This window comes from Nicotiana sylvestris, chromosome 2, assembly GCF_000393655.2.
Source record: "Nicotiana sylvestris chromosome 2, ASM39365v2, whole genome shotgun sequence".
NCBI classification, from domain to species: domain Eukaryota; kingdom Viridiplantae; phylum Streptophyta; class Magnoliopsida; order Solanales; family Solanaceae; genus Nicotiana; species Nicotiana sylvestris.
This window is the reverse complement of record NC_091058.1, coordinates 197,346,342-197,490,520: the sequence shown is the minus strand read 5'-3', so window position 1 is coordinate 197,490,520 and position 144,179 is coordinate 197,346,342. Positions and strand designations below refer to the sequence as shown.

The following is a 144,179-nucleotide window of genomic DNA, read 5'->3' as shown; positions in this document are numbered from 1 at the left end:
CTGAACCCTCGAGGCTCCAAACAAATTATGCACAAAAATCTAAAAACATCATATGGACTTGCTCGTGCGAACAAATCATCAAAATAATGTCAACAACTACGGATTCAACCTCAAATTCATAGAATTACTCAAGAACATTGAAAATTTCCTTTTTCTCAACTATAGGTATGATTTATACTAAATTAATTCTGATCTTTACCAAAATTTACAGATTCAACTTAATTATTTTAAAATTGTACCGGGCTCCGGAACCAAGATACGGGCCCGATATCATCAAGAAATTACATAAATCCTCTTCTAAAAGTCTTTATATTTTCCAGCAAATAATTTTCTTTGAAAATTCTTTCTCGGGCTTGGGACCTCGAAATTCGATTCCAGGCATTCACCCAAGTTCCAAATTTTACTACGGACCCTACAAGACCGTCGGATCAAGAGTCCGGGTCCGTTTACCAAGAATGTTGACCAAAGTCAATTTTAATCAATTTTAAAGCCAAATTTCATAAATGTTCTTATATTTCACAAAAAAAAATTCCAGAAACACGCCCGGACTGCGCACACAATACGAGGTGAGACAAAAAGAGGTTTTCAAGGCCTCAAAATATAGAATTTACTTTTAAAATAAGTGATGACCCACAATTGTGCATATCCAAGTGTGGGAACCATTTATCAGTAGTTGATTTGCCTGTTGCACTGATCATCGAGAGGCGAGGTAGAGTTGCATCCTTTGCCGTAGTTTGACTTGTCTTTTATGTACTATTGCGTCAGTTCAAACACTATCGTTATTTAGTTTTTCAGACTTGTATTCCATTTGATAGCTTATGACTTTGTATTTACCAGTTTCTGGGGGATTCACTTTGTATTGGCAGTACTTTATTATATTGAGGTTTCAGACTTATGCTAATTCTATAATTTATGATGTACTAGTTCTTTATTGTTATGTTTCGGCTTGCCTAGCTGATGTGTTAGGCGCCATCAGAATTGCTTGTGATTTTGGGTCATGAAAATTCCACTCATTTTAGAGCTTAAAATTAGAGAATAAACCCCTGTAAACGTTTCGCAAAAAACCTAAGTGATTTTAAGAGATTCAAGTGATTCTATTGTCAAAGAAACCCAAAGTGCTTGCTAATTTCCTATTCTCTTTCTTATGGCTGTATTGGAGGTTAATTCAAGGCAGGTTGAGCCTAAGTTTCGACTAATTCTAAGTGGTATGAGGTAATTTTATGCTTCTCTTTCCTTTGTCTAAGTTTCTATGAGTTGTATCTTTGTTGTAAAGACTAGAACTAGTAAGGTTTGAAAGAGTTAACATGTTGTTATTGTTGCGCCATTGATGCGCTGTTGTAAGCCTTTTTTTAAAGTGAATTCATGTTTGTTTACATGATAATAAGCTTAGTTATGTTTTGTTTGTTGTGTTACTCGATTTGAAATAAAAGAGAAGTTAAAACATGTTTCTAGTCAATCTGAAAATCATAATTATGTTGTTGTCAATTCTTAGACTATTTGGGAGGTATTCTTGCAGCATTTATGGTTGGAAAATTGATGAAATATCTTTATTTTATTGTGTTGTTATTATCAACATTTTCCTCGAAAAAAAATAAGGGGGAAAGAATTTGACAATATAGTTTAATTAGACATGAACTGAGTTTGATGCTCAACGTACTATTGTGCTTGTTGTATTCCGTATAGCTATTGGTTGTTGTTTGAGTTGTTTTTCAATATGTGCTGCCTGTTTTAATATAAAATAAGCTTGTCATTCATTTTACGATAGTTGTGTCCTTCATAGCTTAACGATAGCATTATTACAGTTGTTGTAGATTAAGGCGCGACAAGACGAGTTCGATGTGGTTATTGGACAGATTGTGATTAGGCAATGGATATCCCTTTTCTTTCATTGGCATGAATCTATAGTAAGTATGAGTTAGATGAATTTTATACAAGAAATGCATATTGTAGAGCTTGTATCTCAATAAGTGTTACATCTTTTTGTATACTTCCATCATATCTTATAGAGTGAGGTACCTATCAACTTTATGTTATTCCGTGAAGTTGGATAGAAATAAAGAAGCTACATACACACCTTCATACATTCTACTATATACATGATATACAACATAATAGACATATATTTTATGTGGCATGGCCACTTGGTATGTGAGAGTTTATATTTGCCTGGCCATTTGGTCAATGAGAGATACTATTGCCTGGCCACTTGGTCTGTGAGAGATACTATTACATGGCCACTTGGTCTGTGAGAGATACTATTCCCTAGCCTTATGGTCAGTGAAAGTTTATATTTACCCGGCCTTACGGTAAGTGAGATATATTGTTGCTTGGCCACTTGGTCGGTGCGAGATACACCGAGCCCTATATGTGGCCGGCTAGCTACGATATCACTATATTACATTGTGTTGAACATGTGAGTAAGTCTTAGAGCATTCTTTGGCTTCTAGATTACTATGTACTTCAGTTCATTTTTAGCATTCTGTTATTTTATTGCCTTAAATACTCAGTACATTATTTCATACTGACTTCCCTTTTACCAGGGGTGTCAGGTTTGTATAGACAGTTGAATAGACCTTTCCAGTAGACGGAGCCAGACACCAGCTTGATTGGTAAGCTCCACTCCCCTGGAGTTACCAGGTCTAGACTTTGGGGTCCATTTTGTATAGACTTGATGGGTAGGTCGGCGCACTGTCCCGACCATGATATACTGTTGTTATCTCTAGAGGCTTATAGATGAGTCATGTATGTTTTGTATGTCAATATTGTTGCCCAGCCAGCCCTATATGTTCATTTTGGTATTTCGGGTTGTAGACATTCAAGGCGAACTCATCGGCCTGCATAGTTATGTATATATGTTTGGGTGTGTTTACTCTTCACGTGAGTTAGATATTATCTTCAGATAATTTTAGTGTATGGCTTTGCTAGGCATTTTTGGTATTGTCTGATTGCAGGTAGGCCTCGCCAACCTAAGGTGAGGGTTATCCCTCGAGGGTTCATAATTACAGAGTAGTATGCTTGGGCCAAGTATGGAACTAGGTGCCGACCACGCCTCCCCATGTTTGACAAACTTGGTATAAGAGCAGGTTTGTCCTAGGGAGTCTATAAGGCACTGCGCCTCATAATTGCAAACCATAGGTCACAAACACGAATCTGACACCCATGGCACCTTGTGCCCACATTATCAATTACCTTCGCACGGCAAAGTCCGCATACGAACATGTACATTGTATCTATGTCAATTGAAAAATAAAATACTCGAGAGATTTATTTAAATAAAATAAAGCATAATAATAACTTTGAATAATGTAAAGTGTCAAATAAGATAATGAGTTTATTTTAAAAATCAAATAAAGTATAATTTATAAAAGTAGAGTATCAAATGGGGAAAATGAATTTAGTTTAGAAATCAAATAAGCTAAAGTAAAATAACAATTTTAAATAAATTAAAACATCAGATAAGTTAATGAATTAAATATAAAATCGTTTAACGTAAAGTGTGATAACAATTTAAATATAGTAAAGCACCGAGTGAGATGATGAATTTATTTTAAGGGTCACATATAGTAAAGCATGTTAACAATTTCTTTATTTAAAATTGTTATGCTACTAATAACTCAACAGAATATTAGGTCATGACTCTGCACAAGTAAATTTATCTTGACAATCAATTTAGCAAGTAGCAACGGAGGGTGCAGATTGGCACATTAAAGCAATATAATAAATCACGTAGAATGCATGACCCACATAAGAAATCTCAATCGTTCCAACATAAAAGTACAACAAATAATCAAATACAATCAAAATACAAGTGAAATGATTTAAGAAAAAATAATAACTATTCAAATCAACAAGCCGCTCCAACATAGAATGTACAATAAGAATCACACTGATGTACCATAACTCATATTCACATTTCACAAGTAATAATCACAATCTTCCTTATATCGCTGCATGCTTGCATTTATTTTAATATTAGCTTTTTTGAAATAGCTTCACGCGCTTTAGCGCCCTTATCTCACCGCGTGGCTTCAAATAATTCTCTTACAAGCAACACGGGTATAAATCTCACCTTATCTCGCCGCATGCGCAACAATACCACCCTTATACCGCCGCATGTGCATCAATATCACAACACAATAATCAACTTGCACCAAACGCTCCATATGCCACAACATTGTCAATATCAATAATACCAATATCACCAAAACACATAGCCCACGGCTCAACCACAATGTTTACAAGAATCTCAATAACAAAAAAAATGAACATGAAATAACTCAAAGAGTAAAGGTATTCCAATAACCAACAATTTCAACCATAAATATTTTATTAGCTCTCAACAACTACAACCTCAATAACTCAACAATGAAGGTATTTCCATAGAATGGCAACTTCAAACTCTAGTGCATAACATAAGTTTAACAATGAAAGAGATAGTATGAAATAGCAAGTAGGAGTAAATGGATGAGAATAACTCAACAATGGAAAGAATAGCATGTAACAACAACTACTAATAAATGCATACAAGAGTAACCTTGGCAATGGAAACTAGAATATGTAATAACAACTTTGATTAAATCATGTAAGAATAAACTGCACAACAAAAGATAGAACAAATAATGACAATTTTAATTAAAGGCTTATAAGTAACCTAAGAGTCTAAACAGGTTAATTTTTACATATAAGCCCTTATATGCACTTGTCACCTCATGTACACGTCTTCCACATATTCAAATTGTACAATCAACCCAATCCTACGGGTTAGTTCTCACACACAAAGTTAGACAAGATACATACCTCAACTAGGCCAAATAAATAATCAAAATAACCTTTCCTTTAAAATCCACCTCCGCTCGGCTCAAATCAAGCTAAAACTGTCCTAATAATATCAAACAATACAAGAGGAATCAATTTCAATTAATAAAGCTAATATTTTTACACATTTCCCCAAAAGTCAACCCCGAACTCGCCCGGTTAAAACTCGATCCAAGGATAGATCTAGAATACCCATAACCGCACAAGCCCATATATGTGGTTGTTTTATCAAATATGAGTCCAATACGACTCTCAAATCTCAAATTTGTGTTTTTCGAAACATATTCAAAATTTTCCAAAAATCTCGTCAAATTCCATGGATTAGAGGTTAAATCTCATAAATAATCATGTAATATAATCAAGAATGGATTAAAAAGAATTACCCAATTGTTTGGTATGATAATCTCTCTATAAAATTTCCTTCTACCGAGTTTTGGGCTCGAAGAGTGATGAAAATGAAGCTAAGTCTCGTAATACCCAGCTATAAACTGTCACACCCCGAACATATGTCTGGACGTAACATGGCACTCGATGTCTGACTACATGTGATCGAGTGAACCAACTGGCTGGCTGAATTAACATATGATATCATAAACATACTGAATACGGAAGATAAACTAACACATGCTGATATACTGAAAGTTTGAGTGATATAAATCAAGTGCGGAAACACCAATATAAGTCTAAAACATATCTGTAGCCAAAATTGCTTAACATGAAAAGTCTGCGACTCTTTATAATTGTTAATCAAGTATATGAAGCATCTAATAAAGTACTAAAAACACTGATTATATTGATAGATTAAGCCTAGTCTAGGGTTTCTTTTCCCAACAATGATGTCTTGATCGATTATCTGATGATTTAAAGGATTTACCCATGTTAATAAGGTGTTAGAGAATTGAAATTAACTAAGAATCATCATTAGAACTTACCTTAGATGATGAAGGGACCTTGGGGAGTTAGGTTCTTGAGAGCTTCCTTTCTAGAGTATGTTTTGTGAATTGGAGTGTGGGGGACGAGATAGGGCTTTTAAATAAGTCCACGAGTCCCAAAACTTGAGGAAGAAATAAAAGTAGCTCGGATAAACATTGTTGGAGTGAGGCATCATCAGGGGCGCCAAAATAACTGTGCAAGGCGCCATTAGAGGCGCCAAAACTACATGGCATTGCACTGTCTAAGGCTTTAAGACAAACCTTCCATAACCTTAGTCGATTCTATCGAATTTTAAGCACCTCACTTTTTGTCTTGATTCCAAAATAACTATTTCCACCCATACTCATCCCGATAGGACTTCACATGCCTAAAATTTCACGTTAATACTCATTTAACGCACCCACAACTAAATCGAATTTACGGAGTGTTATACGATCTCCCCTTGGGATCATTTGTCCTCTAATGATTGTCCTGATTTTTTACTATGACTAACTCCAAACCTTAAATGGGACTGATGGAAACATGTGAAAGCTGAACCATCATGAATATGCATACTAAACTGAATGAATACATGATTACTCAACTACTGAGATATTGAACTGAATAGGTACGGAACTGAATGGCTATTGCACTAACTGAATACTGAGCTAACTAAATACTGAAAGACATGGAGATTATAATATAAGGTCCGAATAAGAAGGTTAGTTACGTTCAACATTTCTCCAAAACACATGCCATCTAACAGAGCATAGCACAAGCCTCACAAGGCATCGTAATACGCATAACGTGAAACATATATGTGAATAATGGTCTTTCATGGATACATGAATTCTAAACTAACATGGATATATGAATACCAAATTGTCACAATGTTTGAGTATTAACCTGACTTGAATGTTTGAGCACTAAATTGGCATCAATATCTAAGCATTAAGCCGGCATAAATATTTGAGTACTAGACTGAAATGAGTATCTAAGTACTGAATTGACATGGAGGTTATAACATGAGATCTAAATACTGGAAACATAAATATCATGACATGAGACCTAAATACTGGAACTTGAATATTATAACATGACACATGAAATACTAGGTGTACATCCGCCAATTCTAGTGGCAACTTTACCTTATAAATGCTTGCCCGATCCTTTGTAGGATCCTTGACGGCCAGTTGTATATGGGATTGATTTTTCCTTTATTCCCAAATCCTATAACACCTTTCATAGGCAAAACGTTCAAAAATACCCAATCATCAACTTGAAACTCTAGGTCTCCATGCTGCATATCTGGATAGGACTTTTGGCGACTCTGAGCTGTCTTCAAATGCTCTTGAATCAACTTAACTTTCTCCATAGCCTGATAAACCAAATCTAGTCCCAACAACTCTGCCTCGCCAACTTCGAACCAACCAATTGGCGATCTACACATTCACCCATACAGAGCTTCGTACGGTGCCATTTTGATACTATAATGTTAGTTGTTATTATAAGCAAACTCAATGACAGGTATATGATCATCCCAAATACTTTAAAATCAAAGACATATCCTCAAGTGTCTGAATAGTACACTCTGCTTGGCCATCTGTCCGAGGATGAAAACTTGTGTTTAGCTTTACCCTTGTGCCTAACCTTTTCTGAAAGGGCTTCTAAAATTTCATTGTAAACTTAGACCACGATCTAAAATTGATGGAAAATGGAGTCTCGTGCAATCAGATGATCTCCTGAAAGTACAACTTGGCATAATCTCTTGCTGAATCTATGGTCTTTATTAGCAAGAAGTGCACTGACTTGGTAAGTCGATCCACAATCACCCAATCAAATCATGCTTTCAAAATGAGCGATATAATCATGTTATAATGTCCATATTTACAATCTTCACTAAACAATATGTGTATTCTATGGTAAAGCACTAGGCTTTATGCTGCTCGACTTTCACTTCCTGAAAATTCGGACACTTGGCCACCACATCTGCGACGTTATTTTTCATGTCGTTCTACCAATAAATCTCTTTGAGCATGATATATCTTTGGGTAACCTGGGTGGATAGAATACCTGGAATTACGGGCTTCTATCATGATCCACCATCTCTAATTACAACTATGTCTGGAGCACACAATCTGTCTTGGTACCTCAAAGTACCATCATGTTCCCCTTTTTCAAAAGACATCATCTTATCCTTGTGAATCCCCTCTTTCAGCTACAACAAGTAGGGATCATCAAACTATTTCTCCTTCACTTGGCTACTAAGGAGGAACAAGTCATGTTCTGTACAACAACTCCACCATCTTCGGAGTCAAAAACTCAAACTTCTAGCTTGACTAGCAGTGAACTTCTTTCACCATAGTTCTCTTGTTTGCCTCAATCATGAGCTATACTTCCCAAACATGATTATCTGTGATGACCCGACAAGTCATCTCATGAGTTACCGCTCTGTTTCCACCATTTCTGCTTCTTATTGCTTCGTTTATCGGTTCTATATGTGATCAGGTTGGTTGGCTCGGGTTCGGAAAGGATTTGGTAAGGTTTGATACACTTAGTCTCCTTTGAGGAAGCTTAAGTTGGAAAGGTTAACTGGATGTTGACTTATATGTTAGAGGGCTTGGATGTGAATTCCGATGGTTCGGATAGCTTCGTTAGGTGATTTGGGACTTAGGAGCGTGATTGGAATGTGTTTTGGAGGTCCGGAGTAGATTTAGGCTTGAATTGGAGAAATTGGACTTTTGGCGTTTTCCGATTAATCGATAAGATTTTGATATAGTGGTCAGAATGGAATTTTGAGAGTTGCAGTAGTTCCGTTAGGTCATTTGGGATGTGTGTGTAAAATTTCAGGTCATTCAGACGTGGTTTGGTATACTTTTTGATCAAAAACATAATTCGGAAGATTTTTGGAATCTTAGGCTTGAATCCGATGTGTTTTGGTTGATTCGGTGTTGTTTGAAGTATTTTGAAGATTGGTATAAGTTTGAATAAGGTTATGGGATATGTTTGTGTTTTTGGTTGAGCTCACGGGGGCCTCAGGGTGATTTTGGAGGGTTGACGGAAAGTTTGGGAGTTTGGTGGAGCGATAGATTTTGCGGTTTCTGTTGTTTTCGCACCTACGGATTGGGGACTGTAGGTGCGACACCACAAATGCGAAAGATTGGTCACAGAAGTGGAAAGGGGCTCGGAGAGCTGGAACCGCAGAAGCATCAAGGAGCCGCACCTGCGATGGTGCAAGTGCGGATTATGCATCGCAGATGCGGAGTTGGGCGAATTAAGTGAGGACCGCAGATGCGGTTCATGGACCGCAAAAGCGGTACCGCAGAAGCGGGATTTTGTCCATAGATGCGAAATCCCTGGGCCAGAAGGTATAAATTATTTCCTTCACGATTTTTGAGCTATTCCACCATTTCTAAGTCGGTTCTTGAAGCTTTTTGGGTGATTTGAAGAAGGATTTCAAGGGGACTTCATTGAGGTAAGGATATTGGACCTAAAACTCATTCCTATGGCATTATTTCATAGATTAGAGCTGTAATTAATGGAGTTTAAGGGTTAAAATTGGGGAAACTAGGGCTTGGTATTGGAGACCTAGACTGGAGGATTTGAGGGACCATTTGTTGTCGGATCTTGGTACTTTTGATATGTATGAACGCATGGGGAGATAAGGAATCTATTGATGTAAATTTTATCGAATTCCGAGATGTGGGCCCAGGGGTCGGGTTTTGGTAATTTCGGGATTTATGTTGCAAATTGATTATTTTTGCTTGGGCTTCGTTCCTTTAGCATATTTTGACGTCATGATTCTGATTTTGGATAGATTCGACGCGAGTGGAGGCCGATTGAGGGGCAAAGGCGTCGCAAGCTAGAGTTTGGACCGGATTGAGGTGAGTAATGATTGTAAATGTTGTCCTGAGGGTATGACACCACAGATTTGCACATCGTAAGTGCTATATTGAGGTGACGCACACGCTAGGTGATGAGCGTGGGGTAGTGCACTGTTGGGAATTTGTGACTTAGTCCATCTTGAATGATTGTTTTACCGCATATTCGACTAAAAACTGTTTGCTTTCATCATATTTTGGGCTGAATGCCATATTTGTTCCTCGTGCCAACTATTTGAACCCTTAGGGGATTTTTACTGATATTTCCTCACTGTTTTGACTTTATACTTGAACTCAGTCATGCTATATTCTACTGTTTTCATAACTCAGCAATGTTTACTCAACTTTAACACTTAAATGATATTTTGGGATAAGCATCATATTTTACTGTTGCCCGAGTGGCTTGTGAGATTCTGACTGAGTAAGGTCGAGGGCCTATGTTGTGAGGAAACACTGATTGTGACTATAAGTCCGAGGGCCTGAGATTTGTATGCCACAAGGTGGCTTGTTGATATGTGGCTGAGAGCCTAGTGATTATGCCACGAGATGTCTTGATATTACGCTTAGGCCGTAAGGGGCTCCTCCAGAAGTCTGCATACCCCCAGTGAGCGCGGATACCCATTGTGATGCGAGACATAGCCCGAGGGGCTGGTGTTGTTCTGTGATATTGCCCGAGGGGAGGATTTTGTTGACATTGTACCCGAGGGGCGATTCTTTATGTGTTTATCTTTCCTACTTGCCTGTCATTTACTTGTTTAATTGTTAAAAAGGCATTTCAAAGGAGTTTAAACTGAACTAGAATGACTTTGCATATTTTCACTGTTTCATTGCTTTTACTGGCTTTTACTGCTTTTTTATAGCTTGTTGAAGTGCCTTTACGTTTTTTCTTATTACTCAGTCTGCATTAATTATTATTACTCACTGAGTTAGAATACTCACTTTACTCCTTGCACCCCGTGTGCATATTCAGGCGTTTCAGGTCCCGCTAGCGAGTGTTGATCCTTCCAGCTCAGGTGGATTCGAAGATTCTCTAGGTAGCTGCAGGCGTCCGCAGCCTAGAGCTTCTTCCCTTATCTATTTTCCCAGTTTCAGATCTGTATTAGACTATGTAGACTTTTCTTATCTTTATTCGGATTGTAGATGCACATGACTGGTGACACCCCGATGTCGAGCTATGTCTTTTCCGCAACTATAGTATTCACCTTATTTTGGGATTTTATTATGTTTAAGAGTTAATATTTATTATCTTAATTGCTTAAAAATGAATTGGAAGTGTGTCGGTTGGCCTTGTCTTCACGAGAGGTGCCATCACAACCGGGTCCGAGTTCAGGATTGTGATAAGTTGGTATTAGAGCATAGGTCTCACGAGTCATGAGCAGGTTTAATAGAGTCTTGCAGATCGGTACGGAGACGTTTGTATTTATCCTCGAGAGGTTGTAGAACCTTTAGGAAAAACCTCATATTCTTAAAATTCTTCTCATGCGAATTTGTTGATCCAAGTGCTAAACTTCTATTATTCTATTCTCTCACAGATGGTGAGGACACGTGCTACCGGCCAGGATGGACGACCACCAGTACCACCAGCTGTGGCCACTAGAGGCCGAGGATGCAATCGTGGTCGTGGTAGGGGCAGGGGCGTGGCCCGCATAGCATCTAGGGTAGCACCTGCAGATCCACCAGTCGCCCCAATTCAGGATCAGGTCCCTGCTATGGACGCTCCAGCAACACTAGCTCAGGCACCAGTTATGCCTATTGTGATTCTGAGTCTTCAGGAGGCCTTAGCTCAGATTCTATCAGTATGTGCTGGCCTAGCTCAGTCGGTCTCAGTTACTACAGTCGCAGCTACTTCTTAGGCTGGGGGAGGCATCCAGACTCCTACTGCTCGCAAACCTGATCAGGTTGTGCAGGGACTTTAGACACCGAGGGCACATCCAGCCCAGCCGGTTACAGCTACTCAGGACTATGTAGTTCCTTCCATGCTAGAGGACGAGCAGCGTAGGTTGGAGAGGTTTGGTATACCTTTGCCTCCGACCTTTAGTGGTGCAGAGGGTGAGGATGCCCAGGGTTTCTTGGATAAGTATTAGAGGATGCTTCATACAACAGGTGTTCTGGAGACCAGCGGGGTCGCTTTCACCACTTATCAGTTCTCTAGAGTTGCCTTCACTTGGTGGGAGGCTTTTGAGAGGCGTAGGCCTGTTGGTGTAGCACATGTTACCTGGCAGTAGTTCTCCGTTCTCAGAAGTATGTGTTCCATTCTCGTAGAGAGGAATTGCGCATGTAGTTTGAGTGGTTGCGTCAGGGAGATATGACTATGATGCAATATGAGATGAGGTTCTTCGAGTTAGCCCGTCATGTTATTTGGTTGGTTCTGATAGATAGGGAGAGGATTAGAAGGTTTGTTGATGGCCTCACTTATCAGCTTCGTATTCTTATGACTAGGGAGAGGGTGACAGGTGCTACCTTTGAGGAGGTTGTAGACATCGCTCGTGAGATTGAGTTAGTTTGTCTACAGGAGCGAGAGGAGAGGGAGGCCAAGAGTCCTAGAGGATCTGGTAGTTATAGTGGTGCTCCGTCAAGAGGTCAGTTTCAGAACGGTAGAGGTCATCCATTCAGGCATGCTCAGCCAGCTCGCCTAGGTTATCGTTGGGCTTCATCGGGTCATGATTCTCATAGTTCTCATCAGGGCCAGTCATCACTTAGTGTCCTTCCATCTTAGAGTTCGTCCCGTACTCCATCAGTTCAGGGATCTTCTATGCCAGGTGTATCAGCTAGTCATTCTGGTGCTAGGGGTTCCCTTCAGTCCCCATCTCCAGCACACGAGAGTTGCTATAAGTGTGGAGAGATGGGTCATATGTGGAGGCAGTGTCCTCGTCGTCTTGTGGGTTCATCTCAGTAGAGGAATTAGCCATTGCCTTCAGCGCCAGTTACTTTATCACCACCCACCCAGAGCTAGGGGTGGTGGTCAATCAGCTAGAGGTCGTCCTAGAGATGGAGGTCGATCAAGTGGTGGTCAGGCCTGTTTCTATGCATTTCCAGCTAGACCTAATGTTATTGATTTCGATGTTGTTATTACAGGTATTGTTTCAGTCTGCCACAGACATGCCTCTGTATTATTTGATCCCGGTTCCACCTTTTCTTATGTGTCATCATACTTTGCTCGTTATTTAGATACGCCCTATGAGTCTCTTATTTCACCTGTTCATGTATCAACTCTGGTAGGCAATACTTTTGTTGTAGACCATGCGTACCGATCATGTGTGGTAACTATTGGGGGTCAGGAGACCTGAGTGGACCTTTTGTTATTGAGTATGGTGGATTTTGATGTCATTTTGGGCATGGATTGGCTATCTCTGTATCATGCTATTCTGGACTGTCATGCTAAGACACTTACATTGGTTATGCCGGGTGTGCCACGGATTGAGTGGCGAGGTTTGACTGATTATGTTCCCAGTAGGGTAATTTCATTCTTGAAGGCCCGGCATATGGTTGGGAAGGGTTGTCTTTCGTATCTAGCTTTTGTGAGGGATGTCGGTGCAGAGACTCCCAGTATTGAGTCTGTTCTAGTTGTGAGGGATTTTCTAGATATGTTTCCCGCAGACCTACCGGGCATGCCACCGGACAGAGATATTAATTTTGGTATTGAGTTGGTGTCGGGCACTCAACCCATTTTTTTTCTGCCATATCGTATGCCACCAGCAGAGTTGAAAGAGTTAAAGGACCAGTTTCAGGAGCTCCTTGATAAGGGGTTCATTCGTCCTAGTGTGTCACCTTGGGATGCGTCGGTTCTATTTGTGAAGAAGAAGGATAGCACTATGAGGATGTGTGTTGATTACAGGCAATTGAACAATGTAACAATTAAGAACAAGTATCATTTGCCTCGCATTGATGATTTATTCGACCAGCTTTAGGGAGCGAGAGTGTTCTCCAAGATTGATCTCCGTTCAGGTTATCACCAGTTGAAGATCAGGGACTCGTATATTCTTAAGATAGCTTTCAGGACCCGATATGGTCATTATGAGTTCTTGGTAATGTCTTTTGGGCTAACCAATGCCCCAGTAGCATTTATGCATTTGATGAACAACGTGTTCTGGCCTTATCACGACTCGTTTGTCATAGTCTTCATTGATGATATTCTGGTGTATTCGCATAGTCAAGAGGAGCACGCGGAGCATTTAAGAGTTGTGTTGCAGAGATTGAGGGAGGAGAATCTTTATGCAAAGTTCTCCAAGTGTGAGTTTTGACTCAGTTCAGTGGTTTTCTTGGGGCACGTGGTGTCCAGCGAGGGTAATTAGGTTGATCCGAAGAAGATAGAGGCGGCTCAAAGTTGGCCTAGACCATCCTCAGCAACAGAAATTCGCAGCTTTCTTGGTTTGGCAGGCTATTATCGCCGGTTTGTTCAGGGATTCTCATCTATCGCATCGCCCTTGACCAAGTTGACTCAGAAGGGTGTTTCATTTGTATGGTTAGACGAGTGTAAGGAGAGCTTTCAAAAGCTCAAAACAGCCTTGACCACAGCACCAATGTTAGTTTTGCCATCAGTTTCAGGTTCATATACCGTGTATTGCGATGCTTCGAGAGTTGCTATTGGTTGTGTATTGATGCAGGAGGGTAGGGTTATTGCTTATGCTTCTCGTTTGTTGAAGCCCCATGAGAAGAACTACCCCGTTCATGATTTGGAGTTGGCTGCCATTGTTCACGCATTGAAGATTTGGAGGGATTATCTCTATGATGTGTCTTGCGAGGTGTTTACTGATCATCGTAGCCTCCAGCACTTGTTCAAGTAGAAGGATCTCAATTTGAGGTAGCGGAGATGGTGAGAGTTGCTAAAGGATTAAGATATCATTATATTGTACCATCTGGGGAAGGCCAATGTGGTGGCCGATGCTTTGATCCGAAAGGCGGTGAGTATGGGGAGTTTGGCATATATTCCAGTTGGGGAGAGACCTCTTGCAGTTGATGTTCAGGCCTTGTCCAATCGGTTTATGAGTTAGACATTTCGGAGCCTAGTCTGGTATTGACTTATGTGATTTCTCGGTCTTCGTTATATGATTGCATCATAGAGCGCCAGTATGATGATCTGCATTTTCTTGTCCTTAAGGACAGGGTTCAGCACGATGATGCCAGAGATCTGACTATTGGTGATGATGGGGTGTTAAGGATGCAGGGCCGGATTTGTGTGCCCAATGTGGATGGGCTTCGGGAGTTGATTCTGTAGGAGGACCATAGCTCGTGGAATTCCATTCATCCGGGTGCCGCGAAGATGTATCAGGATCTGAGACAGCATTATTGGTGAAGGAGAATGAAGAAAGACATTGTGGGATTTGTAGCTCGGCGTCTCAATTATCAATAGGTGAAATATGAGCATCAGAGACTGGGTGGCTTGCTTCAGCGGATGGATATTCCAGAGTAAAAGTGAGAGCGGATCAGCATGGACTTTGTAGTTAGGCTCCCACGGACTTTGAAGAAGTTCGATGCTATTTGGGTGATTGTGGATCGGCTGACCATGTCCGCGCACTTCATTCCTATGTGTACTGCCTATTCTTCAGAGCGGTTGGCAGAGATCTATATCCGGGAGATTGTTTGTTTGCATGGTGTCCCAGTTTCCATCATTTCAGATAGGGGCACTCAGTTTACTTCATAGTTTTAGAAGTCTGTCCAGTGAGAGTTGGGTACTCAGGTTGAGTTGAGCATAGTTTTCACCCTCAGATGGACAGGCAGTCTGAGTGTACTATTCAGATATTGGAGGACATGTTGCGTGCTTGTGTCATTGATTTCGGGGGGTCATGGTATCAGATTCTACCGCTTGTAGAGTTTGCTTATAACAACAGCTACCAGTCGAATATTCAGATGGCTCCATATGAGGCTTTGTATGGGAGGCAATGTAGATATCTAGTTGCTTGGTTTGAGTCGGGTGAGGCTAGGCTATTGGGGATAGACTTGGTGCAGGATGCTTTAGAAAAGGTGAAGGTGATTCAGGAGAAGCTTCGTACAGTGCAGTCGAGACAAAAGAGTTATGCTGACAGGAAGGTTCGGGATGTGTCCTACATGGTTGGTGAGAAGGTTTTGTTGAAGGTTTCACTCATGAAGGGTGTTATAAGGTTTGGGAAGAAGGGTAAATTGAGCCATCGGTTTATTGGGCCTTTTGAGGTGCTTCGGAGGATTGGGGAGGCGATTTATGAGCTTGCTTTGACACCCAGATTGTCGAGTGTGCATCCGGTATTTCATGTTTATATGCTCTGGAAGTATATTGGGGATTAGTCTCATGTTGTGGATTTCAACACGGTTCAGTTGGATGGTGATTAGACTTATGATGTGGAGCCAGCATCTATTTTGGAGCGTCAAGTTCGAAAGTTGAGATCAAAGGATATAGATTCAGTGAAAGTGCAGTGGAGAGGTCGGGCCGTGGAGGAGGCGACCTAGGAGACCGAGCGGGAGATGCAGAGCAGATATCCTCACTTGTTTGAGGCTTCAGGTATGTTTCTTGTCTCGTTCGAGGACGAACGTTTGTTTAAGAGGGGGAGGATGTGACGACCCAGCAAGTCGTCTCATGAGTTACCGCTCTGTTTCCACCATTTCTGCTTCTTATTGCTTTGTTTATCGGTTCTATATGTGATCGGGTTGGTTGGCTCGGGTTCGGAAAGGATTTGATAAGGTTTGATACACTTAGTCTCCTTTGAGGAAGCTTAAGTTGGAAAAGTCAACCGGATGTTGACTTATGTTTTAAAGGGCTTGGATGTGAATTCCAATGGTTCGGATAGCTTCGGGAGGTGATTTGGGACTTAGGAGCGTGATCAAAATGTGTTTTGGAGGTCTGGAGTAGATTTAGGCTTGAATTGGCGAAATTGGATTTTTGGCATTTTCCGGTTGATAGGTGAGATTTTGATATAGGGGTTGGAATGGAATTCTCAGAATTGCAGTAGTTCCGGTGGGTCATTTAGGATGTGTGTGCGAAATTTCAGGTCATTCAGACGTGATTTGGTATAGTTTTTGATCAAAAGCATAATTCGGAAGATATTTGGAATCTTACGCTTGAATCCGATTTGTTTTGGTTGATTCGATGTTGTTTGAAGTGTTTTGAAGAATGTTATAAGTTTGAATAAGGTTATGGGATATTTTTGTGTTTTTGGTTAAGGTCCAGGTGGCCTCGGGATGATTTTGGAGGGTTGACGGAGAGTTTGGGAGTTTGGTGGAGTGGAAGATTTTGTTGTTTTTGTTGTTACCGCACCTGCGGATAGGGGACCGCAGGTGCGACGCCACAAATGCGGAAGATTGGTTGTAGAAGCGGAAAGGGTCTAGGAGAGCTAGAACCGTAGAAGTGGTCAAGGAGCCGCACCTGCAATGGCGCAGGTGCAGATTATGCATCGCAGATGCGGAGTTGGGCGACTTAAGTGAGGACCGCAAATGTGGTTCATGGACCGCAAAAGCGGGATTTTGGCTGTAGATGTGAAATCCCTGGTCCAGAAGGTATAAATTATTTCCTTCGCGATTTTTGAGCTATTCCACCATTTCTAAGTCAGATCATGAAGCTTTTTGGGTGATTTGAAGAAGGATTTCAAGGGGACTTCATTGAGGTAAGGATTTTGGACCTAAAACTCGTTTTTATGGCATTATTTCGTGGATTAGAGCTGTAATTAATGGAATTTAAGGGCTAAAATTGGGGAAACTAGGGCTTGGTATTGGAGACCTAGACTTGAGGATTTGAGGACCATTTATGGTCGGATCTTAGTACTTTTGATATATATGAACTCGTGGGGAGATAAGGAATCTATTGATGTAAATTTTATCGAATTTTGAGACGTGGGCCCGGGGGTCGGGTTTTGGTAATTTCGGGATTTATGTTGTAAATTGATTATTTTCGCTTGGGCTTTGTTCCCTTAGCATATTTTGACATTGTGATTCTGATTTTGGATAGATTCGACGCGAGTGGAGGCCGATTTGAGAGGCAAAGGCATCGCAGGCTAGAGTTTTGACCAGGTTGAGGTGATTAATGATTGTAAATGTTGTCTTGAGGGTATAAAAACCCCGGATTTGCACATCATTATACTATATTGAGGTGACGCACATGCTAGGTGACGAGCGTAGGGTCGTGCATTGTTGGGGATTTGTGACGTAGTCCATCGCGAATGGTTGTTTTACCATGTATTCGACTGAAAACTGTTTGCTTTCATCATGTTTTGGGCTAAATGCCATATTTGGGCCTCGTGCCAACTATTTGAACCCTTAGGGGATTTTTACTAATATTTTCTCATTGTTTTGACTTTATACTTGAACTCACTCATGCTATATTCTACTGTTTTCATAACTCAGCCATGTTTACTCTGCTTTAACACTTAAATGATATTTTAAATAATATTTTGGGCTGAGCATCATGTTTTACTGTTGCCCGAGTGACTTGTGAGATTCTGACTGAGTAAGGTCGAGGGCCCATGTTGTGAGGAAACACTGATTGTAATTATGAGGCTGAGGGACTGAGATTTGTACGCTACGAGGTGGCTTGTTGATATGAGGCCGACAGCCTAGTGATTATGCCACGAGATAGCTTGATATTGTTCTTAGGACGTAAGGGGCCCCTCCAGGAGTCTGCATATCCCCAGTGAGCGCGGGTACCCATTGTGATGTGAGACATAGCCCGAGGGGCTCGTGTTGTTCTGTGATATTGCCCGAGGGGCGGATTTTATTGACATTGTGCATGAGGGGCGATTCTTTATGTGTTTATCTTTCCTAGTTGCCTGTCATTTACTTGCTTAATTGTTAAAAAGGCATTTCAAAGGAGTTTAAACTGAACTAGAATGACTTTGCATATTTTCATTGTTTCATTGCTTTTACTGGCTTTACTGCTTCTTTACAGCCTATTGAAGTGCCTTTACGTGGTTTCTTATTACTCAGTCTGCATTTATCATTATTACTCACTTAGTTAGAGTACTCACTTTACTCCCTGCACCCCGTGTGCAGATTCAGGCGCTTCAGGTGCCGCTAGCGAGTGTTGATCCTTCCAGCTCAGGCGGATTCGGAAATTCTCTAGGTAGTTGCCGGTGTTTGTAGCCCAGAGCTTCTTCCGTTATCGTAGTTTCCCTTTTTTAGCTCTGTATTAGACTATGTAGACTTTCATTGTCTTTATTCGGATTGTAGATGCTCATGACTGGTGACACCCCGATGTCGGGCTATGTCTTTTCCGCAATTGTAGTATTGACCTTATTTTGGGATTTTATTATGCTTAAGACTTAATGTTTATTATCTTAATTGCTTAAAATTGAATTGGAAGTGTGTCGGCTGGCCTTATCTTCACGAGAAGCACCATCACGACCAGGTCCGGGTTCAGGGTCGTGACATTATCTATTTAAGGTACTTCTTAAAAAAAACTGATAGTATTGTAGCGATCTAAGTCTTTGACCAATACTCTGAAGATTAGAGTCTTGTGCAATGACGCTACCCTCATGACACATAAATGGGAATGATTATATAATTTTTATGTGATCTCTTAATCAACAATAAATAAGCTCGACGGTCATTCTACTCATTTCGTGTTTACACATGCTAGAACACACTCCTCGTGGTAATTATATCATTTTTCCATCATTACTAACTGAGTTTTTTTCTGTATCCCATGCTAGCTATTCAGGTTTCAAATCCCCAACTGGACTTACTGACGGTTTTTACATCTCCCCCTTAGACCAAAGGTTAAGGTCTTGTACTTGAGGATCCTTCTCTTTTATTGGGATCCGGATAACTTTCCTTATTTTCTGCAATTCTTTGCACTTTACATCACTGACGAGTCATCTTCTGACTTATTCTGCGCAATCTTTCTTACTAGGAAAAACTAAAAAACTTACATAAACAAAAAGTTAATGTATACACAACTATCATACACAATCTTAATGATTCAATAATGCTCACACTGTCAATCTTGTAGAAACTCCCTTTTTGATAATTCTTAAAGGCTATTCTTCTGTAGCTTGCTCTTTTACTGCCTAAATGATTTTTCCATTGTCACTATACTTCGCGTTTAACTTTAACTCTTTGGGTTCTAACATGTGTTTGGTATTTCAAACCGTTACCCACTAACTAGCATTAACCTAGCTAAGTAAATCAAATCGTACCTATACTAGCTCTGTTGAATTGCTAATTCACTGTATCTACTTAAAACTCACTTATTATTCTTTTACTAGCCACATGTTAGCATCATGTTTTCTTGTTCTACTTTGAATAACTAAAGTGAATCATAATGTTATTCCTAATTTCCCTCTCCATCCGACCCTATTCTATGGTCATATACTATATGATAACAACACGATAGGAGTCCAAGAACTACTAAAGAAAATCAAGAAACGTGCGAAAGCTAAAAGAAAATAAAGGAACGAAAAAAGGCGGAAATTAAAGATAGATTGAATTCAAGAAAGAGTTTCTTGAATTCAAAAAGTCTATTCTTGAAGTTGAATCCTAACAACAATAATTAGCTAACAAAGAATTAATCGTCTTTGATAGAGAATTAAAAACAAGAGATCGATTGTGAAACCCGGCCCTTTAGAATAATAAGAACAACAATAAGTCTAAACTTATCACCATTCTTGAATACCAAGAAGTGATCTAAAATTTCGAAAGAGTTAAATCTTACCACCTTAAGTTGAGTCTTGAAGGTTGAAGAATAAAGCCAAGAGTAGCCATACACAAGAGTGCAAGAAATATCTTACAATTTTTATTGATAATAGGTTGAATAATCTAAGTCTAAAAACAAAGAATGCACCCCTTTATATAGGGAGGGTTCATGAAATTCTACCTAAAAACAAGTAAATAAAGTTCTAAACTACTTTGGACAACAAGTCCAACTACCTTAGGAAAAAGAAAATACTAGGAAGCAAAAACCAAGTCATTCTTTGAAAGTAATTCCAAATATCTTAGTAGAAGGAAAACATAACCTTAATATCTAGGAAAGTAATAAATATAGTCCCATAATATATGGAAATAAGTCCCAAACCAATCTTGGATAGAATCTTGAAAATCTTGGAGGAAATTTGCAAGCAACTTGGCACCAACTTGCACTCAGCATCTAGCACGACTATTTAACCATTCTTGGACATCAAGTAAGTCCTTTGTATTCTATAGAAACGTGTATTTATATAGAAATTCATGGGCTGCAAGTTTGGACACATTTTAGGTGCTAAATTGGTCCAACAGAGGCCTGATTTTGACCTTCTTCAGAGGATGTTTCTTAGGATCTAAGCCATCTCTTATTGGACATGAATTTGGGCCATAAAATAATTATAACACCTAGATAACTCATATCCTTTATCCTTAAGCTCTTCCTCCCAACTAACAACTTCTTTGATCGTTCCTGAAGTCCAATGACCTTGTTTTGCAACTTTTTAGTTTGAGATCTTGTTAAAGGCCCTCTTTGAGATTCCAAAGCTTCATCCTTGTCCTTGATTATATTTGAGGTTTGTAGGATGCTATCATTTCCCTCTTCTTGAAGAAAATTCGTCCTCGAATTTCGACCTTGCAAGAAAACGAAGACAGGCACTAGAAGATGGCATCAACTAATCTGAAAAACTGGTAAGACTAAAACAAGATAGTGACCATGTATCCACTTAACTCAATTAAGTCTAATAGGTATAAATACTCCTTTATAAAGCATATGGACATCATCATCCTAATAAAATTTATCCCTACTTAGATTTGTCCCATAAAAACATCTCTTAAGGTAGTCAAAAGATGTGCATGAAAATAAAATTATAAAAGATTGATCACACATCCATTTAAAACAAGTATCTCTACCACATTTATCAAATAAGACACTTTTATGATATAGACAAGTATCAATTACAAATCTCATGGATTCTTCTACATGTAAGCTATTCAAAGAAGCACATAAATTTACAAGAAGGTTAGAAAAACCCATAATTCCCAAAATAAAAGTTTCAATACATTCAAGCTCATGATTATAACCTTCCCAAATAATATTCTTAACATCAAAGGATTCTAAACAATTGCTCAAAGTGTCACAGAAAGACTCATAGATAAGCTCATGAAAGAGTATTTGATCACTAACGTCACAATAATCATGCATAGCCTCTTTACTAGTACCAAATACTTTTACATGCTCACAATCAACATGACTAGAAGAATGACTTCCTATCACACAACAAAACTCACATTCTAGCAATTTATCACATGAAAACGCATTTCCAAGTCTCTTCTCATAAATTTCATGTCTTTTTCCACCAAGTTCGAACATATAATCATCTATGTCATACTTAATTTCAAAAGGAAGCAAATTACTCTTGTACTTGAACTTAGATATTACAGTTAGTGACTTGATATGCATCAAAATATCATCATCCACAAATATTATAAAGTCACCAACATAACAAATAAGAGTATTGTTCATTACCTCCATAAATTCCTTAGGTGTTCTAGAAAGGCCAAAAATGTGAATAAACCAATTATACATACCATACTTGGATTTAGTTACTAATGGAACAACATCACCTTTTAGTCTTTGATGCAATGGCTCTAACTTAGCAATGTCTTTAGGGAACTCCATGTTATAAACATGTAAATAAGGATCAAAAGAGTCAAAGGATTCAACAACAAAGAAATTAACCAAGCTTTTATCTTTCACCATCCAACAAGAATAGATATCGCCAAATTCATTTTGGAATCCAATTGGATCTTTTGTCAAAATCTCTTGCACTTTATCTCCCCTTTCAAAAGGTCTGTCAACACTTGGCTGCACAAAATCACAAGAACTAAAACAAGAAAGAGTTAATGGGTTAGGAAGTTGTGAGCACGTGATTTTTTCCATATATGAATTACTCTCATAGTTTCAAAACAAAATAATTTCTTTTCATTATTTGCAACTTTATGAATTTTCGGGGCATTTTCTGTTAATTGTTTGCATTTGTCTGTGCATTTTTATTTTTGTTTAATTAATGAAAAATACAAACAACAAGGTGTTGAATGTGCATTTAGGAGTTAATTTTGCATTTTCATAATTGTTTAGTAATTAAGTTGTTTTAAATAAAAAAATCACCAAAAAATAGGTTAATTTGCATTTTTCATTCTAAATTTCAATTTGGAGTAATTTTCCTTTTAATTGTTTGGTTAATTAATTTTGATAATTATCATTTAGGCTTAATTAGTGTATTTAGGTCAATTAGGTTCTAGGAATTAATTTAGATTTTTATTATTATTTTGAAAAAAAAAACAAAAAGAATTAATTTTGGAAAAAGGAAAAGATTTTGAAAAGAAAAGAGAGATCAGATTTTATATTTGGGCCGAAGTTAATTAAAATTGTCAAGCCCATATCAAACTCAGCCAAACCCACCCAAAACCCGTCCAATAAATCCCCACAACCCGGCCCAGACTACCCCTGAACCGGTCGAGATCCCTCCCATCCAAAATTACCCCGTTTAATTGAGAAATGATCCAAACCGTCGAGGTTCTCTCATCCAACGGCTGGGAAGCTGGGGGTCAATAATATAAATATGTCCAAACGCCCCTACCCACCTTAGCCTCGTCTCTCACCTCCAAACCCTAGAGACCCAAAACCCTAGCTGTCTATTTTTCCCCACCGTCTCTGCCGTCCGCCGCCCGCCGAAAATCGCCCCACGGCGGTGGCAAGTCTCTGATGGCCTTCAAATTTACACCACAGTAAGAGGAGGGTAATTTCAGGGAACTTGGGGGGTAATTTAGGAAGTTTAGGATAGGGGAATCTTGGGTAACTGATTTAGAAGCCTCTAGTAGGGGTCTTCTAGGGAATTTTAGACTTTAACTTGGTTAGCAAGTCAAAAATCAGGGGCTAAATAGCAAAAACGAAAGTTAGGAGAGGTCTAAAATGCAAAACCTAGCATATATTGGCTGCCCTCGTAACTTGCCTATAAAGGCATAGTTACTTGAGGCTGAAGAAAAAAAAAGAAAATCCAAGAGCTAAGAGACCTAAGGGAGAAACATACAGAAAAAGAAAAGCTGCTACCGTTCCATTGAGACTTGGCTCTACACTTCGAAATTTTCACTCTCTGAATCATTTTTTTCCTTTGCCTGGACTTTGAAATGGTTTGAGGTTTAGTCAGTGAGGTCAGATCTTGGTGTTTATCGAGTTGTATATGTGTTTGAAGCTGGTGTTAGCTTGTTGAATTGCATTTTACTGGGTTTTGAACTGTGAAGTTACCGTTCCATTGGTTTTGGAACTAATTCTGTGGTTTCATCACTGAATCTGGGCAGTTTTGTTACTGCTGTCAATCTCTGCTGAAATACAAACTGCTGATCCTTCTTTAGTTACTTGTTCCTTCAATTTCAGGTACTCATCTCACCTTCCAATGTATGAAAATAGATGAATATGAAGATTGGTTCACTTGAATAGAGATTTATACTAATATAGTTGTTATTCAATGTTTTTGCACCTTCGAAATTGTTTAGCTTAGCTTACTTTTCTTATACTCCTTTCTGTTTGTTCTGAATATGGACTGCTGTAGTAATATTAGCTTGGTAGTTCACTGTGGGGGTATCAAATGTGCATGAAAGGTCTTGTTATGTAGGCCAGCTTTTGTATTCGTGTTGTTGAAAGGAGTATGTTTAAAGTCAAGCTGTCAATGTGACTATGTAGTTAAGTGTTTCAGTGGTTTATTTTATAGTTTTAATATGTGAGTAAGCTTCATGAGAATGTGTTAGATTAGGATTAGGATAAAGTTGAACTGTTTGTTTTGGAAATGAAGGTTCAGAAGACGAGTGTGTTTCATTTAGTCTCCATGACATCTCATTAATTAGTTTATCAGTGTGTGTTTAGCATAAATATGAATATGAGTCTGGATCGCTTATTTGGGCCTGAGTATTCAGCAAAGTTGTTAATTTTAATTAGAATTTGGTTTTGTATATTGAATGCTCGAGGTAACTTATGGACAAAATGTCTGAATTTCGGGTCGATCACTTCAGTAACATGCTACCTGGGCATTGCCTAATTTCCACATGAGTTCTTGAATGCTGTGAAGACTGTGAATCAAAATTGTTTTTTTAATCAAAAATAGAAAGTTCAGTGGTCTGTTTGTGTGTGAATGGGGATTCGAACTCGAACTGGTTCAGCCTTTAGTCCTTAACGTTTTTGGACCATCCTATAAGCTCTGGACCACGAGTCTATATGAACGGAAAGCTTTTCTGCCTTACTAGCCATGACGGGCTGTTGGGCTTCATGCCTAGCCCATTTTCTTTTTTTTTTACCTTCAACTTTTGGCCTTTTCTTAAAATTAACCGTCTCTTTATTTGCACATATGATCAATTTCCCTTCAATAATTTGAGGTGAGCCATAATTAGATAACTCATAGTTTATGGCCCTCCAAGCTTTAGTTTGAATATCCTTTTAAAATGGAATTAAGGTGCGTTGCGCCGAATAAAATCTCAATTGCATGGCCCTCATTTTAATTAGCTTTAACTCAACCTTAGAATTCGAGGCATGCCATTTAGCAAATTCCATGGCCCTCACAAAGTGCAAACGTGTAGTTGCTTTAGGCGCGTATTTTAAAAATCTACTTTCCTAAACTCGGGTGCACATTTATGTGACCCAAATCCAAATCTCAACGATGTTAAAATATGTCAAAAACCACGGGTGCATTTATGTGACGTGGTTTGATACGTATTTTAATAACGTTGCAATTTTCTTTAAAAAATGAATAAAAGCGGTTAAAACTAAAATTTGTACATAGGTTCATAATTGTTTAAAATCAGATAATTAAGCCGAATATAATAGTTGAGCGACCGTGCTAGAACCACGGAACTCGGGAATGCCTAACACCTTCTCCCGGGTTAATAAATTCCTTACTCGGATTTCTGGTTCGTGGTCTGTTAAACAGAGTCAAGCTTTTCCTCGATTCGGGATTCAACTGGTGACTTGGGACACCATAAATCTCCCATGTGGCGACTCTGAATCTTTTAATAATAAATCCCGTTTCGATTGTCCTTTAATTAGAAAAACTCCTTTAAACCCTCCCGGGGTGTAGGAAAAAGAAGGTGTGACAGCTCTGGCGACTCTACTGGGGATCGAACCCAGAATATCTGGTTCAGGGTTCAGAATTTGAGCTTTGATGAATTATTATATTTGGTTTTATCTATTATCTGATTTTGTCACATGTTTGAGCCTAATGTGCTAAGTGATGCTTTTACCGCTTTGATATTATCTGAATTGTATATAAACTGCTGTGAAACCCTTCTCTTCTCATCTTCGGGGATGTGCTCGCTGGTCGAGACTCTCTATTCTGTTAATGTCACACCTTGAAATAAGAAATAGGCTCGGACAAGTTACTAAGCTGGATGGCCTTTTGGTTCCCAGTACGTAGCCCCATCCTCAGCTCGAGTTGTCTGCTCGGGTACACAGTCTAGCACAAATTCCCAGGTTTTGAACCTAGAATAACTCAGCCTCATACCGGATCCCTAGTAGGAACATTTGTTTGTATCATGTGCATTTGACTTTGGAGACTCAACACAGGGGTTGGGTCTGTCTAGGACAGGTGTACCCGAAATATAAAGACCATTATGATGCATCTTACTTGCTACTTGTGCATTCATTTGCTTTGAATTTGCATGTTGACCGGCTTATAAGGAAAATTTAGAAAAGTTAATGAGGAGGCTGAGAGGGATAAGTGCCTGTTTGGAAAAACCAATATCCCAAAACATACCGAAACTCTGCCGAAATTTTGAAAAAAAAGGGAATTTTGCGGTTTTCAAAGAAAAGAAAAAAAAAAGAAAATCTTTGTGTTTTAGAAAAGAAAAATAGTTGGTTTTATTTTGTCAAAATTGCCCGAACTACGCCAGTTTGATTCTCACAGGGTGTGGGATACGTAGGCAACCCCCATCGGGTCCAACTTTCCTTTTGCAAAAATAGCCGAAAAGAACAAAAAATTTATTTTTATTATAAATAGGTAAGGTGATGCCATTTTTTTCAAAAATAGCCGAATGACCCCAAAAGGACGTCGGAAGGCTATTTTTGCAAGAACAGCCACCTTGGGTCTTTTTTCCAATTTTTGGCCAGCTAGCGGGCACAGACTTAAAATCTTCCTCCGGAAGTGTTGAAAGGCCATATTTGCAAAAGCTGGGTTTTTTTGTTTTAGAAGTAAGAATCTGGAAAAAAAAAGTGTCTGCTTTGATTTTGAGTCAAAATAAAGTAAACCATGATTTTTGCTTAACCACCTTAATAAATGTGCAGAATGAGCACAAGTCAGAATTTGCCAATAACAATCGTGAATAAGATCCCTTTGGAGTTGCATATATGGTGGGACGATTTGGGTGAGTCAGGGTGAGACACGGTCAATCTATATTTGGGGGGACTCACTGGATTGTTGAAGATTAATCCTAGGGGAGACATTATAAAGGCATTGGTTACATTCTGGGACCCGGCCCACAACGTATTTCATTTCTTAAATTTTGAACTTACCGCAACATTGGAAGAAATAGCCGGATATTGGGGGTCCCAAAGTTCCTCTGAGACACCAGTACCTGATTGCTTCGAGGGCCGTAGCCGTACACAGGTTCCTAGATTCCTTGAAAATAAGCGGGGGGGTCCACAACCCAGACTTGGCAGCTGTTTTTTGTACTCTACAATTTATATACAACAGATACGGTCATATAGGGGGGTTCAACAAGCCAGAGAACAAAATCTGTAGCAAAGAAAACCGCCTTAAGTGGGAAGAACACAGATGTTTTGCATTTATGGTAGTCTTTTCGGGACTTTTGGTGTTTCCTAGAAAAGATGGGAATATTGACATACGAGTAGCTGGTGTTGTCAGCACTTTGCTCACTCAGGCCAACAGCACCCTCGCGCCCATGATAGTAGCTGAAATCTTCCGCGCTCTCACAGCTTGCAAAGCCGGAGGAGACTTTTTTGAGGGGTGCAACGTGTTGCTGCAGATGTGGTGATCGAAAACCTATGTCATCATCCTCAATTTATGAGTTATGGGTCGACAGAGAAAACATACATAGAGGAATTTTCTACGAGGATTGATGGAATCAGCTTGCCAGAAAGGGTCACAGAGTGGATAGCGCGCCTCTGTTCCATCACTGTAAACCAAATAGAGTGGATATTTGGATGGTTGCCTATGGATGAGATCATATACATGCCAGCCATCGGGCCTCATTTCCTCTTGATGGGAATCAGGAGTATCCAGCCTTATGCCCCATATCGGGTTTCGAGGCAGCTGGAGAGATGCCAAATAGTTCTGAGAGATGAAGATCTTAGTGCCCAAGTAGTCGAGATCGGACCTAACGGCCAGTTTCATGAAGCAGCAGTCCACCAAATATGGAGCGAGTGTCAATACTTAATAGCAAATACTTGTGTACGTGATCGGTCCAAAGGTGAGGTTTCACCGGGGTACCTTTCTTGGTATAGAAGAGAAATTGAGTTTGGGAGGCCGGCCAAAAGACCCCACCTTCAGGAATTTGTCGAGGCGTCGCAAGAATAGTGGGCTTGGTTGGCCAAGGAGAATGAGTACAGGGCCACAATAGGAAAGCTAGAAAAACAAGTCAAAGACCTTCAATTTGAGAATAGCTTGCAAACTACGGCAGATGAAGGCGAAAAGAAAAAGCTAGCCAAAGAGAATGAGGCCCTTCGAGCCCAGATTCAGAAAATGAAAATAGCGGCAGAAAACCCCGCCAGAAGTGCCAAAGATGAAAAACTTATAGGTAACTTGAGGCAGAAAGTGGGCGAATATAGTTTTGATCTGAACAAAGCAGAAAGTGAAATAGCTGGGGCTCGAAAGCAATTGGATAAAAACGCGGAGGAACGAGCACGCCTGGTTAAGCAGTTGAAAGAAGAGTACGACAATGAGGTCGCGGGATTAAAGAAAAGGGTCATCACCGCAGAAAACAAAATGATCAAGCAGGTGAAAGAATTCAAGGCTGAAAGAGAACATTGTTATATAGTATTGGCACAATTAGAAATAGACTTGCAACAACTTCAGGAGCAGAATAAAGTAGCCGAGCAGACTTTGGAGGCCAGGGCCCAACAGATTGGGCGTTTGTTGCAAGAAAAAGGCGTCATTAGAGAGAGAGTTAGAATTATCGCCGACTACATTGTTGTGAAGTACAAAGCCTGTGAGGATATGACCTGCACCACCTTTTTTGCGGCAATGATGACATTTGTTAGACAGATAATGAGTGACTTGGACAGGCTTCAAAGGGATCTTGCATATAGGCCCGCGGCAAGACCGAATGATGTCCCGCGGGCACCAGGAGCATTAATGTATTCATGGTTTTCATTTGAGTCTGTATTTCCTTTTCCGCTAGAGTCTGTCCGTTGTTTTGAGTCTGTATTTTCTTTTGTTGAAGTATGATAGTTTATTTTGGAGTCTGTATTTCGTCTTTTCATCAGAGTCTATTAGTTTTTAGTCTGTCGGTTTTGAGTCTTGTAATCAAAGTATTTGCTTTTTATGAAAATTGAAAATCCCAAAATATTTTGTTATCTATTTTACATTTATTTTCCTAGAACTACGCTCGGTCTAATTCATGCGGGGTCATGATACATAGGCAATCTCCATAGGATTTGACCATAATCAAAAATATATATATAAAAAAGAGAGAGGAAAAATAAGAGAAAAACAAGAAAAGAAAAGAGAGAAAAACAAGAAACCATGCGGTGGAAACCATGAGAGATCATGCAAGGAAAGGTAAGAATGAAAACAAAGGAAAGAAAAGAGAAGTTGCAAACGAAAATAAGGAAAAGGCGGGATGACGCAAGCAGCCGATCAAATGCATAATAGAAACGGTTAACTGCTTAGGTGCATTCATTCCCCAAAATGTGCGGTTACTAATCTGTTAAAGCCCTAATCGCTAACAAGGTTGTTGTTGATGTATTGAGTTCAGGCAGGTGGTTAGTTGATTGGCATTCTGGCAACTCACTCCTACAACACCCGATCAAAAGACAAGCTGAACATGGCCAACCAAGAACCGGAGGCAAGTATCGTCGATCCATCAAAAGAGGTGGAAGAATTGGATGTTAATTCCAATGAAGGAAGAGATGTATAAGTTAAAGCAGCAAATGGCTGAAATGTACCAGGCCTGGGCAAAGGGGCATCCACCACCAGTTTATCCCGCCAACCCTGCTTATATCCTACCATTGGCTCAACCTCAAGAACCTCCCACTGTGAATTCGTCTCCGGCCTTTCCCCTCTACCAACAATGCTATTGCACCACTTCCCATACATCACAAGCTCCACCACCCAAACAAGTCTCGCACCCTCCTCCACCAGTCACTCCTGTTTTTGTGGCACCTCCACCTGCTGCATTACACCGGTCTTCCAGTAAGCCTCTGTTCCAGACTCACAACAACAAGTATTATCCCCTTGAGCCCACCTTCAAAGTTCTGGAACTATATTCTTACACCCCTCATCTTGATCTCCCGGTAGAGACCAAGAAGCCACCCAAAAATCCCGAACATGAGGAGATGATCAGAAAGGTCAAAAGCTTAGAATAATCGTTCAGAGATATGAGGGGGTTAGGAGGTCAAGTAAGTGTGGACTATAAGGATTTATGTCTATTCCCGGATGTTCAATTACCAACAGGATTCAAGATGCCCAAGTTTGATCTGTACGACGGGCATGGTGACCCAGTAGCACAATTAAGAGGATTTCGTAGCAAGATGAGAGGAGCAGGTGGAAGAGATGAATTACTGATGGCCTATTTCAGCCAAAGTCTGAGTGGATCATCATTGGAATGGTATACCAGACAAGATCACAACAGGTGGTACACATGGGAAGATTTGGCCCAAGCCTTCGCCTGGCATTTTCAATACAATCTTGAAATTATCCCAGATCGCCTGTCATTGACAAAGATTGAGAAAAATCCTGGTGAGAGTTTCAGGGAATATGAATTCCGTTGGAGGGAGAAAGCAGCGAGGGTTGACCCTCCGATGAAAGAAAGTGAGATGGTTGATTATTTCTTGCAGGCCTTGGAGCCCACTTATTTTGGTCATTTGGTGTCAGCAGTGGGCAAGTCCTTTAATGAGGTTGTAAAAATGGGAGGCATGGTAGAAGAGGGACTCAAGTCTAATCAAATCATAAGCTACTCAGCAATTAAAGCGACCACCCAGGCCATTCAAAATGGTACTGGGGGTGTACTCGGGAAGAAGAAGAAAGAGGATATTGCAACAATTGAGTCGGGAGCTTGGGTCGAATCCAGGGGCCCTTCACATTACTACAACCAGCCTTGACCCTATCACCAAACTTACCAACACACTCCATATAGTCTACCACAACACTACCACCCACTGCTAGGTCCCCATTTTTCTGTCCATCATGCACAAACATACACTCAACCTCCCGCTCACGCGTAATGGCGTGTGCCAGCTCCACAAAGTATCTACCCAGCTCAACAAAATGCCTATCCACCCCCAAGAGCCTACCGAAATCCCCCTAGAACAGGTTTCCGGCCCAATCAGGCCACCAAGAATGAGAGGTTGCAGAAGAAGAAGACTTTCACTCCATTGGGAGAATTCTATACCAGTTTGTTTCGCAGGTTGAGACAATTGGGTATGTTGAGTCCGATTGAACCAAAATTGCCAAATCCTCCCCCGAGGAATCTTGATCACTCCGTGAGTTGCGAATATTGTTCTGGTGCCCTGGGGCACGACACAGAGAAGTGCTGGCAATTGAAAACAGTTATTCAAGAGCTCATTGATACTAATCGGATTGAGGTCCAAGCTCCGGAGACACCTAATATCAACCAGAACCCATTGCCAGCTCATCAAGAGACGAATATGATTGATATAGTGCATAAGGAAGGGGAGCCTAAGAAGCCTTTGCAAACTTTCATGATGATTTGGTCTAGTGATGTCAGGCCGTTCGAAAAGTCAACAAGTGAGAAGTCTGCGATCAAGTTGAATAGGGCAAATAGTGAACCATCTGTGGTGGTCAAGAAGGGGTCCTCAAGTGACGTTGCAGGGAAACATGAAAGAGTGAAAGTGGTTGTGCCAGGAGTGGCGAACAAGCTTGTTGTAATTGTGGAAGATTCCCGTATAGACCCTGTCATCATCAAGCCGGTAACTCAATTACCAATAGTTAATAGCACGGCGGTCCCATGGAATTATGAAAGAGTGACAGTGACTTACAAGGGAAAGAAGTTAAAGAAGAAGTATGTGAGACCCATGGTTTGACTCGATCGGGGAGATGCTTTGCCCCCGAAGAGTTGAGAAAAGCTAAAATCTCCAAAGACAACCCAGTATTGGCAAAGAAAGCTGTGACTGAGGAAGAAGTAGAGGAGTTCTTGAGAAAGATGAAAGTGCAGGATTATTCCATTGTGGAGCAGTTGAGGAAGACACCGGCTCAGATTTCATTATTGTCATTATTGATCCATTCAGACAAGCACCGTCAGGCTTTGATGAAGATCCTGAATGAGGTCTACGTTCCTGACAAAATCTCAGTAAACCACTTGGAAAAGATAGCTAACAAGATATTTGAGGTGAACAGAGTCACTTTTTCTGATGATGAGTTGCCCATGGAGGGTACCGAGCACAATAGAGCCCTCTATCTGACAGTGAAATGTGAAGATTCCGTGGTTACTCGGGTGCTGGTTGACAATGGTTCTAGCTTGAACATTTGCCCTCTCTCCACTCTGAACAAGTTGAAGGTGGATGATGAAAGAATTCACAAGAACAGTATCTGCGTTCGGGGATTTGATGGTGGAGGGAAAGATTCAGTAGGAGACATAGTGCTTGAGCTTACAATAGGGCCAGTTGAATTTACCATGGAGTTCCAGGTGCTCGATGTAGCTGTTTCTTACAATATGTTGCTAGGTCGACCCTGGATTCATGCTGAAAGCGGTCCCGTCTACTCTGCATCAAATGGTCAAGTTTGAATGGGATAGACAGGAAATCGTTGTGCACAGCGAAGATAATTGGTGTTTTCCCAGGGATGCCATTATTCCGTTCATAGAGTTCGAGGACGACAAGGGGCCATGGGTTTATCAGGTTTTTGACACGGTATCGGTAGAGAAAATTCCAAACGGGAAGTGCATTCCAACCCCGAGGGTAGTTGCCGCATCAGTCATGGTAGCTACCGAAATGTTGAAAAATGGTTTTGTACCGGGCAAGGGTCTGGGTGCATCTCTGCAAGGTATCGTACAGCCGGTGTCTCTCCCCAAAAACTTAAATACGTTTGGTTTGGGGTTCAAGCCCACAAATGCGGACGTGAAAAGAGCTAGAAAGTTGAAGCAGAGGGACTGGGTCCTCCCAAAGCTCATCCCATGGCTCTTTAGATCATTTGTTAGGCCTGTCACCAAGAAACGCCCAATGGCAACAATTCCCAGTTCAGTGGTTGATGTAGATAGATATTTTATTGTAAAGTTCGAGAGGTTATTCATCGATGTGAACATGTTGGAAGCTGGAGAGGGTTCGAGTAAAGTGGATGTGCAGTTTGTTGGGCCCAGTGCAAAGATTAACAATTGGGAAGCTACTCCTCTCCCCACTAGGAAGGAGTTTTGGTAGTTTGCTTTGATTTTCTTTTAGTTTATCTGGATTATTCCAGGATTGTAATTCAGATTCTAGGTTCCGTCCGTTTGGAGATATAAACCTTGTTATCTTTAATTTCAATGAAATGCAATTTCCCTTTTTCTTTCTTCCTGATAGTTTTATTTTTGTTTTTTTTCTTCCTTGTACAGTTTTTTTTATACTGGCTTCAATGATATGACATGCATGAGGAATCTCCAGCCCAGTCTTAAAAGCCAATCTAATTCTGAAATAGTAATTCAAGAAATAGAGTGTGATGGTGAATCGAAATATGACGAGGATGAAGCCTTTGAAGAGATTAATAAAGAATTAAGCCATTTTGAAGAAAAAACTAAGCCTAACCTGAGTGATACAGAAGCAATCAATTTAGGGGACCAAGATAATGTCCGGGAAACTAAAATAAGTGTCCATCTTGAACCACAACTCAGAGAGAAGATAATTAAAGCATTGTTCGAGTATAAAGATGTTTTTGCATGGTCCTATGACGACATGTCGGGTCTAAGCACTGACTTGGTGGTTCACAAATTGCCCACTGACCCAGTATTTCCCCCTGTCAAGCAGAAGCTGAGGAAATTTAAAACTAATATGAGTGTAAAGATTAAGTAAGAGGTCAACAAATAGTTCGAGGACAAAGTCATTCGGGTCACCCGGTATCCCACCTGGTTAGCCAATGTTGTGCATGTGCCGAAGAAAGATGGCAAGACCAGGGTATGTGTTGATTATCAAGATCTTAACAAGGCAAGTCCCAAGGATAACTTCCCATTGTCGAACATCCATATATTGATCGATAATTGTGCCAAACATGAGTTTGGTTCTTTTGTGGATTGTTATGCGGGCTACCACCAGATCTTAATGGATGAGGAGGACGCAGAAAAGACGGCATTCATCACACCATGGGGAACATACTGCTATTGGGTCATGCCATTTGGTTTGAAAAATGATGGGGCAACTTACATGAGGGCGATGATGACCATATTCCACAACATGATACATAGGGAGATCGAGGTTTATGTGGATGATGTGATTGTAAAGACTAGAAAGCAGTCTGACCATGTAAGAGATCTAAGAAAGTTCTTCCAAAGGCTTTGCAGGCACAATCTCAAGCTCAATCCTGCAAAATGCGCGTTCGGTGTTCCGTTTGGAAAGTTGTTGGGATTCATAGTCAGTCGCTGAGGTATTGAATTAGACCCATCAAAGATCAAAGTTATCCAGTAATTGCTACCCCCAAAGAACAAGACTGAGGTGATGTATCTATTGGGGAGATTGAATTACATCAGCAGGTTTATTGCTCAGCTCACGACGACTTGTGAGCCTATCTTCAAACTGTTAAAGAAAAATGATACGGTCAAGTGAACAGATGAATGTTAGGAAGCATTTGATAAGATAAAGGGGTACTTGTCAAACCCACCTGTATTGGTCCCGCCAGAACCAGGGAGACCTTTGATTCTGTATTTGACGGTCTTGGACAATTCAGTTGGATGTGTGTTGGGACAGCATGACGTCATCGGCAGGAAGGAGCAGGCCATCTATTATCTTAGCAAGAAGTTCACATCTTACAAGGTTAAGTACACTCACCTTGAGAGGACATGTTGCGCCCTGACTTGGGTAGCATAGAAGTTAAGCACTATTTGTCATCTTACACTACTTATCTCATCTCTCATTTGGATCCGTTAAAGTATATCTTTCAGAAACCTATGCCTACAGGGAGTCTTGCAAAGTGTCAAATCTTGCTCACAGAATTTGACATCGTCTATGTGACTAGGACTGCAGTGAAATCCCAGGAATTGGCCGATCATTTGGCTGAGAACCTAGTGGATGAAGAATATGAACCTCTGAAGACTTTCTTCCCTGACGAAGAAGTCATTCATATTGATGAATTGGAACAAATTGAAAAGCCAGGATGGAAACTTTTCTTTGATGGAGCTGCTAACACGAAAGGCATTGGGATAGGAGCAGTACTTGTTTCTGGAACATGGCATCACTACCCTGTTATGGCTCAGCTTCGGTTCTACTGTACTAACAACATGGCTGAGTACGAGGCATGCATTTTGGGTTTGAGGATGGTTGTGGATATGGGTGTCCAGGAAGTCTTGGTCTTAGGTAACTGGACCTCCTGGTGCACCAGATTCAGGGAGAATGGGAAACACGAGATTTAAGACTCATATCGTACCGACAGTGCTTGCAGGATCTTTGTCAATGGTTCCAATCAATTGAGTTCAGGAATATCCCAAGGATTCACGATGAGGTCGTCGATGCTTTGGCTACTCTGGCGTCAATATTGCAACATCCCGATAAGGCTTATATGGATCCTTTGTAGATTCAAATCCATGATCAGCATGCTTACTGTAATGTGGTGGAAGAAGAGCTAGATGGGGAGCCTTGGTTTCACGATATCAAGGAATACATCAGGATGGGGGGTATCCAGTACAAGCCACAGGTGATCAAAAGAGAACAATTAGGTAGTTGGCAAGCGGTTTTTTCTTCAGCGTAGGGGTTTTGTACAAAAGGACCCCAGATCTTGGGCTGCTGAGATGCATATATGCTAGGTAGGCTACAACTATTATGACCGAAGTACATTCTGGATTCTGTGGACCGCATATGAGTGGGTATGTTTTGGCAAAGAAGATTCTTCGAGAAGGTTATTATTGGCTCACCATAGAGCAAGATTGCATCAGTTTTGTGCGCAAATGTCATCAATGCCAAGTACATGGAGATTTGATTCATTTGCCGCCATCTGAATTGCATACAATGTCCGCACCATGGCCCTTTGTCGCTTGGGGCATGGATGTCATTGGGCCAATTGAGTTATCAACATCAAACGGGCACAGGTTCATTCTGGTGGCCATAGACTATTTCACTAAGTGGGTAGAGGCTAAAACATTCAAGTCTGTAACCAAGAAGGCGGTGGTTGATTTTGTGCACTCAAATATCATTTGTCGGTTTGGGATACCAAAGGCGATCATTACAGACAATAGGGCTAATCTCAATAGTCATCTGATGAAAGAGGTGTGTCAACAGTTTAAGATTACATATCGTAATTCCATCCCATATCACCCCAAGGCGAATGGATCAGTCGAGGCAGCCAACAAGAACATAAAGAAGATACTTCGGAAAATGGTAGAAGGGTCCAGACAATGGCATGAGAAGATGCCTTTTGCATTGTTGGGTTATCGCACTACTGTTCGTACTTCAGTAGGGGCAACTCCTTACTTGTTGGAATATGGCACGGAAGCAGTGATACTTGCGGAAATTGAAATTCCATCCCTTCGGATTGTTGCAAAAGCCAAAATTGACGATGATGAGTGGGTTAAAACCCGCCTGGAATAATTGAGTTTGATTGATGAGAAAAGATTAGCAGTAGTGTGTCATGGCCAGTTGTATCAACAGAGAATGGCAAGAGCATACAATAAGAAGGTGCATCTACGAAAGTTTGAAGTGAGTCAGTTAGTATTGAAATGCATTCTTCCTCATCGGGCTGAAGCCAAAGGCAAGTTCGCCCCAAACTGGCAGGGGTCGTTCATCGTAACGAGAGTGTTATCCAATGGTGCTTTGCATTTAACAGATATAGAAGGAAAATGTATAGAAATGGCCATCAATGCCGATGCGGTCAAAAGATATTATGTACGATTTCTTCGTTTAAATTGTATTTGTTCGTACTCTGCATGTTTTGAAGATTGGAATGACGAAGGCATTTTGTTCTGCTATCTAAACACTTTATCCTTTGTTGCCCCCATGATCCTTATTTATTTCCTTCATACCCCCCTTTTGGATTCAGTAGCAAAGTTCAGAAACGCAAGCGCAAAAGATAAGTAAAGGAAGAAGAAAAAAAGAGAAAGAAAAGAGAAAAAGAGAAAAAAAGGAATGAAAAGAGAAATAAAATAATGAAAAGAGGAAAAAAAGAGAGAAAAAGAAAAAAAAAAGAGAAAAGAGAAAATCACAACAACAAAGTAATTTCCATGACATGAACTACGTTCGACCTGATTCCTTTTAAGGATACGTAGGCAGCCTCACGGTTCGGTCTCATCGAAATAAAAATCCAAAGTCCCCAAGCAAGAAACTGGGGCAGAAGTTGTGGTTGTTGTAAGAAATCTGATTCTGAAAGTTGTAATTTTAACCCATTTGAATTGTTTTGAGTCTTTTATACCCTTTCTTTCTAACCCTGTCCAAAAACCCATGTTACGGTCAAAAGAAAGACCTTCTGATCACTCTTCGAGAAATGTCGAGTCAAGCAGGTAGAGGGGAATCATATCAAGGGCAACACTCTGGTCCAAGCAGGAAAAATTAAAAATGAGAGAGTCTTATTGGTGAAAACTCTCACGTAAGGCGACGGGAGCTGAGGTAAATAAAAAATAAAAGAGTCTTATTGGTGAAAACCTTCACGGGCACCTTGAGGCGAAAGTAAGCTGATAGATGAAAAAATGAGAAAGGTCTGTTGGTGGAAAACTTTTCAAGGCACCGCAGGATGAACAAGGTCAATGCTTGGGTGAAGAAATCAGGTCATGGAAATTTTGGGGCAACAAAGTATGGCAACTGAAAGTTGATTGGTTGGATAGATTGGGCCAATTAGTCCGAAATGCATGTCATGATCAATGGTGTCAGTTGTTCCACTCAGATAAGTCTCTTTTTCTTTTCCTTTTTTAGCAAGTCGTCCGGTTTTGGATTTTCTCTATCCTTAACTCTCAAGGTCATTGCATTTCATTTCTTTCGGGGTTTTGTGTCTCTAAAATGTTTCAATGTCAGTTTGTTTTAAGAAAATAAGAAGGGATTTCAAAGCTCACTACCAGCTTCAAAAATTGCAAATCACAGTGTGGCCAGAACATACCAAAGATAGCATGATGTAAAGTGGGATAAAGTGCTGGCAAAAGTTCCATCGGTGGAATGATTTAGTCATTTCATGGAAGATGCAGAGGTTAAGTTAAAGGGGTCAGAAGTGTGAAACAGCGGTTCGGGTATAGAACAGGTGGGTCATCCAAAGTAATGGGGGTTTGAAAGTCAGCCGGAAGTCAGGCGGTTATTAGCTAGTTCAGAGGAAACCAATTAAAACAAAGCACGGCAGTGGAGAAACCTTCAGCAAAGAATGCCATCAACTAACCACCACATTTTAAACTAATAAGATTTTTCTTTGATTGAAATAGGGGCAAAAAGTTCCGTTTGTTTCAGGGAAACCCTCCGTAAAGAAAAGCGAGCACCAAACAGGTTTGACGGTAAACTCTCAGGTCCCTCCTGGATAATGGGATTTAATTTGAAGTTCTCAGGACCCTCCTAAAAAATGGGACCTAGTTTAAAATTCAAAACAATCATGAGTAGTAAAATCTAGCATAAATGTACCCCAAGGAATGTAAGATGGTTTCAAAGTTTACATGTTTGAGATAGGATTCAAGTAGGAGTTTTCAGGGCCCTCCTGAATAATGGAACCTAGCTTTAAGATTTCCATTAGATAACAAGATGTACCATAAGTTCTGTTGTAGGGCAGCATAATTCGGCAGAAAAGATTTGTCACTCTTAAGATAACATTTGACGTTTGATTTTCAGGTCCCTCCTGGATAATGGGATTTAGTTTTAAGTGTTCAGGACCCTCCTAGATAATGGGATTTAGTTTTAAGTGTTCAGGACCCTCCTGGATAATGGGATTTAGTTTTAAGTGTTCAGGACCCGCCTGGATAATGGGATTTAGTTTTAAGTGTTCAGGACCCGCCTGGATAATGAGATTTAGTTTTAAGTTTTCAGGACCCTCCTGGATAATGGGATTTAATTTTTGGTTGTCAGGACCCTCCTGGATAATGGGATTTAATTTTTTGTTGTCAGGACCCTCCTGGATAATGGAATTTAATTTTTCGTTGTCAGGACTCTCCTGGATAATGGGATTTAGTTTTAAGTGTTCAGGACCCTCCTGGATAATGGGATTTAGCTTTCAAATTCATAGAGATATTTGGTAACATGATTCATTGCGCCCAGCATCAAATCGGGGCAGACGTTTTCTTTATTTGTTTATTTTGTGGAAATCAGGCGCCCACCTAGAGAACAAGGGAATACATTTTTCAATGTTTGGCAATCAGGCGCCCACCTGAAGAACAAGGGAATACATTTCTCAAGTTTGGCAATCAGGCGCCCACCTGGAGAACAAGGGAATACATTTTTCAAAGTTTGGCAATCAGGCGCCCACCTGAAGAACAAGGGAATACATTTCAAAGTTTGGTAATCAGGTGCCCACCTAAAGAACAAGGGAATACATTTTCAAGTTCAGTAATCAGGCGCCCACTTGGAGAACAAGGGAATACATTTTTCAAAGTTTGGCAATCAGGCGCCCACCTGGAGAACAAGGGAATACATTTCTCAAGTTTGGAAATCAGGCGCCCACCTGGAGAACAAGGGAATACATTTTTCAAAGTTTGGCAATCAAGTGCCCACCTGAAGAACAAGGGAATACATTTTCGAGTTCAGTAATCAAGCGCCCACCTGGAGAACAAAAGAATACATTTTTCAAAGTTTGGCAATCAGGCGCCCACCTGAAGAACAAGGGAATACATTTTTCAAAGTTTGGCAATTAGGCGCCCAGCTGAAGAACAAGGGAATACATTTTTCAAGGTTTGGCAATCAGGCGCCCACCTGAAGAATATGGGAATACATTTGCCAAAGTTTGGCAATCAAGCGCTCACCTGAAGAACAAGGGAATACATTTTCAAGTTCAGTAATCAGGCGCCAACCTAGAGAACAAGGGAATACATTTAGGGGCAGCAATCAGGCGTCCACTTGGAGAAAGGGAAAACACCTCAGACTACAAATTCAAGGCGGCAACAAGGGGATCCCACCGGGAGAATACAAGTCAACAAGGCAACAGGAACCACAAAAGCAAGTTTGAAGATATAGATAGGATTTTGTAATGCATAGATCATAGTCTAGTCTAGCTTCTTTTTATTTTATGATGGTGTAATAAGGGGATTCAGTAAGCAGTAGTAGCAGCAGCAGCAACAGTGAAATCACAGCTTCATGGTAGTCTCAGCTACCAAAAGTTTCTGAACTACACTGACCTGATTCCTTTTTAGCCAAGGATATGTAGGCAACCTCGGAAGCAGGGTGCGGTTAAATCTTTCAAAAATGTTTCCCACGGAGTATTCAAACGGGCAAAAATCACTCGTATCCGCTCACTTTATCTTTGCCCGAAAACTCTGCGTGTTTCCGAGCAAAGAGGGGCAGCTGTGAGCACATGATTTTTGCCCTATATGAATTACTCCCATAGTTTCAAAACAAAATATTTTTTTTTCATTATTTGCAACTTTATGGATTTTCGGGGCATTTTCTGTTAATTGTTTGCATTTGTCTATGCATTTTTATTTTTGTTTAATTAATGAAAAATACAAAAAAAGGGTGTTGCATGTGCATTTAGGAGTTAATTTTGCATTTTCATAATTGTTTAGTAATTAAGTTGTTTTAAATAAAATAAAATTACCAAAAAATAGGTTAGTTTGCATTTTTCATTCTAAATTTCAATTTGGAGCAATTTTCATTTTAATTTTTTGGTTAATTAATTTTGATCACTATCATTTAGGCTTAATTAGTGTATTTAGGTCAATTAGGTTATATGAATTAATTTAGATTTTTATTACTATTTTGAAAAGAAAAAAAAACAACAAAAAGAATTAATTTTGGAAAAAGGAAAAGATTTTGAAAAGAAAAGAGAGATCAAATTTTATATTTGGGCCGAAGTTAATTAAAATTGTCAAGCCCAAATCAAACTCAGCAAAACCCACCCAAAACTCGTCGAATAAATCCCCACAACCGGCCCAGACTACCCCTGAACCGGTCCAGATCCCTCCCATCCAAAACAACCCCGTTTAATTGAGAAATGATCCCATCCGTCAAGGTTCTCTCATCCAACGGCTGGGAAGATGGAGTTCAATAATATAAATATGTCCAAACGCCCCCCTACCCCCCTTAGCCTCGTCTCTCACCTCCAAACCCTAGAGACCCAAAACCCTAGCCGCCCAATTTTTCACCACCGTCTCCGCCGCCCGCCGAAAATCGCCCCACAGCGGCGGAAAGTCTACGATGGCCTTTAAATTTACACCACATCTTTGTCTCCTCTCCCTCTCCCCTAATACACAAATGGTTCTCTCAGAATCCTCCCCGAACGCCTCAAATCTTGAATCGAATATGAACCCTAATTCCTCTAAAACTCAAATCGTGCGAGTTATTGAAGATTGAGGCCGAAATTGATCTTATTCATGTGTTTTGACTTGAAAACACATGATTAAGACCCATTTCGTTCAAAATCTAAGTCTCAAGGAATAACTTCAAGGTTTGCCTGTCCGATTTTAGGTATTTCCAGTTTCTTTTCCTTTTCCTGCATTTCCTCTTCTTTTTAGTTCAAATTCACTTTCATCTCTTCTCCGTCCCCTCTCTTTGTTACTTTGTTATGTGTTAATTTCCATTGTTTATTCTGTTTTTTGGCATGATTAGCTTAACCACGAATTTATCCTAATTAGTTTTGATAATCGGTTCATTTTTCTTTCTGTTGTGGAATTTGACTCAGTAGAGTTAGTCTTTTGTTTTTCTTTGGTTTGATCTGTTTGTTAATTTTCAGGGTTAGATTAATTTAATCGGGTTCTTGATTTCTATTTTTTTTTTACTTAGTGGTGGTTTTATTTAATTTGTGTAATCAGGCTCACTACTTTAGGATTCAACTGGTTAAACTTTTGTGTGTTTTTCTTATTAACGTGTGATTTGAGTTTGTTTCACTATAGTGGGTTAAGACTTCTTTCTTGGGGTTTGGGGTAAGGCAGACCTGGGCATTAGAGGCCCATCCATTCAGGCCCAGGTTTGGAATCCAGCTAGGCCATTGAGCCAGCCTGACCCAAGTAAGAGGAGGGTAATTTCAGGGAACTTGGGGGGTAATTTAGGAAGTTTAGGATAGGGGAATCTTGGGTAACTGATTTAGAAGCCTCTAGTAGGGGTCTTCTAGGGAATTTTAGACTTTAACTTGGTTAGCAAGTCAAAAATAGGGGCTAAATAGCAAAAAGGAAAGTTAGGAGAGGTCTAAAATGCAAAACCTAGCATATATTGGCTGCCCTAGTAACTTGCCTATAAAGGCATAGTTACTTGAGGCTGAAGAAAAAAAAAGAAAATCCAAGAGCTAAGAGACCTAAGGGAGAAAAATACAGAAAAAGAAAAGTTGCTACCGTTCCATTGAGACTTGGCTCTACACTTCGAAATTTTCACTCTCTGAATCATTTTATTCCTTTGTCTGGACTTTGAAATGGTTTGAGGTTTAGTCAGTGAGTGCAGATCTTGGTGTTTATCGAGTTGGCTATGTGTTTAAAGGTGGTGTTAGCTTGTTGAATTGCATTTTACTGGTTTTGAACTGTGAAGTTACCGTTCCATTGGTTTTGGAACTAATTCTGTGGTTTCATCACTGAATCTGGGTTGTTTTGTTGTTGTTGTCAATCTCTGCTGAAATACAAACTGTTGATCCTTCTTTAATTACTTGTTCCTTCAATTTTAGGTACTCATCTCACCTTCCAATGTATGAAAATGGATGAATATGATGATTGGTTCACTTGGATAGAGATTTATACTAATATAGTTGTTATTCAATGTTTTTGCACCTTCGAAATTGTTTAGCTTAGCTTACTTTTCTTATACTCCTTTCTGTTTGTTCTGAATATGGACTGCTGTAGTAATATTAGCTTGGTAGTTCACTGTGGGGGTATCAAATGTGCATGAAAGGTCTTGTTATGTAGGCCAGCTTTTGTATTCGTGTTGTTGAAAGGAGTATGTTTAAAGTTAAGTTAATGTGACTATGTAGTTAAGTGTTTCAGTGGTTTATTTTATAGTTTTAATATGTGAGTAAGCTTCATGAGAATGTGTTAGATTAGGATTAGGATAAAGTTGAACTGTTTGTTTTGGAAATGAAGGTTCAGAAGACGAGTGTGTTTCATTTAGTCTCCACAACATCTCATTAATTAGTTTATCAGTGTGTGTTTAGCATAAATATGAATGCGAGTCTGGATAACTTATTTGGGCCTGAGTATTCAGCAAAGTGGTTAAGTTTAATTAGAATTTGGTTTTGTATATTGCATGCTCGAGGTAACTTATGGACAAAATGTCTGAATTTCGAGTCGATCACTTCAGTAACATGCTACCTGGGCATTGCCTAATTTCCACATGAGTTCTTGAATGCTGGGAAGACTGTGAATCAAAATTGTTTTTTTATCAAAAATGGAAAGTTCACTGGTCTATTTGTGTGTGAATGGGGATTTGAACTCGAACTGGATCAGCCTTTAGTCCTTAACGTTTTTGGACCATCCTATGGGCTCTGGACCACGAGTCCGTGTGAACGGAAAACTGATCAACCTTACTAGCCATGACAGGCTATTGGGCTTCATGCCTAGCCCATTTTCTTTTTTTTTTACCTTCAACTTTTGGCCTTTTCTTAAAATTAACTGTCTATTTATTTGCTCATATGATCAATTTCCCTTCAATAATTTGAGGTGAGCCATAATTAGATAACTCATAGTTTATGGCCCTCCAAGCTTTAGTTTGAATATCCTTTTAAAATGGAATTGAGGTGCACCGCGCCGAATAAAATCTCAATTGTGTAGCCCTCGTTTTAATTAGCTTTAACTCAACCTTAGAATTCGAGGCGTGCCATTTAGCAAATTCCATGGCCCTCACAAAGTGCAAGCGCGTAGTTGCTTTAGGCGCGTATTTTAATAATCTACTTTCCTAAACTCGGGTGCACATTTATGTGACCTAAATCCAAATCTCAACGCTGTTAAAATATGTCAAAAACCATGGGTGCATTTATGTGACGTGGTTCGAGACGTGTTTTAATAACGTTGCAATTTTCTTTAAAAAATGAATAAAAGCGGTTAAAGCTAAAATTTGCACATAGGTTCATAATTGATTAAAATCAGATAATTAAGCCGAATATAACAGTTGAGCGACCGTGCTAGAACCACGGAACTCGGGAATGCCTAACACCTTCTCCCGGGTTAACAGAATTCCTTACTCGGATTTCTGGTTCGCGGACTGTTAAACAGAGTCAAGCTTTTCCTCGATTCGGGATTCAACCGGTGACTTGGGACACCATAAATCTCCCAAGTGGCTACTCTGGATCTTTTAACAATAAATCTCATTTCAATTGTCCTTTAATTGGAAAAACTCCTTTATACCCTCCCGGGGTGTAGGAAAAAGGATGTGTGACAGAAGTAAAGAACATATTTTCTTACTTACACTCTCTTTCGCTTTTATCTCAAGACTAACTTTTTCCTCACCTTTAGCCTCTTTTCTCTCACTAAAGTTTTCTTCTTTTTCTTTACTCAAACCCTCCTATTTTTCTCTCTCTACCTCACATACTTTTGTTATCTCATTGCCTTTTCTCTTTTCTTTTCCCTCAAGCTCACTCTTTTTCTCACTTGACATCCCATTCTCTTCACTCAGCACAGCCTCTCCTTTTTCCTCTCTTGGTATGTTGACATGCACTCCCTTACTCCTCTCATTCTTTTCTCTCTTATATTTTTCCATATTCTCTTTAATGGTCTTTTCATCTTCACAAATTTGTGAGGGAGTCAAAGGCCCAAGAATGAGTTTCTTCCCGTTAACCTCAAAAGAGTATCTATTTTTTTCCATGTTATATGAAGCTCTTCTGTAAACATACCATGGCTTTCCCAACAAGATATGGTAATTATTCATGGAAATCACATCACACCAGATTGCATCCTCATACCTTCCAATATAGAATAGTAATAACACTCTTTTATCTACCTTTACTCCTCTCAACATATAGGGTTCAATATGCTCAACACAATGCAAGTTATAGCCATATAAGGGTTCAATTTATCAACCATATAAGTTATAGTTGAGTTATAGCTAAACTCTCTATCAATTCTAAGGGCACAAATTGCAGACATCACTTTAGCTCTTGTTTGAAAAATAACTTTACCATTGTCTTCTTTCCATTCGGTATACTGTAAGTTCGACTTTTCAAGTTGTTGAGTCATAGCTCGCCTCCTTTCACAATAACAACCTGTTTGAAACATCTTGAACAAAGATTAGAAGAATTATGTCTCTCTCAAATTTGGCTTTTTTCTTCTAACATTCTCACTTCTCTTGCCTTTTTCCACTCAATGCAACTCTTGGTCGTTAATCCTTTATCACGACCCGGATTTTTCACCCTCGGGAGTCGTGATGGTACCTACTCATGAAAGTTAGGCAAGCCGAGAGTTACAATTTTATTACCCTTTTTACGTAGCCTTTTAACAGTTCAATATAACAGGCGATCAATAGCGGAATAACCATAATAATAAAATAAATGCGAAAGACGAAATTTGATAATATCGCTAAATACTAATACGGAAATCCAAAATACAATTCTACCCAGAATTTGGTGAATGTCACGGACTATCTACGAATACTACAAACAGCGGTCTGAATGAAAGATACAAATCTGTCTCGGAACTACATAAAACAGAATGAAAAGATAGAAGGGGACGCCAAGGTTTGCGGATGTCTGCAGGACTACCTCGAGTCTCTGCCGCTGGACTGAAGGCAGCAACCTCATTGTGGTCCAAAAGCTCCGGCATTGGGATCTGCATATAGTGCAGAGTGTAGTATCAGCACAACCGAACCCATGTGTTGGTAAGTGTCGAGCCTAACCTCGGCGAAGTAGTAATGAGGCTAGGACAAGATTACCAAATAAACATGTGCAGTTATATCATATACAGCAAGTAATAATGACAGAATCTAGTAGTTAAAGATGGGGAGGGGAAACATGCTCGGGGGAACATCATGTACAAACATAAATTCAGTAAAAAAGCATACGGAACACCAAAATTCAACTATAAGCAAGAATAAGGAAATCAATGATAAGTGCACAGCATCACCCTTCGTTCTTTTACCTCACATAATCATGGCACGGCATTATCCTTCGCGTATTATCACTCATATCATGGGACAGCATCACCCTTCGTGCTATTACATTTACAATATCGGCATGGCATCACCCTTCGTGCATTAACACTCACTCACAAATATCACGCACGGCATCACCCTTCGTACTTTTACACTCATCCTTACCCAAGCAACAATTACAAAGCAATTCGGGCAAGGGAATCAATAAAATTACAATAGAATCACGGCAAGGGAACAATAGTATTACAATAAAATCCCAGCAAGGGAAGCAATATCATAAGCAATAACATCCCGGCAAGGGAAACAATATCATAAAAAATAATATCCCAGCAAGGGAAACAATATCATAAACCTCTCAACTACTGCTTTACCCCTCGATTCTACCACCAATTCGCTGAAACACCTCAAATTACCCTTTGGACCTCCAAATCTAAATCCGGACGCGCGCCTATGTCCAAAATCAACATACAAAGCTGTTGTGATCCCCCACGGCCCATTCCAGGGCCGTTTACTCAAAAGTCCAATTTCGGTCAAATTCCCATCGTTTAAACTTCCAAAACTAGCTTCCTTCTTCCAATTTGACTCTGAATCATCCGTTAACTGAATTCAACCATGCATGCAAGTCAAAAAACATATTATGAAGCTGCTCGAGACCTCAAACTGCCGAATCGGGTGCAATTGCTCAAAACGACCAATCGGGTCGTTACATCCTCCTCCACTTAAACATATGTTCGTCCTCGAACGTGCCCGGAGTCGTTCCAAAGCCATTGAACCACTGCATAAGCTCACCATACATACACCCGGGGGTGATACCCTATCACCCAACCTAAGCAGAACTGACAATGCAACCTAACTGAAGATCTCATCTCCTCCTTAGCCCATAACCTTAGAACAGAACCCAAACCTCAACATCTGAAATTCCTCATCGGATCTGAATCCCACGTCATCACATTGCATGAACCTGAACAAGATGAACCGAGCCAAAATTCCAATCCAGAAAATATTCACATGTTGCTCTACACGACTCAAATGCCCGAAGCAATAACCTATGACCATCATAGCTGCTCAAATAACATCCTGGATGTCAGAAACATACCTCACATTGAATATAACCTCATTCTGGATCCCCACATCACTGTTCATGATAAAGAAACATGTGGGACCTCATAGCCGCCCATGAAGACAACAAGTCAAGAAGCTCCCTCACCCGTCAAGGGCCATCACCCAAATCTTAGCAGAAACACCCTCATACTTCCAAACACTCCTCACCCCCAATACCATAGTACTAATCTCAGGTCTAAGAACCTCATCTCAGCCAATACAAGTAACCCAACTAACATCTCATCACGGAACCACACGGATTTTCACATTACACAATTCGGACACCAAACCAACAATAACTCAATTATGCAGCACAAGTAAAGAAGAGCATAGTATAAGAATTATCTAACGAGTACAACACGTGTAACAACAAAAAGAATGTAGTTCTTCATCAAATCACCCCACATAGGGAAAACACAACACTTATAAACACAAAGAAAGGGTATCCCATATAACATCCGCTGCAGCGTGTAGCCCGCTCCCAAATACTCATCAAGTCAAAATTCTCGGGCTCACTGAACATATGAATACTAATACCAAGTACAATAGAGTGCACAAATAAAATTGTGGGAAAATGAATGAAAATGCTAAAGCATGAAAGAAGCAAGCACAACTAAGGTGCAATGAGCAAATCCACATCACGAGGGCTATCTCGCCTGCATCGCCATAAGGCCTGAACAGAATTACAACATGCGTAGGGAATAATCATAAAGCCTCACCGCCTAACATAGTATAAAAGAGTAGCACATATCATAGGCTAGGGGCACAAATAATATCCATTCTGCCTGATAATATAATCATAATGACAATCTCAAAGGAACACACAAACTAGACCTGATACAAGATACATATTCACATTGAGCTTTCAAATAGCCTCCAATCTAAATCCTGATTATTTCCAAATAGATAATTATCCTTCCCAAAAATCCACAGCAACCTATCAATCATGCATGCTATTAATTACCTCATCCTCAATGTTCCTTTACAATCCGCAAGCAGGAAATGATCCACATACGAGGGCATCTAGCCCCAAAACCTCAGGAATACCAAAATTTCCAAACTCATACTCAACTACGCAGATCAAATAGCTGACATATCACTCACATCCCATCATCATATCTAAGCACCCATATAAAATTCTCGGTCGCATATCAAAATTCAAACCTCGAAAACCTCAAAACCTGGTAATCTCCATGCCACTAGCCATGCACCCGCAAACTACAACTCAAGGTCCTTTCAAAAAAATGCACAATCTTCACCTATGATAGCCAACAATGCTAACACCCCATTAATTTCTGACACTTATGTAGGAGAAAAGCACAATGCACAACATATTTCCTTATGCCTATAATAGACAGTCAACTCAAGCCATTGCCAAACTATCGAGAATCCTCCAGATTCGCCCATACACAACTAAGCCATAAGGACCGCATCTCCCCAATTCAACTGAATCACACCACCCATCCATTCTAAGAGTGTTGTCATAAATACCAGTAGAGAATTCCTATTCAAAGGACCAACTACTTTCATTGCCATGCTGACCCAACACCATGGAGCTAACCCATTTCTTTGGATAACTGATATGCAATAATCCCAATCAAAGTTCCAAATACAGATGATCCTAACACGAACCACGTAGCCAGAAGCTCATATACCACTGCATTTCCTCTAAAGCACCCTGTTATGCCGCAACCCCGATACCCACGCTGGATAGACCTCATGTGAATCTGAAGTTGTTCCTCCGACTCCCCTTGATGCTGAAATGTAGATCCATTATTGACGTAGAAATACTGTAAGCCCCAACATCATCTCGTGCAAGATCTCATACCTTGGTCATACCCTAAATTCGGGAACCTACCAATACCGCATATACACAAACATTAGGCTAAATGGATATAAATCTGACTCTGCAATCTGAATGCCACTATTGGACTCCTCCACTTGGCGCAAAGCCATAGAAAACAACATCTGATGATCCGCAAAACTAACCTCCACAACTCGTACAAAACAAATCACAAGGCACTCCAATAGCACCAGCTACCCTCAATCAACATCTACCTCGCGACCCTGCCATGATCTCGATGACTAGCCAATCAATCAAACCTTCCCAAGCTCGCACTCATCAACCAGATGCCGGAAACCTCTACGCCTTCATATGAACCATTGAATAGCCTCTCATCTGTATCTTCAGTATGGACAGCACGTTGAGATAATGCCTGAGCATCCCTGACTCCCTCGTAGCCTGTCTGTAGCATCACGAACCACTGGCACATATTGGACACCGTGAGCGTAATATTACACACGAGTGGATGTAAAGGACCATAAGTTATATACTTCGAGCTGAATCAATATCGCACGATAAAGAATAAAAGAAGTGGAATTTCCTAACAGTTCTATAGCCTCTCGAAGATAAGTACAGATGCCTCTGTATCGATCCACAAGACTCTACTAAACCTGCTTATAACTCGTAGCACCTATGAACCTAGAGCTCTGATATCAGCATGTCACGACCCAAAATCCCTCCGAAGGAGTCGTGATGGCACATAGTCTCTAAACTAGGTAAGCCTAACATTAACTGAATTAATATTGACACTTACTAACTACAAATTAAATAACTCTGAATAAATCACAATTCCCAAAACCGGTGGTATAAGTCATAAGCCTTCTAAGAGTAGTTATACAAAATAAATACAACACTATTCTAGAACGAGAAGGAATCAATGGAATGTAAATAAAATGAAGGTGACTCCGAGGCCTGCGAACGCAGCAACAGGTTACCGTGAGTCTCCACCGCGATAACCCTCATAGCTACTATCGATCAATACCTAGATCTGTACACAAAAAAAATGTACAGAAGTGTAGTATGAGCACACCACGGCGGTGCCCAGTAAGCATCAAGACTAACCTCGGTGGGGTAGTGACGAGGAACAGTCAAGACACCTACTAGTAAAATGAAATGAACAGGATATGATAATAAAATATTGAGATAAAGATAACGAGGTAATATCAACAGCGGAGAGAAATCAAATACAAACATTAGGAACAATAAAGGGAGAATACGGGTAGTAATGAACAATAACCAAGTAGATCAGATAACCAAGTAAACCAGATAACCAAGTAAATCAACACTAACATAACAAGAATAGAGACAAGTAAGAATATGTTCAAAAGAATAAGGCAATGCCAAATCAATAAATCATATCATGTCTAATACACAATCCCGATCATCTCAATCCTCGGTTTCTCATATCATAATCTCAACTTCCGAACCTTCAGCACACATGGCACCTTGTGCCCCCATATTTTCCATCTTACTTTTAACAATAAAATCCACATGCTATACAATACATAATGTCCGTACAAATGCACTCAAGATGTTCAAGAAATCTCATTTACATAATATAAGCAAATTACCATTTCTAAACTAATTAGGAAAAATCAGGAGAAAAGGATGAAATTATTTTTAGAAATCATTTGAATAAAGAAGGTACCATTTTCAATTTAAATACAACATAGAATGAATTATTACCTTTAACATGGGAGTTAATAACTTAAAACTTAGTAGAAATTCCTTTTTAAGTAAAATACAACCTCAGACGGTTTGAGGGAATATAATTGAGAAACTAATTGAATTAAAGATGTAACAATTATTGAAGTTTGAAGTGTTGAAATGTATATATATAAATACGACGAGGTATTGAAAACACTGTAGGTTCCAACACAAAGGATCACAGCAGTAAAGAAATTTAAAAAGTTAAAACACTTGGATAGATAACAACAAATAAACACAGCAAACAGAAAGTGCACGGCATCACCCTTTGTGCTTTAACTCTCAATCCTCACCATGCAATCAATAATAGAAATGTGCACGGCATCACCCTTCGTGCTTTATCACTCTTCCTCACCGTATGAATCATATAAATGTGCACAGCATTACCTTCGTGCGTTATCTCTCTCTTCCTCACCATATGCATCAATATAAATGTAAATGTGCATGGCATCACCCTTCGTGCTTTATCACTCCTTCTCACCATATGAATAATATAAATGTAAATGTGTACGGCATCACCCTTCGTGCTTTATCACTCTTCCTCACCATATGAGCAATATAAATGGCAATGTGCACGACATCACCCTTCGTGCTTTATCACTCTTCCTCGCCATATGAGTAATATAAATGTAAATGTGCACGGCATCACCTTTCGTGCTTTATCACTCTTTCCTCACCCAAACAGTAGAAACAACAACATCCCGACAAGGGAATCAATAATAGAAATAATAACATCCCAGCAAGGGAATCAACAATATAAACAATAACATCCCGGCAAGGGAATCAACAATAGAAAAAATAATATCCTAGCAAGGAAATCAAAAATAGAAACAATAACATCCCGGTAAGGGAACCAACATTAGAAACAATAATATCCCGACAAGGGAATCAACAGGTACATAATAAGTGTCACGGAAAAACCAAGAAGCATGATAACCTCAACAAAACAACAAGACATAATAAACACGTGATAACTACACTGGTAACCACAACAATTGGATATGTAACATATTTGCACGAAGTCATAGGGTAACTCACAATCAAGAAGTATCAAAACAATAAGGAAGGCAATCACTTCAATTAAGGCAATTAAGGGTCAAGTAACACGTAAGAATTAAAGGAAAGCTAACAACATCATATGGAGCATATAGAGGCAATTTAAGCAATTAGGAAACCCAATCATAATGGGATACTTCCCACTTAGTGAACATAACGACCTAAGAATCTTAGAGCAAATTTCCCACAAATAAGTCCGAGCACACACTCGTCACCTCGCATGCACGGACTACAATTAGCATAGAAGACTCAAATCCTAAGGGGAAGTCCCCACACAAGGTTAGGAAAGATACTTACCTCAAAGACGACAAACCGATACTCTAAAATGCACTTCTCGGGCGAAAAGACCTCCGGACGGCTCAAATCTAACCAAATTAACTTCAAGCACAAATAAAACACAAAAGAAACTATTCCGGATCATAAAGTCTCAATCTTTAACAAAATCCAAAAATTGGTCCAAAAGTCGACCCCCAGGGCCCGCACCTCGAAACCCGACAAAAATTTTACAAAAACCGAATACCCATTCCAATATGAGCTCAACCATACAAAATTTATAAAATTCTGATACCATTTGGCCCCTCAAATCGTGATTTTTCATTTTAGGAATTTCCTTCAAAAACCAACATTTCTCCCAACCCAAAATACAAATTAAATGATGAAAAAGAAGATAAAATCATGGAATATGTTGATTCTAGGTGAAGAACACTTACCCAATAAATTTGTATGAAAAGCCCTCAAAGAATCGCTCAAAACCGAGCTCCACAAGTCAAGTTATGGTGAAAATGGTGCAACCCTCGATTTGGAAATTATATTCTGTCCGCCCAGATTTTTGTGCATCGCGAACACGGAAGGACAATCGCGTTCGCGAAGAAGGGAAACTGAAGCTGGCAAGAAAAGCCATTACGAACATGAGCTATGGGACGCAAACGCGAAGAGTAAAGAACAGAGGCTTACGCAAACGCGGAGGATGTGACGCAAACGCGAAGAAGAAATAGCCACCAACCCCCTAGTTTCTAATTTTACTATATGAATGCGAGGGAGTGGATGCGAATGTGAAGAAGGAGAAAGGCAAACCTTCGCAAACACGAGGTGTTAAATGTGAACGTGAAGAAGTATTTCCAGGTGGTAAGCAACAAAGCTTCGCGAACGTGAAAGGCAGTTCGCGATCGCGAAAGAGGATATCAGAAGCAGAAAACAGCAGTTCAAAAACAAGGGAAAATGACCTGTAGCCCACCCAGAACACACCCGAGGCCCCCGGGACCCTGTCCAAACACACAAACAAGTCATATAACTTAACATGGACTCTCTAGAGGTCACAAGTCACATCAAACAATGTCGAAACAATGAATCATACCAAGAATCGAACGTAGGAACTTTCAAGCCTTCCAATTCAAAAACTCCTGCCGAAACCTATCAAATCAACCCGGAATGAAGCTAAATTTTGCAGACAAGTCCAAAAAGACATAACAGAGCTGTTCCAACTCTTGGAATCGCATTCCAACCCCGATATCACAAAAGTCAACTATGAGTCAAACCTCTCCATTTTCCAACTTCTGCCAAAACACCTCGAATTACCCTGCGGACCTCCAAATCCGAATTCGGACACTCGACTAAGTCCAAAATCAACATATGAAGTTGTTGAGACCCCCCACGACCCATTCCAGGGCCGTTTACTCAAAAGTCCAATTCCGGTCAAATTCCCACTATTTAAACTTCCAAAACTAGCTTTCTTCCAATTTGACTCTGAATCATCCGTTAACTGAATTCAACCATGCACGCAAGTCAAAAAACATATTATGAAGATGCTCCAGACCTCAAACTGCCGAACCAGACGCAATTGCTCAAAATGACCAGTCGGGTCATCATAGTACACTACCAATGATAAAAGAAACAGGTAGAAACTCATAACCACTCATCAGATCAATAATTCGTGGACCTTTCTCACCTGATAGGAGCCATTGCCTAATTCTAAGCCATCTACTGACATTATACTCGCAAATATACCTCAACCAAATCTAGTGGTACTAATTCCAGGTTCAACAATCTCATTTCACCCAGTACAAGTTGCTTGACTGATAGGCCACACCAATGGCACCTTTTGCTACATACGATGCAATCTTACACCCTCAAGCAACAACTCAAATATAACCAATAATGGTAGGAGAGCCAAATAAGAGAACTGCCAAACAAGATCGGCAGATACAGCCACTAAGGCACAATGCTATGAACCCATCACATACAAGAGAAGAAAAACACACAAAATAAGCACAAGGGATCATATCCTAACATAACTCTGTTGCATCACATAGCCTGATCCAAACATACCGATCCACACATAACACCCATCGAACCATAATGCTCACAATCAATAAACACATGTGTATCAACAGCCAACACGCGAAGTGCATGACCATAACCATTGAAAACGGATAGCGTAATATACCATGGACAGGAAAAGCACGACTAAGGTGCAATAAGCAACTCAACATCCTAAAAGGCATCTCGTTCGGATTTCGACATAAGGCTCAAACAGAACTGCATCTTGTGCGTAGTCTCACAACTCATTGTAGCATAGAAGAGTAACACATAGAACATATTAGAACACAAAAAAGACCATCTCTAGCCGATGGCACACCCCTCAACACTAGCTGTGCGGAGTAAACAAACTTGATCCGATGTAGAACACACATTCTCATTAGACAAGAGACATAGGGTTTAAAGAAGGAGACTATGTGTTCTTGAAAGTGTCGTCCATGAAAGGAGTCATGATATTTGGGAAGAATAAAAGATGAGTTCTAGATTTGTTAGCCCCTATAGAACCCTAAGCAAGAAGAGTAATGTGGCCTATAAGCTAGACTTGCCGGCAGAATTAGTATTTGTCCATCAGGTATTTCATGTATCGATGTTAACATAGTGTCTTCGGGACAAATCCGAAGTTATTCTTGTGGATAAGGTGGAAGTCAATAAGAACTTGACCTATAAAGAGGTGCTCATTGAAATTCTTAATAGACAAGTTCGAAAGTTGAGAACCAAAAATGTGACGTCAGTTAAAGTCTTGTGGCATAATATTGATTCGGGGGAGGGAAAGGAGAAATAGGAAGGGGTTATAATTGTTGTAGACATGTGATTTTTAACCCTCCCCAAGATCTTTCATATATTAGCGTAAAATATTTAATTTAGGCATAATATAGATATTTTAAGTAATTTTGACTCTTTTACTCTATTTTATTACAAGAAAACAAAATCACAAAAATAGGTTCATTAATGTTTTGTAGTCATTTTTAATAAAAAAAAATCTTAAAAAATATATACAACAATAGTATCGTATTTTTATTTTAATATGATATTTTGAAAATACCAAAAATAGATTTGTTTTAATGGTTAGTTTTATTTTAATAATTATTTGAATAGTAGGAATAATTAACAAATGGGCGCGTATTTGTAATCTCATTCGCGGCAAAAGAATAGAGCTTGGGCTCGAGCAACCCATCTTTTGGCTTATATTTGGACCTAGCCCACAATTGTCAAGCCCATAATTCCTAGTCTCATACCCCTTAACCTAAAAACCTACCACTAACCTAGACCTATATATATGAAACAAAGCCTAAAACTAAAGGGGAGGGATAAACAAAAGATGAAAAGCTGTGCAGCTTTGGCCCCCCACCCCCAGACGTCATCTTCTTAAAATAGTCCCCCCCTCACGATCTCATCTTCCTTCCCTACCCAAACGAACCTACCTCTAAAACAACCCCTCCTGACTTCGTCGAACCAGCAAGAGGAGAAAGCAGAGGGCTAAGAACATGCAAAGTTGTGCATGAAAAACTGAAGAGCAGCGCAGTCTTCAGGTGGAAGTACCGTTTCCACAGGCAACCAAACTGACGAACCAGCCCCGTCAGCCACGCCGCCTGTCCGCCGAAAAATAGCGACGAGTCAGACCCCACCCCGGCGTGCTGCTTCTTCTCCTCCAATTGAAAACTAACGAAAAACCCTGTCCCCCTCCTTCCATGGCCTGAACTTCAACCAAAAGCAAGATCCCTAACACTGTTTGTTTCATCTTCCTAGTGTTAGATTTTGCTTCTCCATGAACGGAGTTTGCTTGAGCGATTCGATTTCACGACGAGGCCCGTCGTTGAACGCTGTCACAGTTCCTGTAAATGTCGAGTTTTCCGATTGAGTGTCGACGGTCATTTCTGTTGATCTTTGGTCGAAGCCTGTTTGAGGGTGTCGCATCGAGTTTCTGGTCACTGGTTCATTTGCTCGTAAAGGCTTGTTGGATGCTCTTTTCTTAGGCCTTCTTTCAAAAAGTGTGTTGCAGTAAAGGTGAATTCCTCAAAACCTTAATGTTGTTTCATCTCATTATTTTAGTTTGGTGAAGGATATCGATTAATTTGGTATAGCATGTTCTGTTGGTTTGTTTTCATTTGCTATTTTAGTCTCGTTATTTGGTTAAATGCTTTAACGTGACAGCGAATAACTGTTATTTCAACGCAACCTTGAATCATATCATTAAAAGTTTCGTCGCTTATCCGGTAAAAAGGAAGAAGTTTAACTTGGGAGAAGCAGATCTTGAAATTGAAAAACGAAAGGTCAAATTCTTTCTTATGTCTATTATAGCTCGCGTTGGTTTCGCTAATTTCAGATTACTCTCATATTAGTTGATCAGTCGACTCCTTCACAAGTCCAATGCCCATTAGTGTTATAAATTGGCCTGAATCTATTTCGCGTATCTTGCTAAATAATCATGGGTTCTTCTTTATTATTAGAGACAAAGTGAATAGAAATCGTAGTCCCTTTTAGGTCGGCCTTTTAAATAATAAATGAGACGAGCCTCGCCAAATAAAACTACAAATTGTGGGGCCCTCGATAAATATTGTCCTAATTTCTTAGAATTCGGAATGGGCCATTAAGTGAATTTCACGGCCTTCCCTAAAGATAATAACGCGTTAGACACTTTAGGAGTGTTTTTAATAAATTACCTTCTTAAACTCGGGTGTGCATTGATGTGACCCAAATCCAAATCTCAACGGAGTCGAATGTGTCAACGACCACGGGTGCATTGATTGTGACGTGGTTCGAGACACATTTTCACGACGTTGCAATTCTCATAATAATAATAAAAGTGGTTCGAAATTAAAAAAAAACATAAGCAAGAACATGTTCTGAGATCAGATAAAATCAAATACAACAGTTGAGCGATCGTGCTAGAACCGCGGAACCCGGGAATGCCTAACACCTTCTCCCGGGTTAACAAAATTCCTTACTCGGATTTCTGGTTCGCAGATTGTAACAGAGTCATATTTTTCCTCGGTTCGGGATTCAACCGGTGACTTGGGACACCATTAATCTCTCAAGTGGCGACTCTGAATAATTAATAACTAAATCCCGTTCTGATTGTCCTTTAATTGGAAAAACTCCTTTACGCCCTTCCGGGGGTGTAGTGAAAAGGAGGTGTGACAGCTCTGGTGACTCTGCTGGGGATTGAACCCAGAATCTCTGGTTCAGGGTTCAGAATTCGAGCTTAGATAAATTGTTGTATTTAATTGTATCTGATTTTCCTACATGTTTTGTGCTGAATGTGCTAAATGTTACCGCTTTGATATTATCTGAACTGTATATAAATTGTGCTGACACCCTTCTCTCTTCACCTCCGGGGATGTGCTTACTGGTTGAGACTCCCTATTCTGTTAGTGTCATACCTTGAAATAAGAAAGAGGCCGGACAAGTTACGAAGCCGGATGGCCTTTTGGTTCCCGGTAAGTTGCCCCCTCCTCGACTCGAGTTGTCCGCTCGGGTACATAGTCTAGAACACCGACCCAGGTTTTGAACATAAAATAACGTGACTTCATGTCGGATCCCTAGTAGGAACGCTTATTTGCATCACGTTGCATTTGACTTAGGGGACTCAACACAGGGGTTGGGTCCGTCCAGGACTAGCAACTTGAAATGAAAAGACCATCCTGATGCATTCTCTTGTGTTGTGCATTTATTTGTTCCGAACGTGCATGTTGACCGGTTTCTGAATCTCGAAAATGTTGGAAAATTGAGAAGAAGAAAAAAAAGAAAAAAAAAAGAGAGAAATAACAGTTAGGGAGTTAAAAACCCAATGCCCAAACACTGTCGAAACTCTGCCGAAATTTTGAGAAAATGAAAAAGGAAAATGTTTTATTTTTAATAGTCTGTTTTACTAAAAGCAAAAGAAAAATAGAAAAAAAAGGAGTCTTTTATCTTTGGAAAGTGTTTGTTGAAAAAAAAAGTCTTTTATTCTTAGTTTGGAAAATAGGTTGTTTATTGTTTGTTGAAAAGAAAAATTGAAAATGAAAAAGAGTATTGTTTTAAAATAGTTCGGTTAATTTGCCTGAACTACGCAGGTTTGATTCTCACAGGGTGTGAGATACGTAGGCAACCCTCATCGGGTCCAACCTCCCCTTTGCAAAAATAGTCAAAAATGTCAAAAATTTTTATTTTTGTGTCATAAATAAATCGGGTGATGCCGTTTTTGTCAATACCGTCGAACGTTCCCGAAAGGGACACAAGAAGGCTGACTTTGCATAAATAGCCACCTTTTGAGTCACTTTTTAGATTCTAGCCGATTGACCCACACAGCCTTAAAATCTTCGTCCCCGGGGTACTGAAAGGCCGTGTTTGCAAAACCATATCTTTTATTTTAATTTGAAAAACAAGAGAAAGAGTCATTGGTCAAGTGAATACCGTTTGGATTTTGGTCAAAATAAGTCGATCCAGTTTCAGCGACGTCTTAAACCGTTCTTGCCGAAATAGCCCTAGAGTATCTTTCAGTTGTCAAAAGGCTATTCTCGTAAAAGAATGGACAAGTTTGTGAAGTGTAATAAAATAATCCTCTCAAATTTCATGTGAAATTGGGAAGGGCCCACGTTTGCAAAATAGTCATTTGGTTAAAATTGGCAAATAGGGAAAGGAATTTGGCCGTTGGTTTTTGAGTTCGTAATTCTTTTGATTAAAGTATGAAGTATGTTTGATTTTCAAGTCTGTAGGTCATCTTTTCGTCAAAGTCTGTTAGTAGAGTCAGTTTTTTTTTACTATTTTAAAAAAAAAACTTTGTAATCAAGTTTGTTTTATTATGAAAATTCCAAAAATGGTTTATTGTCGTTTACCTTTTATTTGCACGAACTACGCTCGGTCTGATTCGTGCGGGGTCACGATACATAGGCAATCCTCATCGGATTCGACCATAACCATAAGAGAAAAAGCAAAAAGAGTGAGGGAAGAAAATGAAAGAAAGAAACAAAAGAGCGAGAAAATGAGAAAGCCAAGAAAATCACTGCAACAGAAGTCAGAATAAAAAAAGAGCTGAGAAAGGGAAAAAAACAAGAGAGGAAAGAAAAACAGATGAGGGAAAACAGAAATCAAAAGAAAGGGACAACGACAAAATAGGAGGGAATGAGAGAATAAGAACGAAAGAAAGCAAAGGCAGGAACGAAAAAAAGCAAAGAAAAAAAAAGAGAAGAGAAAGAAAAAAAGAAGAAGAGAAAAGAAAAGAGAGAAATGTTGCAATTAGAAATAGGGAAAAGGCCGGGATGACGCAAGCAGCCGAGCAAATGCATAATAGAAATTGTCAACTGCTTAGGTGCATTCATTCCCCAAATGTGCGATTACCAATGTGTTAAATGCCCTAACGCTAACATGATGGTTTCATTTTGGCATGTCACTTCAGAAAGGTGGTTGGTTTGTGGTTCTAAGGTAACGCCCCTTCCAACACAAAATATAATGGCAGAAAACAACGGAACCAAGTGGGTGGGTACCAATACCCAAAAGCAGTCGGTTGAGCAGGTCGACGGGTTGGTGGAAGAGGTAAAAATGTTGAGACAGCATATGGCAGACATGTATCGGGCATGGATGACTGGGAGAGCACCACCCTCACCACCGTCTAGCTTCCTGGGCTCTGTCCTTACCCAAACCCTAAACACAATGCCAGATGATCCCCCATACTCCCCATCTCTACCCGCTTGTAACAGCTGCCCCAGACACAATGCCGATATTGTACCTGTGAATATCCTCGGGCACCGGATGACCCTCCCCAACGTTACTTCTCTCCATGGGACTCCCAAAGACAGACTCCATTTTCCAAATACCCAGCTCCACAACATGCTTATCCACCCCCACGAGCATACCAGAAACTCCCTAGGTCAGGTTTTAGGCCAAATCAAGCATTTAGGAATGAGAAGTTGCTGAAACGAGAAAAGGCTTTCACCCCTATTGGAGAGTCATATATCAGTCTGTTCCAGAAGTTGAAGCAAGTGGGCATGCTGAGGCCGAATCAGATAAAAATGTCGAACCCTTTGAAACGTGATTTTTTTTCTCTAAAGTGTGCATATTGCTCAGATGCTCTAGGCCATGACACGGAAAAGTGTTGGAGGTTGAAGAAAGCAATTCAGGAGCTTATTAATGCAGGTAACATCATCGTACAAAATTCGGATGCACCGGACACCAGCCAAAATCCATCGTTTGCGCATAATAAGGTAGACATGGTGGGTATGATTTGTTTTGAAAAGGAATGTGAGGATTCTCTGAGAGCCTCGGAGGCCCAAAAACAACTTGTTGAGGACGATGTGATGAAAGTTTGTAAAGTTCCTAATGTTGGTAACGCAGAATTCAGTGGCTAAGATGTTGTACTTGGTAATTGGAAAGACGCTCCATTCCTAGGTCAGCCGGGGAGGAGCTTTGGTGGTCCATGTTGCTATCATTTCTGCTGTCCGGGTTATTTTCAGGGTTGTAATCCAGACATTGTCTTGTGGCTCAAACCCTTCTATCTTTTATTTTGCCTAGTTTGTTTAGTCATAGTATCCCGTCTAGTGTTGTCTAGGTTTGTTCTAGGTTTGTGTCCCCAGTTTAGTTTGTTTGTTTTGTTGTTCAAACCCTTTCATCATCTGTCTAATGCAATTTTTTGTTTTCTGTAATTTCTAGTCATTTTCATTTGGTTCTCTTTTCTTTTATATTTCTTTTCCTGATTGACTCTAGTGACATGACATGCACGCGCAATGCTCGGCCTGGTATTAAGAAGTTAATTTAGTCATGAAGTAATGAAACAATGTTGAAGATGTAGTGACATTTAAGGGAAAGAAATAAAGGCATTTTGAGATCACTTCAAGTCCGAATTGTGTGAAACTAGGGCAGATAGAACATAAAGAACCCCTATTGAAATGCATCTTGCCGCATCAATTTGAATATAAAAGCAAGTTTGCCCCAATTTGCGGGGGGCCGTTCGTGGTAATGAGAGTGAGAGTGTTGTCCAATGGTGCTTTGGATATAACAAATGTAGAAGGCGAATGTGTGGGTGCGGTCATCAAGTCTGGCACAACCAAAAGATGTTACGAATGTTTTCCTGGGTTTGTTTAATTGTGTTGTTTGTACTTGGCATGTTTTGAAGGTTGGAATGACGAAGGCATTTTGTTCTGCTATCTAAACACTTTATCCCTCGTCACCCATTTTGAGCCTTATTTATTTGTCTTTCATACCCCTCTTTCGGGATCAACGACACAATTCAGAAACGCAAGTGCGGAGGATAAGAAAGTGAAAAGAAAAGAAAGAATCAACAAGAAAGGAAAAGGAGAAGAAAAATGAAAAGAGAAAAGAAAGAGAAAAAAAAAGAAAAGAAAAGAGAAAAGCAAAAAGAAAAAAAGGGGAAAGAAAAAGAAGGAAAACGACAAAAAGAGAAAACAAAAAGAGAAAGAAAAAAAAGAAGAGAAAATCACAACAACAAAGTAATTCCTATGTCGTGAACTACGTTTGACTTGATCCCGAAAGGGTACGTAGGCAGCCTCTTTGAGGTTCAGTCATACCAAAATAAAATCTAAAAGTCCCCAAAGCAAGAAACTGGGGCAGAAATCGTGGTTATTGTAAGAAATCTGATTTCAAAAGTTGTAATTTTAACCCGTTTTGAAATAATTTTGAGCCTCTCATACCCTTTCTTTCTAGCCCCGTCCAAAGCCCACATTACGGTCCAAAGAAAGACCTTCCGATCAATCTTTGAGAAATGCCAAGTCGAGCAGGTAAAGGTAATTCATGTCTGGGGCAACGCTCTGGTTCAAGCGAGAAAAACAAAAAGATAAAAATGAGCGAGTCTTATTGGTGAAAACCTGCACAGGCACCGTAAGGCGACGGGAGTTGAGAGAAGGAATAAAATGAGAGAGTCTTATTGGTGAAAACCCTTGCGGGCACCTTGAGGCGAAAGTGAGTTGAGAAATGGTTAATGGAGAAAGGTCTGTTGGTGAAAAACTGTTTCAAGGCATTGCAGGTTAAACAAGATTAAGGTTTGGGTGAAGGAATCAAGTGATGGAAATTCTGAGGCAATAAAGTACGGCAATTGAAAGCTGGTCAGTTGTACAGATTGGGCCAATTGATCCAGCAGCATCAAATGGGCACAGGTTTATTCTGGTAGCTATAGATTATTTTACCAAATGGGTGGAAGCTAAGACGTTCAAGTCTATGGCCAAGAAAGCTGTGGTGGATTTTGTGCATTCGAACATTATTTGTCGGTTTGGGATACCGAAGGTGATTATCACAGAAATTGAGAGAGGCTTGATGGTGAAAACCCTTCGGGCATTACAAGTCGAATAAGGATGGTGAATCAGATTGAATAATTGGAGCATTGAAGCCCAGTTTCACGGTTTAGAGGTATAACAGGAGTTGAACATCAAACTTGCTCAACAGAATAGTCTACAGGTGCATGTCATGGTCATTAGAGTTGGTATCCACATCTGATAGGTTTCTACTTTGTAGTTTTCTTGTTAGGAATCACATCTTCCCTTTGTCCTTTACTCTGTTCCTTTTGTCTTGTTTACTTCCTCTTTCTGAGTCGGTTTGGTCAGAACAAGTGAGAAATGACTTCAAAATTTGCCACCAGCTTTTCAATTGTACCAAATGGGATCTGGCCAACACATCAAAATGGCATAAGTTAGGAAAGAACAACAAGCGCACTGAGTTGGTAGCAATCAACATGCTTTGGGGTCCATGAGAAATACAAAGGTTTGGTATATTTCAACTCGTGAATAGTACAACAGATAGAGGATGTTGGGTGAACGGGTCAAAGGTATTCTCTGTGATGAGATCAACAAAGGAAGTGTTTGACAAGTGATAAACGAGGTATTCCAAACAGAAATCAAAGTTGTCATGGCAAGTGGAGGAGAAATAGACCTCAAGGCCAATGCCAGTGGGTTAAGTCAGGAAAGAACAGCATGCACATTGAGTGGACGGTAATTGACGTGCTTTGGGATTCATGTGAAATACAAAGGTTTGGTACATAGCAATTCAAGAACAATGCAACAAGATGGAGGGTGATAGGTGAACGAATCAAAGGTATTTTTGGTGAAACACAAAGGTTGGTAAATGTCAGTTCATGAGCAATGCAACAGATAAAGGGAATTGTGTCTGAACGGAGAAGGGGTATTTTCTGTGATAAAAATGACAGATAAAGTGAGTAGTACATAAGCAAGCAAGGTCCTTGAGTGGAAATCAGTTACCATGGGAAATGAAGGAGCAATCGCCCTCAAAGTCAAGGCCACAAACCAACTACCACATTTTAAACTGACAAAATTTTTCTTTGATTGAAACAGGGGTAGAAAAGTTCGTTTGTTTCGGAGAAACCCTCCGTGGAGAAAGGAAGTCACCAAACAGGTTTGATTTTTGATTTTCAGGACCCTCCTAAAAAATAAGACCTAGTTTAAAGTTTAGAAAACAGCATAATCTAGCATAAATGTATCCCAAAAGAATAAGTTGGCTTAGAAGTTTGCATGTTCGAGATAGGATTTAATTACGAGTTTTCAGGACCCTCCTGAATAATGGGACTTAATTTTAAGATTTCGATTAGATAGCAACATTTAGCGTAAAGTCTGTTGTAGGGTAGTATAATTCAGACATGAAAGTTGTCATTCTTAAAATAAGATTAGACTTTTTATTTTCAGGACCCTCCTGGATAATGGAGAGTAGTTTAAAGATCCTCTTAGATAGCAAGATTTAGTAGAAGTCACACTTGTAGAAGATATAACTTAGATTTAAAATTGTCGTTTAGTTAAGAGTTGTCAGAAGCCCGCATGGATAATAGAGGAATACATTCAATTTCAAGTTCAGTAGTCGGGAGCCCGCCTGGATAACAGAGGAATACATTCAGTTCAAGTTCAGCAGTCAGGAGCCCGCCTGGATAACAGAGGAATACATTCAGTTCAAGTTCAGCAGTCAGGAGCCCGCCTGGATAACAGAGGAATACATTCAATTTCAAGTTCAGTAGTCAGGAGCCCACCTGAATAACAGAGGAATACATTCAATTTCAAGTTTCGGAAGTCAGGAGTCCGCCTGAAGGACAGAGACATACAATTCAAGTTTCAGCAATCAGGAGCCCGCCTGAAGAACAGAGGTGATACAATTCAAAATTTTTAGTTCTCAATCAATTTCTTTGTCTTTTTGAAGTCAGGAACCCGCCTGAAGAACAGAGGTATACAATTCAAGTTTCGGAAATCAGGAGCCCGCCTGGATAATATAGGAATACAATTCAAATTTCAGAAGTCAGGAGTCTGCCTGGAGAATAGAGACATACAATTCAAGTTTCGGAAATCAGGAGCCCGCCTGTATAACAGAGGTATTTCAAGTCAAGTTTTAGTCAAATTCTTATTAATATCAAGTAACATGTACTCGGTTTCCAAACTGGGGCAGAAAGTTTTCTTGGTTCGTTTATTTTTATGAAGTCAGGAGCCCGCCTGGATAATAGAGGAATACATTTCAATTTCAAGTTCAGCAGTTAGGAGCCCGCCTGGATAACAGAGGAATACATTTCAATTTCAAGTTCAGCAGTTAGGAGCCCGCCTGGATAATAGAGGAATACATTTCAATTTCAAGTTCAGCAGTTAGGAGCCCGCCTGGATAACAGAGGAATACATTCAATTTCAAGTTCAGTAGTAGGAGCCCGCCTGGGAAGCAGGGAATACATTCCAAGTTAGCAGTCAGGGAGCCCCGCTTGGAGAATAGGAAAATTTCTTTGTTTTGTCTATTTTATTGTAATCGGGCGCCCACCAGGAGAATAAGGGAAAACTACTCAAGTTTCTAGGGAAAACAGTTTCGAAGGAAGACAATTCGAGTTTCAGGGAAAATGGTTCAAAGTGTAAGGGAAAATAGTGTCAAGTAACAAGGGAAGACAGTTCAGGTTCAGCAATCAGGCGCCCAGCTGGAAAAAAAGGAAATTCAATTCAGAATGCAATTCAGAAGTTGATGAAGGATGTGAGCTGCTCAAGACATGGCCGAGGTCACAAGCACTACATGTCTGGTCCTGACCCAAAAGATATAGAAGAACGAGCTAGCACCTGCAGCTAACAAGTGTCAAGGTTCAAATCTAAAGTCTACATAAAGAACCATTCAAGACTCAAGATCAAGCTTCAGAAGACTTATAGATAGGAATCTTGTAACTCGTAGTCGATAGGCTTAGCTAGTCTTTTTCATCTTTTGATTTTTGATGTAATAACAGGGACCGCAGACCGGAACCTCGACGGAACGGCACCTCGACCGGATCTCCACCTCGGCATACTCCGTCATCTCACCCATTTCTGAACTACACGTGGCCTGATTCCTTTATAGCTAAGGATATGTAGGCAGCCCAGATACCAGGGCTCGGTCACACTCCCTTCTCTCTTAGCTTTAGTCTCTCCAAATAAGGGTCGGGTCAAAAACATGTCTAGTCAGTCTTTGTCTGAAAACTCTGTACGTTTCCAGTCAAAGAGGGGCAGCCGTAGACATGTGATTTTTAACCCTCCCCAAGATCTTTCATATATTAGCGTAAAATATTTAATTTAGGCATAATATAGATATTTTAAGTAATTTTGACTCTTTTACTCTATTTTATTACAAGAAAACAAAATCACAAAAATAGGTTCATTAATGTTTTGTAATCATTTTTAATAAAATAAAATAAAAATAAAAAAATCTTAAAAAATATATACAACAATAGTATCGTATTTTTATTTTAATATGATATTTTGAAAATACCAAAAATAGATTTGTTTTAATGGTAAGTTTTATTTTAATAATTATTTGAATAGTAGGAATAATTAACAAATGGGCACGTATTTTTAATCTCATTCGCGGCAAAAGAATAGAGCTTGGGCTCGAGCAACCCATCTTTAGGCCTAATTTTGGACCTAGCCTACAATTGTCAAGCCCATAATTCCTAGGCCCATACCCCTTAACCTAAAAACCTACCACTAACCTAGACCTATATATATGAAACAAAGCCTAAAACTAAAGGGGAGGGATAAACAAAAGATGAAAAGCTGCGCAGCTTTGGACCCCCCACCCCCAGACGTCGTCTTCTTCAAATAGTCCCCCCTCACGATCTCATCTTCCTTCCCCACACAAATGACCCTACCTCTAAAACGACCCCTCCCGACTTCATCGAACCAGCAAGAGGAGAACGCAGAGGGCTAAGAACATGCAAAGTTGTGCATGAAAAACTGAAGAGCAGCGCAGTTTTCAGGTGGAAGTAGCGTTTCCACAGGCAACCAAACTGACGAACCAGCCACGCCGCCTGTCCGCCGGAAAACAGCGACGAGTCAGACCCCACCCCGGCGTGCTGCTTCTTCTCCTCCAATTGAAAACTAACGAAAAACCCTGTCCCCCTCCTTCCATGGCTTGAACTTCAACCAAAAACAAGATCCCTAACACTATCTGTTTCATCTTCCTAGTGTTAGATTTTGCTTCTCCATGAACGGAGTTTGCTTGAGCGATTCGAGTTCACGACGAGGCCCGTCGTTGAACGCTGTCACAGTTCTTGTGAATGTCGAGTTTTCCGATTGAGTGTAGACGGTCGTTTCTGTTGATCTTTGGTCGAAGCCTGTTTGAGGGTGTCGCGTCGAGTTTCCGGTCACTGGTTCATTTGCTCGTAAAGGCTTGTTAGATGCTCTTTTCTTAGGCCTTCTTTCAAAAAGTGTGTTGCAGTAAAGGTGCATTCCTCAAAACCTTAATGTTGTTTCATCTCATTATTTTAGTTTGGTGAAGGATATCGATTAATTTGGTATAGCATGTTCTGTTGGTTTGTTTTCATTTGCTGTTTTAGTCTCGTTATTTGGTTAAATGCTTAAACGTGACAGCGAATAACTGTTATTTCAACGCAACCTTGAATCATATTATTAAAAGTTTCGTCGCTTATCCGGTAAAAAGGAAGAAGTTTAACTTGGGAGAAGCAGATCTTGAAATTGAAAAATGAAAGGTCAAATTCTTTCTTATGTCTATTATAGCTCGCGTTGGTTTCGCTAATTTCAGATTACTCTCATATTAGTTGATCAATCGACTCCTTCACAAGTCCAATGCCCATTAGTGTTATAAATTGGCCTCAATCTATTCCGCGTATCTTGCTAAATAATCATGGGTTCTTCTTTATTATTAGAGACAAAGGGAATAGAAATCGTAGTCCCTTTTAGGTCGGCCTTTTAAATAATAAATGAGACGAGCATCGCCAAATAAAACTACAAATTACGGGGCCCTCGATAAATATTGTCCTAATTTCTTAGAATTCGGAATGGGCCGTTTAGTGAATTTCACGGCCTTCCCTAAAGATAATAACGCATTAGATACTTTAGGAGCGTTTTTAATAAATTACCTTCTTAAATTCGGGTGCGCATTGATGCGACCCAAATCCAAATCTCAACGGAGTCGAATGTGTCAACGACCACGGGTGCATTAATTATGACGTGGTTCGAGACACGTTTTCACGATGTTGCAATTCTCATAATAATAATAAAAGCGGTTCGAAATTAAAAAAACCATAAGCAAGAACATGTTCTGAAATCAGATAAAATCAAATACAACAGTTGAGCGACCGTGCTAGAACCGCGGAACCCGGGAATGCCTAACACCTTCTCCTGGGTTAACAGAATTCCTTACTCGGATTTCTGGTTCGCAGATTGTAATAGAGTCATATTTTTCCTCGGTTCGGGATTCAACCGGTGACTTGGGACACCATTAATCTCCCAAGTGGCGACTCTAAATAATTAATAACTAAATCCCGTTCTGATTGTCCTTTAATTGGAAAAACTCCTTTACACCCTTCCGGGGGTGTAGTGAAAAAGGAGGTGTGACAATTGTTAGGACCGTAAAAATCAGGTGTCATACGAAAGCTAGCAAAGCAAACCTTGAGCGACGATAAATCATACAACAAAGGAGAAATATACCAAAAGAGACAAAAACATTTAACGTGGTTAGGTCAACTGACCTACGTCCACAACGGAGATGAGCAATCCACATAATAAAAGAGAATACAAAATATCGAGAGAACACATCACGAAGAGGCAAACACAAGTGACACACTAACACTTGTCCCGTAAAGTTCTCCCCCTAAACACTACTCTCAAGCCCATATGGCTACATTGTGGATGCTACTGAATGAGAAGGACGGATCTTCAATTTATAGAACTCCAAACCTTTTCCTACAAGAAAAGGACTAGCCAAGTATAGGAGAATTATAATTTCCTTCTACAAAAAGGAAAACCCAATTAAGGTAATTATATTGCCATTTCCTTCAACAAATAGGAAACTAAATATGGTAAGAAAATTATGGCAAACACCTAACAATTCTTCCCCCTTGGCCGGAATTTTCTGACAAAATAAATTTGATCCACTTTCTTCACATAGCCTTCAACAGGTTGCATCTCCAAATCTCCACCACAAAGTTTTTCTCAACGTGCGTAGCACACCGGTCAAATTTCTCAGAAAAAATCACGATTATCATCAAATATGTTGCGGCTAGAACTGAACCTGCCAAGATGAATCTATCTTGAACCTCGCTCTGATATCACTTGTTAGGACCGTAAAAATCATGTGTCATATGGAAGCTAGCAAAGCAAACCTTGAGCGACGATAAATCATACAACAAAGGAGAAATATACCAAAAGAGGCACAAATATTTAACGTGGTTCGGTCAACTGACCTACGTCCACAACGGAGATGAGCAATCCACATAATAAAAGAGAATACAAAATATCGAAAGAACAACCTCACGAAGAGGCAAACACAAGTGACACACTAACACTTGTCCAGTAAAGTTCTCCCCCTAAACACTACTCTCAAGCCCATATGGCTACATTGTGGATGTTATTGAATGAGAAGGACGGATCTTCAATTTATAGAACTCCAAACATTTTCCTACAAGAAAAGGACTAGCCAAGTATAGAAGAATTATAATATCCTTCTACAAAAAGGAAAACCCAATTAAGGTAATTATATTGTCATTTCCTTCAACAAATAGGAAACTAAATATGATAAGAAAATTATGGCAAATACCTAACAATAATCACAACCCCAATAAAGTGAAAGTACCAATAAAGTGAAAGTACCAATAAAGTGAAAATACCGATAACCAAACTGAACAATTAAAATAACAGTTATAGTTAATGAGCTTAAACAAAATTGGATTGTCAAAGGTATATAACTCTTTAAAGCATATGGATGTAGAGGGAAAAGTTTATGGATTACATTGATTAAAGGACTGATGATAAAACAAGTTAGCAGCCACAATAGTCTCTATCTAGATCAAAGTGGACCAAGGCTGTTTAAGCCGTGACACATGACTATTGTTAGCTCTGTCTAAAATACCATGGTCTGCTGCCATTGTTTCTTACTCATCTAGATGATTTTGACATGTAAACTAATTTGCATATGATCCACTTTCAACCCTTCATTTAATTATGATCAGTAGCCTAGAAGAGTATAAATTGGGTATTTGCATGTGTACGTGAGATGAGAGGACTTTTGTATTTTAATTCCTGTATAATTTAGTTCGCAATATCAAACAACCGCATTACAATTTTTAAAGAAGAAATTAAGTTATTTGTATGTAATATTAGTCATGTGGAAAAAAAAATATCAGAATATATGCTTAATCGATTGTATCATGTTACTTATTCTCTTTTTTAGATTATCAACTCTTGCTTATCAATCCATTATATTAAAGAATAAATGGAACTAGATTATACATGGTCAATACTTGCGCAAGGCAGCCATATTAATACGACCGCTGCAACTTCATATATAGTCTTCAGATTAAACCAAGTAATAAAGAGCTATTAAATTGTTTGTCAATCAACTCCCTCTCCCACTAGTACTTCAGGGGCAGATGGAGTTTTTTTAGATTTCGAGTTCATTTAAATTCAGTATTTTTTAAACGGAGCATAAATTTAGCTGTAAAAATTTATTATAAATTATAATAATTAATATAAACTCATAAAGTTTAAATCCTGAATCCGCCTCTAGATAACACTTACCAGTCCTTGTGGCATTCAAGTTCAAGTCAGTAAACAAATCTGGGAATGCTGCCTTTTGTGAAATTTTGTGATTATAACCAAGTCTTTTTTTGGTCCAAGATTATAAAAGTCAACCATACTACTACGACTGCTACAAGTCTTCAAAGTAAACCAAGTATTATAAAGTGCTGCTTCCTTCAACTCTTTTTAACTGTCACTTAAACCACAAAAAAAAAAACATATCAAAATATTTGTTACTTTAGAAAATTAAAATGCAATAATCCGCTTTTCCTAATTCCATCCTTACAACTCTAAAAAGAAATATTATGAATTATTCATTTAAAAAATAAGGATAAATTTAATCAAATATCACATATATATATATATATATATATATATATATATATATATATATATATATTAATGTTGTTAAATGATTTCTTAATTGGTGTATCAAAACCTTAAAGACAAATAAAATAGACGGACAGAGTATTACGTAGATTATTTGTCAATCAATTCCCTCCCCCACCAGTACCACCCACCCCTGATGGCATTCAAGCTCAAGAAGTCAACAGAACAATTACTACAAATGCCCTTATCTGGGACCATTCTATTAGTATATGATATCCGAGTCAAACATTCCGAACAAGACCTCCACTGTTGCTGCAGCTAGCTATTTTCTATACTATACCTCCATTGGTTCTGCAGCTACCTAGCTTCTATGTATCTTTACAACAAGAAAGAGCCTCAGCCAATAACCGCCAATAGCATATGAAGTCATTATTGTAGAATTCAGAATCTTCAAATTTTTTGGATCAGAAGATATATGCTAGTAGTATGTGTTCGAAATCAGAAAATCAGACAAAGTAGAGAAACATTAGTTTAATAAACAAAATAGAAAAATAATTACTAGCCATAAGTTACTTGTGTGTCCTTAAGGAATTTTAATCCTCTTACTGTTGCCTATGGTTTTGGATTAATTTCTCCTATGATAAAACGAAATAACTATTTTGTAATACTGGCAATTGAAATTACAGAATTTCAGCGAACTCAACAGACGGAGCAAATCACACTTGACACTTTGTTTATTTAGAAAAACAATCCAACAACGTAAGAAAGAGGGGAGAAGTTTTCAGATTTTCTATGTATGAAAATTGAGGCTAAGCCTCTAAATTTATAGACAATGAAAGAGTGAGATGAAGAGGTGCAACTCAAAAGGTGCCTCTTCCGTTTCTCATTCACCCCCTTTAAAGAAAAACCCAACAATATATACCATTTGTTTCGTCGCAAAATATGACTATAGGAGGAGGAGGATCGACTTCGAGTCCTTCTCGCGTTGTAGTAGGCCGAGGATCACCTAACCCCAATTTTTTAAACACCCATAGAGGAATCAAATTGGTACTCGCCCCAAGATCACACAAAGTTCGTCCAACTACATGCTTACCAATCGAGATCTGAATACAAAATCTCCCTGGATCATTCAACTTTTGAGGTAACATGCTTTGAATTATGGAAGTGCAGTCTACTACGAGTGCCATCGTCTCGAACTCAGCTAACATCCATTTATTTGCTACAATATTTTTGATGTATTTTGCATATTTGGGGGGAAATCTTATTTTGTGTCTCATACAACTGACACTAGTTATATGAGGCAACTTTTTTGTCTCACAGTTTTGTAGACCCAGATTTCTGTGGACCCAGAAGTGTAAGATTGGGGTCCACAAATTTGTGAGATAAAAAGGAGTCTCATACAACTAGTGTAAGTTGTATGAGACACAAAATAAAACTTCTCCATATTTGGGAACTTCTTACAAGATATCCACCAATAAAATGTTGATTTGCACCTGGCTTAGAATATCGAGGAACTTCTTGTATGAGGCATTATCCTTGACTTTTTGCAACCTTTGTGGAAGAGAAACTTTCTACCATTACTCAATGTCACAGTACTAACATAAGACTTAGGATTCGACTCAGTGTCACTTGGAAGAGCCCCCACTGGTCGGATATTTTAGGCTCTAGCAAGTTGCCCCATTTGTCTTTCTATATTGTAGATAGCAGTAGCTTGATTCTGATTATCATCCATTATCTTCTTAAGCATCGGATTCATGGACTGATCAACCTAAGGCGGGCGGAACTATTGTTATTGAGCTTGTGGTCTATAGTGATTTTGATTCTCTTGATTTCCGCTCCATGAAAAACTCGGGTGCTTTGAGATTGTAAGTATTCCTATACTGATTTGCTTGGCCTTTGTTTGCATTACCTATAAAACATACTGACTACAGATTTGCGGGGCATATATTGTTGGTGTGGCCTTCTCCACATACTTCACAAAGTAATTACAGTTGTTGTACTGGTTGAACCTACTGTTTATTCAAAACCACAGCCATTTTGTTGAATTGATTCGCCAAAGAGGCCACTTGTGTCGATAATGTAGAAACGACATCTAACTCATGAACCCCAGCAGCCTTATGAACTGTGTATGTGTTTGCTTCTCCTTGCCAGTCCAGATTGCTCTTCGAGAACCTATTCAAGAGTGAATAGATCTCATCAAAACTCTTCTTCAACATTTGACCACCTACAGCAACATCTACCACTATTTTAGTTTCTAGATGAAGTCCTTTGATAAAAGTGTGATCTAACACCTCATTAGTTTGATTGTGGTGCAGGAAATCTCGAAACAAACCCTTGAACCTCTCCCAAGATGAATATAGGAAGTCTCCCTCCTTCTGTTTAAAGGCAAATATTTCATTTTCGATCTTTGATGTATTACCGGATGGGAAAAACCTCGCCAAGAACTTTTGAGCTAGATCATTCTATAATGTAATAGAGTTTGCTAGTCCAACTCAAGGTGACATTAATAATGTTGTGCATCACCACCTCTTGCACCGTCATTGGTTGTGGCATTTTCCGTTTTAACATGTAGTTGAATGAGTGCCTGAAGGTTATTTGCTTCCCTCGCTTCTCTCAACTTTCTGCGAAATATTCTCTCAGTTTACAGGTCAAATCTTAAAGTCTGTCTAGGCTCCTAACTCGTTGAATTCAAGCAAACTACATGTGATCAGTCACAACCAAAAAGAAAAATTAAACTAGACTAAATAACCAATAAGAGCTAAATCTAGTAAATCAGTTAATTTCAAAGTCCTCGGCAATGGCGCCAAAAACTTGTTACTTACCAAGATGCACACGTAAGTATACGTTATCAAAAAGTAATAAAGTGATAAATAGAGTGTCAAACCCACAGAGACTCACCGTTAACTACTTACTAATTTGACTAAAATTGTTTTCTAATCAAGTCTAATAAAGGTTGAGTTTTGATTACTAACTACTGATGTTGAAATAGAAAGTGTAGTTAACACATCAGAGAATTGTTGTAAAGATTAAATTCAATAGAGATGAGCATTTCAGGGTTGTGGTTGATTTCACCAATCCTATAGAGTCCGAGTTAATTCCCCTTCAATCCAAATCGCTTATGATTGCTAATTAGCTGGATTATGTCTACTCGTACTATCCTTTTGAATCAATTCTCGCACGCTCAAGATACATTTATGTGTATATTTCTATGAAATCAACCTAACAAGAATGCATTAAGATTACAAAACTCAATTAAGCATGGTGACTAGGTATAATTCTATCCTAACCACAAATCCGCTCCCTACCCTTAAAGATAAGATTGTGCTTTCTTTAACTCTTCTCTAATCTAGAAACGCTTTTTTCGAGCATAATCTAGATAGTTTAACTGTTGCACAAATAATTAAGCAATTAAGCACAGAATTATAGAAACAAGCATAGGATGGCAATTTGTATTAAAGGAGAGGATAATAATCAAACATCAATATTCATGGCTAACCACAACCCTAGAACAAAGGGGACTTAGCTACACATAATTGTTATAATAAATTCACAAGTCTTTTGAATGATTAAAGTACTAAGAGAAGATGAATGGCAGAAAAGCTCTCTAATCCTTGCTTCAATGTGCTCCAAACGTGTGTTGTCCTTCCAAAGTGTCTTTCCTCCCCTAAAATTACGTTTTGTAACCCTTTTATACGAGTTAGGGGCGTGTAGGACTAAAAAAATCTTGTTCCGGCCGAAATAGAAAAAATCCCGAAATTGTGCACCATACCGGGTGCTGAGAAATTTTCTGCTCTGCCTTTGGCGTCTGGAATGGCGCAAGGCGCCCACCTGGACGCCCAACTTTTCTCTTCCTTTCCTTGGCTGTCTTTAGAGTCCAGGTTGGTACAATGGACCGACCTGGATGCTGAAATAGTGCTTCCTCTATTCTCTTCCGATTTTAGCTCCAATTAGAGCACATATGTTCCGTTTCACTTTGAATCAACTCCAACACATATAAACATCAAAATTAAGCTCAATTAATCACGACACACATGAAAATAAACGAGATTCAAGTAAAATGTGAAGCACCGCGCATACAAATGCACATAATGTAAGCCGATTATCAACGGATAGAAAAAACCGGACGGATAGAGCATTAAATTATTTAATTGTCTATCAAATCCCTGGCCCACCAGTACGACCTACCCCTAGTAGCATTTAAGTTCTAGTCAGCAAAACAACTACTACCAGTGACCATTCTATGCATATGATATCTGAGTCAAACATCCCAAATAAAACCTCCACTGTTGCTGTAATGCTGCCGTTAGCTATCCATTTGTTCTGCAGCTACCTTCTACATATATATATATATATACTCACACACACGCACACACCATGTACCTGTACAACAAAAAAGAGCCTCGGCCAATAACCACCAATAGCATTTGAAGTGTAGGATTCAGAACTCATAAAGTTTAAATCTTAGATCAGCTTCTGTTTAACTTGACTGCAGAAACAGAAGTTACGAGTTATTTCTCAGTAAAATATGACTACAGGAGGAGGAGGAGGATCGACTTCGAGTCCTTCTCGCACTCTTTTAGACACTCCAACTTGGGCTGTGGCAACTGTTTGTTTCATCTTTATTTTCCTTGGCATTTTCATTGAACACTTGATTCATCTTCTTTGTCATGTAAGCAACTATATGTGTTACTCTAGAATTTATTATGTGAATTCATGATCAGTTTTTTGATCATTTGCAATTTACATGCAGTGGCTCAAAAAACATAGGAAGACCGCTTTATTTGAAGCTGTGGAGAAACTCAAATCAGGTCATCTTTTACCATTACTAACTTTGCTTGAAAGGAATAATACTCTAATTTTTTTATTTTTTTTTAATATAATAATACTCTAGTTTTCTTAACCATATCTTAGATAAATACGTATTTGATGATCATGATTTTTCTCTTCCTTTCTTTTTCCTTTTTTTGACAGAACATGTTTGATCTTCATTACTTTGCTTTGAGCACATCCATTAAGAAAATATTAAATTCTAAACAAAAATACTTAGTGTTACTAAACTAAATTGCAACGAATTCACCTTTTTAGTACTTTTATGTTGCTATTATATTATTTTTAGTTATAGCTCCTTCTTTACTATAAATAATTGGAAAATATAGAACGGAATTAAATTGGAAAAATAGCATTGTATGGCCGTTCTCAAAATAATAGCCGAAAAATATATATTTTTTATATATACATGCATTTTGTATGTCATACATATACATAAATCATATAAATTTTATACACTTTCTCGGCTACCGAATGTAATAATTTAAATTATATAAACTAACGCAATAAAGATTTTTTGCACTAACCAAAAAATTTAACATGTAATAGCAAGTTAGTTACCATATTTATCAGGTTAACAAATTAATACTATATGCCTATCATAAAGCTTTATCTTTAATTAACTGATAAGTGATTTAATCGTATGAATATCTTTTATATTGTCAGCACATAAAAACTCATATATGTCACACTACATTTTAGTAACTATATTTTAATGTACCGACCCAGAGAAGGGTATAATTATACGCTGTTGTACCCTACAAAAAATCTGATAATTGACCATTTAATTTGTTTTGTGTATGCAGTGTTAATGCAACTAGGGTTTTTATCTCTGTTATTAGCAGTGATACAAAGGCCAATATCCAAAATATGCATACCAAATAAAATAGCAAATTCCATGCTTCCTTGTCATCAAAGGGAATTAACATCAGTTGAGAACTTAAAGGATCGCTGTGGCTCCAGAGTATGAATTAAAAAAATGATATTTTTCATTTATTTTTGGTGTAATAAAAATGTTCTCTTTGTTGGATTTTATTTTAATTTATTTGTTTCTTATTTTATCCAGGGGATGACTTCTTTTATGTCACAAAATGGAATCAATCAGCTAAATAACTTCATATTTGTGCTAGCAATGATGCAGATTGTGTACAGTGTTGTCACAATGGCTTTGGGAAGGGCCAAGGTACGTATACTATGTGACATTATTATTGTTTAGAAAATCAAATATATATTTAAATACAATTTTTTCAAAATTTCTAACGATTTATATTGTTAAAAATATGATTTATAGTATTTTATATCATTATATGAGTTTTAAATAATTCATAGTGTTTTTTAAATTTCGAAAGAAATTTAAAAAAAAACATCAAAAACACCCAAAACTATATGATAATTATTTTCTTAAACTTCTTATTTACATTTTTCTTATCTTCTTCTGATTAATAGATGAAACGTTGGAAAATTTGGGAGAAGGAGAGTCAGACTATAGAATATATGGCAGCCAATGGTATGCACCTTATTCTCGTTTTATTTATATATATAAATAAAATATGTTGAGATTTTGGGTGAAATCAAGTTTGCAAAATTGTTCAAGTTTGCTACATTAGATATTAGATAAAAAGTTTAAGGGATGGCAAATACTCAATTTTGAATAGTATATAGGCAATTTTAACCTTTCCCTGTCCAGTGATAATGGTAGTAATTAACTTGATTATATAAATATTGTAAATTATTTAATGATACAAAACTAACTTAATTATATAAATATTGTTATACGCCGATAATGAAGACTTTCTCTTCCCAAAAGAGGACCAATCTAGATGCACATATTAGTCAAACTTGTCTAAATTAGAGTTCTTTCTATTTCAAGCGTTATTACTTTTTAAGAAATTAAAAAAAAACATCCACCGCAATGGTGTCAAATATTTTCAAACTCTTTTAAATTATTAACCATTATGACTTTTTAATACTTTTATTTAATTTGAAAATATATAAATTTTAATTCAAAAAATAATATACGATTTAATTTACTCTGAAATAAGCGTTTGACCTATCTACTGCGCCCAAGAATATGACACAGTAATCAATAAAGTGGGAGAAGAATTATAAGATTTGAGGAGGCAACTCATGCAAGAGTACTACGTATTTTATTTCCATATGTCCAACTCTTAGTGAACAAAATTACCTCGTACTTGTGGTGGTGATAGAAGGTAGGAATTATCCCATAAAATTAAGCGATGTACACACAAATTGACCCGAACAGGCGAACACCATAATTATTATTTATTTTTTAAAAAATAAGTGGTTGAACCTCCTACTTTGACACTTTCACATAAGATGAGAAGAAAGGAGTAATTGTTTGATGTCATAGTTTTTGCTTACGTGTTGAACCGTCTTTGTCCTTAAATGTTAGAATAAAATTTCAATCTCACTTTGACTATTAACCAATTTCAGAAAGTTCAAATCAAATTTGAGAAGAGAAAGCGATTTTGATCTAATTAAAATAATACTCCATCTGATTTTGTATTATTGAATTCTAATTTTTGTATGTTTATCAAATGTAACCACCCATTAGATCCTAATCGATTCAGATATAAAAGAGAAACCACATTTGGACGACGCCACATGAACAAGTTTACAACCACTTCTACTCATCTTTGGATTGTAAGTATAAAAATTTTCTCTTTCTTTTTAGATTTACTAATTTTGGATTTTCTCTTTTGCTATTACCAATTTAATATTAATACGATTTTGCAAATGGGACAGAAATGTTTCTTTCGACAATTCTTCCATTCAGTAGCCAAAGTTGACTATCTTACATTACGCCATGGCTTCATTTCGGTAGGTATCACTTTCTTCTTCTTCCAACACTCCTATTTCAAAATATCAAACGTTTTGATACATAGTTATATATGCAATAACATTAAACCACAAATAATATGAACCAAATATAGTAATATTCAAATGATTTGGTTGTAAGTTTGTAACCAAACAAAACCATTAACCGTATAATGCTTGCATTAGGGTAGACTGTCTACATAATACTCTTTAGGTGCGGTTCTTCCCCAGACCCTGCATAAACGCGGAATACCTTGTGCACCGAACTGTCAATTATTACTGTCTCGCTAATGCTTTTCCCTTTTATTTTTACGCGATCAAAATGTGCAGGCTCATTTATCTTCAAACAATGCCTTCAATTTTCAGAAGTACATTAAACGGTCTTTAGAAGATGATTTTAAAGTCGTTGTTGGCATCAGGTACGTACTTACTCCAAATAATTTATAATTTACTCTGATTTCTAATTCGATATAATGAAGGAATTAAACATTATTTTTAACGAGGGATCCAAGGTTTACAATAAGTAAACTTTTAGTTGAAATACCAAGTGGACCTTGAAAAAAATTTTATCTCACATATTCGACAATTATAGATAGCAATTTTGTTGTACGTTTTGTAATAATAATTGAAAAATCTCCCGATAAACTTTTTCCATCATGCTCTGGCTTAACATCTTCTGGGACCCCTAAATCGTCTGTGTCTATCTCCTGTCATGTATACTCCCAAGTTAAACTTGCAAGCACGATAGTATGTAGCTGCCGTTTTCGCCATTATTTTCGTCATCTAAGATTGAATAAGATTAAGTTAGTTTTAATAAATTCATTTTCGAATGGTTTCTCAATGAAAAATGCTTGGGTATACAAAAATTTGTTGTGATTCCCCTCCTTCGTTCAACTACTAAAGAACTTGAAAATAATTGTACACTCGACTCCAAATTAATCTTTCAAATTTATTGTGCCATTTCTTAATTAATAATAGGATTGTTTGCAATAGGCTTGATCTCTATACAACTATTTATTAAGTTAATTAACGAGGTCGAGCGAGAATACTTCTCATTCAGAATATGCCTAATGCCTTCATATATAGTTGAGTTCAGTAATGAATCCTTCCATATATATACGGAATGATTTATATATATCATATTTATTAGTACCCTGACACGTACTATCCTCTTATTCTTTACTGAAACAGCCCTTTCATGTGGTTATTGGTGGTCATCTTCTTGCTTGTTGACGTCCATGGTACGTTTGTCTACTCTACATCTCTTTATTTTTGTGTTGAAATAGTATGAACATCTTGTTTAAAAACTTAAGCTATTAAACAAAGCACGTGATAGGATTTCGGGCTAAATTTATACGTTAGTCAAATCAAATTATAAGCAACTTTTGAATTATTTATGCGTTTGCTAAATATGCTCTATCATTATTCGTTGTATTATTTGCCTACACTGTCTTATTATATTATTGTTGCTATTGTTTCTCTATTGCTCTATTTTCTACGTTTTTGAGCCGGGGGTCTTTCGAAAATAGTCTATCTACGTACATACTACCCTCCACAGACCGCACTTGTGAGATTCCACTGAGTTGTTGTTGTTGCTAAACATTCTATGTACTTATAAGCTAAGTGCTAATTATGCCCCAAAATTTTCAGCTTATAAGTATTTTTAGTTTGACCAAAATTTTTACTATTTTATCCTTATTAATATTTTCTAATTCACAAAATACCTTTCCCAAAACAAAATTCCTGACTTTCTCTTCATTCCATATTCGTCGTCTCCCCTTTACAAAAATATTCTTGAATTTATAATCTTTTGTAAAAATATAAAAAAAGATATTTAAGGGTAATTTATTCATCTTAACAAGCAGAGCGGACCCATGTGTATGGGTAAGGGGTCACCGGACCCCGTAAACTTCTGCCGAAATTCTGTATATATACACGTATATATCTTGAAAAATGTTAATTTAAAGTAGTTGGCACCCTGAACACTACAAGACTTTAGGAGGCACTGGTTGAGCAGATTAATGTGTCCATATCGCATAAAAATTCTAGGTCCGCCTCTGTTAACAAGAGAACAACTTATCAGCTACCAAATATATCAATTGCTTATTATCAATTTCAGCACTTATATCCAAACACATTTGTAGGATCAGTTTTTACTTAAAAATACTTTTTAACAGTTCAAGCTTACCAGCTATATATTAACAGTTAACTAACCCAAACGGCCTCTCACGTAAACATTTAATTATTTAATTATATAATGTCACCATATAGGTATCAGTTAATTAAGCTCTCACAAATACTTTGTTTTTCTAGCTGAAACTTTATGTTTATTAATTTAAACAGGTTGGAACGTCTATCTTTGGGTATCATTTCTCCCGCTCATTGTATGAAATACATAAACCTGCTCTTAGTTATAAAAACTTCATTACTTGCAGTAATTCAAGATTTGTTAATTAATGGTTGATTACTTATAGACAGTGTTAGTGATTGGGACTAAGCTGGAGACGATTGTTGCCCAAATGGCTCTTCAACTAAAAACTCAAGAAGACAATGTCATCATAGGATCGCCAACGGTCCAACCTAATGATAATCTTTTTTGGTTTAATCAGCCTCAATTTGTGTTGACCCTTCTACATTATACCCTTTTCATTGTAAGCATTTTCTCTTTTCACTTTATCTTTATTAGCTATAAATAGGTTTTATGGATTTAACTAATTAAGATTTTAAGAGTACAAAATATTTGTGTTATGTCATCACCTATAGGTAATTACATATAAATCTATATAATAAGTATCAATTGATAATTTAGTAAAAACGATAACTTATTTCATAGGTTAAACTACAATAATAATGTGTAAAAATATTTAATTTACAGTAATATTGGTGTATGTAGCTTATATATACTAATAGTGAAAAGAACTTTAACTGTAGCAGTATATTTTAAAGTGTTATACAGTCAGATCTATGTATAACAGCATCTCTATATAACAACACTTCACTATAAAAGCCAAACTTTTTCGGAATCAATGTTCATGTTATGTTATAATATAGCGCTTCGTTATAACAGCCAAAAATATTCGGAACAAACGAGGCTATTATAGAGAGGTTTGAGTGTAACAAGAAACTTGTTTTATTTTTCAAGTTATTAATTCTATTTTACATGAATGATTACCTATAATTATCTAGTAAAAAATTATACGATTAGTGTATGAAAGTTAAATTCATAGGTTAATAAGCAAAGCATCAAATTTTCATTTTTTGTCCTAACAATTAACTCATATCTATTTTCTTTGTATTTCATGAATAATTGATTATTGTAGAATGCATTTGAGCTGGCCTTCTTTATTTGGGTGACGGTAAATCTCTCTGCCCTAATTTTGGCCAAACTAATCTCATTCAGCCAACAAGTAGAGTAACTTGTGCTTAGACAACTCATTTTATTAGTTTTTGCTAAATATTTCAGTGGCAATTTGGAATAAAATCCTGTTATCACGAGCATGTGGAGATCATCGTTATCAGGGTGGTATTGGCGTAAGTCATAATTCGATTCCCCTGTCTTTATCAGAATTATTTACTCATACCCCCTCCATTTCAATTTTTATTACGGTAGTTGATTGATCACGCCCAACTATGCTTTATAAAAAGGACAATGAGGACGTTGCAAATATAACCTGAATATTCTGCCCAGAGTCGAATCCACAGAGAATTAACCTATCAATCACAATCTTTAGAACTACTAAACTCTTGAGAACCAACTTCCCCAGACGTTTGAATCACCGTTGATGGTTTCTTTACTAACTAAGATTGCAAGTAAATAACAAGCTGTAAACTAAAATGCTAAGGTTGTAAACAATAATGAGAAAATGCTAAGGTAATGACTTCCCCTAATGATGGAATCCCTTATGTTTATGCTTCATACAAATTTACCAACAAACCTCTATCAATCATGAACGCTCATCTTACCGCAAATCTCTCCCAAGTAATCACAGTAATATACTCAATGCACTCTCCCGAGATACACTAGCTAGCTTTAATTAACGCAGTTCACTTTAGATTGCACTCAAGGCTTCGTTATCCCTAAGCCCGCCTTTAAACCCGTAGTTATAGATCCCTCTTATACTTTGGGAGTAGTGTTGTTCAACAATAACCTAAATATGCACTCTCTCCCGAGTTATGCACACTAAATAGGCACAGCTAATTGAGGATCCTGTCAATTAACTACAACAAGAACATAGTTGAACAAATAAAGATTGAAACTAGCAATTTGTATTCACATAAACAAGAAGTTCATCCCCCAATAGGTTCCATCAAAACCTTAAACAGAGGATTTAGCTACTCATAACTATGGGTAAACAAACTAAGATAAGATTCATCATAAACTAGCAATAAAAATCAAAGAAAAGAAGAAAGATGTTTTGGGTGATCTCTCACAATGGTTTTTCTTCCTAAGAAACTCTAAAAATCAATACATGCCTCTCTTGGGCGAAGTCTAGTGTTTAAAATAGGGTTTTGGGCTAAAAATCCCGTGTTTTGCACTTTAGTCCCTGAACTTTCTCGCGCCTGCCGCGGTTCTGCAACCGCAGCCAAACAGCTCCTCTGAATCTCCTTCTGTCCGCGAGCAGTCTTCACCGCGGTTCTGCCGCGGTCGCGGTGGAACCGCGGCAGAATCATTTTTCTGATTCTTCAGCCTGTTTTGCGTGGTTCACTTGGGATATTTCACGGATGGCCTCTCTTTCTTCAATTTTTGACTCCAAAAGTACTCCCTAGCCTTCCCTAGTCATATATAACCTGCAAGTCATGAAAAGCACTAATAAGAGCATTTTGTTATCACTTTTATTATCAAAACTATGCAAGAAGGCGGTTATTTAGGGCCTGAATATAGTTAAATTCACCTATTATCAACACCCCACACTTAAACCTTTGCTCGTCCTCGAGCAAGCTAAACCACACTTCTAAGCCTAACCGTTGATGCATTACCCCAAGTATGTCACACCCGCTATTTTGACGGAACAACCTAAGCAATATGTTGGTCATACCCCAGATGCAGACTCTACTGCCATGACACACTTGCGCTCGCTCTAGTTACTCTAACAGAGGTGAAGACTTACTTTTCCTTCCCGAGTCACATTCCCTCACATCAAAAATCTGAGAGAAGTTCCACACGCATAAAATTCAAACACAAGGAACCGAAGATAGAAAGAATTCACTCACTCTCAGCAAAGAACATTCACATGCCACACAGACACACCATAAGCTTGCCCATAGTGTAGTACTCTGCTAATCGAGCTGTTTTAGTCAAAGATCAAGAGGTCTTTATTTGGTTGTAATGTAGGCTAAGGGCCGGGTATACATTTGGATGTAGTGACTAACCTCCTTAAGCACTTTTAATACACATTTCTTTTTATCTCAATTTCCCTGCTCAGCCTAATCATTCCTCCACATTTTTATTTCACAGGTGACCCGTACTTTTCTTTAGGTGCAACTGGCTTCTTGTTTTTTTTTAAATGCCAATGCACTATTCAAATGATTCATTCCTGATTCCCCTTTTTTTTCGCTAACTCCCTACCGCCCCACACTTTCTTTTGTATGTTCCTTAGCGATTCAAGTGCTTCTCGGAGGTATAGGTTCAAACAATCAGCTATTCAAACACAGGGATATAGGTCATTATAGGGTTATCAAAGAACGAGCTTCAAGCTCAAAAGGGTTAACTATGGCAATATAGACAGGTGGATTCACCATTATATATAGGCTTACACAAAGAAATGCCTCAATCATCTCTAAAACCAAACAGCTTCTATTTCGCTTTGCAAACACATAGGGCAAGTTCTAGGTATCGAATGCAAGCACAGAATGCAAGTAAAATCTCACACACTTAGCATGTAACTCATTCTGAATTAGTTTATCAACACATTCATACGAGCGTTCAAGCAAAGCAAGATGTGCAAAATTAAGGCATAGATTTACAAGTCCACAACTGAGCCTAGACGTCACACTCTCAAGTTCATTTTAGGTGTTTGCAGGTGTGTACATCCATGGTAGCATTCTAGCCTTTACCCATCTTAGTCCTAACTACAAAAGGAAAATCTACCTAACCCGGTTCAAGAAAAACCCTTGGAAAAGAACCGTGGCCAAAAGAAAAACCAAGGGGGGCTTACTACACTGCCTAAAAAGGAAAAAAATAAATAAAATAAAAAGAAAAAAAATATATCTTCATGGACTACTTCCCTCAAGAGTACTTGTCCAAGTTCAGATGGCCCTCTTGACCGGGGTTTGACCGCGATCGCGGTAGAACCGCAGCCTGAGCCCATCTCTGATTCCGTCTATATATATATATATATATATATATATCCAATTTGGACCCTCAAGAGACCCGTCGACAAGTGTCTGTCGTTGGGCCAAGTCAGACTCCTCATATAAGTACAGTCAATTGTATACAACAACATCAATTTCATGCTACAACACACACAATGTCTATGTATAGTACACATATCACTAAAGCAAGTCTCCCACCCCACACTTAAAGTCATGGCATTTCCCCATGTCATATCAAGAAGGTAAAGAGCAGAAGGGTTAGAAGACGTCCCTGAGACTCAATCAGAGTCGAAGACTGTGCTGGGGTCCACATGGCAAGCTCTCCCCAAAGCACAGAACCAGGACATGAACCGGCTCTCAGACCTGGCCTGCCGCTGAGACGTGGCATCCATACGCGTGTGTAAGCCCTCCACCGAGGTGCGAAGATCGGCGACCTCTTCCTCCATAGAACGCAACATAGGATGGGTGGACTGTGATCTGGATAAGCCAGCCCCAGCATGGGGGTGCCGAGAGGGTCTGGCACTGTCATAGGATCTCCTGGATGGTGCCATAAGAACCGGGTCATCATCCTCATCATCGATCTCAATAGTGGTGCGTGCACCCCTGCCCACTCTGATGCTCGAAGCTTTGAAGGCTGCTTTAGGGGGCAACTCTCCATCAGCAGGATTTGTGGGGACATTCTTCCGCAGGCACAATTTAGTCACCAGGGAGGGAAAGTAGAATCCTTTTGACCTCAGCGGGGACTGTATGATCATTTTGTCACCAATAAGCCTTGCCGCATCAAAATCTTTCTTTGTGACGAAGCACCACGTCAAAAGGGCTCTTTGGAAGTTCACATCAGTCGTATTGCCTGAGGGCAAGAACCGGCTGCAAATGATAGTGAGCCAACACTTAGCCAAATGGGTGAACGAATTGGAGTTCAGGGTGATGTGGTCATGTATCCAGATTGGTTGCCCCCCAGCGCAGAGTACATCAGTCATAGTATCCCAAGTGACACCTGGGGCATCCTGGTAATAGTCGACGTCACCAGTAAACTGGGGCAGCCGCAATACCTGTCGAATAGTTTCCACTGAGGCATCTACCCATGTGCCTCGCACAGTCACCTCCCGCAGCATATGAGCTGGGCAGTTCGCGTAGAACTCCCGTACAAGCATCATGTTCACCGTTTCAGGTTCATCAAATAAGAACTCCATTTCCCTCCGTCGGATTTCCTCATACATCTCCTCATTTTTTGCACGGAGGGCTGCCCTGTCAATCATTATTTCAGGGATGAAGCTTTTTGAGGCCTTGGCATGAAAGTCGTCCTCTGCCACTTCGGATTCGAACCTAGAAGCATCATTAGTAGGCTGTTGGGATGTGCCTTCCGATCTCTTTTGCTTCTTACGAGCCATATGACCTGCAAAGAATACTGAAGAACCATCAAATATATCCTACATGTGCCAGCCGGATGGTTACTCAGACTTCAACACCCGATGGCACCAAATAATATCTCCCATTTACTCCATTTAGACACTATGCCAAACCCTCAACTCGTGATGTGTTCAAAGTTACAATCTCCACAATGGCCCCCACAAGCATACAACACCCCACACTTACTCCCTCAAGTGAGTCACGTTAAAAATAACACCACCATTCACCAAATACAATACCACCACAACCTAGGGTAGGCACAAAATGCCTCAAAATAGCACCACAAGCCCCAAATTTCCAGCCAAAAAGGTCCCACCACCAAGCTACACCGCAAAAATTATTTCCAGGCCTCCAAAACATCTAAACAACCCCCACAATTGAAGTAGAAGAAAGACCCAACCATTTTAGCACCAAATAAATCCACAAGAAGCAAATACAACAATAAAAAAAGAGAAGAAGCAAATATTGAAAGGAAATCTACACTATTCCTACCTAGGGTTTAACTAAAATAAGTTTAGACCATATTTACACTAAGTTAGAAGAGGAAATAGAGAGAGAGAGAGAAACTTACTTGTTTGGTTGAGGGAAAATGGGTGGTGAAGGTGGAAAGTTAGGGAGGATGATAATGAAGTTTTGTGAAGATGAGAGGAGAAGAGAGAAGATAGAGAGAGGTTAGAAAGAAAGGAGTGGGGGGGGGTTTGGTGGTTCTGGGCGGGTGGGAGAGGGTTTAGTGGTAGGTGGGGGGTATTTTGGGTAAAGGGGAAAAAAATTAAAAAAAAAAAACTTACCTGGACCCCGTCTACGTCTGCTGTGGTTCTGTCGCGGTCGCGGTAGGCCAAGTTCAGATGGCCGTCTTGACCGCGGTCGCAGTGCAACCGCGATGGCCTGGGTTCAGAGAAGGGTCAAGACCGCGGTTTGACCGCGGTCGCGGTAGAACCGCGGCCTGAGCCCATCTCTGATTTTGACGCTTTTTTTTAAGAAGTGTTACACTTACAACAATTTCATGGGTTGCTTCCCATGCAGCGCCTGATTTAACGTCGCGGCACAACCCAGATGAGTCCAGTTAAGGCTCGTTCGACCTCCGTGGTTCAGTCAACTGCAGTCCAGACCCTTCCTTGGGCTCGCTCATACCCACATACAACTTCAATTTCTGACCATTGACTCTAAATGTACGAGAGTCATTCTCAGTGGCAACGTCAATCGCTCCTGACTAGAAAACTTCCACTACTCGAAACGGTCCAGACCATCGTGACTTCAGCTTACCCAGGAACAACCTTAGTCTTGAGTTGTATAGCAATACCATGTCCCCAGGTTTGAAATTTCACTCAACAATGTTCTGATCGTGTAGCCTCTTCATTCTCTCTTTGTACAGCCTTGTGCTCTCAAAAGCAAGATACCTGAACTCCTCGAGCTCATGCAATTATGTGACTCTTGACGTGCCCGCAGCTTCCATTTCTAAGTTTAGTTGTTTCAGTGCCCACCACGCTTTATGCTCGAGTTCTACAGGTAGGTGACAGGCCTTCCCAAACACTAACTTGTATGGTGACATACCAATTGGTGTCTTGAAAGCTGTTCTGTAGGCCCAGAGTGCATCATCTAGCTTCCTTGCCCAATCAGTTCTTGTGGCGTTCACAGTTTTCGTTAACACACTCTTGATTTCCCTGTTGGATACCTCAACCTGTCCACTAGTCTGCCGATGGTATGGAGTATCCACCTTGTGGCGCACATCGTATTTTAAAAGTCACTTCTCGAAGGCTCTATTGCAGAAGTGAGTGCCTCCGTCGCTGATAATCGCATGTGGTGTCCCAAAGCGGGTGAATATATTCTTCTTTAGAAACCCCACCACCACTCTCGCATCATTGGTGGGCAACGCTACAGCTTCCACCCACTTGGACACATAGTCTATAGCAACAAGGATGTATTTATTGCCATAGGAGCTGACGAAGGGACCCATGAAATCAATCCCCCAGACGTCGAACACTTCTATCTCCTGAATTGGGTTCATGGGCATCTCGTGGCGCCGGGAATGTGCGTTGATATTCATTACAACCCTTCACCCATGAGTGAGCATCTTTAAACACAGTCGGCCAGAAAAATCCGGCTTTTAGCACCTTTGCTGTTGTCTTGATCCCTCCAAAGTGTCCACCATAAGTCGATGCATGACAAGCCTGCAAAATAGAAGATTGTTCTATCTCATAGACGCATCTCCGGTTCATGTTATCCAGGCATATTCAAAAGAGATAGGGCTCATCCCAATAGTACAAGCGGCTTTCACGAAAAAATCGTTTCCTCTAGACCGATGAAAGGTCGTGAGGAACTATACCACTCGCCAGGTAATTGGCCAAGTCTGCATACCATGGCGCATCCTGATGAGTGGTGGCGAGCAGTTGCTTGTCCGGAAAAGTTTCCAGAATTTTCTCAACTTCAATTGCATTTTCAGCTCCCTCAAGTCGTGATAGGTGATCAGCGACTTGATTCTCAGTGCCCTTGCGGTCACATATTTCAAGATCGAACTCTTGTAGTAGCAACACCCAACGAATCAGGCGTGGCTTAGAGTCTTTCTTTTCTATTAAGTACCTGAAAATGGCATGGTCAGTGTAGACGATTACCTTTGATCCTATCAGGTAGGATTGGAACTTGTCGAATGCGAACACCACAGCTAGCATCTCCTTTTCAGTCACCGTATAGTTCAACTGGGCTCCACTCAGCGTTCTGCTGGCATAGAATATTGGGTGCATCAATTTGTCCTTCCGCTGGCCCAGCACTGCCCCCACTGCGTAGTCACTAGAGTCACATATCAATTTGCGTAGTAACAATGATGGGTGATGTGACCAGCCTCTTCTTCAACTCCTCAAACGCTACCCTGCAATCATCAGAAAATACAAACGGGTGATCTTTCTCTAATAACTTACAGAGAGGTTTGGTGATTTTGGAGAAGTCTTTTATGAACCGCCGGTAGAAACCGGCATGTCCAAGAAAACTTCTGATTGCTTTGACCGAAGTTGGTGGAGGCAGCTTTGCTATTACATCAACCTTTGCTCGATCTACTTCTATTCCCTTGCTTGACACCCGGTGCCCCAAGACTATGTCTTCTTGTACCATGAAATGGCACTTCTCCCAATTCAGCATTAGATTAGTCTCGATGCACAGTTTCAGCACACGCGTCAGATTCACCAGGTACTCATCAAATGAACTTCCCACCACTGAGAAGTCATCCATGAACACCTCCATTATATCCTCAACCATGTCAGTGAATATGGCCATCATGCACCGTTGGAATGTGGCGGGTGCATTGCATAGGCCAAAGGGCATCCTCCTAAAGGCATAAATGCCATAAGGGCATGTGAAGGAGGTCTTCTCTCGGTCCTCAGGTGCAATGGAAATCTGATTGTACCCTGAGTACCCATCCAGAAAACAAAAGTGTGACCTCCCTGCCAATCTATCCAGCATCTGATCGATGAAGGGAAGTGGGAAGTGGTCTTTCCGGGTGGCTAGATTCAACTTTTGATGATCCATGCAAATTCTCCAGCCTATGATGGTTCTCGTTGAGATTGGTTCATTGTTGTCATTCTTCACAACCATCATGCCACCCTTCTTAGGCACACATTGAACTGGGCTAACCCAGCTGCTGTCAGAGATTGGGAAAATAATTCCCGCATCTAACCACTTTATCACCTCCTTCTTCACCACTTCCTTCTTATTTGGGTTCAGCCTCCTCTGATGTTCCCTAGAAGGTTTGTGCCCCTCTTCCAGCAGAATCTTATGCATGCAGTAAGCAGGGCTGATTCCCTTGATGTCTGCCATGGTCCACCCAATGGCAGTTTTGCACTCCTTCAATACCTGTAGAAGCTGTTGGACCTGCACATCTAACAAACCAGATGAGATAATAACAGGTAGAGTAGAGTCAGGTCCCAGAAATTCATACCTGAGGGGGGCTGCTAATGGCTTTAGTTCCAGCTTCGGTGGTTCTTCAAAGGATGGCTTAGCTGGAGGAGTCTCCCTCTTTTCTAAGTGTAGGGGCTCAAACTCTAGATTTCTTTCCCAAGACCCTCTACCTTCCAGTGCCAACACCCATTCCGCCAATTTCTCACCATTCACTTCCTCCAAATTCGTCAAACATGCAGCGAGGGGATCCTCAACCGTCAACACTTCATCATCAGACTGTACGATTACATCCACGGCATCAATAAGAGAGCAATTGGTGAACTCACTTGGTCGCCTCATAGATTTCTGCACATTGAATATAATCTCTTCGTCATTGAGCCTCATCTTAAGTTCCCCGGTCTCACAATCAATAAGAGCTCTCCCTGTGGCCAAGAATGGTCTTCCTAAGATGATAGGAATTTCTTCATCAACTTTGCAATCCAATATCACAAAATCTGCAGGGAACACGAATTTCCCCACCTGAATAAGTACATCATCAAGGATCCCAAATGGATGCTTCACAGTCCTGTCAGCCAGCTGCAACAACATAGAGGTGGGGCTAGCTCTCCCAATGCCCAACCTTTTGTAAATGACCAGGGGCATAAGATTAATGTTGGCCCCTAAATCACAGAGTGCTTTCGCAAAAGCAAAGTTTCCAATAGTACATGGAATAGTAAAACTCCCTGGATCAGAGAGCTTTTCAGCAACAGGTCTAGTTACCACTGCTCTGCACGTCTGAGTAAGTGTCACCGTGGCCAAGTCTTGGAAGTCAAACTTCCGGGACATTAAATCTTTCATCATTTTTGCGTATCCAAGTATCTCCTTTAAAGCTTCAATCAATGGAATATTAACCTGAATTTGCTTGAGCATCTCAAAGAACTTTTTGTACTGCTCCTCCTTTTGATGCTTGGCCAACCTCTGTGGAAATGGAGCAGGAGGTCTTTTCTTCCCAATCTCTTGGGACTTTTCTTTCTCAGCTACTATCTCTACTACCGGCTCTTCAACTGCTTCAGCAACTTTCTCGGTCTCCTGTTGAGTATTCTTTTCTTCCTGAGCAGGCCGGATTGTCACATCTGTCAGCCTTGTGGAATCATCTAGCTCAATGGGTACCTGAATGAGTGTCTCAGCCTGTATATTGTCACAAGCCCTCTCCTGCTCTACATCAAGATCCCTGCCATTACGGAGACTCACCGCCATCAGCTGCTTCGGGCCCTGATCTTTAGGATTGATTTGGGTATATGCAGGTAATGTCCCCTGAGGACGATTGTTCAGAGACATTGAAATTTGGCCCAATTGCACTTCAATATTTTTGATTGTTGCGTCCTGTGCATCTACTCTTTCATTTATTTTTGCATTGGACCCAATCACCTGCTGCATCATTGCTTCAAGTCTTGTGAACCCATCTTCTTGCCTTCCACCATGTTGTTGCTGAGGTGGGAGATACCCTTGTTGTTGACTGTTGTACCCATGTGACCTTGGATAAGGTGCCATATTGTTGGGGGGTCTCATACCTCCCATGTTTTCAGCGTTGTACTGTGGCTGAGGTGGTCTGTATGGCTACTGAGTTTGCTGACCCCAGTTCTGATTGCCCTGTCTCTGGCCTCCATAGTTTGACACATAGTTCATGTCTTCAGGGTGCTGATGATGATGATCATGTTCAGCATTCCACGGATTACCAATTGGCTGACTAATGCAAGATGTGCACAAGCCCCCATTTGTGGTATCTACAATGTGCACTTGCTGTTTCTGCCCCGATTCCTCCACCTTTTTGGTGAGTATGCTCATCTGTGTCAAAAGGGTCGCCACATTTTCAGCCATGGAATTTGATGGGTCAAAAGGCACTGAGTGTACCACTGGAGTGATAGGTGCATTCCTCGTCGTCCACCCCGAATTTTGAGCCATTTTGTCAAGCACACTCTGACCTTCTCTCCAAGTTTTGCTCAAAAACGCCCCACCAGCTGAGGCATCTACAATGTTCTTCATGCTATCTGACAGTCCCATGTAAAACCGTTGTCCCAACATCTGATCTGGAATACCATGGTGTGGACATATAACCAACATTCCTTTAAACCGGCTCCATGTCTCATGCAGTGTCTCCATTGGTTTCTGTTTAAAGCTCACGATCTCATCAATTTGTTGAGCTGTTTTGTTTGGCGGGTGGAACTTGATGTGAATTTCTTGACTAACTCATCCCAAGTTTCTATAAAGTTTATGGGGAGTGAGTTTAGCCTGACCTAAACAGCTCCTGTCACCGAGAATGGAAATAATAACAGTCTGATTGCTTCTGGAGTTACGTTGGGTTGCCTTTGAGTTTTGCAAATCGATAGGAAGTTCTTCAAGTGCTGCTGAGGATCTTCGGCTAGTGTCCCAAAAAATAATCCCTTGTTTTGCAGCAAGTGCAGCATGTTGTTCGTGATCTGGAACGATTCAGTTTGTATCGTGGGCACAATAATGGCAGTGGCCAGATTGTCAGTTGTGGGTTGTGCCCAGTCATATAGTGCAGCCTCAGGCATAGGAGGTGCCCTATCTCTGACGTTTCCGTTGACGTTGTCTACGTCACCCATGTCAATTTCGAGGTTGTGTGTTTGATGAGGTTGTTGAAGTCTTTTGTTGGCACGGTTCAATATCTGGAATGTTTTCTCTGGGTTTGAGAGTCCTTCAAGTACTTCTCCAGACCTCGTAGAGTTTCTAGGCATATACCTGTGCAACCACGTCAACAACCGTCAAAATTTTCAATCAAATCTTTGTATTTCTATAAATGGTAATTGATAATTCCGTTAATTCCCCGGCAACGGCGCCAAAATTTGATCACGTCCAACTATGCCTTATAAAAAGGACAATGCGGACGTTGTAAATATAACCTGAGTATTCTGCCCAGAGTCGAATCCACAGAGAATTAACCTATCAATCACAATCTTTAGAACTACTAAACTCTTGAGAACCAACTTCCCCAGACGTTTGAATCACCGTTGATGGTTTCTTTACTAACTAAGATTGCAAGTAAATAACAAGCTGTAAACTAAAATGCTAAGGTTGTAAACAATAATGAGAAAATGCTAAGGTAATGACTTCCCTAATGATGGAATCTCTTCTGTTTATGCTTCATACAAATTTACCAACACACCTCTATCAATCGTGAATGCTCAGCTTACCGCAAATCTCTCCCGAGTAATCACAGTAATATACTCAATGCACTCTCCCAAGATACACTAGCTAGCTTTAATTAACGCAATTCACCTTAGATTGCACTCAAGGTTTCGTTATCCCTAAGCCCGCATTTAAACCCGCAGTTATAGATCCCTCTTATACTTTGGGAGTAGTGTTGTTCAACAATAACCTAAATGTGCACTCTCTCCCGAGTTATGCACACTAAATAGGCACAGCTAATTGAGGATCCTGTCAATTAACTACAACAAGAACATAGTTGAACAAATAAAGATTGAAACTAGCAATTTGTATTCACATAAACAAGAAGTTCATCCCCCAATAGGTTCCATCAAAACCTTAGACAGAGGATTTAGCTACTCATAACTATGGGTAAACAAACTAAGATAAGATTCATCATAAACTAGCAATAAAAATCAAAGAAAAGAAGAAAGATGTTTTGGGTGATCTCTCACAATGGTTTTTCTTCCTAAGAAACTCTAAAAATCAATACATGCCTCTCTTGGGCGAAGTCTAGTGTTTAAAATAGGGTTTTGGGCTAAAAAACCCGTGTTTTGCACTTTAGTCCCTAAACTTTCTCGCGCCTGCCGCGGTCGCGGTGGAACCGCGGCCAAACAGCTCCTTTGAATCTCCTTCTGTCCGCGAGCAGTCTTCACCGCGGTTCTGCCGCGGTCGCGGTGGAACCACGGCAGAATCATTTCTCTGATTCTTCAGCCTGTTTTTGCGTGGTTCACTTGGGATATTTCACAGATGGCCTCTCTTTCTTCAATTTTTGACTCCAAAAGTACTCCCTAGCCTTCCCTAGTCATATATAACCTGCAAGTCATGAAAAGCACTAATAAGAGCATTTTGTTATCACTTTTATTATCAAAACTATGCAAGAAGGCGGTTATTTAGGGCCTGAATATAGTTAAATTCACCTATTATCATTGATTAGTTACGAACTTTTAAAATTTGTGGTAAAACAAACACATCAATTTATGTGATTATAAATTATTTCATTAAAGGTAAAATGAGAAGTTTATAACTAAAATTATTTTTAAATAACAAAATATATATATATATATATATCATTCTTTTTTAGGCAGACTGAAAAAGAAATTACGGCATATAAATTGGAACGAAAGGAGTAACATTATTGTATTCAAAGATGACATCTTGTCAAAATAAAATGATTTATTGCATTGTATGGGCCGTGCAGGGTGATGGTTCAAGTACTTTGTAGCTACATTACTTTGCCTCTCTATGCCCTCGTTACTCAGGTTAGTCATCCAATAACGTTGTTTCCATCTCAGACAAATATTTATAATGATTTCTTATTTTGTACCAACAGTAATACTACATCTGATACGTGAAGTATCATTATTACATATGGCTAGGAGTGGTAAACGGGCGGGTCAGATCGGATATGGTTAGGGTCGAAAATAGGTAATGAAAAAACGGATAAATTATCTGATCTGACCCATACTTAATATGGATAAAAAACAGGTTAACCGGCGGATAATATGGGCATCCATATTATCCATGACTTCTTGCATATGATATGATCATTTTTGGGAGAATTCTTACTCTCCCTAATTTGAGGAACCCCCAATTTGACGCGTTACAAATGTATAAGTCAGATTTATTAGTTATACATTGGTTACCCATTGTTTATCTATTTTCTAAATGGATAATATGGTTCTTATCCATATTTGACCCGTCTTAAAAAAGTTCATTATTCAACCCATTTTTTAGTGGATAATATGGTTGGTTAACTATTTTCGTTTAACCATTTTTGCCACCCCAACATATAGCATAGTGCTTCTGAACTAAGTGGTTCTTAATCTTTTTGGCTCTAAAACATCTACGACAACAAAACTAAGTAAAACAACATATGGTGCATCACACTTGAACTCATAAATTTGAAAGTACAATAAATTTTATTATTAATTAGTTCAAATATTGGATCCACCTCTGCTATTAATTATTAAACTGCATCTTGCTTCCATATTTTTTTGGTTTGTCCACCAACTTATTTTGTTCCTTGAAATTATTCATGAACGAGGGGAATCCGAGATGTCCAAGCATATGTACCTCTTGCTACCTCTTTGAATTGAATGTTGGGTTAATCGGTGATGGAAATATAACTAAACCTTGCGATTACCTTTTCTTCTTACATGTTAAGTTACATCACATATGAAGTTCTTCTTGAACTATGATTGGTCTGTTCTCTGAGAAAATAGGTTAAATTTATATGCACTAGCAATGTAAATAACTTCTACACCAGTAGTGCATTTTAACATGATAATACTGTAACAAGTTTTTTATCTTACTGCCTAGTTTTCCATTAACCTTACTATTAGAGTTACTTCTTGTTGCAAGTCATTTTAACCTGATAATGTAAGAATATTTTATACTATAGTGATCAAAAATTGAACTTTAAAGAAAGAATGTTCCTTTAACTTAGAACATTTCTTTTAGATGGGTTCACATTTCAAAAGAGCATTGTTGGAAGAACACATAATGCAAGCCATAAAGCAATGGCACGCACAAGTGAAAAATAAGAAGGAAAAGAAGAGGCTGCAGCAGCAGGAGGGGGCAGGTGCAAAGTTGTCAACAAACAACAGAGTTACCACGGATCAGTTACCAGAAATAGAATTCTCCTCACACAATAGAGTGCCAACTGTAGCTGAGTTCACTGCTCGTGAAATTCATGAGATCTCAGAAGAACCAGTACAAGTAACCATAGTCCATTAAAATCAATCAAAAATAGGTGTCGACGTCGTTAGTCGTAGTCAGTGATTGAAGGAGAAAGAGAATATAATTTTTAATTAATAGAGTACTGAAGGAAAGACTCGAAATTTTGCACTAGAGCCTAAAATTGATTATATCCTCAGCTTTTGATTATTTATTTGTTTATTTAAAAATATAAAGGTATTAATTTAACTTGTGAAAATATGATTACGTGTGTGTTCAAGAACAGTTATTTCTCAATATTTTTCAAAAAAAAAAAACACACACTTGCGAAAATTAAGTATCGTTGAATGTGACATGGTTTGGCTTTATAAATTGGATAGAATCTTGGCAGATATCCTTAAATAATAATAAGCTTAATAATTACAAGAATAACTACAGTGAGGTATTTAAGTGATCAACACATACATAAATAGGACTAATCTATCCTTGAAAATAAATACAGAAGATGTACACTAAATAAGTATATTTTCACCCCCAAGGGATGTGTGGGTAGGAAGAACACAGAGCTTGTCAAGAAGCTCCTGTTTTACGTTCCAAGTAAACAAAACTCAAATCATTTTTACCATCGTACCAAAATTGGAAGGAGATCAAACCTCCTGTCCACTTGGTACACCTATGGCACAACCTGGCTGTCAAAAAATCCTCCACCCATAATAATAATAATAATAATAATAATAATAATAATAATAATAATAATAATAAAACTCAACAGGAGTAACACGTTTCAAAAAATATTAGTCTATAAAATTAGTCGAACTATGTAACAGGATTTACAGGCTATTGGCCCCTTGAATGAGGCAAGAGGAGGTTCTCAATGAATAAAAAGGCTCCTCTCAATTGCTACTGTACATCCAGTGGTAATTTACCAACTGGTGATACCAAAACTTCTAAGAATTAGCTAAGCTATCCAAATGTACAATTCGTTGGTGAGTAACCTTTCAAGGTATCACCTACAAAATGGAATAGAAAAAATACGACCGGGCACTGGTCAGAGTCCAGATCACAGAATACAAATTTGGAGAGGTAAGCACTCACCAATCAAGGAAACTCTTAAGTTCCAGCATAGGAGTTAGAAGAGTACTGATGGCAGATGCATGCACATCTCCAAGTCCAAAAGATGGATTCACCGAGTCGCTGCAGAGAAGATCTTACAAACAATATATCATGTGGTAGAGTCCACATGCTCTGCAGTAGAAGCAACCATTATTCCGCCAACTGTGGAATCTGCGTCTTATTCAGTGTCGGAATCAATGCTTAGATACAATCTGGGTCTTACAGAACGACGTTGGCGAGGGAAATTAAAAGGACCATCTGATCTTTCTCTGCTGCTTGGACCATTTGGTCTTTCTTTACTGCTCTTCATTGATACTCCGTCATTCATACCAAGAAGCAATGAAGCTGCATAGAGAGTAGCATCAGTAAACAGGTTCAGATAACTTTAAATAGATGAACAAAGAAGAAGAATACTTCTGACAGCATCTAGTATCTCACACATAAACATTTTACTTCAAAAAGTAATAATAGCATGAGAATTCCATAAAACTACTTTAGGCGTGTATATGTGCCTCGTATGAGTTCTCAACACATATATGCGTCCAAACATGAGCAATCACAGTAACCGATAATTATGGTCAATACCATAGTCATGCTTGTTGCAATTATAAGTACTAGCTCGCAATGTAAAGGCACAAATACATGTGAATGTTGACATTGCTCAACTTTCTCTTTCTATCTCCAACAAAATATCCATAAACAGGGAAATACCAGTGTCAGCCACTGAGTCCAAGGAAGAGTTTTTGGTTTGCGACGGCTGCCCAGAGCTCAACCCATTCGCAGCTGCAGAATCACCACCAGCGCCAAGACTAAGTGAAATCCAATCCTCAGTATGAACGCCATTTCTCACACCTGGCCGATGCCTCGTATCAGCCTCAACTGATGCATCCGATGGTCTAGTAGGAAGAAATATCTGAAGTGAGGGATCATTACCACCAAATGATAGGGGATTATTAACTAAACCATCATTGATTTCAGCATTCAGACGGTCAACAGAAGATTCAGGAAGAAGAGAACAAGATCCAACGCCAGTATCAGCAGCTAATGAGTAGCCGTTGATAGAGCTTGGACAGTTAATAGAACCATGCTGCATATCTACTAAAGAACCTGAGACATCAGTATCTGAACCAAATAACTGAAAGCTCGGGCCCCCCTGGTTAACAGTAGGCAAAGGCCACATATCCATCCCAAATTCATCATCGTTTACATTGAACAGCCCCAGGCATGAATTCCCATCATTAACAACTGCATGGTTGTCATGGCAAGAATCTGAAATTCCTTTAGGTCGACCAGGAAAAGAGACTATAGGTGCATCAGCATGATTGTTACTATGAATAGATGTAGAAGAGATAATTGGATCGTTTTCTCCGTCAGAATCGCTTAGGACAATAACTTCAGCATCTCCTGAGGGTGCTGGGGGATTACGGCCGTTAAAACCATATCTCGGGCCAAAATTTGGGGATATGGTTTCAAGCTCAAACCCATTGTTAGAATTGTCAAAGTTAACATCCCCATCCTGATTAACACTGAGATCTTCACCTTCCTTGCCGCTACCAGTGGCACTGCTGGTCATGGCAATGATATCCTGAATCTGATTTTCAAAATTCTCTCTTACACTATTTTCGTATGGCAATGTCTGCATATCTTCAGGTTTGCTAATTTCCCACAAACCATTTCTGTTCTTCTTCAACCCAACTTTTAATCTACTGTGGCTTTCAGAGCCTCCTTCCTGTTTAACATGCTTAAGAATTCCAGGCTTGGTTTTTGGCTCTATATCCTGAGATTCTATGAGATTCCCATCAGGTAAATGCCACCGCGCTAGATCCCCAAGATTCCTCCGGTCGCATTCTGCCTTTGCACGCCAAGAACCATCAGGTTTTACTTCAATCTCAGTCACTTCTTCTCCGCAAGTTCGCAGCTACACTCGAAAAGCCAAAACAAAAAGAAACACAAACAAGAATTGAGGTTAACAGAGTTAAGATCACAAGCAACACTAGAAATACCTGGGAAGTGAATAATAAATGAGATCAACAAGGTTAAAACAATGTATGATAACAAGAAATAATTACCCATACCTGAGAAGTGATCTGATTAAAATATGGGTCTATAATCACATGCTCCAGGGAGTAGTTCTTGAGACAGATAGGGCATTGCCACTACATCATATGAACAACATTTGTTACTAAATATATCAGCAGATACAAGAGACATTTTTATCTGAATTAAGCTGATAGAAATTTTGATAAGGGTCCTAGATGCTTGCCTTCCTCGACCTTTGATTCATTTCAACAAAGACTTCAAGATCAAAGCAGCCCATATGCACACAAGGTTTGAATCTTCCGGCGACTTTCATTCTTGAACCACTCATCTGTAAATAGATGCAGACGAGAATGTCAAACAGTGCGATCCGTGTTGTGTCAAAAAAGTGGTAAACATGCAAGAAACCATCAAAGAAAATAAATCAATAAGATGAAAGCAAATTATTCAATACCTCAATTTTATAAAAAAAAAAAAAAAAAAAAAAAAAAAGAGGAGGAGGTGGAAGTCGTGCTGAATTTTTTTTTTTCTTTTGTGATAAATGAGAAATCCCCAAGGGCCAGCTGGCGCACAGTTCGAAACTTAGTGGATGATAGGTCCAGCTCTCTACCCTTCTCCAATTAAATACCAGACTTTGCATCTACCCCTCTAATATGCTTTAAGATGCGCTATACAATTGCTCTGATCACATATGAAGGGACTTCCTGGTGTAAGCTACTGCCATTTTGCAACAGAGCTGAGTATCTCAAACCAAACTAAAATGGAAAGTGGGAGTCGGGGGGGGGGGGGGGGGGGGAGGAGATAAAAATCTATCCTATAAATAAGAATTCTTTATGTGTGATGTAACCATAGCATTTTAGCAGCTACTTAGGTGAAGATAGTGAAACTCATTTGGAGAATGCTCAATTTAAGTATTAATCAGTTTCTTCTTTTGGCAAAGAGACAGAATGAATACAGAGAAGAAGAGACTAACACCACAGAGAAAGTGGAGAAGAGATCATACAATAGTTAAGCATGATAAAAACACCAAAAAGGGGCAGAAAGTAAAAGAGGAATACAACGTCGGCATTTGCTTACAGGGCATCGAAGATTGACTGGAAAAAAATCAGCAACCACTTCAAGGTCACTGTCGCTGTCAGCATTTTCAGTGGCAGTCCCACCACCAACACAACGACGAACACGAGCAAGAGCATCATCAAATACCTCACCATCTGCCTCCTTAGGGATCAAATTGAGAACCTAGAAAGAAAACAAAATTTTATTCAGACACCATAACAGGATCATTACAACAGGACCAAGGCACATATACATGTCTATTGTTAGTCAAGCTAGATCTAGCCACCAGAAATATATTACGAACCGCAGCTAGATAAAAGTAATAATAGAAGATAGCTTTTACAAAAGATTCTCAACTACAAGTACATATACCCGAACTCCACAACCCCCAGTTGAACTTTTCTCAAGAGTCAAGTAGCCATCTGACTAGTCTTTGAGAATCTCAGAGATAACAGCAGTTACTGCTCATTATTGCAGATATAGTGCACAACTCTTAGAACACTCAAAGCAGCTAATGGCAATACGGTAAAAGAGAAAACAAGATGAGACAAAGTGATACTATACACAATAAATTTTTCCAAACTAATACTACAAGCGTCTCCGAATACTTAAAATGCAAATAAGTTACATGTGTAATTGGGGAAATTTGACTACCTGTTGGAAAGTCCGGCGATTTACAAGTCTAACCCCCAAGCAAAAGACACGAGCATCACATCCTGATAATATAATTTTGTTAATTCCATCTCTGGAGCATGGTGTGATCTGTCAAAACATCAAGACATAAACTTGAGAGAAGCATCCAGGAAACCGAAAGCCTTTCTGTATGTATATCAATAAGAAAACCAAGAAATCGCAAGTAGCAAACATGAAATACAACTACATTAACGTATAGTTATTGAGAGTTTTGCCAGCACATATATGTACAACTATTCTGCCACTCCCAAAATGTAGTAGATAGAAGAGTATGCATAAATGAGTACTCACTATTGGGCCATCATCTCGGCCATTTGCACCCAGCAATTGTGAACCAGGTCTATTTATGCACCGTACTGGAATTCCTGTCAGTTCAAATATAATTAGAGTTACTGCACTGACAAAAAACACTAACAAAATTAAAGTATGTGAATTTAGTTTTTTTATCATGTTTGTGGATATTGTAGTTTTGGAGGAAACAAACAAGGACAAAGACAGAAAATACATTCAACCTGAGAAGGGTACAAAATAAAGTCAAAAACACTGTTCCAAGTTTGCTTGCGCCTGCGAGTTCTACAACTGCATATTCTATATCAAGGCTGACCGGGCCTTTGCATTGAGAAGAAACATATCTAACACATAATATGCTGCCCGACCCAGAACGAATTACTGGAGAAAGATATACTTTCAGCACTTAATTCCATGTGGGTCAGGATTATATGATGAAGCATGACAGAATAAGAGCATACCATTGACCTGCAAATCAGCATACTGAGGCCATTGCATCCTAAATTGTACCTTGTCATTGAGAAGCACACACCAAACCTGAATTTTTTCCAAAATAAACAACATGAATACATATTAACTACTTATAAGTTATATTCAAGTCATCACTCAACCCAACAACCTGAACATCGTATTCCTGCTTTAGCAATAAGTCTCTGTCTGCTCTAGTAAGCTGAAATGTTTTCTCAATCCTTTGTATAGGACTCGTGCTGAAAATTTGTAAAATGTAACAAGTGATTCACAAATGGTTTCCATAGTTGCATCAACACAATATGTCAATTTAAAAGGCAGTATGTTCACAATAGAACAAGCAATTATAAAAGGCAAATCCAAGTTATAGAATAAAGAGGACAAAGAAGAGCCATAATAGCCATGCCTAGTTAGAAAGCACATAATAAATGCCCCTAATGAGTTTATATGTTTAAAATCATTTTTAGAAGAACACCCTCGTCGTCCCAAAAGAATGTCATTATTATTAGTTGAGCAGTCAAACAATATATCTTTGACTATGACTATCAAATATACTTCAGATTTTATAACCATAATAAGTTGTGATTTATTGTATTTTCTGCAGTTCCGTTAAATAAGTGTCTTTTATGAAGTAAGGTGTTATATTACTGGCATCAAGAAGATGCAAAAGAGAGTTAGCTCCATTACAAAAAGTTCTATATCCAGTGCAGGGAGCTAACCAGAAAACAAAAAACTCGGTTCTCAAGCCATGGTAAGAGAGCTAATGAAATCCAGTATTATCAAAGGCGCAAAACGCAAAAAAGCTCTAAGGTTTGTTGGGGCTTTGCGCGCAAAAAAGCTCTAAGGTCTGTTGGGGCTTTAGGCGCAAAGCGCAAATAAAGTGTGGGCTTTAACGAAGAAATGCGCAAACGGAGAAAAACTACAGATATGTATGTGTAGTCTAAGACTAATATCTATAAGCTTGAATACCAAATATATGGACAAACAAATTAAAGAAAATTTACGATAAAGTGAAATATCAATTGTTTAGTGTTGCCTTTTCCGAATTACGCTCATTGGCAAGGAAAAATATGTCTTAGAGCCTTGATGACAAAATTACAGCGCACGCTAAGCGAAGCAGAGCGCTCAACATATTTTGAGCCTCGCTTCAGGGCTTATGCGTGCCTTTGATAACACTGATGAAATCTAGAAATGGAACAACATCATTTACAGGGGAAAGATTACTCCAACTAAATAGATGTATTAGGCATATGGCTTTCAGGGAACAATTAGGGTTTGAAATTCCATCAAAACGTCTGTGGTTTCTTTTTGTCCAAATGCACCAAACTAATACATGCTGGGATCATCTGCCAGAACCTTTCGAAGTAAGATCTCAATGCAGTTTCTTACAACAATAACAACAAACCTAGTGGAATCCCACACAAGTGGGGCTTGAGGAGGGCAATGTGTACGCAGACCTTATCCTTACCTTTTGAAGGTAGAGATGTTGTTTCTGATAGACCCTCGGCTTTCAATACAGTTTCTTAAATGCAGTAAAATCTTACTCTGAAAACTAAGGAATCGAGATCCAAATTCACACCGACAATTAGATGCATTGATCCTCCTATGCCAAACATCCTGCATACTTTTTGTGATAGGAGCAGCATTCAACAAATGGATGTTTTTATGGTCTGGATTACAACTTTAACAAAGTAGACAAATGCACATCAGAAATCAGCGGACCAGACAGAAGAGAACAAGCCAAAAAAGTCATATATTCTTTTTTTGTATTATTCCTAAAGTTTAAAGGGATAATAAATTAAAAAAACTTCAATTGGTCCCGAGTTTTCAACTGCACACCTGAAGATAACGGGGTCCTATGAATACTCCTAGACTGTTCCAGAGTTGAATAATTACACCATTTTCTGCTGACATGGGATAATGTATTCTCCATTTAGGCGCGTGAAGAGAAAAAATCAGGTTAAAATTTTATTGTTTACAGCATTTTCTTTTTCAAATATATATTCCGACATTAAATAACCTTTTCTTTATCACTTCACCCGATTCTAATTAGTGTTAATTATCTATTAACACCAAAGTAAGCATTAATATTCTTATTTTTTAAATTGTTTTATACTTTTCCGTTTCCTTTAATGTTTGCTCATTTTATTCTTTTCCTTTTTCACATTCTCAGCCAGAACATCCATTGTCGGCAACACGAAAACCTTTTTAGGGGTAAAAAAACAAAGCTTGGGTGTAATATGTTTTCCGGCAACTCCTCTTCTATCTCTTTCCAGCTTCTCTTATTTTTTTCCAAAAGCTCCTCGTGAAACCCCTTAAACTTCAGACCTATAATGAAGAACCACTGAACCAGAAACCTTGGCTGGAAAAATCTTCTCCAGCAAGCCTGTCTCATTCCTTTTTATTATTCTCCAAAACACCTCACAAAATCTACCTCGAACCAGATCTGAAAATGATTCTGAGGACTTGATCAGATTATAAATCAGTTGGCCACATAGCTCCAGTAGAGAAATGGGGAGAATCCTCCTGTGAATGGCATCAGCGTCCATGTGGATGTATGTTGGTTATGACGGTGAATAAAGGTGGGTCTTTGAAGAGAAATGAGAGGAAGGTTGCTGGGGTGCCGTGAAGGTATTATGGTGGATATGGAAGTGATTTAATTGCTGGGTGCTTTACTGTGTATGGCTATCAATGGGTGTCTATGTTTAGGAGGAAGAAGGTTGAAGGTTGAAGATGGTGGCTAGTGTATTAGCGTAATGCATGAAAAAATGGGCGTTCTTGTGATAGTAAAAATCTGAAAGAAGAAGAGAAAAAGAAAAGTGAAAGTCTATTTCACAACTCAACATAAAATCTGGTTGTCTTGTAGAAAGGGGGAGAATTATTCTACTTCGAAAAGGTCTCACGGGATAATAGGACCCCGCAAAGTTTAGGTGTGTAGTTGAAAACTAGGGACAAGTTGAGAGGGGTATTTATGTATTATCCCTACTTTAAATGCTCAATATGATTTGGATGTAACTAAATGTGATTCAAACTAAAACCTATTTATACATGACGCAGATCTTATGTTGTCAAATATTATTCATATTTAACTTGACAAATACTTCGGGCTAAGGACATGGGGTAGATTCAAATGCAAAAAGAAGATCTGTATCATTTAATGATAGTATAACTTGTATATGCACAAGATACAAGACTATCATGGCCCAATGCGAAATGCATTAATCACTCAAACACCAACCCATTGCTAAATGAGATAAAGATAAGAACTTGTCCTATTATTTCCTTCTTTGGGCCTCTCTTCTACAACAGACAATAGCAGGGAGAAAATGGAATTGCATCAACCTGTTTTCCTGGAACCGAACCCCATCATATCCTTTTTTAGGGAAAAAAAACAAAAATCTCCTTTCTTAACAACCACCAAAACAGGCATTAAAAACTATGTACTGTGACTTTGTTGACACAGCTCAAGCCTCAAGAAATTAACACCATAAACAATGCATAATTTAAACTCAATAAGAAGGAATAGCAGCAGAACTATTTCTGCACAGAATAGCTTTACAAAATTAACAGGGTACAGACAACTCACCCATCTACAGGAACGCTAGTAATAGCCAACTTAGCAGGATATAAAGGGTTTCCCATCGTCACCAAAAAGCTGCATATGGATTATTCCATTAGTGAAGGTCAAAGCATTTACGATTATGTAAGAAAGAGGCAACACCTAAGTACCATATGCATAGAAAACGAAGCATCAACTCTGAAGAGTCGTATAAAACCCCAGCATCGCCTTTAAGATTTTACTCCCATACAGTGGAGATCCCCGATTAGTACCCACTTATCGACATATAGTAACAGTGATGAATTAACAAAACCAACTAAAAGCTCCAGAGTCAAGAGAAAGCCTAAATATGCAATTTGCTTAAAAGATGTCAGATCTACAACAAAGATAAAAAAAAAATCAAACGGTAAAAACTCGTTCTAACGAATAGAAAAATTTGCCATCTGTTTAAAGCTAAATTCCCCAAAAAGGAAGAAAATATAACTGAATATGCATGACTCAATGGACTATGGCCTTTAACAGAGAAGAAACAAAATGAACTTGCACCATAAAATCCTGTAATTAAGAAAATCAGACAAAGCGAAGTAAACAGAAAAAAAAGTGACCACTTACGGGTCCGCACGACTCAATCTGCACAATTCACAGTAAAAAGTTTCAGGAGGAATTGGCGGAACACCCCCCTCCATGGGCTTTTCTGGAACGACGACGCAACTCACATGTTGCCATGTGCGGCATCTTCTGTCTTCACACTGCATGCAAACTTTCGTTATACACCAAATGCAGTGTATTGAATAAAAAGAACCAAAAGCTTTAAGTACAAGGGCTGACAGCCTGAAAAAATATATTGATCTAAGTTGCTCTGACACGGCAGCTTAGGTGTGGCAACCGTTTCGACATGACACTAGTATGGATGTGGTATGGGATCTACGCCGTATCTGGTCAAACAATTTTTGAGTACTTTGATCACGATGGACGGAAAAAACCGAGACGAGATACAATTTGATTCCCGAAATCAGAAGCAAAACCAGGATAAATTTGAAGAAAGTGGCATACATTATCTAGGAAATTAATCTTTTACTTATCTACAACTTGAGAATAAAAAAGAAATCCAGACTTTACAAGCAATACATAAGTATTCCATAAAATTTCTCATAATTTAGACTGAATTATTTTTAGCCGGATCCCCACACTCATATCCGTACTAGGATCCGTATCCCCTAATCTTAGAATTACATCTCGAAGCATCCGACCTCTAGATCCGCACCCGTATCGGACACCCGCACCCATGTCCTAGCAGCTTAGATATTGATACATCATCCCATACATGGAACACATATACCCCCAGTGCAACAGAAATAGAATGAACATATAATTTCTGCTCAAATCATGAGGCGATGAAGAAGATGAAGGTATCTCCATACTAACAAGGTGATACTCAGAGATTGACACAAAGGTCAGAAATGAAAATATCTCAATTTTGGTAGAGGCCTAAATCAGAGGAGAAAAACCTTGTACAATTTGAAGATGCTTGGCATACAAAAGCGACTAGAAATTTTCTTTGGAAGAAAATCTGAACATGAGAGGACCTTTCCTCAATCAAGGCAATCCACAATATATATTTCTACATGTACAAGTTTATTTCCATAAATAAGGCTGATGAAGAGAATCAGCACAGAAGTAAAACCTGAATCATTGTTTCAGTTTGTAATGAGCTTCCACAGGGACATCGAATCTTCATCTGGTATGTATCTTCAATTTCCTCTTTTAACTTTACGTTACTGCTGTCTGAGACAACTTGTGACTTAGATGCTAGGTCAGTTGCTCCAGACACTTGCATTTTTCTAGAAGAAGCAACAAACATCAGTATCACAAAAAGAAAAATCGCTGAGTAATGTCTACAAAGCAAAAAATCTCACTTCTGCTTTATCTAAGTTAGCAAAGGAAAAATGATTAGATTGAATCATGTCCCACTGATGCACATGAAAGTTTGAACGAAAAAGTAATTATAAGCTTATTTTTCCGAAATGCTCTGCAATAAACTCTTTTCTACTGTTACTTAACAGTAGATCAAGATCAGGACTGCTTCATACCTGTAAATTCCATCAACAAGTTTTGCAACCTCTTCCTTTCCAACACTATTTTTCTTTGCCCACATTACTGAAACTGTTCAAAATCACATAAATATGTTAGCATTAGCGGTCCAACACTACTTTTCTTTGCCCACATTACTGAAACTATTCAAAATCACATTAATATGTTAGCATTAGCAGTTCAACATGTTACAACTAGAAATATGATTTGCTGCACAAGCATAAAAGTCAACATATCCACAATAGGAGCAGGATATTAAAAGTACAGCAAGTATTTCACATAGAAATTACATGGAAATAGGAAGAACCCTCAACTTTAATTGTGCACCCAAAGGGCAACCAAGGCAAGCAAGAAGCAACAAAATTAGCATTAGTTGTTCAATAGGCTACTACACTTAGAAATATGCTTTGTTTTACAAGCATGAAAGGAAACACCGCCCATATCAAAAGCAGGATATTCAAGTATAGTAAGTGGAGTTTAACATAAAAATTAAAGAAAAGTAGGAGGAACTCTCAACCCGAATTGTGTGCCCAGGTCAAGCAAAAAGCAAGATAATCACAATCAATTTAGTATCTCAGTCTTTTCTTTTTCACGAGGGAAACCAAAACTCATCGGAGGATTTGTATCCATTGGAAAAAGTTATTTATTTGTCCCTTCTTCCCCATATGGATATATAATAGGTTTTCATTGAATGCCTCCAAGGCATATACTTGGATTTAATCGATGCTTTCTGAACCTCTATAACCTTTTCTCTTCACATTTATTGAAGTCATAAAAATTTAACTAACAAGATATCTGTGTTCACTGATGTTGTTGGAGTTTTTGTAATTGCAACGCTTTTCTCAAGGTGCGAGTTATTCATTTATTAAATGTAACCCAAAAAAACACAAAAATAGTGCTGGTTATGTACAAAAAATATTACAAGCAAAAAAAAAAGCTATTTGTTACTAGTGTAAGGAACTAGCAAATCCATCAAAGTGTGCATTTTACTGAAAATCTTAAGTGAAAGAATAATATAGCACAAAACTTTCATCATTGGGCAAAAGTAAAAATTTCACATGCCAGTCAACCAAATCCTATTAGTATCAAATAAGTATGCATTGCATAGATTGTGTTTGCTCCTTAGTTATTCAGTAAGTTTTTGTATATGAGCAGCCACACTTTTGTTGTATATTTTTTGCTATGCATCTTCTTGATGCCATTTAATGAAATTATCTAAATTCATCAAAAAAAAAGTATACATTGCATATTCTTATGTTATGTATATATAACTTTTATAGCAATATGTTTTGAAAAAATAAACACATTAATATATTCATCTATACATATTAACATAAATACTTCTTTCCATATTTTTCAAAATCTTATTTTTAAAAAATTATAAAAATTAGCAAATTGTAAGATTTATGCTCTGGGCCTCGAGACTTATGCCTTGTCCCATGGCAAGAAAACGCCTCACCATGTGCCTCCATCTTGCAAAACACCGGCAACATCAATAAAACAGGTAGAGACAATATACAATCGAGCTAGAAGTATAGAGAAAACTACGTGAAAATGAGTTAGCCAGAGTTTTGCTCGACATCATGTGAGAATCTGAGTATCCAATCCAAAATAGTAAAGCAATGAATGGAGTAGTTCAAGACCTTTATAAACCCTATACTTGATGTAGAAGACATTATTGATCTCTAACAAGTAACAATATAATTACTTCGATTGCACCAAAAAGCTAATAGTAGTAAATATTTCTTCTCAAGGCTATGTTCAGCTTTAACTTTGCCTTCAAACCGCCTTTATTTTCTTTCCTTCAACAGCAACCGCAAAATACATAAACTACGAGGCAATGCAAAACATGGTGATTTTGCCTCTTCGGCTTCCATTTTACACATATAACATCTTTCCAGATGTGCATCCCCCTCTTTTACCAAATAAGATGAGTGAAATTAGCTTCATCAGATACCATCCAGCAGAAACAAGACCTTTGAAAGGGTTTTACTCCTCCAAATCAACTTCTACGGCCAGAGTGTCGGAGGATTTGAAGATTGAAGAGTATGTACAGCCCGCCCGGAGAGTCAGGTTTTTGCAGAGTAAGACCTTCCTTTTTGCAGAGTAAGACCTTCTACAGCATCCTCTAAGCAAATGCATCATTCTTTCCACTACATTCTTTACAATTTCCTTGAAGATAATCCTCGATCTCCCATCCTTCTTGTTATGAACTGTCCAATAATAGCCACAGTGTTCAGTTCAAAAATAAACAAAATTGATATTAGAGTGGTATGTCCTAACCATGCATCGCGCCAGAAATATAAAACCATCACCCGTTTTGAAATTTGTTCAACCATCAGCCGCTTCAGCATATGTTCTTCCACAAAATTCCAAATATTTCCTTATTTGCTAAACACCATGAGATATGGTTACTACATTTGTTCACTATGAACCTCCGATACCATATTTAGTTTGGACTTTTTCCTACAGTACATTTGCTTCTTATCTACTCTCCACGGTCACTTGAAGAATAGGTTTTATCTTGAAATTTCATCTTTCTAATTCCCAATCCAACCTCCTTACTTTTTCTCACTGCTTTCAACCTTGCAAAATGGAAGTCTTCTTCTCCTTGTTTCCATTCCACGAGAAATCCATCCAACTCACGTCCAACTTCCTCTCAACATTAGCAGAAGAAGGAACAGCGACATTGTGTAGGTTGCAAGGAAATAAAAGCACTGTTTGTGAGCACCAGCCTTCCACCGAGAGAAGATCATATACAACTGAATCAAAAGCATAAGAAAGAGGGCGATTTGGCCTTTGGAGGAGGGAGAGCTCAGACATAATCTAAGTTGGCTGGTCACGGGTGCGGGTATCCGATACGGGCATGGATCCGAGTCAAATTCGGCAAAATTTAAATTTTAAGATTCCAGGGTGCGGATCCAGGTATAGATACAGGTGCAGAGATTCAGCTAAGAAAATTCAACATTATAGAAAAATGGAGCTATAAAGAGAAAAAGAAAGCCGTTCAAGGCCTTCCACCAACTTACCATCTATATCACTGCTACTGTCTACCACCCAGTGTTGTCAAAGGCGCGCTTAAGCCCTAAAGCGAGGCTCAAAGCATGTTGAGCGCTTCGCCTCGCTTTTTTTTTTATGAAGTAATTGGTTTCATTACTGGCATCAAGAAGATGCATAAATTACAAAAGAGTGTAGCAATTGTTAGCTCCTTACAAATGGTTACACTAGTACTAGGGAGCTAACAAAATTCAAAAAACTATCAGGGAATCTATAGGGGATAGATAAGCCCAGCTATACAAATACATGAGGCATCTAGCCTTGAGTTTGTGGGGAGAAGTTGATACTCCATTAAAACACCTGTTGTTTCTCTCATTCCAAATGCTACAAAAAAATAGCTGCAGGTATCATCTTCCATACTTTCCTAATGGTGCTGCTATCAACTTTCCAGTAACTCCAAGACCCAAAAGCATCCCTAATATTATGTGGCATGACCCATCTAAGTCCAAAGAGTTATATAAACATACTCCATAAATCTGTTGCAACGGGGCATTGAAGAAAAAGATGGTTGTGAGTTTCTGCCTCCCTCTGGCACATGTAGCATCTATTCACAATCTGAAAATTCCTCTTGGCTAAGTTGTCTTCTGTCAGACAAGCCTCATAAAGTGCAGTCCAGTTGAAGCAGATGACTTTGGGTGGCAACTTGATTTTCCATATTAACTTTCAAGGCCAATGGTTAGTTATTACATTCTGAGTTCCTGCTAGCTTGTAGGCTGCTTTGACCAAGTACTTTCCTGCTTTGAGCGAGCGCTTCGCCTCGCTTTGCGGGCGCTTCAGTGTCACATCAAGGCTCTAAGACATACTTTTCCTTGCCAATGAGTGTAATCATGAAAAGGCGACACTAAACAATTGATATTTCAGTTTATCGTAATTTTTTTGTCCATATAATTGTTATTCATGCTTATAATTATTAGTCTTGGACTACATATACATATTTATACTTTTTCTCCATTTTTCGCCTTTTTTCATTAAAGTCCATGCTTTATTTGCGCTTTGCGCTTAAAGCCCTAATGGGCCTTAAAACATTTTTGCGCTTTTTGCCTTTGATAACACTGCTATCACCAGTCCAAACTCAAAACACAACCCCTAGAATTCTTGGTTTTCTGGAAACAACAACAACACAGTAAAATCCAACTAGTGGAGTTTGGGGAGGGTAGTGTGTACGCAGACATTACCCCTACCCCGAAGGAGTAGAGAGGTTGTTTTCGAAAGACCCTCGGCTCAAGAAAACAAAAAGACAAAAGAAGATAATATTAGTATCACCACAGAAATCATAGGAAAAATAGGAACAACATGAAATTCAGAAGAAAGATGAAAAGCAAAAGCGATAGCTCGTAAATAGGTCATGCACTGAAAAGCGAAATAGTAAGACACAACATTGCCACTAGCTATCTTAGACAAAAACCCTACCAGACTAGTCTCATAAAGGTACAAAGTAAGGCAAGACTCAACTGCCTCCTAACCTACAACCCTAATACTCGACCTCCACATCTTCCTATCAAGTGTCATGTCCTCGAAAATCTGAAACCTCGCTATATCCTCCTGATCATCTCTCCCCAATACTTCTTAGGCCGCCCTCTACCTCTTCTCGTGCCCTCCCCAACCAGTCGCTCACACCTCCTTACCGGAGCATCTGAGCTTCTCCTCTGAACATGCTCGAACCATCTGAGCCTCGCTTCCCGCATCTTGTTATCAATGAGAGTCACGTGCACCTTCTCCCGAATATCATCATTCTTAATCTTATCCTTCCTAGTGTGCTCACACATCCACCTCAACATATGGCACAAAAGTACTATAATATTAAAGGTATGCCATTTCCCATCTCTAAACCTGTTTTATTTTTAATTTTGAGAAATCAAAATCTCAATTTTTCCACCAAATTTGTCAATGGATTAGTTGACCGAATCCGGGACGTACCTGTCCCATGTCGAGACGGGTGTTGCACCAAAAATGAAGAGTACGCGCAACGTAGGGCAGTCACACAGATGAACTACAAAGACAATGTTTGATAAGGTCACCCAAAAAAATGACTGCTAAGAAAGAGGAAGCTTTGGCCTTTGGAGGAGAGGGAGTTCCAGACATACTAAAGTGAATTTATTGATGCCACACACATGAACTACAAAGACAAAGTTTGACAAGGTCGCCCAAAAAATGAGTGCATATCACTAGTAGGATTTGGTAAGAAGAAAAGAAAAGAGTAAAGAATCAACATAGATAGTAAAATACACAACAACATCAATAACTACAAAAAGAAAAGGTCTAAAAATTCCCCTGAAATTTCTCCAACCAAGCTACCTGGCTGCTCACCTCGTTCATCTGAAAGAATAGCTAATATGCGATCAACAAGGTCCTACATCAAGCCAAATATGACTGTCAGTTACATACTAGTGATGCTCAATCATAAATAATTCCTAACTCAAACCTGAGCTACACTGCTATGATGAAAACAATTTTTTTATAAAGAAAGGAAAACTAAGAATCATTAGAGCAAAATAGCCAAATAGGTTAAAGCATCACTCTCAATTCTATTTAAACTGATTACAAGATTCCACAACTTAGTCCGATTCAAAAGGAATAGAAGACAACACCAAAGTCTTATTACACATTCTTGGCAACAACTGATAAGGACCTGCTGAATTCAAAGTGTGGTAGAAGCCCTAAAATGATCATGATATAAATAAATTAGAAGGAAAGGCTAAAAGACTGTTCCAGACTCATACAGAACACTATGTCATAAGTACCAAGTGCCAACATGGAAGTAATACTATTTAAGATACAGGATACGGTTTGGAATGCCAGGAAATATGAGAATGAAATAAAAAAAGAAGCAAGGTTCAGCGCATGAAACCTCAAAGAAGCAACAAAATGTTCAAACCTGCTTCTTTCCTTGCTTTGAGAGACCAAGTTGAGTAAGAACATCTTTGAGCTCCTTTACCCGAAAATGTGCCAGCTTATCCTATAAGAGACCATTGATTGTCACTTTAAAAAGGAGTGATAGGCGCATCCAATACTGCCTAATTGTACCAAAGAAGGGCATTACATGAAATAATTAACAGAACAAAATCCTACTTGATGCACAGTATTTTTTTGTTTATAACTATAACATCCCTTGATGACACAGTATTATGATTACACTACAATGAGGAGACTGTCTTGCTTGAGAAGGTGCAATCAACTATCCAAAGCCTCCATAGTCCTCACTCCTCATAGGCGGAAACAGGTTCCACCAATCAGTGTTGTAAAGACTCGCTTGAGGCGCACTTAAGCCCTGAAACTGAATTGAAGCCAAATTGTGTGCTTCGCTTGCTTAGGTAGCGCTTCAGTGTAGGTGCTAAGGTGCACAGACATACGTCTCATCACCTATGGGCCCAGTCATTAAGAGTGCAATAGCGGACACAAAATATAGTTGGTAAATTGATATATTAATAGTTTTAAAAAAATTATGAATAAGCTTTTATTGATTAGGAAAAAGTAATTATAATTTTGTTGAAAATAAACTAGCTACAAAAACCGTAAAACGGTATCTATTCATCTAAATCAGAAATTTGAAATGGTTCTTAAACTTGATCGACATGACTTCATCGTTCGGAAAATTATAGTTATTTCAATTTTTTGTCCAAATAATTATTGATTGTCTTTGTAGTTATTTTTGCCTAGCATTACATACAAATGTTTTCCTTTTTCTTCATTTGCACCTTTATCTGTTTGCTCTCTTGGTGTAAAATGTGACTGGGTGATGGCTTGGGAAAAAAAACCTTTATCTGTTATCAGTCTCGGTCGAACCAAACTCTCGAACCCGTCCAAAAGTGCACGCCTTAATTCTGCATTGCACTTAAAGCCCAACAGATTTTTTCACCTTTTGAGTACTTTGGCACCAATATACTTCTCCAGAACAGACCCATAATTAATATGATTGGGTTTTGCAGCCAGGTCTCATAGGACATTAATCTTTATCATACAAACTAACAAATACAAGAACCTTAGGAAACTGTGCGGCGTAAGCAACTTTACCGAGTACAACATCACGGGATGGGCTTGTCACTGAGCTCACATTTGCTTGCATCTATTTGTACCAGGGTTATTAAAAGTGCTCGCTTCTCACTTTAAGCGCTGAAGCAACGCGAGGCACAGGGCTAGCGCTTTTCTGCTACAAAAGCGACTCACATTTAAAAGCACACACTTTAACCGCTTAAGCGAGAAGCGAACCGATAGAAAAAGCGGAAAAAAGCGTGCTTAAGCGAGCAGAAGGCATCAGCTAGGGTTTTTTTAAAAAAATTGGCAAATAAACATACGCTCTTCAACGACTTCTTCTCCAGCGAACTCCAGCGACGACCACTGCTGCTCCAACGACTTCTTCTCCGGTTCTCGGTAAGTTTCTTCAACGACTACTTCTTCTTCTTCTGTTCTTCTTTCAAATTTTTTCACTTTTTAAGCGTTGATTTTGTGCCCTAAACGACTTCTTCTTCTTCTGTTCTACTTTGTGCTCTGTTTTATGCTTTATGCTCTGTTTTCTGCTTTATGCTTTATTTTCTGGTTCGTGTGAATTAACTGTTATTTTTTTATTTTATTTTATTTTGGTTGTTGATTGTAGTAAATTTAATTTGATTATTCAATGGCATCAAGCCAAAAAAGAGATCCAGCTTGGGCGTATGGAGTTGCAATTGGCAATCGTAACTCATGAGTGCAATGTATCTTTTGTCAAAAAATTTATAACGGTGAAATACATCGTCACAAGAGACATCTAATCGGTGGTTTTAGAGATGTCCAAGTGTTTCGGATACTATTAAGAAAGAAATGAGAGAGTATGTTGAGAAAAAAATGAGTTAAAAAATCCATTGAGCCATGGAGCATCTATGATTAATCTTCTTGATGAAGATAGTCAAATGGATGAGGATGACCTTAAAGTCAATGATATAATGAGGCCACCTCCCTCTAAATCTCAAAGAAAGAATTCACAAGTGGAAGTGGATCATCCACCGCCGGTAGCAATGTGAAAGGTCCTCTTAATCTTTTTTTCTCACAAAACCAAATGAAAAGAGAAAGGGTGAAGCTATTGACTTAGATTCTTGTAGGAAGAGTTTAAGGGAGCGTGTTGTAAATGCTTTTGCAAGGTGGATGTATGATGCGGGGCTCCCTTTTAATTGTGTGAATTACACCGATAGTTTTGGTGAATTCATTGAGGCCGTAGGCCAATATGGCCCAGGAATGAAGTCCCCTACCTATCACGAAGTAAGAGTTCCTTGTCTAAAAAAGGAGGTGGAGAAGACAAACAAGATTGTCGAGGAGCATAAGGCGCAATGGAAAATTTATGCTTGTTCCATTATGATGGACAAATGGACTGCAAAAAATGGAAAAATGGTCATTAATGTTTTGGTGAATTCTCCGAGAGGTAGTGTGTTTCTTGAATCTTATGATGCTAGTGACTCCTCAACCAATTCCAATAAAATGTTCAACTTGTTTGGGAAGACAATATTGAAAGTTGGACCGGAAAATGTGGTTCAAGTTGTTACTGATACGCAAGTGAGAATAAAAAACCGGGTGACATGTTGAAAGGAGTTTTACCAAATATTTATTGGACTCCTTGTGCTGCACATTGTATCAACTTGATGTTTGGTGACATTTTTAAGTTAGCCCCATATTCTACGGGTGAACAAGTGGTTCTTATTTTCTATTTTAAGTTTTTAACCTTCATGTTAATTGCTTATACTTATTAACTATGAAATTTGACTTCCTATAGTTTTTGCTAAGGCGATCAAGATACATTCTTACATTAGTCAAAGGTCGTTGTTGTTGAACATGATGACGTGATACACAAAACAAAGAAATTTGGTGAAACCGACTAAGACAAGATTCGCAATAGCTATCTTGACCTTGCATAGCTTTTACCTGCAAAAGCAAAATTTGCGAACCTTGTTTTTGTCAACCGAATGGAGTGAGAGTATCTATGCAAAGGAAGCTCTTGGGAAAGAAGTTGCGAGATTTATTATTGGTCCATAATTTTGGAATGACACTGTTCAAGCACTTAAAGTTGGTAATCCTTTGGTTATTGTACTTCGTTTGGTGGATGGGGAGAAAAAACTACCAATGGGATACATTTATGAAGCCATGGATAGGGCTAAAGAAGCTATTGAGAAGGCATTTGATCATGATAGGAGGAAATATGAGAGAGTGTTTGAAATCATTGATAAAAGGTGGGATGATGAGCTTCATCAACCTTTACATGCAGCAAGGCATATTTTGAACCCCGGATTGTTTTACACAAACAATGAGAAAAAGACTTTAGATTTAAACATTTGGAAGGGGTATCATGCATGTGTTGCGAAGTTGGTGCCAGATGAAGTGATGCAAGACAAAATAGGGCAAGAGCTTGGTGTGTATATGCAAGCCGATGGAATTCTTGGATTAGCTTCGGCCATTAGAGGCAGAACCAAACTGGCACCAGGTGAGCAACTTTTTTCAATTGTTTTACTCTTTAGAGCTTTAACTTTCAAGTTATTAACTTCTAAAATAATACTTCTACAGTTGAATGGTGGATGCAATTTGGTTATGAAGTTCCAAACTTGCAACAATTTGCTATTAGAGTTCAAAGCTTAACTTGTAGCTCATCCGGATGCGGGAGAAATTGGAGTGTTTATGAACATGTGAGAAGCTATATTACATTATTACTAAATTAAAGTTTATCTCAATTGTCCTAAGTACTCCTCTTAATTACTTTCTACATTTTATTATGCAGATTCATACTAAGAAGAGGAACAGGCTTGAGCTAAAGAAACTCAATGATCTCGTGTTCGTAAAATATAATAGAACATTGGCTCGTCGTTACAAAGCTCGCAATATCATTGATCCAATTTTATTGGATAACATTGATGAAGCAAATGAATGGTTAACCGGAGGCCCCGAAAATCATGAAGAAGAAGAAGTGTTTGAAGGAGAAGGTCTCACTTTTGGTCATGTTGCTATGGCAAGTGGAGTTGAAGAGAATGTTTATGGTTTTAGGGGAAGTACTTTAAGGAGCAAAGAAAGAATATCTACAAGTACATGTACAAGAAGAACCCTAATTAATGAAGCCTCCGATGAAGAAGATGATGACCAATATAATAACTCGAACATGATGACACTTCAAGAGTTTGGAGATCTTGTTGAAGAATAGGATGTTGCTCCTTTTGTGATTTTGTTTTGCATTTGCTTAATATGTTATGACTTTTGAGGATTATTCACTATCTAGTTTTAGTATCTATTATTTGCTTCTTGATTCAAGAACTGAAACATTTGCTTAATATTTTTTTTTTTTTTTGGCAATCCGCTAGGCAAGTGCCTAGGGCTTGTTTTTTATTAATAAAAGAAAAGAAAAATACAACAATTAGGAAAAGTACAAATAAGGGGGACAATAACATCGGTATTGTTACCCATATGTCTTGGCTATATAATCACTCCTCCGCGCCTCACATTGCCTATGGCAGCCTCATGTAGAGGATTCATGGTGTAGCTGCCTGCAAAGTCTCACGAGGGCATATAATCTTATAGCCGTGTGGATAATTTGCAAAGGCATAGGACCAAGGAAACACAAACCGTGCTAAACCTTACCTTACTAATCCTATTGAGGCATAAAAAACCTCACCTACTAGCATGCATGTAAAAAATAAGAACTAGAAAGTACCAAATATTCAATGATCATCACAGAGTTTATAACATACTCTATGATGATATTACAAATGAGTATACTAATATAATGGTAGAATAAAATGATGAAGGAATTAAAATGTTGTCCCTTCTTGTCCGAACTTGTAATTTCTTCAAGTTGTAATTCTTTTTCATCACAACCCCAATTCTTCAAGATGTATTCAAAAATCATGATTTCTTTTTTGAACGATTGGACTTTGTAGTTGTAGTTGGGGCAGCCTTCTTTTGTTTGGCAACTCTCATTGGAGGTCGCCTAACATTTAAAAAATCGCTGACCTTGTCGTCCCAACTATTTTTCCTTGTATGTGCCTTCTTTATTTTTCCACTATGCATAGGTGATAGGTCGCCTTTTCTTGATGCCTCTGCCCGGCATTGATTTAAGATATCATCTTCCTCCCCTTCTTCATATATATCTCTACCTACCAATAGTGGATTTGGCATGTCTTGAGAAACACCCAAAGTCATCAATGTATTGCCAGCTTGTGCAGTAACCAGACTTGCCTTACTTTGTTGTGATTTGTTCCTACTCATATTCTCATCACCAGTGCTTGAAATAGCATGATTTAAAGCTTTTTTAGGATCAGAACTTACCATTGCATCCAAAAGTTGTCTTTCGTCTAACAAAATAACTGAAGCAGTGGTTACGAGCTGTTACTGCCCAACCTGTGAAATTGTTACTGTTTTGCAATCACCAGTAGGAGTCCTAGCTGTAGCGTTTGGATCATTTTGTTGCTGTTGTTCAATAGGACTTGTATGGATACCTGACGTGGCCTGTTTGGTCGATGTTGCACCTATATGAGTTGCAACTGGCGTACCTTGCCTTGTAGATGTTCTTGCAGTAGCACTTGTTGTCACAGTTTGGAACTGCCCAAGATGTTGGTGTTCCTGCTTTTGTTCGATCACCCTTAGGCTTTGTGTTTGAGGTGTTGGGATTAATTTGCTGCTGTTGCACAGTAGTTGTAGGTGTTCCAGCTGCTGCATTTTGAAAAGCTGGAGATGAAGGATTTCTGGGAACGAATGCAGGAGCATTGGAGTTCAAATTGCTCGTTGGACTTGCTGCTGGCACTCGTTCAGATATTACCATCGCTAAGGAATCAAACTCCTCACCTGCACTCTCATGATTAGCCTCACGATCAGCCTCTTCTGATGAATAGCCAGCAAAACCATCTCCCCAATCCTCTTCATCATCATCCTCCCGTTGTTCTTGCCAAAGTTTAGACTTGATAGCCATCAGCCTCAAATTTCCTTGTATAGCATCATTGTTATTCCCCGTTGATAACATAAGTTGCCCAGTTTCACCTTCAACCTCTCCACAATATTCCATTGACTGAGAAGGAACCTCAAAAACAGATTTGTTTAAGGTGACCAAAGGTTGTTTGACTATGGGATTGTTCATCATCATTTCTTTTTGAACATCTTTAATGATTTGTTCAACCTGTGGATTGGAGAAATGCAATGTAGGTGCATTGGAGTTGTGTGCCTCTGCATTAGAACGTATCTGTTGTTCTGGACTGCCTGGAGATTTATGCATCCCAGATTTTGTAGCTGTCTCGCGATCACACTGTTTCATAGTCGTCGCAGTATCATCCAAAAAGGTTCGTGCATCAGAACCTGCTGTATACTCTTCCTCTCCTTATTCACCACTTGTTCCTGGTCGTTGCTTAAGGCATCAAAAGAATTAGTAAATTCAACTCCTTGCTTTTGCGCCAGCTGCTGCACTTTTTTATTTCTTGGAGATCCTATTTTGCTGGACACCATTGTCCAGTTTTCAGCCTTTTTCCCATGAATGTTATCACTCTTTACACCTTCCTTAGAAGCGTCATTAGTTTCAGCCTGTAAACCTGCTGATTTTGTATTTGCAGCAGTAGGTTTATCAATCTTAGACACCACTCGATCAACAATTTTCTTCAACTCAGGAGCATCAGTTTTGTTTTCTAGAATTGCACCAGCTTGGCCTGCATAAAGAATCACATGTGCATTAACTGTTTGACGCTCAACTTCATCAGATTTTTGCTTATCCCCTGGTCCTTTAGTAACCCCTGCTGAAGCACGATCAGATATAGGAACTGTAACAGGATTCAATTCCGTCAATACCCTAGCACGAGCTGCAGAAACTGGAATTGTAGCAACACTAGAAACAGCTGCTATTTTCTGCCCTTGCGCTAGAGTATTTTGCCCAGTACCTGTAGTGATAAGATTAGTATTCTGAGGCTCAATCTGATCCCTTCCTTTACCAGGTTGCCCAGCCTCCAAAACCACAGATACACCAGCTGCTTCACCCTTGGAATTCATATCTCGATCATGAACAACTAGACCCTTACTTCCACCAGTTTTTTCTAATTGCACAGCATCTCGAACACCTGTAGCATCTGCTCTTTTATTCAAATCATCACACACCTGCTGCCTAGTGTTCTTATCACTTTGTGATCCTTCTATAAGTTGTTGCCCGGCTCTCTTAGCATTCAAAAACACTCTTGCATCACCCTGCAATTTTTCAACTATTTGATGCTCATTCTCAACTGTTTCATCACAAACACGAGCATCTTGAACTGCCTTTCCTTTTAAGCGTCGGCATTGATTTTCTTCATGTCCTTGATGCTTACAATGGCAACAATACGAAGGCAAATTATCATAGATAATTTCCTGGTAATCATCGACAATCTTACCAGTTTTAGCATCAAGATATTGAAGCCTAACCTTTTCAGGAAGTGTGTCCAGTACATCCACAATCACTTTAACCCTTGCTGTGCTAGGACGTGATCTTATTTGAGTTGCCTTATCAATTGCAATAGGTTTTCCCACTACTGCTGCAATAGACAGTAAAGCCTTATGTGCAAATAGTCTTGGCGACAAGTTCGGCAGCGAAATCCAAACAGCAGCCTTCTGGTTTCTTCCTTAGGATTGTAACCAACAGTCCATGGAAAAACTCTATATTGATGCTCTTTTCCATTGTGTTGAAAGTAATTCACAGCTCTCGCTAAACAACACACATAATCTTCATATTGATCACAACGAATTAAGAGTTGTCGTTGGGCCAATGAACCTAACAAGCAATTACCTTTGATGCCAATGATTTTCGGCAGATTATTCCTTAAAACCTGCAGATTTAGTGCGTCGCTGGACAATTTAATGATCACAGCTTGGTGTAATCCTTCCTCCTTTGCAAATTCTTCACGTTCCTCCAATGAAAACTGAATCGTAGGGATTCCATGAACAATTTCAAAAGGTTTCAAAGTCGTTTTTGTGAGAGGTGCGGCAGATTATTTGTGATTCAAACTTGCTGCATATGTACGAATGTTGTTAATGTTTGAAATAACTTCATTAGAGTTTGAATTCTGCTCTCCCACAGCCAAAGGCTGGGGAGAGACGTTTGCTGCCATGGAAGGGCTCTATTACGCAACAGTTTCAACTACGTTGCAGTAGATTGCTACACTAAATCGCGGAGACAGATGCCCGGTTGAAAATCTGGAAATTCTCGGAGCTACAGTAATAGTGTAGAAAAATTTAAGATCTGTCCCAAATGGCTATGGATTTGATGATGAAACCAAATGGGGATTGTTCGCAAAGAGAAGGGGGTTCTTTTGACACCAAATTTGCGACAATCCACCGCCGGATTCCGGAATTATGGCCGATGAATAGTGTCGGAATTACTATTCACCCTTCTTCCCAGAGAGAAGCTTCCCTTGTATTGACAATTAATAATATGTTATTTGTAATGAGTTCTTAGCCATTTATCTATGCCTATTTTATTTATTTTTATTTATGTGTTAAATTGCTCTTCACATGAAAAAAAAAAAGCGCTTCTCGCTTCGGTGAAGCGAGGCCTCGTTGCTTTTTTGCGCTTAACGCTTTCCAAATCACTGGTTTGTACTATTTTTTTTCTCCTTGGCCAAGAGTTTGACAGGAGGTGATTTATTAGACACGAAGCATTAGACCCCAAGTGTAGTTTTACTAAAATGCTTAACAATTTCATTGCTCCAGAAAAAACCCAAGCTACTACAACATACAGAAATAAACTAGTGATGCAGAGCTCAGAATTAACAGTCATTACCACAGAGCCTTGAAAGTAAGAAAACATGACTATTGATAAGTCAAATTGTACTTATGAATTTGATATGTTTTGGATGGCCTTTAGTTTACTTTTTTTTACTCCCTCGGTTACAATCTATGACACATTTTCCTTACTAGTCCGTTCCAAAAGAATGACACATTTCTATATTTGAAAATAATTTAATTTTAAACTTTCCCTTTTACCTATACCTTTAATGATAAGCTTTTATAACCACACAAATGGTATGACCCCACAAAGTTTTTGCCTTTTATGCTTTAAAGACCACGAATTTCAAAAAGCCTTCTTTTTTATTAAATTACGTGTCGAGACAAAATATATCAACTGAATTGAAACGGAGGGAGTGATTTATCTGACTTGAATGCTTAATACACTAACTTTTGGTAATTTTTCTATAGGTATTTAAAGGTGCGTAACCAGAATAATCTAAGTCAAAACGGGAAGAAAAAGATTCAAAAAATCAATTTGAAGTTGGATCCATGCAAGGTTCGGCCCTACAACAACAACATCATTATTATACCCAGTGTAATCTCACAAAGGGGGGTCTAGGGAGGGTATTGTGTATGCAGACCTTACCCTACCTTTTGTGGAGGTAAAAAGGTTATTTCAAATAGACCATCAGCTCAAGTAAAGCACAAGCACCAAAATAACGAAAAGGAATATTGTAACATAGAAGCCATAAAAGAAGCAGTAGCACCAACAAAGAAATAGAATGATCGAAGCGTGAAAAACATTATGTAGTAATAGAAATCCAAGCATACGAAAATACGAGAACACAAACTACTACTACGGGTATGGAAAGGAAAACGCTCGACTACCTACTACCCTCCTACTCTAATATTCGACCTCCGCCCCTCCTATCAAAGTTCGGCCATGCAACGAAAAAATGTTGCACATAGGGCGGAGCTACTTGCAAATTTGTGTTGCTACCAACAAATACAGCACAAATCTGTGTTGTAACGAGAAAGCGCTACGGGGAGAAATATGAAAATGAAATCTATGTTGCAGCGCAAAAGCGCAATGCTAATGGACCGATCTAGAATTTGTACTTTAGGGATATTTTGGTATTTTTGGCATTCCCCCAACCTTATAAATACATGTAATCGTCCCACAAGTTACGGATCTTAGTTTTGGAGAGAATGTTGAAGTTTTGAGCCAGGGAACTTGGGAGATAGATCACATTCTCCTAATTGGATTGTAACATTTTCTAACTCTTATTTCATGTGATTTATAATAAATCCTTTATGGAGTAATTTTTCTTGATGGGAACTTGATGATGTAATAGTTTTGACTTTAGTTTCTTGAATTAATATGTATAGTGTATATTTGACAGCGAATCTTTCGAGATTGAATCTTAATTTACTCAAGAGAGGAATTAAGCGGGAATCGTGTACCTAAATTATTGTGGTTTTCCGATAAACCCATGTATCCGTAAGAAGAATTGGTTGTGGGAGTGTGCCATTGAAGTTCGAGAAAAGCTCCATTGTTATCTAAAATCCATCATTTACAAACATGCATATAACTGGACTCTTAATGCCTTTATTAGAATCTTTAAGTTATAGATATTCGAGAGAAAAATTAACATAATTGGTGATACAAATAGACAATTATATTCGTGAAAAGTAATCAATATTAATGTTCAAGAATAACCAATAAAGGAGCAAAATCTAAACTAATCATCGTAAGTCGAGTTCCCCACTTTATTCCATTGGTAAATCTATTCATTAGTTCAAAACTTTGGATCACTTGAAAATTGTTTAGGCCACCAAGAATACATTGATTGACAACTATTTCAGTCATTGTGGGATCAATACATAAACTATACTACATTTGGGCAGCACAAGCTTATTTTTAATTGTGAGAAGGCACGGGAGAAAATATGATATATTGATATTGTATGTGATGCAATACAAGAGGTGCTATTTATAGCTACTCTATACAAAGGGGATACTACTCCTATTCCAATGTGGGACAATTACATAGCTATCTCTAACACTCCCCCTCAAGCCGGAGCATATAAATCATATGTACCGAGCTTGTTACATATATAATCAATGCGAGGACTAGTGAGGGACTTGGTGAAAATATCTGCAAGTTGATCATTCGATCTCACAAACTTCGTAGTAATATCTCCTGAGAGTATCTTTTCTCTGACGAAGTGACAATCAATCTCAATGTGTTTAGTTCTCTCATGAAACACCGGATTTGATGCAATATGAAGTGCAGCTTGATTATCGCACACAAGTTCCATCCGACTGATTTCACCAAATTTCAACTCCTTGAGCAATTGTTTGGTCCAGACTAGTTCACATGTTGCCATAGCCATTGCTCGGTATTCTGCTTCTGCACTAGACCGAGCAACTACATTCTGTTTCTTACTTTTCCAGGACACCAAATTTCCTCCTACTAAAACACAATATCCAGACGTAGAACGTCTATCAGAAGGTGATCCTGCCCAATCAGCATCCGAGTACCCAACGATCTGCTCATGACCTCGATCCTCAAACAGTAATCCTTTACCTGGAGCCGATTTTATATACCGGATAATGCGGACAACTGCATCCCAATGACTATCACAGGGAGAATTCATAAACTGACTTACAACACTCACAGGATAAGAAATGTCGGGCTTAGTCACTGTGAGATGATTTAATTTACCAACCAGCCGCCTATAGCTTGCAGGATTGCTAAGCGGCTCCCCCTGTCCAGGCAGAAGTTTAGAATTCGGATCCATCGGCGTGTCAACAGGTCTGCAACCTGTCATCCCTGTTTCCTCAAGAATGTCTAACACATATTTCCTTTGAGAAATAACAATACCTGAGCTAGATTGAGCAACCTCAATACCTAGAAAGTACTTCAATCTGCCTAGATCCTTAGTTTGAAAGTGCTGGAAGAGATGCTGCTTCAGATTAGTAATACCATCCTGATCATTGCCCGTAATAACAATATCATCAACATAGACTACCAGATAAATACATAGACTTGAAGCAGAGTGGCAATAAAACACAGAGTGATCAGCTTCACTACGAGTCATGCCAAACTCCTGGATAACCGTGCTGAACTTACCAAACCAGGCTCGAGGAGACTGCTTTAGACCATAAAGTGACCGACGCAAGCGACATACAAGGCCACGAGACTCCCCCTGAGCAATAAAACCAGGTGGTTGCTCCATATAAACCTCATCCTCAAGATCACCATGAAGAAAGGCATTCTTAATGTCCAACTGATAGAGGGGCCAATGACGAACTGCAGCCATGGATAGAAAAAGGCGAACTGATGCCACTTTAGCCACTGGAGAGAAGGTATCACTGTAATCTAGCCCAAATATTTGAGTGTATCCTTTGGCAACAAGACGTGCCTTAAGTCGATCAATCTGGCCATCGGGACCAACTTTGACTGCATAAACCCAACGACAACCAACGGTAGATTTACCTGAAGGAAGAGGAACAAGCTCCCATGTACCACTTGTATGTAAAGCAGACATCTCGTCACTCATAGCCTGTCGCCATCCTGGATGAGACAATGCTTCACCTGTAGACTTAGGGATGGAAACCGAGGACAATGAAGATATAAAAGCATAATGGGGAGATGACAGACGATGATAACTCAAACCAACATAATGAGGATTAGGGTTTAGTGTGGTCCGTATACCTTTTCGAAGTGCAATCGGTGTACTAGGAGCAGGATCCGCAGTAGGAGCCGTGTCAGGTGCAGGACGAGAACCAGATGGGCCTGATGTAGGGCGCGAACGACGATGATAAGTCAAGAGTGGTGTTCCTGTGGCTGGGGAACTAGGAGGGATAACACTGGACTCCTCAAAAGTTGGTATGGGTGAAACCTCTGTGGTTGAAGGTGGAGGAGGATTACTAAACTCCTCAAAAGTCGGTATAGGTAAGACCTCAGATATGTCATGGTGGTCAGCAGAAGTGACATCAGTTGTGAAGAAAGGTTTAGACTCGAAAAATGTGACGTCAGCTGACATAAGGTACCTATGAAGATCAGGTGAATAACAACGATATCCCTTCTGAACACGAGAATAACCAAGGAAGACACACTTGAGAGCACGAGGAGCTAACTTATCTTTCCCCGGGGCTAAGTTATGAACAAAACATGTGCTCCCAAAAACCCGAGGTGGAAGAGGGTATAAGGCTGACTGGGGAAACAATATTGAATGTGGAATCTGACCCTTGATGGGAGATGAAGGCATCCTATTAATCAAATAACAAGCTGTGAGAACTGCATCGCCCCAAAAACGCAGCGGAACACGAGACTCAATTAGAAGTGTGCGAGCAGTCTCAATAAGGTGCCTATTCTTTCTTTCTGCAACCCCATTTTGCTGAGGGGTATAAGGACAAGATGTCTGATGAATAATTCCATGAGAAGACATAAACTGCTGAAACTGAGAAGATACATATTCTAAGGCATTATCACTGCGAAAAATGCGGATAGAGACACCAAATTGGTTTTTGATTTCAGCACAAAAACTCTGGAATATAGAGAATAACTCAGAACGATCTTTCATTAAGAAAAGCCAAGTACATCTTGAGTAATCATCAATAAAGCTAACAAAATAACGAAATCCCAAGGTTGAACTGACTCTACTAGGACCCCATATATCAGAATGAACCAAGGAGAAAACAGACTCTGCATGACTCTCAACACTACGCGTAAAGGAAGCTCGGGTATGTTTCCCAAGCTGACACGACTCACAATCTAATCTAGACAAACTGGATAAACTAGGCACCATCTTTTGAAGTTTGGATAAACTCGGATGTCCTAAACGTCTGTGGATTAGATCTGGAGGATCTGTAACTAGACATGTTATGGAAGGACTGAGCGAGTTAAGGTAGTAAAGACCTTCTGATTCACGACCTGTACCAATTGTCCGTCCCGTACTATGGTCCTGCATAATAAAAGAATCATCAATAAAATATATACCACAATTGAGGGCACGAGTCAAACGACTAACAGATGCAAGACTAAAAGGACAACCAGGAACATAAAGAACGGAATCTAGGGTGATAGAAGACAATGGGTTGGCTTGTCCAACTCCTTGTGCCTTAGTTTGACATCCATTGGCTAAAGTAACAGTAGGAAGAGACTGTGAATATACAATATTCGACAAAAGTGATTTATTACCAGAGATATGATCAGAAGCGCCTGAGTCCATGACCCATGGTCCAAGAGTACTAGACTGGGAAACACAAGCAAAAGAATTACCAGCAATAGGAGTGTCAGTCTGGGCAACTGAGGCTACTTGTGGAGATGTTTGCTTACTTGCTCGATACTGAAGGAGCTCATTATATTCTTCTTTAGATACAGAAAAGCCCTGGTTACCTGTAGTCTCGCTCTGAGCAACGTAGGCATTTTTGGGTGGACGGCCATTTAAGGAATAACACATTTCGCGAGTGTGTCCTAGTTTGTGACAATAAGAACACTTGGGTCTAGATCTCCCAAAACGACCGCCTCCTCGTCTATTCTCCATAGCTTGAGATGCCCGAACATCCACTGTCTGGGATGCAAGAACAGAGGAATCAAGTATTTGTGATGAAATCACTGGGTGACTTGGTGCTGCAGCAAGGCGAAGTAATCGAGAGAATAATTCATCAACTGTAGGGACAGTCGGACTCGCCAAAATCTGGTCTCGTACTGAATCAAGATCATGAGGAAGTCCAGCGAGTGTAAGAACTAGAAACATTTTCTGTCGCTGCTCTTGTTGTTTTGACACACTAGCAGAAACTGGCATCAATGTCTCAAATTCCTCCATGACTGCCTGTACCTGACCCAAGTAAGTAGACATATCTAATTCTTGCTTCTTTAAGTTTGTCATCCGTGATATCACATCATAGAAGCGAGATATATCATTAGTGTATAACGTACGAGCCTTTGCCCAAACCAAATAACATGTCTGGAATGGCCGAAACAAAGGCATCAACTTAGAATCAATAGAACGCCACAAGATGCTACATAATTGAGCATCAATTTTTGCCCAAAGCGCTATCGCCTTTTCATCTCCTTCGCTAGACTGTTTAATCAGATGATCTTGCACACCTTGACCTTTACACCACAACTCGACAGATGAAGCCCAAGCTAAGTAGTTTGAACCTCCCATTAAAGGTTCCGAGGTAATCATAACATTAGAGTTTCCAGAACTCATGCTTTTAGACCCAAAAACATCAATTCCCAAAGACATCTTGTAAATTATTACCAAATAAGAGAAATAATCAACTGTAATCCACTGAAAATAGAGTAAGGAACACTGAACCAGAATAGTAAACTACTGTAGCAGTTGGAAAGTTACTGTTGCAGCCGGAAAATATTCAAAGTGGTCGGAAAATGAAATAAAAACAGTAGGGGTAGGATCGGAATTACCAGAAGACCCAACTGTTCTGAAGGAACTTTTTCAAAAAATGGCCGGAAGTCAACTTTTTGAAATCACTATTCACGCCGGAAAAATAAAAATATGGTCGAAATTTGGTGTAACCTGGATGGGTAGGCTCGGAATTGCAAGGGAAACAATCTGTCCTGAAGAGTCGTCGCCAAAAAATGGCCGGAAGGTGGCCCACGCAACGTTGGAACTTCGCCGGAAAATTTTCTTTGGACAGCTACAGTACCGCCAGAGATTTTCACTGGGATTTGGTCGCCGGACAGTGACTACTCTTGTGGTAGCGTTGGATTTTGTGCACAACAATAACCGAGACAAAGCAGACGCAAAACAACTTTGAAAGTCGCCGAAAAAAAAAGGGTTCCGGTGACTGATTTTACTTCCCGAAATCGCTGGAATTTATGCACAGCGATAAATCTCTCACGATAGCTCTGATACCATGTGAGAAGGCACGGGAGAAAATATGATATATTGATATTGTATGTGATGCAATACAAAATGTGCTATTTATAGCTACTCTATACAAAGGGGATACTACTCCTATTCCAATGTGGGACAATTACATAGCTATCTCTAACATTAATATTGGTGTTTTGCACTCGTCAACTATCATAAGTGTGACCCAAACTGCGCCATAGTCCCAATGTTAATGAATCCTTAAGCCTATCTCGTACCAATATTAAATAATTCACTTGTTTAAGAAAAACTACAAATTCTCTAAATCTCACACTTATCCTACGTGTATAACTATTATGACTAATATAAGTGCCAATTGTAAAACGAAGCAACAAATTCAATGACATACAACAAAAGAAATGCGCAAAAATATAAATTACTGTAATTACCTGGCGGAAAGTTAGAAACTAGAAATTCTCTAAATCTAACGCTTATCCAAGTACAACTTTTTTGTATTGTTACTTATCCGAGTATAACTAGTACGAGTAAAATAAGTGCCAACTGTAATAGAAAGAAAAAATTTAATTACATTCTATAAAAATTAAGTAATTACCTTGCAGCTAGTTAGCAAATCCATTTTAACACGCCTCCAGATGTTAATCAAAACGCAAATGATACTCCGATGTTGAAAATACTGAATGTGTGACCTAATAATAAAATCACCCAGAAAAAACATCAATCCAGTTTCCAATTATTACAAGAAAAATTAAATTTCTAAGAATTTACTTTCAACAAAATTCCTTGCTAAAAATCAAACGCAAAAAATGGCAATTCATTATAAATTGAAATATTGATCAAGAAAACTGGCGAAAAAATTACCGCGGTGAAGAGATTAAAGGATGATAATTGATTTCTATTAGGGTTTTTCAGCAAATAGCTGCTTCACGATGATTAAGCTTCTCTTTTTCTTCTATTTCAGAATTCAGAACTGTTTTTGGATATTAATTACGAAGCTGTAATCGGATTACTACCAAAAATTACGGACGTATAGTTGATTATCAAATCCGGTTTTTTCCATGCAAACAAATCCGGGTTTGGTTCCTCTAATCTCACGTATACCTGGCCGTATCATGCTCTTAATTTTCTTCTTTCCTTTTTTTCTTTTGTGGCTTGGGTTGTCACGTTTTTTTTTTCAGAAATAAATAGACTAAACTGACCGTAATTAATTGATTATTAAGTTTTTTTAAATAAAATCGTATATTCTTTCTTTTAAATTAATAAATAATAGGGTAAGTTTTTTGTTTTATCAAAATAAGCTAGAAAATTATCGAACTGTGACGATAAATTTATGAATAAAAATATATGTCATATATTTAAAAAAAATATTCCTAGGGCCTTGGAATTATGGAAATAGTTATAAGCCAACGAGTAATTAATACCGTAAGTCTCAACTCCCAAACTTATTTTGTTACTCATGTTGAAAATAAATTAGTTCCGCTATTTTGAGTAGCAAGCCACAAGGTATCCTAAAGATCTTGAATAGCAAGTCACAAAGTATTCCAACGATTTTGAGTAGCACGCAATAAGAATGGATATTTTTTCGCTCGTATGATTTAAATTTCACGTGTTGAATACTTAATCTTCTAATAGACTCTAGTGTTCAGTCTCAACCTAATTAGAGTAATATTTTTTCACTTGTGTGTTTTACATTTCTCTTGTCTTTGCTTAAGTTATTTTGCGGCTGCAATAGAATTGTGCGATAGATCTTATTCTGGTCATCTTTCATGTCCCTTGATTTACCCTCTTAAACAATAAAAAATGACAAGAGAGTTTGGTCAAATCCTATACAAGTAGGCATGTTGTCGAATTTTAACTTCTACTATTAGTGATTTTTGCATAACATTTTAAAAAAATACCAAAAAAGTAATTGAATCGTATTGATACCGAAGAGAAATCGAGATGATTTTTATGGTTTCAAAAAATCTAATTTTAATTATACAATTTAGAATAATAAAAAATTGATTTGATAAAAATTTTAAAAGATAACCGACTGAACTGAACCATTAATACCCTTAAGAAACACCTTAGCGCGATTTACTTTTTTGAGTGATACTCACCCATTTTCTAATCGAAATCTTGTTGGCGTTAGTGTTAAATTCTTTTTCATATAATTCAGTATTTAATTTATATGACATTTTTTTCTTTTGAGGTATTCAGAATATGTTTTAATCTAAAAAACTCAAGTTTATTAGATTATTCATATGTTAAAGTTTGCTAAGCACTATAGTTTTTTTATTGAACTAATATTATAGCGTTCATTCGAATATCATTATATAAAATACAAAAATATATAATAGTAATATTTTTATATTTTTTAATCTTATCATAAAAAAAGTACTTGTATATGCACCAATAATTTTAAACTTGTAACGTCTAAATAACATATTTTTTTAGTAATAGCAAAATATAATTTTGATGTTCAGCTTAGACACTAGTAACAAGAAATGAAGATGTAAATATAACATTGAGTATGTAAAGTTTCTCATAAGGGTGAGGATTTTAATATCTGCGTAATCTATATCTCAAGCTTACATTTATATAATAAAAAATATGTAGATAATGAGAAGAGAGGTGATTAATGATTTTAAGTACATCATATTCTTTGTATATCTTTTATTTTAAGAAGAACGAAGGTGGCTTTTCTTTGATATTATTTTATTTTATGTTACTATATGCTTTAATGTTTCCCTTGTTTGTGTTCGTTACAACTAAGAAGCGATCATGGTTTTACTGCCTCACAATTGGAGGAATATTTAGAGGAGTTTATTTTAAAGATTAGCCAATTGGAATAATATTAGTAGTGTTTGATTAATATTGATTTTTTATTTTTTTTAATAAACTGGATATTTGTTTTAATAGAAAACAGAACTAGGAATTACAATAGGCATGATCTTGTGGATGATTTCTAGTAGATAATAATTTATGTATTGCATGCTGATTATCAATTTTTACTAGATGGCTACAGGTAGTATAGAGATAGTCTTTACATAAACATTACCACCTTTGTCTGCACATCCGGGTCATAACAAAGGGTGGAGGCCAAAACAAAAATTCTATATTATTGAAAGTAGAAAGGGATCTTACATGCTTTGCCAACTGGTGGGCTAATCCGTTTCCTTGTCTGAAATTATGCTGGATCATCATTGTGCCCATTTGAGATAGAAACAACCTGCATGGGCAAATAATAAAGTCGTAAGTTATGCATCCTTCATTGATGAATTTAATTACCTGTGCGGCGTCCTTCTCTATCTCCAATGGTAATAAATTCCTTTCCTTTGCAATACATAGTCTTTAGTAGAGGACCATGAGTTTTGAGTGGATTGGTGCTCTTGAAATAATTTTAGAAGTGAAACTTAAGGTCTAGTCTCCATTTTGATTTCTAAAAATACCTCCTAGGCCGCCGGTAGCATCATTCCTATTGAAGGCTCCGTCAATGTTTAGTTTGTACCAACCAGGACGAGGAGGAATCAAGTAGAATTTTAATTCTATTTTTTTATCCCACTTGGATTCACGTTCCGTTAGCAACTTATACTCTATGGCTTGGTTCATGGTCCATTTTAGGGAGATGATATTGGAGTTTTGTTATTAATATTATCATTGTTTCTATTTAACCAAATATTTCATATAATGAAAAAAAAATTGTTCCATGATAGATGTTTATTAGCTAGGTGAGGATTTTTTTCTTTCATGTAAAGTAGCCAATTGTTCTTATTTGGTTGGAAGTTACTTGTGTTAATACCTAATTGATTCCAAAAGATTTGTGGAATAGAGCAGTTAATGAAGATGTGACTAATTGTTTCTGACTCTTTTCGACATATAGTGCACTGATCGTTGATATTCATACTATGTGTGCTAGATAGCTTCTATAGGGTAACCTATAATGGAAGCATAGCCTTAAAAACTATTTTATTTTATTGGAGCAATGCATGTTCCATAACCATTTATAATCTACTAGAGTGGGCAGGTTATTCTCTATAAGATCGTAGCAAGATTTTGTCCATTTATAATCTACATTCGTCACACCTCTTCACAAGTTCACTTGCATCTTTGTACAAAGTTGGCCAATAAAATCCACTACTAAGAACTTTTGAAGTCGTCCTCGCCCCTCCATGATGGCCACCATAGGGAGAGGAATGACAAGCCTCTAAGATACTCAATTTCTCCTCCTCCGGGACACACCTTCAGATCACACCATCCGTGCAAATCTTGAACAAGTACGGCTCATCCCAATAGAAATCCAAACTATACCATTTGAGCTTCTTCCTTTGGTTAGAATAGAGCTCACACGGGATTATACCAATCACAAAAAAATTAGCAACGTCCGCAAACCATGCCATACCATTCACCGACACAGAAAGGAGTTGTTCGTTGGGAAATGAATCATTGATCTCTAGGCTATCATGAGGCCTCCCCTCCTCCTCCAAGAGGTACAAATGGTCCGCTACTTGGTTTTTACTACCCTTCCGGTCCATAATCTTCAAATCAAACTCTTGAAGTAATAAGACCCATCGCATCAGTCTAGCTTTGGAATCCTTCTCGTCATCAAGTACCGGAGTGCGACATGATTGGTATGGACTATGACCTTGGCATCCATGAGATACGACCGAAATTTCTCCATCGCGAACACAATAGCCAAAAGCTCTTTCTCAGTCACCGTGTAGTTCATTTGAGCATCATTTATTGTCTTGCTCTCATAGTACACTGGATGAAACATTTTGTTCACTCTTTGACCCAAAACCGCCCCAACCGCAACATCGCTCGCATCACACATGAGATCAAAAGGAAAGCTCCAATTAGGTGCGGTAATAATATGAGTGGTGGTCAACTTGCGCTTGAGAAGTTCAAAGGCTTGCATACATCTCTCATCGAACACGAACATGGCATATTTTTCCAATAACTTGCATAAGGGATTCACTACCTGTCACACCTCCTTTTTACGCACCCGAGAGGGTGCAAGTGAGTTTTTCCAATTAAAGGACAATCGAAACGGGATTGGTTTATTTATTTCAGAGTCGCCACTTGGGAGATTTAGGGTGTCCCAAGTCACCAATTTTAATCCCGAATCGAGGAAAAGAATGACTCCATATTACAGTCTGCGTACCAGAAATCCGGATAAGGAATTCTGTTAACCCGGGAGAAGGTGTTAGGCATTCCCGAGTTCCGTGGTTCTAGCACGGTCGCTCAACTGTTATATTCGGCTTGATTATCTGATTTTTATACAAATATGAACTTATGTGCAAATTTTATCTTTTAACCGCTTTATTACTATTGTTTTTTAAAAGAAATGTGAACATCGCTTAAAATACGTCTTTGGACTGCGTCACATGAAATGCACCCACAATCCGGAACACGTTTTATTTGATGTTTTGGGATTTGGATACGGGTCGCATGAAATGCACACTCAGACTTAAGAAAGTAGATTATTAAATACACGCCTAAAGAGACTATCGTGTTATTATTTTTTTGGGAAGGCCGCGAAATTTGCTAAGCGGCACATCCCGAATTCTAAATATTTTGATATATACATACATTTAGAGGGCCCCGCAGCTTTGTACATTTTTTGTTTGTCGAGGCTCGTCTCATTCTTATTTTTAAAAGGATATCCTATAGCAACTACGTTTCTTGTCGCGTTTGTCTCTACTAATTGAAAACAGAGATAGTTCTAGTTAATTACATGCTTGCAGATTATTTATAGCAGGATTCAAAATGCTTTTATAGAATAAGAAAACGTGACTACGCACATGGACAGCTGATCGAACATTATGGGCCCAAATCCAGCTCATGCGGGATGGGCCAGACCTGGGCCACTGTTTATCTGATGCGGGCGTGCTTGGTCTGTTTCGACCTGGGCTCGACCTTCATGAGGTTGAGGAATGCAGACTTGTACTGTTAGCTTTTAAAGCAGTGGTCTGCCGATTACAAGGAGGCAATTTATCAAAAGGAGCTGAAATCAACTAACACAGATAATTTGATGCAGTTAAGGCTATGCCGAACACAATTAGATGAAGTCTAAGCTACAACCTACTGCATTGGGAATACTTTTATTTATCAGTATACTTATACAAACTAACATTCAACTACACTTCATCGATATCTACTAGGCATGCATGTTACTTCCAGTATCTAAACAGGGATGAAAATTATTATTCGGTACATGATATTCAATATAACAGTCTATGCTTAAAATAACAATCTTCAATTCTTCTCTTTTTGCATTCGTACTCAACTTCAACTTACATTGACAGTATTAGTCGTGTACCTGGATGTTTGCACAATAAGAAGAGGAAGAGAAAGAGTATCAGCAGCAGGCAACTAACAGCAACAACAACTTAGCCACAACATAGCAACAACAAACAGCAACAAAAAACCAATAGTCCACAAACGACCAACAACAATTTCAAACGATGAAACCCACAGTGGTCGAGTACCAACCAATCGATCCCAGAAACAGAATAGCGAGACAGTCGAGAAAACCAGACTATTTTGATGCAATAGCAACAGAAATTCAATAGTCACACAAGCTCAGCAAATAGCCAACACAGCTTCGATAATCAGTAAGATCAAAACTCAATCTACAGCATATAGAAGCTCAGAACAGTGGTAATCCCGGCAGAAAACAAACAGGATCTCCTAATGGAATAGTAACAGCCCCAGTTAGGATAACCGACTTGATTTCTTGTGCAGTTTTTGGACAGTGTTTAGTTACAGTATTTCTGGAAAATTTCTTTTTGTTTTTTTTCAGTTTTCTTCAACTCACAAAACCTCTCAAAACTAAAATTTTTCCAGCCCCTTTTAAGTTCTGAAACGGCTTATTTATAAGCCAACAACCCAGTGCAGCTAAGCTGCCTGGATTCTGCCAACTACAGTCTGCCCATACCCCTTAGTTTCCCATGCCTAAAGGCATTTTCTTGGAATCCTTAATCAGCCCTCCATGCTCTTTCTCATTACTCTAATCAAGGGTTATGGGCTTAGTTAAGTATTCATTTAATTCCCATGCCCTTGTGTTTTATTCCCCATTAATAGTATTTTAATTGGCACTTGACAGCTTTATTCAATCCTGAACACTTAGTCAGATTTCCTAGTTCGAATCCCCCCTCCCACAGCTAACAAACCAAACCTTCACAAAAATCAGCTAGTAATTGGATGTGACACTAACTTAAATCAGCCAGTTAGGTCGTTTGTTATTTAACACTGTGAAACTAACGTCAAACATGTGACGAGTCGACTTCGCGAGTTATAATGTATGCTAATTAGTCGCTAATAAACTAAACTTAAAACAAAAACAAGCTGAGTGTTTCAAGCCTTGTTCGGACAACAATGGAACTTTACAAACATAATTAGTTGACGACGTTACTCAGATCGACTATACAAGCTATCATATGTAACAATCAAACGACTAACAAACATAGACTAAACAGGGTAACAATTTATTTCAAAACTCGGGACATTTAATTATACAGTTATGGGACTTAACTAACCGACCATATCAATCAAAGCGATTAAGCATCTTATAACACTCTACTAACATTCAAGAAAAGAAATCGACCAAACAAAAGGGTCTTTGAAGACGGACAAAGAATAATCAACACAAACTAAACAAAACCATAAACATATGCATAACACCTAAACAAAACACAAGACAGGGCGATTACATCGGAAACTTACCTCAAACGAAAACAGGTTTGGTTTTTTAGGGTCCTTGAACTCAGATTTGGGATTCGACAAGTTATGCTTGTATTTGACCTGAACCAAAGCTAGTTAAGGCCTGAGGGATGTTAGGGGAGTGACCAGGGTGAATATGGGGTGGTTTGGTGTAGATCTAGGTTTGTCTCGAATCTTCAAATGAAGATTCGAGAAGGTGGGAGAGGATTCGAGGCTAGGGGGTAACAGATTTGGGTTCGAGGTGGTGAGATGCTTCAGGGGTGTGAAGGGGGTGGTCACCGGCGTTCATGCCACCGGGTTCTGGTGAAAGGGAAATCAGGGCGGCTGCTAGGGTTTTGTGGGGGTTCAGTGTTTGGTGAAGAAGATGAGTGGAGGGGGGTTTGGATAGGGGGCGTGGGGTACGACATAAGGCTTGTATACGATCTAGGGGTTTAGATCATGGTCGTTGGATCAAATGAGATCTATGGCCAGGATCTATTCACTTAGGGAAGACGGTATCGTTTGGGTGTGATAGTGGGTGAGACCGGGTAAGGCTGGATCGGGTCAAGATTTGACGGGTTTAGGGGGAAGGCCTGGGTCCGTTGGATCAAAAGGGTTAGACGGCTCAGATCAACTTGCCTGAAACGGCGTCGTTGAGGTGAAATGAGCAACCTGATCAGGACCGTTTGTTTGAGTCCGATCAACGGCTCCAATAAGGACGCTGATACGGCGTCGTTTGAATCAGTGTTTGGGCAGGCATGACTTGGACTGGACTTGTGTGCCGGTTTTGGGCCTACTGTTTTTAAATTTTGGCCCAATCCGAGTATCCTCATTTTCTTTTGCTTTTTCTATTTTAATTTAAACACAAAATTCTTAAATAAGACAAAGTAAATTATATACCCACAGATTAACATTTAATAAAAATCAACCAATGATAAGAAACATTTATGCATATATTTTTGATTTTTCTTTTCTTTTGGAGTAATTCCCGTGAAGCAAAAATCACGTGCTTACAGCTGCCCCTCTTTGCCCGAAGACACGAAGGGTTTTTGCGCAAAGATAAAACGGGCGATTTTTGCTCGTCCGAGTACTCCGTGTGAAGCATTTTTGAAAAAAGATTTGACCGAACCTTTGCTTCAGAGGTTTCCTACATATCCTGGGCTGAACAGGAATCAGGTCAATGTAGTTCGAGAAATTTTGGTAGCTGGGACTACCGTGTGACTATAGTGTTTGCCGCTGTTGTGTGTTGCTTACATGCTGCTGTAGGATGTTATCGCTTACCGATCTCCTTCTTACATTGTTCTAAAAGGAAAAACAAAAGCTAGGCTAGACTGTAGATCATAAGATCTCCTCTATCTTCAACTTGATCTTGTCGTCTTGCTTTCTTGCCGGCATTGCGTTTTCCTCCGATACTTTTATTTTGCGAACTTGAGGGATGGTACTGGCCTTTTGCCCTTCCGAGTACCAGTTTTCATCATTTTTCTTGGCCCGCTGGAGATATGGCCTTCTTCATTAAGCTTTTCAATGATTCCTTCGGTGGTAAAGCTTTCTTCATCAGATTTGTCCTGCTGGGCATGGTCTAATGTTCACAAGCCGCTTCTTTCAAAACGCGTCCTTTTGACTCGTGCGCCTGAGTTTGCAACCTTCTGCTTCCCGGTGCGGGGGATTTTTGTTGTTTCCTGCTGGATATTCCTGCTGTAACTTTCGGCCTTCCGGTGGGGTTACTGCTCTCAAAATCTGAAATATTAAACTTAAAACATGAAAAGTATTCCTCTCGTTATACAGGTGGACGCCTATTTAAACTAAGACATGAAAACTATTCCTCTCGTTATACAGGTGGGCGCCTACTTAAACTAAGACATGAAAATTTATTCCTCTCGTTATACAGGTGGGTGCCTATTTAAACTAAGACATAAAAATTTATTTCTCTCGTTATACAGGTGGGCGCCTATTTAAACTAAGACATGAAAATTTATTCCTCTCGTTATACAGGTGGGCGCCTATTTAAACTAAGACATGAAAATTATTCCTCTCGTTATACAGGTGGGCGTCTATTTAAACTAAGACATGAAAATTATTCCTCTCGTTATACAGGTGGGCGCCTATTTAAACTAAGACATGAAAATTTATTCCTCTCGTTATACAGGTGGGCGCCTATTTAAACTAAGACATGAAAATTATTCCTCTCGTTATACAGGTGGACGCCTATTTAAACTAAGACATGAAAATTATTCCTCTCGTTATACAGGTGGGCGCCTATTTAAACTAAGACATGAAAATTATTCCTCTCGTTATACAGGTGGGCGCCTATTTAAACTAAGACATGAAAATTATTCCTCTCGTTATACAGGTGGGCGCCTATTTAAACTAAGACATGAAAATTTATTCCTCTCGTTATACAGGTGGGCGCCTATTTAAACTAAGACATGAAAATTATTCCTCTCGTTATACAGGTGTGCGCCTATTTAAACTAAGACATGAAAATTATTCCTCTCGTTATACAGGTGGGCGCCTATTTAAACTAAGACATGAAAATTATTCCTCTCGTTATACAGGTGGGCGCCTATTTAAACTAAGACATGAAAATTTATTCCTCTCGTTATACAGGTGGGCGCCTATTTAAACTAAGACATGAAAATTATTCCTCTCGTTATACAGGTGGGCGCCTATTTAAACTAAGACATGAAAATTTATTCCTCTCGTTATACAGGTGGGCGCCTATTTAAACTAAGACATGAAAATTATTCCTCTCGTTATACAGGTGGGCGCCTATTTAAACTAAGACATGAAAATTTATTCCTCTCGTTATACAGGTGGGCGCCTATTTAAACTAAGACATGAAAATTATTCCTCTCGTTATACAGGTGGGCGCCTATTTAAACTAAGACATGAAAATTTATTCCTCTCGTTATACAGGTGGGCGCCTATTTAAACTAAGACATGAAAATTATTCCTCTCGTTATACATGTGGGCGCCTATTTAAACTAAGACATGAAAATTATTCCTCTCGTTCCTCCGAAAAAATATTTGGCCACGGCAGAAAATTTTCTGCCCCGGTTTTGGTGGCCTTTCTAGTATTGCGTCCGTCTGCCATCATCAACCTTTATTTTCTGCAGCAGACAAAAGGATTTAGTTAGTTTTAATCATGCTGGGGCAACGTGACCTTTCCGATGGGGAGATGATTTTTCCCTTTTCTTTTCCTTGCTCTATGCTCCAACAACTGATTGGTGGACGACGGTGCTTGCTGGGGGTGATTTTCCCTTTATCCCCCTTTCTGCTTTCTCTTTTCAGGACATGTTGTGGGAGTCTGCTTTTAATCAGGATACGCCGGGGATATCTTGCACCGGAGTGATTTCCCTTTCTTGTGGCGTCTGACCACTTCGGATTTGGGTCCGCGATTTATCAACATTCTGTGGGGAAACCTTTTCGGAACTTGGTCCACAAGTCCTTCACCCGTCATTTTCTGCTCTCTTTACGTCACCTTTCTTTCTACACAATTCGTCCTTTGGTTTCACAGCCGATGCCTTTTGTCTTATTGCCTAGGCTCTCTAACCTTTTCGTATTTTGCTTTCGTACCCCTTCGGCCTCTGGTAGTAAACTTTGAAAAATCTTTTCCAAAACAAATTCTTAGAAAGAAAAATGAAAAAGATAGAAAAGGAGGAGAATCTTTCTGAACCAATACTTGGTGGAAAAAGGAAAAGAGAAGAACTTATCTGGATAACATGACTGGTCCTTGTGATCATGACGTGCACCATAGATTTCCGACCCAGTCTATTTGTATCAATCAACTTGCCAGATGACCTTACTTGCTGGGGATGAATGGGCGTCCATTTCTTTGTGAACGTGGATCCCTTTTGTTGATCTGCCTTGTCGCCTCATAGTGCCCTTCGAGGGGTTTTCACTAATGAGACTCTCTCTTTTCTCTCAGCTCCCGGCGCCTTATGGTTCCTGTGAGGGTTTTCACCGATAAGACTCTCTCATTTTATATCTCTCAATCTTTCGTCGCCTTATGGTGCCTGTGAAGGTTTTCACCGATAAGACTCTCTCATTTTATTTCTTCACCGGAGAGTTGGGGTGTTGTCAATATGACCCTCTCTTCTGGAGATTCCTTTGGACTATCAATTCATTTCTAGTTTTATGATCCTCTTCTTTGCCGGGGATCAGTGTATTATTCTCGGCTTCATTTGCCTGACCTGGCACCTCTTGGATATTGATCGGGAGGTATTTTGGACGTTGATGTTGGTTTTGGTGTGGGGCTAAAGAAAGGCTATCAAAATGAAATAAATTGATGGGTGATCTGCTACAACTTTTGGAATCAAACCTTTGTTGGAATTTTTAAAACATAACATCTGCCCCAGTTTTCTTGCTTGGGGGATTTTTATTTTTACTATATGCGTTATGTACACTGTGCCTTCTTATGCGTATTTATGCACACTATGCATACTATGACCGAGCTGTGAGGCGCCTACGTATCTTTTTTGAGGAATCAGGTCAAACGTAGTTCCCACGGTTTGTGGTTTTTATCTTCTTCTTTTTCTTTCTTTTCTTTTCTTCTTCTTCTCTTCTTTTTTTTTCTTCTTTTTTTTCATTTTCTCTTAAAAATTTTCTCTTCTTCTTCTTTCTCTTTTCATATCTTTTCCGTTAGTGATTCCAAAAGAGGGGTATAAAAGAATAACTTAAGAAAGAATAACTTAAGGCTCAAAAGGGGGAAACAAGGGTAAAAAGTGTTTGGATAGAAGAAAGAATTGCCTCCGTCATTTCATTATCCAATAAGTACCAAGTACAAACAAACGAACCAATAATTGCCATAATCAAAGAAATTACGCATAATATCTCTTGACTGCATCCGAATTGATAGCCATGTCAACACATCTTCCCTCGATATCCGTCAAACACAAAGCTCCATTGGACAATACTCTGGTCACGATATAAGGCCCTTGCCAATTTGGGGCGAACTTGCCTTTTGCCTCGACCTGGTGTGGGAGGATCTTCTTCAATACCTGCTGCCCTACTTCAAACTTCCTGGGGCGTACCTTCTTATTATATGTTCTCGCCATCCTTTTCTGATACAGCTGACCATGACACACTGCTGCCAATCTTTTCTCATCTATCAAGCTCAACTGTTCCAATCGAGCTCTGACCCATTCATCATCATCAATCTCGGCTTCAGCAACAATCCGGAGGGATGGAATTTCGACCTCCGTCGGTATTACGGCCTCAGTTCCGTACACCAACAAATAAGGAGTTGTACCTATGGAAGTCCGGACGGTAGTGCGGTAACCCAACAAAGCAAAGGGTAATCTCTCGTGCCATTGTCTGGATCCTTCCACCATCTTTCGCAGTATCTTCTTGATATTCTTATTGGCTGCTTCGACCGCTCCATTCGCCTTGGGACGATATGGGGTGGAATTGCGGTGGGTAATCTTGAATTGTTGGCATACCTCTCTCATCAGGCTGCTGTTAAGATTCGCACCGTTATCCGTGATGATCACTTTTGGGATTCCAAATCTGCAGATGATATGGGAGTGAACAAAGTCCACCACTGCCTTTTTGGTTACCGACTTGAAGGTTTTAGCCTCAACCCATTTGGTGAAGTAATCAATGGTCACTAGAATGAACCTATGACCGTTGGATGCTGCCGGCTCAATAGGTCCAATGACATCCATGCCCCATGTAACAAACGGCCAGGGTGCTGACATCGTATGTAACTCTGTTGGCGGAGAACGAATCAGATCTCCATGTATCTGGCACTGATGGCATTTCCTCACGAAAGTGATACAGTCGTGTTCCATGGTGAGCCAATAATACCCTGCCCGAAGGATCTTTCTTGCCAATACATATCCGCTCATATGTGGCCCGCAAACTCCGGCGTGTACCTCTGCCATAACCGTCGTGGCTTGACCGGCATCTATGCATCTCAACAATCCCAAATCCGGGGTTCTTTTGTACAAAACTCCTGTGCTGAGGAAGAAACCATTTGACAAACACCGAAGGGCTCTTTTTTGGTCTCCAGTGGCCTGTTCCGGATATATCCCCATTCTGAGGTATTCCTTGATATCATGAAACCAGGGCTCGCCATCTGGTTCCTCTTCTACGGCGTTGCAATAAGCGTGCTGATCACGGACCTGTATGTGCAGAGGATCAACATATAGTTTGTCAGGGTGGTGCAGCATTGATGCTAAGGTGGCCAAGGCATCTACAACCTCGTTATGAACTCTCGGGATATGTTTGAACTTCACCGATCGAAATCGCTTGCTCAGATCATGCAAGCATTGTCGATATGGTATGAGCTTTAGATCTCGCGTTTCCCATTCACCCTGAATTTGATGTACCAAGAGGTCCGAGTCTCCCAAGACCAAGACGTCTTGGACATCCATGTCCGCAGCCAATCGTAGACCCAAAATGCAAGCTTCATACTCGGCCATATTGTTGGTGCAATAGAAGCGTAGCTGAGCCGTAATAGGGTGATGGCGTCCTGTTTCAGAAATGAGTACTGCTCCTATTCCAACCCCTTTTGCGTTCGCAGCTCCATCGAAGAAAAGCTTCCAACCCGTTTCCTCGGGTAACTCCAGCTCATTTGTATGCATTACCTCTTCGTCAGGAAAATACGTTCTTAAAGGCTCGTATTTTCCATCAACTGGATTCTCTGCCAAATGGTTGGCCAGCGCCTGGGCTTTCATGGTTGTCCTCGTCACATAGACGATATCGAACTTTGTGAGCAGAATTTGCCATTTTGCCAACCTCCCTGTGGGCATAGGTTTCTGAAAGATATACTTCAATGGGTCCAAACGAGATATAAGGTAAGTAGTATACGAGGACAGGTAGTGTTTCAACTTCTGAGCTACCCAAGTTAGGGCGCAACATGTTTTCTCGAGTTGAGTGTACTTGACCTCATGTACTGTGAATTTCTTGCTAAGATAGTAGATGGCTTGCTCCTTCCTTCCTGTGTCATCATGTTGCCCCAATACACAACCAAATGAATTTTCCAAGACCGTCAGGTAAAGAATTAGGGGCTTCCCGGGCTTAGGCGGGACCAATACGGGTGGATTAGACAGATACCCTTTGATTTGGTCGAAAGCCTCCTGACACTCTGCCGTCCAACCTACCGCAGCATCCTTTCTCAGCAGCCGAAATATGGGCTCACAAGTTGCTGTGAGTTGAGCGATGAACCTGCTGATGTAATTGAGTCTACCCAGCAAACTCATTACCTCTGTTTTGTTCTTTGGCGGTGGCAAATCTCGGATGGATTCGATTTTGGATGGGTCTAACTCAATCCCCCGTCGACTGACGATGAATCCTAACAGCTTTCCTGACGGAACCCCGAATGCGCATTTGGCCGGGTTAAGCTTGATATCATACCTTCGGAGTCTTTGGAAAAATCTCCTTAGGTCTGCTACATGATCTTCCTGATGCCAAGACTTTATGATCACATCATCTACGTACACCTCAATTTCTTTGTGTATCATATCGTGAAACACAGCAGTCATTGCTCGCATGTACGTTGCCCCGGCGTTCTTCAATCCGAACGGCATTACCCGATAGCAGTAAGTTCCCCATGGCATAATAAATGCTGTCTTTTCCGCATCTTCCTCGTCCATTAGGATCTGATGATAACCCGCATAGCAATCCACAAAGGATCCGATCTCGCGCCCAGCGCAATTATCGATCAAGATATGGATGTTGGGCAATGGAAAATTGTCCTTGGGACTTGCTTTGTTGAGGTTGCGGTAGTCGACGCACACCCTGATTTTCCCATCCTTCTTTGGAACTGGTACCACATTGGCCAACCACTCGGGATATCGAGTGACCCGAATGACCTTCGCCTGCAACTGCTTAATCACCTCTTCTTTGATCTTTACACTCATTTCTGTTTTAAACTTCCTTAGCTTTTGCTTGACCGGAGGGTATGCCGGGTCAGTGGGCAATTTGTGAACCACTAAATTGGTGCTTAATCCAGGCATATCGTCATATGACCATGCAAAAACATCTTTGAATTCCATGAGGGTTTTGATCAATTCTTCCCTGACACTCGGCTCAATATGGATGCTGATCTTGGTTTCTCGGACATTATCAGCGCCTCCTAGATTCACAGCCTCAGTGTCATTTAGGTTAGGTTTGGGTTTTTCTTCAAA

General features: G+C 39.1%; 3 protein-coding genes and 1 non-coding gene across 9 annotated transcripts; 3 read left to right on the top strand and 1 right to left on the bottom strand.

Annotated features, from left to right (window-relative positions):
* The first annotated feature begins 72,602 nt into the window (after positions 1–72,602).
* On the top strand, positions 72,603–72,707 carry LOC138886584 (small nucleolar RNA R71). The gene has a single exon (XR_011405634.1). It is a non-coding gene; the product is annotated as a small nucleolar RNA R71 (small nucleolar RNA).
* Positions 72,708–74,577: 1,870 nt separating this feature from the next.
* LOC104234940 (MLO-like protein 3) lies at positions 74,578–95,666 on the top strand. Of its 4 annotated transcripts, none has more exons than XM_070168395.1 (15): positions 74,578–74,968; positions 75,050–75,107; positions 75,933–76,090; positions 76,193–76,309; positions 76,573–76,633; positions 77,702–77,790; positions 77,893–77,967; positions 78,331–78,383; positions 79,156–79,205; positions 80,308–80,348; positions 80,439–80,615; positions 81,285–81,320; positions 81,428–81,495; positions 93,977–94,037; positions 95,239–95,666. In XM_070168395.1, the coding sequence occupies exons 1-15, from the start codon at positions 74,825–74,827 to the stop codon at positions 95,512–95,514; spliced, it is 1,464 nt and encodes a 487-aa protein (XP_070024496.1). In that variant the 5' UTR covers positions 74,578–74,824; the 3' UTR covers positions 95,515–95,666. The 4 variants fall into 4 exon arrangements, with proteins under 4 accessions (XP_070024496.1, XP_070024495.1, XP_070024494.1 ...); XM_070168394.1 differs by having other exon boundaries at positions 74,579–74,968; positions 78,295–78,383; positions 80,308–80,327; XM_070168393.1 differs by having other exon boundaries at positions 74,580–74,968; positions 78,295–78,383.
* Positions 95,667–96,229: 563 nt separating this feature from the next.
* On the bottom strand, positions 96,230–129,473 carry LOC104220927 (E3 SUMO-protein ligase SIZ1-like). Of its 3 annotated transcripts, XR_011405569.1 has the most exons (18): positions 129,226–129,473; positions 128,960–129,053; positions 112,692–112,772; positions 112,112–112,166; positions 106,759–106,831; positions 106,353–106,509; positions 105,281–105,417; positions 104,696–104,764; positions 101,261–101,348; positions 101,103–101,178; positions 100,645–100,718; positions 100,315–100,422; positions 99,682–99,843; positions 98,831–98,935; positions 98,643–98,723; positions 97,279–98,485; positions 96,550–96,912; positions 96,230–96,464 (listed from the first exon to the last, which is right to left on the bottom strand). XR_011405569.1 is itself a non-coding variant. In XM_070168391.1 (17 exons), exons 2-17 carry the CDS (start codon positions 128,981–128,983, stop codon positions 96,746–96,748), a joined length of 2,664 nt encoding a protein of 887 aa, XP_070024492.1. In that variant the 5' UTR covers positions 128,984–129,053; positions 129,226–129,473; the 3' UTR covers positions 96,230–96,745. The 3 variants fall into 3 exon arrangements, 2 of the variants coding, with proteins under 2 accessions (XP_070024492.1, XP_070024493.1); XM_070168391.1 differs by having other exon boundaries at positions 96,230–96,912; XM_070168392.1 differs by having other exon boundaries at positions 96,230–96,912; positions 112,124–112,166; positions 129,226–129,472.
* LOC138886443 (uncharacterized) lies at positions 116,347–117,068 on the top strand. The gene is made up of 2 exons (XM_070167555.1): positions 116,347–116,457; positions 116,550–117,068. Exons 1-2 carry the CDS (start codon positions 116,350–116,352, stop codon positions 116,964–116,966), a joined length of 525 nt encoding a protein of 174 aa, XP_070023656.1. The 5' UTR covers positions 116,347–116,349; the 3' UTR covers positions 116,967–117,068.
* Positions 129,474–144,179: the final 14,706 nt, after the last annotated feature.

Excerpts from the sequence above, each read along its gene's own strand:
- LOC104234940 (XM_070168393.1), top strand. The coding sequence starts at position 74,825 with ATGACTACAGGAGGAGGAGGAGGATCGACTTCGAGTCCTTCTCGCACT. Across the intron at positions 78,384-79,155 it reads AAAGTCGTTGTTGGCATCAG|CCCTTTCATGTGGTTATTGG; the intron begins GTACGTACTTAC and ends TTACTGAAACAG. Across the intron at positions 94,038-95,238 it reads TCTATGCCCTCGTTACTCAG|ATGGGTTCACATTTCAAAAG; the intron begins GTTAGTCATCCA and ends CATTTCTTTTAG.
- LOC138886443 (XM_070167555.1), top strand. The coding sequence starts at position 116,350 with ATGCAATTTGGTTATGAAGTTCCAAACTTGCAACAATTTGCTATTAGA. Across the intron at positions 116,458-116,549 it reads ATTGGAGTGTTTATGAACAT|ATTCATACTAAGAAGAGGAA; the intron begins GTGAGAAGCTAT and ends TTTATTATGCAG.
- LOC104220927 (XM_070168391.1), bottom strand. The coding sequence starts at position 128,983 with ATGGATTTGCTAACTAGCTGCAAG. Across the intron at positions 106,510-106,758 it reads CTTGTTGATGGAATTTACAG|AAAAATGCAAGTGTCTGGAG; the intron begins GTATGAAGCAGT and ends TGCTTCTTCTAG. Across the intron at positions 101,349-104,695 it reads ACTAGCGTTCCTGTAGATGG|CACGAGTCCTATACAAAGGA; the intron begins GTGAGTTGTCTG and ends ACAAATTTTCAG.